Raw genomic sequence first — 144,179 nt, forward strand, 5'->3', positions numbered from 1 at the left:
AACGGGCAACATATTTTTTAATCACTTTACTCCACTGGGAATAGGATGATCAATGACAAGCTTTTTACTGTTTCAGCAAATGTTTGTATCTGCATACAGAGCAAGAAAAGAGCTAACATTCTGTGATTTTACTTTAGACCAAAAATAATGATGTGGCCATATAACCGGCAGTAAAAATCCACCCTGAAGTTCTTACAAGAACTGAAGCTGTGTATCATAATTGAAGGGTTTTTTACAGCCATACAGCCTAATCAGCATTTCTTATTTAAACAGTATTTTCAGCAATGATTTCAGAAGTACATACACAAAGAGGGTTATCAGTACTAATTGAGACACTAATATAGAACACATACAAAGATATTTGGCAAGTTTTTATCTTACAAATTGTATTTGCATATGAATGGTATTTATAGACTCTAAATTAAAATAAGATTTTGTTTTGTTTTGTTTTTTCATCTACAGTGTTTGTCAGGCAGGTCACACTCCTATATGACATTGTATTCTGGAGCTGACCTGCATTCCTTTCAAACCACTTAATCACACACAGCTGACCAACATTCCTGGATAAAACCACCTAATCAAGTGCATTACAAATGCCCCAAATGGTTACTAATCTCCATATATGTACAAGTGTGAAATGTGTAGTATCCAGATGTCCTTTTCCTAAAAGTGAATTACATAAAGCAGAAGACCTGTCCAAAGTGCTCCTTTCTCCACGTTCAAAATGCACAGGTGGTTAAGATACTATTGCACCACATAGTTGCATTTGCGCACAAACACTAGAATCCATCACTGTAATTCCTATTCAAGTTTGTTTTCTACACATCTTAAAAATGCAATTTAAAAATAAAGAAATATAACAGCTCTCCACTTCTAGGTGAGTTTGTTAAATAAGCTGAAAATGCACAATGCGGCAGCTCCTAGATAGCTCAAGTAATGTATCATGGAGGACTGTATTTCCTTTCACGTCCAAGTTGCTGGGTTCAGATGACAAGCTTCTCAAGGTTGTTAGTGTCTGATGACTTTGTCTCAGGACTAAGCAGAATTAAAAGGAGGAGGGGAGTTCAGGCACTTTCACTAGAAATCCCTACAGGAAGAACAGAGACCTACTTAGCTGGAGACTAGAGCATTTTCCCCATTTCCAGAGACACTCGTCCAGAGCAGTGCTACGTGCTGACTGATGTGGGCATGCTTGTGGCAGTGCTGAGTGTGCTCTGTGGGCAGTAGTTTTCCACAATGCCAAACTAGCTTAAATTCACTTAAATTTCCTATGTGCATCTCTCGGGTTTTTTCACTCCTCACTCATCTGAGCAAATGAAATTTAAGATGTTCTGTGTTTGAAAGGTAAAAGCACGCAAAAGCAGTGGAAGGTGGAAAGGTATATAAAGGGATACACTTTAAGACACAGGATGGAAAATATGCCTATGAAAAGTAAGGGGGAAGCAAAACAGGCGGAATCACAAAGAGGAAAACCCAGCCAGAGGGTTCACTTTTCTGCTCTCTTCGTGCTGCCATCAGATGCCTAGGTGGCAGGGCGTTACTCGGGCTTTCTTCGTGCACCCCTGCAGTGTCCGAGGGACAGCCGGCGGGTTTCTGCTCGGCTCATCAAGCACCTGCAGCAGAAAGGGGCAGAAGCACCTTTAGCAGCATTGTCTGAGAACCAGCACTGTCTTGTTTCTTGCCAAGGCAGGAGGGACCAGCTCGATGGGAAGGCGTACAAGGATGCCACCACCTCTGTCCTCGTGAACAAGAGTGAAGCAGCGAGTCTTTCCAGGTTTTACAGCAGATTAAAAAAAAAAAAAAAAAATCCACCCCAAACCCACGGAGTTTTATTTTAAACAGATGCGAGCGGATTGAACTCGGCATGTTCAGGCTCGAGCTCTGCTTTTCCATTATTTTTAGCGCAGCGGCGTGCCACACGCTTCGCATTGGTCACGCCGGAGCAGCGTTTTCAGACACCGCGGGCAATCGCTCCCGACGCGCGGGACCCGCGGGGCGGCGGTGGAGGCTCCGGGGGCAGCTCCGGGCCCCGGGCTGCGGCCGTGCGCCCGACCCGCCGGACCCGCCGCTCCCGCCGCCCCAGCGCGGGGTCCCGCGCGGCCTCCGCGCCCCCGCCCCGCACCGCCGGTCACGTGGCAGCGCCCCCCGCATTGTGACGCAGCAGGGCCGGGCGGAGCCGCCCCCTCCGTCCCCTCCGTCCCTCGCTCCCTCCTTCGCTTTCCCTCTCCTCCTCCTCCTCCTCCTCCCGCTCCTGCCGGCCGCTGCCCGGTGGCAGGGCAGGGGCGGAGGGCGGGGCGGCGGGAGCCGGGCCGCTGCCGGAGCGCTGCCTGCACCGGCGGGGAGTGGCGGGGGGCGGCAGCCGAGAGGCGGCACCTGGGTCCTTCCCCCGTCTCCATCACCCCGGCCGCCGTGGAACGGCCGCGGCCGAGCGGAGCGCAGGGGTGAGGTGAGCAGAGCGGAGCGGAGCGGACGGGGGCTTTGTTGCCGCCGACAGCGCTGCCCCCGGGGCGGCGGGAGAGGGGGCGCGGAGCCGAGCCCGGGATGCCCCGCGGGTGGCGCTGGAGGCGCTTCCCCCGCCGAGGCGTCCCCGGGGGCGCCGGAGCGGGGCTGCCGGGCGGCGGGAGACGCGGGCGGCGGGCGGGAGCGAGCGGCGGCGGCGGGGGGCGAGCCCCGGCCCCGGCCCCCGCCAGCCCGCCCCGGGGAAGTGCTTTCCGCATGAAATCAGGGCTGAGCGCGGGGGGTTTCGCTGGGGCTGAACACATACGTGATGTCAGCCGCGCCAAGCCCTGGTAGCGCAGTGTAAGGCGCTGACACTCGCCCCCGCCGCAGATCTGCCGCTGCTCTGCTCGGAGCCGGGCGTCCCGGCGGGCACTCAGCCGTCAGCACCCTCCTGTCCCGCCGGGCAAGCCGAAATCTGGAAGAAAATCAAGTAGGAGTTGCATGTTTGTAACCGTTGGGAAACAAATGCCAAGTTGTCTGGTAGAAACATGCTCCTAGCCTTGTACTTGGGTCAATCCAAAATCGTGTTTTTGCAGCAGCGGGGATCAAACCTTTTTCATACCCGCATCAATGAGTGCTTTATGTGAGCAGATGTAATTTATATAAAGAAGAGCTCGAGGATCAGGTTCCGATGGTACTGGATACATAAGGAAGATGGTTGGCTTAAAGCCACATCTCACAGAGATATTAATCGGTCACAACTGCTCCTCAAAAAGTCCCCTCACCCCAAAACTCACCAAAGAACTGCTAGTGCCTGTGTTTTCCATGGAAAATCTTAGCATCTTCGTCTCGTTTTATACCTCAGCATTCCAACAGCAAAAGGTAGCTGAAAAAAATGTTTAAAAAAAATACTTCTGAAGCAAATAATTTGACTGTTGGACCCTTTTCTGTTACTTAAATGACTGAAGAAAGCTATACAATCATACCATTTGGAAATCAAAATAATTTCATATTTTGTGCAAATAGCACTGATCCTGCAGCCAGAAATTATATTGAATGATGTGCATGCCTTTAGCCTTCTGAAGCATGCTGTAGCAGACTTTTAATGGTGTCCTGCTCTTACAGAATTTAGGAGTTATGTGCACTCCATAAAAAGCATGACCTGTTGCCTTACTACCACCCATAAACATGCGATTCTTCACCCTAAAATCCTCTGCAATTTGCTCATGTGTGAGCTCATGGTCGGTGAACTTGGTAAGCCCCTTCAGTCTTCATACTGTTAAGCCTGCAAATATGTCTTGTGGAATACTGGAGCCATATTTTGAAGAGTTAGCAGGTAAGCTGAAAAACTGGTTGCAGGCGCAGGCTTGGGGGATTGCACAAGAGGTAGTTCAAACACAGTGAGAAGCACTTTTCATCTGAATGAAACAATTAGAATTTGACCTTTTTAGTTGTCAGAGAGACACTTGCCTCATCACTACAGCCCATTTGTGAAAAGGCCTGTAATGAAAAGGCTCCCAGGGGGTATGTGGTATAAGACTGTCATGTGCAGATTGGCCATTCTGCTTTATACAGTCACTTACACTGTATTAAACTGGCAGTTCACTTATTTTTCAGGTGTTTGTGATTTCTGGTCTGTGTCATTGATTCAGTGTGCTGCAGAAAGCACATGTGTGATTTGCAGCTTGTGAAAGAGTGAGTAAAAGAAAACTACATCAGAGTACTGGCCCAGGGTAGAGTTACCTCCAAATTCAAGGAGACTGGTTAAAAAAAAAAAACTCCTTCTTTTTTGAGCAAGCAGTCCAGTGCAGGCTACTCAAAATGTTTTAAGTGTCATTTTGGAACAAGGAGCTGGGCAGGTAAGGAAGTTCTGTAGAAGATAGTAGCTTACATTAGCAAGAAGCTGCTTGTCTTACTATCTTTTTCTCTAATGACAGCAACATGAAAAGTAAGTATGTCATGAGTTCTTTGGGGCCAGCTTCTGAGTTTACAAAGAGCTGTATGTAAAATTAGACAAGGTGACTTGTCTAATTTTTGCTTGGAAAAGGTGACTGAAGGTACCCTTGAAGATTCAGTCCCTTCACGGAGTACTGTGAATCAGTGACATATCGTTTTTTTCATAATTGCAAAACTACAATCCCAAATATTAGGTGTTTTGTAACTGTTTCTTGACTGGGCATCAACAGAGCTTGAAAAACTAAGAAGTGTTCCTCTGCTTTCCAATTGTCCATTTTTCCTGGCAGCTGAAATCTGTTCCCATGTGGACTCCATAGCTGCAAGAAGGGTTCTTCCCACGCACACCTGAAGTGGAATACCACCTGCATTGGCACAGCTCTCTTTCTCACAGTCCTCTTCCAGGATCTCTCAGACCTGTACCTAATTCCACAGCAGCTCTGTCCTTGGACACTTGTCTGATTAGAAGCAGGAAGAGGAAAGCATGACAGCCCCACTGCAGCTGCTGTAGCTTCTGTCCTCTGAAATGGAGACACACAAGTAGCACTGCCTCCACGTGCTGGATATGCCAGCAAGAAAGTGGGAGCAGAGAGCCAGAGGCAGCCCCATGGGGTGGCTCATCTGTCACAGACAGCAGCACAAAAGTCCTGCTGGCAGTGATGCAGAGATGATGGCCCCTGTGACATAGTTTGGTGTCTTGAAGTGGTGATGCTGCACCTCCTGAGGACAAAGACAGTAGTTCAGCAGCCTTTGTGAGATGCAGCAAGTTATCTCCCTCATCTGGTGTTTAAATGTTTCAGCTGACTAGATGAGGTGTGTAGCAGAGCTTTATCTGCACCCTTATCTGTCTCTGATTGTGTGCGTGAAGCTCCAGAGGCAGCCCATGAATCATGACTAAGGAGGCAGGGAACAATTATTTTTTATTTCAATTTTAGAATAAACCTGCATCTCCTTTCAGGTAGATGTCAAAAGGAGAATATTCTCATCCTTCCTTATGCAGCCATGATAATTAAAATTAATGCCAAGTAAAATAAAGAAAAGTTTATATTTTTCATGTGCAAGTCTGTAAGTAATCTATTTGCCAGTGCTTTACTGTGTGTTGCTTAGCAAATAAAGTGGTTTTTTACAGTTGAAATCTACATGGTCAATGTCAAAATGAAAAATATGTTAGAAAAAGTTGAGAAACATTGGATTTTGGAAGGGCAGATAGTAATTCTTTTCAGCTCTTGTCTGAGCAGGACTATAACTAAACTAAACTGAAGGAAATGGTGCTTAGATAATTGGCAAGAGGACTTGGAGTAGCGTTGTGTCTGAGCTCCTTCTTTTCTGGCAGATCTGTTGTTTCTCAAAGGAGGTAGAAAAGATAGGCTTACATGAAGCAGGTGCATAGTAAACACAAGGGAATTTCTCTTTAAATGCAAATGTGGTTCTACAATAGATTTATATGCACAGTGGAACCATTGGAAACAAGAAGATAGAACATATGCATCAGATACTTTATTGATTTAAGTCTCTAAGAGAGTTCTAAACTGAGGGGGGAAAATAATTAATTAATTTTTGTGGTAGAAATATTGTTTCTGTTTACCTGTGTAAGGTGGAACTGTGATTTCATCTTCTACAATAAAGCACCAAGTGATCCAGAGGTCTGAAGGTCTTAGAGTTACCAAAGAAAAGTACAATTCAGCCACCACAGTTTGGCAGTGGGGCAGTCCTTCATTAGGTATGTTTTCTTGTGTGTTAAGGAGTGTTTACAAAAGCTTATTTTGAATATGAATATGGCTGATTTGCACTTCATAAAGAATTATGAAGCAGCGCTTAAAAGTGTATTTTTTCTGGTTAAAACATAGCATTAGGTTTGTGAGGTTTGCTGTAATCATTTCCTTTTTGGTTCAATTTCCTCCTCAGTTGTTGTTTGCAGTCAAACTGCTGGCATTATTTTTGTTTATACCAGATAAAAAAGCATTGTCTTTCTTATCTTTTAAACTCAATACAGTGTACTACATGACCTCTTCTTATACATAAATCCTCCCCTTTCTCCCCCCTTCTGTTTTATTGTTACTGAATCAATCTGGAGCTTTCCATTTAAAATGAAATTCTAATCAGGAACTTAGCACTTCCCTTCAACCCCCCCATTTTAACCAACTTGTTTACATCTGTGACTAAAAATCAGGCTGTGCTGCATAGCTTTCTTGGAACAGGCTGCCCAGAGAGGTTGTGAAGTCTCCTTCCTGGACCAGCCTGGACATGATCCTTTGCAGCCTGCTCTGGGCTGCTTTATCAGGGGGGCTGGATTCAGTGATCTCCAGAGGTCCCTTCCAACCCCTGCCATTCTGTGAATCTATGATGTGCATGACAGGGGCATGCATGTGATTGTGATTTGGAGCTGTGGTTCTCTGTGGGTTATTCATCCATGTTGTTCTTCTGCAAGATCTTGCCATACTGGCCTCTTTTTCTTATAGAGTTAGGAAATACCTTTATCTGCTTATATGTGCATGTACATTCCTCATGTTCTCTTTAACTAAAATTCGGATGTAAATATTCTGCCTTTTGTATGCTATGCTGTCAGTTCCAGTTGAGTCACAGTTGTAAATTTATGAAGATCCCATGGGCTCAAGATTTTAAATATTGAAGTTTTTAGCCTGTTGAGACACTTATTTGAATATTTGTAAAAGCTGTCTCCAAGCTGCTTTTAAAAGCAAACCAAAAAAAAAAAGGGCCAAACAAAATGAAGCAAAATATATTTCGGAAATATACCACACACAGAAGCAGAAGAGTGCTAGTAAGGTAAATAAGCTGTGTCATATTCCCTGACCCACATTCTACTGTGCTAAGTATAAGTGGACTCATTTCTCCTCTTGTTACATGGAAAGAGTCTTTGGTTATGTGTCCAAATTATGTTAATGTCTAGGATATTACCATTTTGCCAGCTCATATACTGAGCTCTGGATAAAGCACAATATTTGTGGTTGTTGCTAGGACATGGCCGAAAATTTACCTTGAGTTACAGAATGGAATCACCAGGAAAGTGAGTTACACTTACATCATTAATTATTTGCTTCTCCTTAACATTGAAACTCTGACAGGCTTGGTGCTGTGACCACTTCCCTGGGTGAAGAACCTTCACCCTCTGTGTAAAGAACTTTTTCCTAATATCCAGTCTAAACTTCCCATAACACAACTTCAGGCCATTCCCTTGGGCCCTGTCGCTGTCACCACAGAGCAGAGATCAGTGCCTGCCCCTCCTTTTCCTCTCAGGAGGAGGTTGTACCTGCAGTGGGGTCTGCCCTCAGTCTCCTCTTCTCCAGGCTGAACAGACCAAGTGACCTCAGCCACTCCTCACACAGCTTCACCCCAAGGTCCTTCACCTTCCTCGTGGCCTCCTTTGGACACTCTCTCACAGCTCAGTGTCTTTTTTGTGTTGTGGCACCCAGAGCTGCCCCCAGCACTCGAGGTGAGGCTGCCCCAGAGCAGAGCAGAGCAGGACAATCCCCTCCTTTGCTGGTCTGGTGATGCTGTCCCTGATGCTCCCCAGGATGTGGGATGTTGCCCTTTTGTTGACGAGAACAGAGAGCAGTGCTCATGTAGTTACCAAATTCACACTTAAAAGGCAGAGGAATTCTCCTATGTGCTTGATGCAACCAGGATATAGTTGGGCCTTTTGACTGCCAGGGCATACTGTTGACTCAAAGTCAGCTTGCTCTTGATCAGAACCACCAGATCCTCTTCCATGGGACCTTTCATTCCTTCTCCAGCCTCTCAGTCTGTCCTTACAGCCAGGAGTACCCTGTCCCAGATGCAGAACATGGCTCTTGCCCTTGTTCTGCTTCATGGATGGTGATTGCTCAGCCTTATAATTTGTCAAGGTGTCCTCAGGGCATCTCTTCGATGGAGTCAGCAGCTTCTCCCACTTTAGTGGAATCTGCTGGAATGGTGCTGCCTGGTGACTGAAGGTTTGGCTGTTTGAGTGCTGAGATGCTCAGGTCCAGACAACTAATTGGAGCACAACTGTGCATGTGCTCAGGGTTTCCACAAAGAGACAGGCAGCAGCACAGAATGTTTATCCCTGCGCCCAAAACTTTATGTATTTTACTAGCTTGCTTCTTCCCATGGTAAATTGGCCTGTAGGTAATCCCTGCTGCTGTGATCCGATTCCTCCCAGGTCTTTAATTGTCTGAGTCAACATTTGCTCTTGTGTGTCTTTATACTCTCCTGGTAAGGCAGCAAAATATGCTGAATAACTGCATTCCTTCTTGTGATTTAGCAAAATGCACGCAAAAATCTCCTCGGAGTGAATCATTCCCTGTGCAGTCAGTTTAGGAACAGGCATGGATCCCTTTGGTCACTTGCTGTACAAAAGATAGTAAGCCATCCTTGAGATGATGTCGTGGTTTGGTGTCTCTTCTGTAGATGGTAAAGCTGGGTGAATTGCTGTCCTTGAAGGTTCAAGTTAATCAGGCCTGACTCTGTGAATTCCCACAGGAGAAGCCAACCAACACACGATACAGGAGTATAAGGGAGGTCCTCCACAATTCCAGCTAATGGAATTTAGCAAAATGGACACTCTCTCCAGCATATGTTCCTCATCAGGTCCCATATGCTTTACAGTATGCTTCCTGGCTTTTCTTTTTGCAAATGGAGTTTTTAGATGAACATATCTACAGTAGCACTATTTCTGGATGCATCTACACTGCAGTCGAGTAGTGTGATTGCAGGACATGCAGACAGCTCTGTAATTGCTTTGATCTGTATGTGATGTGAAGACATGCCAGCTTAGACTTAAGAAAGGGCTTTCCAAGCCTTCTGGACAGATTATTAAACCATGCTGAAGTCTGATTTCATCTGTCTCCACTGCTATTTTTAACTGTCCTCTCTAGATTTGCACTGTCGTGGATACGCCTACAAATGCTGACATAAACTCAGGACTGCTTGCCCACTTCATACCTCCTGCAGCATTGCTGGTGGATGCTCTGCATCTGGGTGCATATCCCTTTTTCTTTGTATTGAGGTAGTCTGCTTTTCTATGGAGTTTAACTGTCTCAGTATTTAATTACCCTCTGTAAGGAATTACAGAAAGGGCATTAGACTGTCAGAGAGACTTCTGGCAAATTTCCATTCCAAAAATTAAATTTATAGTCCCTTTTCCAAATTTGTTTGTTAAATGCAGCCTTACAGAACCATCATATCCAGGCCATACATTATTGCAAGTGTTAAAATCCAAATGAGAGACTGGGTTAAAGTAGCAATGTTAGAAAGTGAGCATTTCAAAATGTTCTATACCAAAACATTGAATCTAGAGCACAATTATGGAGGGGGAAAAAAGTGAAATTATATAAATGATAAGAAATATCAGCAATAGCAGTAAGGTCACTATAATATATGAAACACAACCCAACTCTGTTAAGAGGATTTGGAATTATTTTTAAGGGAAGGAATGTGTATGTTTTTAGGAACATCCTTGCACTCCCAAGAGTTTATTGTTTTGGTTTGTGGAGGTTTTATTGTTGGTTGGGGATTTGGGGTTTTTTTGTTGGTTTTTTTTTTTTTTAGTTTATGTAGTAAGGGTTATTTTTGGTTTGTCAGATTAATTGTTAAGTTACTCCATCTGCTTGAGAATGAAGTCAGTGAACCTTCTTATTAAGGTACTATATTGTATGAGTGAAGTTTGACAACAGGTATAGTTGCACATCACATTTTAGTAAATTTTTTATGCAGAAATTGATTTTCTTTCTGCATTTAAAAACAATCAACCAACCAACAAAAAAACCAAAACTGATCTGTATCTAAGGAGATAGTCTGAAAACATCTGTCAATTGTCTAATTCTTTCACTGTGCACTTTTCATGCTATTTACAAAGCCAAGGGAGAAAACATGGCTTAAAAATTAGAACATAAAAGGATTAGCTAGTGCAATGTTTTTTTTTTAATGCCAAAAAAATATTTCACATAAAATCAGTACTGTCAGACGAAGAGGAGTACAAAGTAGACTCTCGTTTGTTACTGTGACATGAGATATGCTGTAGAGGAGTAAGGTGAAACTGAGCTTTTCAGCCTGGCGGAATGCTACAGCTTACTTGTCTGCCAAGAAAATACTTTGTTTCTAGATAAATGGTTAAACTGAAATAAATAAAATACTCTTTTATCTTTCATCAAACAGTTCTTTAAAAGAAATGTTTCTTACTCCTGTCCTTGACACCTTTCTGAGGAAAAATGAACAGCCTTAGTTCACTGGGTGCTGCACAAAAATGCAAGCTAAGCCTGGTTTCTGCCAGGCTGGTGGTGGTCTTGAATAAATTATCTAATTCTTTTCACTTAGGAGAAGAAAATATAGTGGAGAACTGCAAATTGACAGTAGCAACATCTTTTTGTAATGTGGCAATCAAACAGTGCCTAATGTTTTTGTTATGAAAAGGATTAATACTTTATGTTGAACAGCTCCAGCAGCTTCAAACTGTGAGGTTCAGAGTGCGGGACAGAGAGTGGGGCATCCACCACTTCCCTGGGTAACCTGTTCCAGTGCCTCACCAGTCCCGCAAATTAGGATTTGTTCCTAATACCCAAATTAAACTGGCCGGTTTTTAGTTTGAAACTATTGCTTCTGGTTTTATTTCCACAAGTCTTGGTATAAAATGCCTCTCCAACTTTGCTGTAGGCCTTCTTCAGGTACCAAAGACCACAATGAGGTTTCCTCAGAGCCTTCTCCAAGATGAACAAGCCCAGTTCTCTCAGGGGACATGTTCTATCTCTTTTATCATCTTTGTGGCCCCCTTCTGGGCTTGATACAGAAGGTCCATGTCCTCCCTGTGGTGGGACCCCAGAGATGGATGCTGCAGTGGGGTCTCACCAGAGCAGAGCAGAGGGGCAGAATCCCCTCCCTCCCCTGCTGCCCACACTGCTTTGGATGCAGCCCAGGACTCATTTGGCTTTCTGAGCTCTGAGTGCCCATGGCTGGGTCATGTCCAGCCTCTCACCCACCAGCACCCCCAAGTCCTTCTCACAGGGCTGCTCTCAATCCCTTCATTCTCAAGCCTGGATTGATACTGATAATTGCCCCAATCCAGGTGCAGCACCTAGCACTTGACCTTGTCGAACCTCATCTTGAGCCCCTGTGCCCTCATCTTGAGCCTGTCCAGGTCCCTTTGGATGGCATCCCACCCTTCAGGAGTGTCAGCTGCACTGTCAGCTTGATGGCATCAGCAGCCTTGCTGAGGAAACAGTTTATCACGGTGGCCAAGAGCTGGCACAGGTTTCTCAGAGGTGGTGGAGTCTCTCTCCATCCTTGGAGATACTCGAACTCCACATGGATGCAGACCTGGGCAAGAGGCTCTAGCTGAGACATGGGCGTTGGGTTGGACTGCTGGATCTCTAGAACTCCTTTCCATCCTCACCTGTTTTGTCTTCCTGTGAAGCACTGTGAAAAGAAGAAACATTCTTCTGGTTAATACACACAGGGCTACAGGGCCTGTGTCTCTGGCTCTGTGATGGCAGCCTTGCACACACAACCCAAAACACGGCATGGCTGTGGCCAGGAAGGATGTGTGCTTTCTTGAGCCTTTTGGTGTTGGGTATGTGGGGTAAGTTAGCTGCAGTGAGAGCCACCTCCCACTTCTGGCAGTGATCAGTACAGGCTGGAGATGTGGACGGATACACGGGAACACCTGTGTGCTCCCATGCTTCTCCTTCTGGCCCTTCTGCTGTGGTTTTCTGTGGCTTCCTGTAAGCCCCTTTGTTTCCAGCCTCTGGATGGGGATAATAATGCTTTCTTATCCTGTAATACTGTAAGACTGTGAATGAATTGAGGAATGTTTGTGAAACACTTGGACATTTCTGATGAGTATCCGTAAAAAAAGCTGCAAGGATATCTTCCACTTGCTATAGGGTCTTGGCAGTCTACAATTTTAAATAAATTTTGACAAGTTAAATGCTGGATGGGGGAACACAGGAAATGAAAATGCACACCTGATATTTCTGAGTAGTTTGGGTGTGCTCTGTGTAAGACAGATCACCTTTTGCAAAACACTGAAGTGGGATCCTTCAGTTAGTCCCTCCATCAAAATCAGTACGAGCAAAGAAATGTGCTCGTGTGTAAATTTTGTAACATTGTGGCCTTTGATGTAGTGAGGTAGAGAGGTTAATTTCTTTACATAGTTTCATTTTTTATTAATGAAGGATTTTAGGAATCTCTGAAGACATTACAAAATTTCAGCTTAAAATAAAAGTACTACTCCTAGTTGGCATTTCTGCCACCTCATTCCAGTGTTTATTACAGCACTGATAGCTGCACAGCTGAACACTAGTGCTGGTTGTATCTGCTGCCCACAACATTGTAAACAAATAATACTGGATAGCAGTGTTCTGCGTAGAATAGCGTTGTATAGCTGCAGAGCTGCAGTTGCAGTCTATTTCTCAAATGAGAAAATAATGACAGTTTCAGAAGACAGCATCCTGGTTTCAGGGGCATAGATGTCTCTCAGGAATAATTTGGTTGTTTTTCACTGAATATTCCAGTTTCCACCAAACTATAATGGAAATAAAAGGTTCTTTTTTGACAGTGCTTAAATGTACAGTAGTTTGCACTGCTTAATTTTTAAGAAGTTTTGCAAGTAACATCGTAGTCTATGTCTATGGAATAAACTATGAAAAACTCTGCAGTTTCTCTACTGTCCTAATTCCAATTTTATCAAAATGAAAATATTTGCATAGATGTCAGTGGTCAAGTGTCATTTCTAAGTCAGAGGAAAGTTGATGTTTGCAGTAGAAATTATATTATTTTTTAAAATTATTTTTGATGGTTTTTACTTTAAAAGTAAATATAGTAAAAGTAAAACTTGTAATAAATGCATATAGTATTTGTCAAATTTATTTTATTCAAGTAGTGTCAAATGAAAGTGGGTTGGTTTGAGTGACAAGAAGTGTCTGTTCTGAGTTTTTTGAGTTCAAGGTTTGGTTTTTTGAGTTTGAGGTTTGTTTTTTTTGTCCATGGGCACCGTGTGCAGAGATATATGCTCTGTGTGATGTGCCCTGCATGAGGCTGGCTCACATCCCAAACTGAAGTCTAATGCTGGTTACCCACTGCTGCCCCTCACCTGACTGCTAGTGGAATTCACCTTGTGTCAATGGAAAATTCAGCTTTGGAATTTGGAGTATCAGAACTTGCTAGAGTGTAGCTCTTAGATGTTCTAGTCGGTTTCAGGGCACCAAGGATGGGGCAGTGGAATTGACAGCCCAAAAATATAAAAGGAGAGAGTAGAAACGGGTGTAGTTGGAAGACTGGAACCACAGGAAAGTGGTTGCAGAGAAAACAGGCCTCCCACAAGAGAGCAGGACAGCACATAGGCTTCAGACCTATGGTGAATACACTTGGCATATTCTGACTCTTGAAGCAGAGAATCTACTTACATAGGAGTTTTCCCTTGAATTTATAATTATGGCTCACATGAAGCAAAAAATCATCATGGGACTGAATGCAGGATTTTGGCAGGGAAATGTAAATAAGGCAAGTTCTAAATTTCTAACTTCAAGTACAGCATTTGAATGTTGCAAACTTAAGAGCAGTGTTTGGCATTAAGTCTTTTCTAGGATATTTCTAGAAATAATTTAGCAGGCCACTATGGGGCTAAAAGGTGTTGAAATTTTGACTGGACTGTTATTGAATTTAGGCTGAGTAATTTAAATGGGAAAAAGAAAGATGCAAGGAAGTGTGTGAAAAATTCCTTTTACTCATCTGTGTAAAAAATAATAATAATTAAAATAACCTCAAACCCTAACATGACCTAACAGATGCTTTCAACAGTAAAAGTATGTTAAATAAAGATATTTTCAATTGCTTGGTTTCATTGAAACAACACTTATAAATTAAATGTGTTCTTTAAAAAGCAAATGCAGCATAGAAAGATTTATGGGGATGATATACTGGTTAAATTGGTTCCATATTTTTCTATGATCAGTACCTGAAGAAGATAAGGTGAATAAGGATGCAAAGTACTAAGGAGAGAAACTGAAGTCAGGATTATAATAATAATAATAATTTACTTTAAGTAATATAATTTACTTTAAATTATTGTACTGAGCAAAAACTTAAGAAGGATTGCTGTCTCAGTACTACTGCCCCCAGTGCTGCTGCCACTAGTTCAGAGAAAGAAGAGAAACCTCAGTTAATGGTTTGAAACAAGAGTGCAGAGAGTCACATCTGCTTTATTAAAGATGTTGACACAGAATCCTCCACCTCCCCCTAAACCAAGGCATGATTTGGAAAGGCTGAGCTCTGCTATGCTTGATTTCATCCTAACATAAGTGCTGGAGCCTACATTAGCAGTGGTAGTTGCCATAAGCCCTCTATTGCTTTGCCTTACTTTGGGGCCAGGTATCTGGTTCCTTGCGGATGTGGTTACAAGGGTGTATTATTTTTGGATTTTTACATAAGAACTAGGCTACCAAAAGAAGGCATATTTTTTATTTCTGTAGTTCATGAACTCACAGCAGCCCTGCAGATGTTCGATATTCATTGCCTTTGCCAAAAGAACAGAAGTTGTGAGTGCTTTGACAGCACAGTACTTTCCAAATTGTACCTGGAGTAGAAAGTTAAATCAAAATTTCATGCATATTTTTATGTATCAGTTTCTTCTCAAGTTGATTTGGAACCATATCCAACCATTAATTTCTTGAATGCTCTGCTTAATTCTCCTCAAGTGTACATCTCCAAGGTCTTGCTCAAATAAGTATGAGGGCAATGTACACACACATTTTCTTCTATGCTGTTTATTTACTTTAGTAAATATTGTGCTGCTTTGCAGTGGTTCTAGGTGACACATCTGCTTTACGCTTTCAGCCTCCATTTAGGATAGACTGGTTGAATTTCTGTTTTTTCTGTGTATTTCCATACAGGATGTGTAGTGGTTGATGTCTTGAGAAGTGGCATATGGTATGTTAGATGGTCTGTAGAGATGCAGAGCAAGACATTTTCAGTATTCACGTAGTTAATTCCTTCTTATTTGATGATGTTACTGAAAGTTAGTTACACGTCTGTGTTTTCTGTGTGTACGTTAGCAGAGTACTGGTTGTGCAAAACACCTCAGGACTTGGGTCAGCTGATCTCCCAGATCTTGTTCAGCAGTTAACTCCTGAGTTTAAGGGCATAAGCACTGGCTGTATTGTGGAATGCACTGTATTTGTCACTAATATTCTTTGTAATAATGAAGAGAGCTGCAAATAATCTTGACATGAAATAACACAGCATTTTATGTCTCTCAGTGTTCCAAGTGACCATGACTTGATCCATGTAAGTCCTTGGTTCGGCCTCAAATCTGGGTTTAATGAAGGATTTACAGAAATGCTTAACAGCACTTGTATTTTCACATGATTGATGCAGTGTTCTATTTATATTTTACAGTTCTGCATTATAAATTATTTGATGTTTAAGTATAAAAAACAGATGAAAACCTATGACTTTATTATTATGTATGCAGGGAAGATGGATATATACACATACATACTCTCTGTACTTGTGATTTTTGAACCTCTGCATATTAAAATGTATTATTCATTTCTGCCAACAGTCATGAGTCAGTGGAAAATAATGGGCGCAACCATTTGAAAAATGCGCATTCACTGTTTGCTTGTATTCATCTCAAAGTTCAGACTGCAGATGTGTAACCATTCATTTTACTGTTCTCAGTGATGCGTGTAAGCCTCCTGAGGATTCACATTTATGAACTTCCTGCATTGGCATTGGCAGAACAGAGAGGTAACATGAAATAAAAATTTATTTCTGCCATAGAGTTTAGTGATATAAGAGGCAGTTATTAAAAAGAATCAACACTCAACCTGATTTTGTTAGTTCAGCTGCTGAATTTCCACCAGTAAAGTAATAAATTCAATTTGCAGTGGACTTTTCCTAGTAATTGCAAACATTGTATGTACATTTTCTCCAGGGAGTCACACTTCAGAATAGCAGTGGGGGTTTTTCCCTGAAATTTTGCAGGAAGTAGAGAAAAAAGATGAATGTCTTTTAAGATTAGTTTGTAAAGAAAGCTTTTCTGGTCAGATTTCACTTCTAAAATGACTGAAGAACAGATTTGTTAAATTCCTGATGTTCTGCTCAATCATAATTTTCCATGGAAAATGATGTCATACGTAATCTCCAGATCTGTATGCGAATGTATTATTTTAACCTGGGTTTGGTGTTAGCGTTGAATTACCAGTACTCAAAACAAATGCATTTGAAGACTCTTTGGCTAGTTCTGCTTAAGAAAATATTTTTAAAGCTCAGAGGAAGTACAATGAAGTAGTTACTAGCTGCACAATTTATACTTGAGCCTTTGTACATTCGGTGCTACAAAATATATCAGTGGCAGGTTTCCCAGTGTTGTGTATGTTCTGTTTTATTGCTGGTGGTTCCAGATTCTGCTTTTGGTCTAATTTAACGCCATTCATGGCTTGATAGGATATGCAATTTTTTCCCTTTGTTTCAGTGGCTTTTGTTTTGGTTTAGTCCACTCATTTATATGATATCCTTTTTATGGTTTTCACCATTCAAAAGCAAAGGAAAAAGCCCTTTCATAGACCCTGACAGAACTGCTTTTTACATGTTGCTGAGATCTTGCAGTTTCAGAGGTTGTGTTGATTATGGGGTAGTACAGTGTGATAAATCATAAATTCAATATTACTGGAACCTTCATAAGAAAATATTGCACTATCAATTCATTGCTGTAATATTGGCTCTTGAAACACTTTGGAATTCATATTAAAAAAAAGAAGGCTTTTTTTCTTATTAATATTTTAAAACATCTTAAGGCTCATGGTTGTGATGGGGAAGAAAGCAAAACCAGTGTTTTAATTACAGGTGTCAGGTAATAAAATGTTCCCTAAATGTATTTTAGATCTCCAACTGCAACATGGAAAATACAAATTTCACCAGGACCAACAGAAATAAATATTCTTTTCCCATAAATTGAGAGGTTTAAACCAATCAAGATGCTTGAAAAATTACAGCACTTGCAAAATATTTTTAAAATATTTACAGTTACAATTTTTCTAGACATGGGCTTGCAGAATGGCAATGTAATACATAAACTGCTTTGTGAGGGATGGCTTCCATAAAATTGAGAAAGTGAAAAAATCTCCAATGCTGGCATTTACATCACTGTAATTCTTCAGAGCAAAGGAAGTAAATATCTTTCTTGCTTTGTAAACTAAATCTAATGTACATTAAGAAAAAGAGTTAGTAATAATTGCTTTGCATCCCTCACTCAAACCCTGTGGTGTACTTTAAGGTTCCCTGTCCTGGCTGATGGAAGTGGTGATGGCTTGGAGTCAGCACAGCTGCTTATGCAACTTCTCCATCATTTACTGGTGAAAGTGGAAGGGTAATCAGTGCTTGCTCTTTCCTAGACTCAAAGGGAGCTTTTCAAATATCTGAATTTAAAAATACGTGTATGTAACAAGTTCACTTAAGTTCATTAAGAGACTGGCTGATGCAGCAACTCTGGATTTCAGGTGGGTGGATGAATCTTTTACATTAAGAGCAATTCCTGCCTTCTTCAGTGTAAATCTGAATGTTAGGTTCTGTGGTAGATTAGGTAGAGTGGGATATTCTGAAGAATTGCTTATTATATTCAGTCCTGGATTCTGTATGTACAGAAGTGTTTTCTGTCCTAGTGAGACTGCCAGCTGATTCTGAAAGATCTTACTTCGACCTGGCTTTCCTTAAGGAAAGAGCCACTCTCCTCAGCATTAAAGGATTAAGCACTTCTTGCTTAAAATGTCCTGCTAGGGCTTTAAAGAATTTGTACAAGCATTAACCAGCTTGCAGGCAAAAGGAAAATGCTGTGATCTTGCAGGGAAGAATGTAGCTTCCTAAGGATTTTGGTGATAGGCTCTTTGGATCTATCAGTTAAGGGAGAGATTAGTGTCTTTATCGCTTGCAGTTCTACAGATGTGCCTGATCTCTTGTGGAAACTCTTTCATAAGCCGCTTAGTAGTTTCTTTGTGTGACTCTCCAGCACTTTATGGCTCTGCATGCATTTCTGCAAATCCTCAAAGAACGGTACTGCTACAGAACTCAGTTTTGCTGGTCTGCACTTCAATCTGTGAGCGTTTGAACAGCCAAAGAGGGTGAAATTCTTCATTAATGGTCAGAACTTTGAGAACTTGGCTCTGAGGGCTGGAAACAGTTGGATCCAGTATTTCAGACAGATTGGACTCTGACAGCTGCAGACAATATACTCTCTTTTCTTTGCCCAGCATGGTTCTGCTGGAATTGTAAGGCATCATCTCTTATCTCCTAAGAGCATTTGTGAGAGTAACAACTGACTTTCGAATAGCAAGACTATACTTTTTCAAAGACAGATTTTCTAGATAACAAGCAGCATAAGATCATATTCATCAGTAGCAGCTAACTGCTTCACTGACATAGCCATCCAAAGTTCCTTTTCAGACTGTATGGCTATGATAAATATCAGTGAATCATCTGTGTAATTGAAACACCATATGAACATCCTGGACCACATAAGGTTCATAACTTTGTCAGTATTCCAAAATTCAGTTTCTGGGATTGGCAACTCTTTCTTCTGTGTAGTAGGATATACAAAGCAGGAAATCCTTGTTCCTCTTTCTCACCAGATGTAATGCCCCTTTACCTTGCAACAAGTGAATGGAAAGGAATAATTTCTTAAACAGTTGCAACTGGCGCTGATTTTCTCTAAGTAGTGTTAAAGCTGTTTTCCCTTCCTGAAACTGGGAGAGATCCTAACTGGTTGCTTGTTTCAGTGTATATGTGTGAGAAAAAGAGGCAGTAAAAGTACTCCTCTGTTGGGAAAAAATGGAATAACAGTCTTACAACACTGCCTAGCCAACTGCATTTATTCCCAATGAAGCGACTACACTTGTACCTTGGTCACATGCCAAGACTAATGATTTGTTTTATAGATACTGAAAGTTACGTTAATAAAACTACAAATTATAGTGTAGTGTAGTAATCCATGAGCACAAGCTTTCCTATGACAATATTGTTTACTGGAAAACTAAACATTCTAACATTGATTCTTAGTTGTTTGCGTAGATTTTTGAACCAAGTCTAGCCAATCAGTGTTTCTGCTTACTTCTCAGTTGCAGACAACTAAACACTTACTTGTCATGCTATGCTGCTGTTTGCCAAATATTGTCAATTTGGGATGGGAGGGTTTCTTCTATTCTCAGTTTTTATTTTTCTTCTTTTACATCCTCCTAGAACTAGGAGTAGACATGTTGGTTGGCATAATTTTTGAGTGAAAAAACAAGAGAATGTGGTATTTGACCGTACATTCTTTCAAATCCCTGTCAACAGATTGTGCTAAATGTAACAGCTATTCTTGGTGGGCCCAAGAGTCATGACCAGAAAAGAGTTTTTGAGGCCATCACAGTGGAGGTGGAGGACTTGAGGGGGTCTGGAAATGAAGATGATAGTTCAGTGGTGAAAGGTCAGCTCTTCGCTATGTATGATAAGCAATTTGGGTGTACAGCTTATGTATTTTAAATTGCAGTCCTTCTCAGAGGTCATCCTAAGCTAAATGTTTGTTTCACTTGTGAAAGCCAGCAGCTAGAAACCGGAATGGGGTATTAGTTAATATAACCAGAGATCAGAATTGCCTGGTTTGGGCATGCTTTTGGCATGCTTTTCTTGTTGCTGTGAATAGAAATGCAGTGGTGTGGATCAAAAAGGAGGCTACCACCATAATTTCATATCAGTCAGTAAGTAAGTAAGCGTGTCTCTGTTACTCCCAGCTGGTCTACTGCAAGGCCCTATCGGATCATCTTTAGCTATTTAACATCCTAATTCTCTCTTTATAGCTGAATACATGTTTTGGTAGGTTTGCAAATGACAAAGGTTTAGTGAAGTTTGAGTAGGACATATAAAAGAAAACAAAATGCCTTTTAATTCACACAGACTGTGTAAAAAGTAAATAAAATTTCTTTTAACAGTTGTGATAGTCTCATCCTTATAATGTCTTGAGGGGTTTGGATACATTTGTAACTTTGAGGCCATTGCCCCAATTTTCCATTAACTTGCAGCTAAATTTTGTTCATTCAGCTTCATATGCTTTAAAATGAGGCTCTAATTAAACAGTTTCAGTAAGCTGCAAACATTTCCTGTTATCCAGCTCTGATTTTTCCTACCGTTGTCACCCATGTCCATGTATTCTGAGGTTTTTTTTCTAGACAACAAGGCTGCTTTTTGGCTCCTTCATTTCCTTTCCATGTGCCGTTGATTAACAGTGACACCCGCAGAAGTAGCTAGAGTCCTCTAGACAGAGCACTTAAAACTCTGGGCTTTAAAGAGTAAAAGTAACACAGAGAAGAGAAGTCTGAATAGTATCTGGAGAGTAGAGTCCTGGATGGAAAGTAACAGAAGTGCAAATGAAAAGTTTTCCTGTTTATTTTAGTAATTTATGGTGTGGAGTCAAAACCAAGAGATAGATTTAAACTTTAGTGGTAGAACATTTGTGGTCTGGTTTCCAACTGTAGTAGCAAGTCATTGTGGCCACCTAACATCCAAAAAGTTAAAAATACTAGTGCAATATTTTTGCATGTGGTAAAGGAAAGCACAGTCGTTTAAAAATTAATCTTACCATCTGTGATATTTCAGCGTGGAGGGGACATTGGTTATAAGTTTCTGTATGTTTATTAAAGGTCTGACTTTTTTCTTTCCCTCCTGCATTTTCTGCAGCTATTTCTACAAATGCAGCCTAAGTGTGAGCATAATGCTGGTAAATCAGAATAGAGGGGTTGTAAATCCACATTTTACAGATTTAGTAAATTACAAGATCAGAAGTGTACCACCCCCTTTCTTATCCGTGCTGCCTTTTGAACACATAATTTCAAGTTGCACAAGTTGTAAAGGTCAGTTTTGTTCCAGTGAGTAGAAGACAATGAGGCATGACTGTTCATCTGTCTGGTAAACAATTCCCGAAAAAACAACAGTTGGAAAAGAAGATGAGGCATGAGACAATATACACAGTAGTCCTGGCAGACTTCTCATTGCTACTGATTCTGGTTTTGATAAAAATAGATAATTACAGTAGGTGATACTGGATCACAGAGCTTTTCAGAAAGACTAATTGCTAGGTTTCTGATTTGGAATATCAAAGAAACTGTATTTAAAATAAAAATCCCCAAACACTTCCGAATTTTTCTCTGGTTGCACTGAGAATTTTTCCATGTCTATAATGTGGTCTCATTTTCTCTAACTGAATTGTCTTGTTTGATGCAAGAGGGCAAAAACTCAGTTAAGAAGTAGTGAAGAAAAAATAGTTGAAAAAACAATTCTGTTTGTTTTAGATTGTGAAGAGTGATCTACATTTTTCAAATGGTGAAGTTTATTAAAATTTTCATCAATGTTAGTGTTCCTCATCCAGAAATTTGTGACTTTTATATGTCCCTAATGGCTTATAGATATTTAGCTGAATGACAATTAGTAAGGGAGCTGTATTGGTCTGTTTGTGTTCTTTTTGACATGTCAGTCAATAGTAATAAAAAAAAAGAAAAAGAAAAAAGTGAGTTCAATTTCAAAACTTCTTAGCAACCATATAAAAAATAACTACTGTATTGATTTTCAAAACCTCTTAGCAACCACATAAAAAACAGCCACTGTATTGATTTCTCTGATAATTGCCCTGGAAGAATGGTTGGAGCTTAGTGGTACAAACTTAATGAAATGCATTTACCAATAGTCTGTGTGTTGGATAGGCTGCATAAGAAGCCAACAGTAAGAAGCTGTCAATAGGAGGTCTAGTTGTAAACTTTCACAGCCTCTTTTACAGATTCATGGTAGTGCAGAAACCATGAAAATAGGAGAGAAAATAAATATTACAGAATACCTGTTGCAAGAGGTAGACATTTGGAAGGAAAAGCAAGAGTAATGCCCTCTTCATTAATCTTGCAAGTTCCTTAAAAGGATGTGAAGCACAGTCTGCTCTACATATGTTGTAGATTTTATGTAAGAGACTTTGTGAGAAATATTTTCAGAGCCTGCTGGGATATAGTCAGGATTATGGCAATTTCCCATAAGAACATGTGTTTACCAGCTACAGCTTCCTTCTGAAAGACTATTAAAGAATGGTTTTCATGAAGGGTTGGGTTGTTTTCTGTTTGAACAGGCAGAACAAACAGGATATCTTGGTCATAATGAGCAGCATAATGAAATTATAAGTACAGTCTAATTGCAGCTTGTTTATGTCATGATTATGCAAACAATTCTTTTGATAGGTATTTCTGTTTCTACATCTGCTAAAAAGCCTTTAAACAGCATTATCTCTTTTTTGTTCCTATCTCTGCTAAATACTTCAATATACAGAAAGGACATGAGAATGAAAAAGCATTGAAACCCTGCCAACCTGAAAAAATGCAAAATTAGTCCTCATTTCTGCCTTGGATTTAGTTCTCAGTGTTGGATATCTTACCTTACTCGTGTTATAATATCCTGTGTTTGAAATATAAATTTCCTGTTACTGATATTCACACACATTTACAAACGAGCAAACTAATAGAAAATAAATGCTTAGAGGGAGCATTTAGTCATTGTTAGTATAAAAGCCTCCAATACTGTTCCATACATAACTTCAGAGACCTGCTTGAAAGAATCCCTTGGGTACAGCCCTGGAAAGAAGAGTTGGAAAGCATTTGTTGATCATAGAATGGTAGAAAGGTCTGGGTTGGGCGGGACCTTAAGGAACATGGGCCGTGGTGGGATACACCCCAGAATAATGAGGGAACTGGCAAAAGAACTTGCCAAATCACTCTCAATCATTTAACAGCAGTCCTGTTTTGGTGGAGAAGTTCCAGCTGACTGCAAATTAGCAAATATAGTGCCCATTTACAAGATAATCCAGAGAACTATAGCCCTGTCAGCCTGTCACTGGTGGGAGTGGGAGCTGCAGATGAAGTTTATTAGAGAAGCTGTCCCACTGAGTCATGAGGGGCAGAAAGGACCTCCTTGGTTTCTAAACTCTCGTAAGAGGGGCCTGAGTGCAGCTCAATCCAATCTTAGCCCCAGTCATTTGTCAATAGTTTAAAGAACTTTGTCTCACAGAATTAAAGGTGGCACATCCAATGTATATGTATAAAATGTATTTTTTATGATAAAAAATGATCAGACAAAATATCTTAATCAGAATCACGTACTTCATAGTATAAAATCTAAAACTACTAGTAGCAAATAGTATAAGATAGGATACTGCACTATATTAAAGGAATTATATTAAAGCTAGCAAAAAGAAACAATTATTAAGTAGAGATTGATGTAACGCACCATACCAATGCTTGTGGGCAGATCTCTTTCAGCCTCAAGGAGCATCCTTGAAAGGGCATTCCCACTTTAGAGGAGGAAACTTCAAAAATACTGCAAGAAGGAATATGTTAGAAGCACCTAACCACGTGAGAGTGGACTGGACTTTTATAGTATAAAGTGATTGATTTCCAGTCACATGTCTCCAGTTGCCTCAGTAATCAGGATGTTAATTTGGGTTTAGTGAACCAGACTGGTTTTAGCAGAATTCAACACCAAAAGCAGCACATGATTCCCCTGCTCAATCCGCTACTGAGAGCCTTGCAAATAGGATATTATCCATTGGCTGTACCACATTCCAGGGCAGAGCATCCTGCTGCACATCCTAACCTTGGTCCTGGGCAAGGTCATGGAAGAGATCATCCTGAGTGCTATTGCATGGTGCGTGCAGGACGAGCAGGGAATCAAGCCCAGCCAGCATGGAGTTATGAAAAGAAGCTCCTGTTGGCCAACCTGATTCGCCTTCTGTGACAAAGTGACCTGCTTAGTAGTTGAAGGGAATGCTGTGGACCTCTTCTATCTAGACTTCAGTAAAGCATTCTCCATCTCCCACAGTATCCTCTTAGAAAAGCCGGCTTGGATGGTGGTTCTTCAACAAAAAAAAACGGGCTGGATGGCTGGGCCCAGAGAGCTGTGGGGAATGGAGCAAATCCAGTTGTCACTTTGTCCCTAGCAGTGTTCCCCAGGGCTCAGTTTTCGGGCCAGTCCTGTTTAACATCTTTATTGATGATCTGGACGTGGGGATTGGGGGTAGTCTCTGTAAAATTGCAGATGGCACCAAGTTGTGTGGGCTTGTTGATCTGGTATAGGCTAGGAAGGCTCTGCAGAGAGACCTGAACAGGGTTGGTCAGTGGCCTGAGGACACTGCAGGATGTTCAGCTGCACCCCCAAAGCCAGATTCTGCATTGGGATTGTGGTAATCCCCTGCAGAACCACAGACTTGGGCAGAAGAGCCTTGAGAGTGCTCAGCAGAAAGGGACCTTGGGTGCTGGTTGATGAGCCAGTGTGTGCTCATCCCCTGTGCTCAGCAGTGATGAGGCACGCCTGGAGCTCAGTTCTGGGCCCCTCACGTTAAAAAGAACATGGAGGTGCTGAAGCACACCTAGTAACAGGCAGTGAGGATCTTGGGAGGTCTAGAAAACATGTCTTATGAGAAACTCCTGGGGGAGATGGGTTTGTTTAGTCTCGAGGAGGGAGGGAAACCTCATGGGTCTCCACAACTCTCCGGAGTCCCTTCCTGGTCCCTTCCTCTGCCACCAGTGAGAGGACCAGAGGAAATGACCTTAAACTGAGACAAAAGTTCGAGATTTAGCTCATATAGGAGATTTAGCTTAGGTATTAGAAATTTGTTTCCCTGTTGTCAGGGTCAGGCATTGGGATAAGTTGCCCAGGGCGGTAGTGCAGTCATCATCCCTGGAGCTGTTTAAAAGAGGGATCTGGATTAGGAGCTGGATCATGTGGTTTAGTGTTTTAGGGATTACAGTGGTGGTGCTGGGTTGATGGTGATACTTAATGGTCGTAAAGGTCTCTTCCCACCTTGATGTTTCTCTGCCCCCAGTGATGGGGAGGGACAACTTTCACTACCTGAGATTCTTCCTGTCCAATTAGGCCTTGAGCATTCCAGGGATGGGGCATCCACCACTTCTTTTCACAACCTGTTCTAGTGCTTCACCACCCTCATATTGAAGAATTTCTTCCTAATATCTAATCTAAGCCTACCCTCTTTCAGTTTGAAATCATGGCTCTTCTCCTGTCACTAACTTACTAATAGTCCCTCTCCATCATTCCTGTAGGCTCCCTTCAGGAGCTAGAAGGCCACAATAAGGCAATCCCTAAGCCCTCTCTTTTCCAGACTGAGATGGAGCGAGGAAGAGTGAGGTTCTTTTCCATGAAGAATTCTTCAGTGCACGCTGACAGAGCAAGAGGCCATTGGCACAAAGTGAAACACATGAAATTCCATCTAAACACAAGGAAATGCTTTTTCACTCAGGCTGGTCACACACTGGACCAGGTTGCCGAGGGAAATTTTGGAGTGTCCATTCTTAGAGATATTCAGAAGCCAGGTGGGTGCAGTCCTGGATTTAAACCTGACCTTGTGTGAGCAGAGGGGTTGAACTAAATGAACTCAGGCAAACCCTTTCAGCCTTTTTCATGCTGCTGTTTTGGGTGATAATGTTGATTACTTTTGAGGATATATAAAGCTATTAAAAATGTCTTTGCTCGTTTTTAAATTTTTTTCTTTGAGAATGAATTTTCTCTTCTATAAAATTGATTTTTGTTGATGGAAAATAATTTTTAATTCAGTTTTTGTTGTTACAGTTTTTTGCTTGTAAATGCAGCATTGGTCTCAAGTGTCCTTTTTGAAATTACAGGAGCATTTCACTTGAGAAATAAATTATATTTCATGGAGATGATACTGGTCTTTTTTGTGGGAAGTAGCCATTTCCTATATGAATGATAAGAATTTCACACTTTAAGTAGATTGCTTTATTTGCAGCTATTTCTTATGCCTCTGGGTGACAGGTTTTTAAATTTACATGTAGGTAATTTGAAGTGGACATTATTATTTTTCTTGTAAAAGAGATGTGAGAATTGTTATTTTCTGTGGTAAGCAGAAACACTTTGTTATTTTGGAGTCATGCTGTCACAAAAATGTTTAATGGGAAGACTGAACAAATCCAATTTGAGAACAAATAATAACTGAAGATAACATGACAATAAATACATATTAACAGAGTAGTATAAAGGAAGAAGCAGAAGTTCATTACCATATAAAGACCATTTTTAAACAAGTGAAGGGAGCAGTCCCAAGCCCAAGCAGGGTTAGTGGCTGGCAGGAAGTAGTACTCCACATCTTAGGTAAGTGACATGAAAGCAGCCATAGAAATAAGTACAACTACAGGCTATCATGCTTGACTAGTTTAATGGCCATTAGCAAAAAAAAAAAAAGGCTAAGAATGAATAGTGCATTGTTTCATTTAATCTCCCCTCACAGGTAGAGCCTCTTTTTTTAATATGGAAAATTACTAAAAAAGAAATGACATGAATGGTTAAAGTTACTCTGTGGTCCCTGTGTGCAAATATAACAGCATGTCACAGTGAAGAGGAGAGGATGCTGCTGCTGCACGCTCAGCAGAAGCTGTACCTCTCTGTGTGGTACTTGGATAAAGCAATGCTTTTCCTACTGGCATCAGCTGACAACTGGAAAGTGGCAAAGCCAGACCCAATTCCACTTCTAGTGCAAAAGTTAAGACGTTAGAAGTTGAAGTAAATCCCACCACCTGCTTTTCTTGCAGAGTGTCTGGGACTACATCCGAGGCAGCAGCTGTGTGTTTCACTCCAAACACAGGGTGTCCAGTGTGGCCACTGTCCCTCTGGAGATCACTACCAACAGTGGTATTGTAGAAACAAGCTGTGATAATGGAGTAGCGTTTATTCTTGCTCTGTCTTCTGGTGGGGTTTTTGCCCTGTCTTTCCCTGCTTTTACACATGTATGTACATACATTATTTACAAAGGGAGGTGGTTTGATCTGGATTTCATCTGCATGTCAGTCAATCCTAAAGCATATTGAAGGAGTTAGTCTGAAATAGCTGAAACAGTTGCCATATAAGCAAGATTGCAATGAGATAAGCATATTAATTTTGCATGACTGTGGCATATTTCATATTAAGAACAAATAACCATGTAGTACTTCAAAGGGAATAAAACCATAAATTAATCAGCTACAGCTAATTAAATATTCTTGAACAGATCAGTTGACCTCTTACTTGTTTTGATCCTGTCATCAAAGTTAAGCAGACAGTGTATTAGCTTTTTTACAGAGCTTAAATCATATGCTGTGGCGGTTTGGAAATAAAAGCTATTAATTTTCAACTCCTAAGGTTTCTCTTTCGAGGCTAAGTGAAACAAACAACTTAATTTTTCTCAGCCTCACTCCAAAATGCTCATGTGCATATTTCTGGCTGAATGCTTGGAGTCTCCGTTTCTTATAATTGAATATTGAAGGAATATAAAACTATTGAATGGGAAGAATGGTTTTTTAATAAGAAACCTGAGGTGGTTTGCAGTGAGCAAATGCCTTTCCAGTTGGGTTACAGTAAAAACAACTCTTAAGTTTGTCAGATCACTCAGTAGCCTGAATATTAGTTTCTTCTTGCTAGGTTGCTGTAATTTTTTGGAAATGAAGGAGTAGAGTCACTCTCTTTTAATACGAATGTAATGGCTGTTGATGAGACAACTAAATGGACCAGAATTTAAAAAGCCAGGAGATGCTTCCAGCACTCCTTGTGCTGAGGTGGGTAGTGTCTTAGACACACAGCTATCAATGGCAAAGCTTGCTTGTGTTCTGCTGCGGCTCAGATGTCATTCTTAGGGTAATACTTGCAGGAAGTTATTTGAAGTAATATTCAGCTTGCTAAAAAAAACCCCAAAAACATGAGGAACTGTATCTTAATAGGCATGATTTGTCTTCACTCTGTGTATGCTGACACACATCCTACAGATGTCAGTCTTTGTAGAAGTTAAATATATTTGATGTTAAAATGCCTGAGGTTGTGATGAATTTTCCATTCATTTCATGGAAGTAGAAGAGTAGGTGAACCTTATATTATTACCTACTTCCACAAGACTTCTTCAGAATCATAGAATCAGGGATTTTGAAAGGTCATCTAGTCTAAATCCCCTGCAATAAGCAGGGACCTCTTCAGCCAGATCAGGTTGCTGAGACCTCAGTCCAACCTGACCTTGAATGTTGGCAGATGACAAGTTGTCAACTTGTTCCAGTGTTTCACCACCCACATTGCAAAAAAATTATTCCCTACATCTATTTTAAACTAACCAACTATTAAGTTTTGTTCTATCTCTACAGTCCCTACTAAAAATCTGTCCCCATCTTTCTTGTAAGTCTCCTCTGAAGTATTGAAAAGCTGCAGTAAGGTCTCCTTGGACCTTCTCTTCTTCAGATTGAACACCCCTGACTCTCAGCCTTTCCTTGTAAGAAAGTTTTTCCCTCCCTCTAGTTATTTTTGTGGCTCTCCTGTAGACCCACTCCAACAGGTCTTTTCCTGTGCTGAGGATCCTAGAACTGGTCACACTATTTGAGCTGAAATCTCATGAGAGCAGAGTAGAGGGGCAGAATCTCCTCCCTGACCTGGTGGTCACTCTGCTTTTGGTTTGGACACATTTGGCTTTCTGGGCTGCAGAAAATGTGCAGGTTGTGCATCTCACTTAAGGCTCCATGGGACTGAATAATAGAGTCAGAGAAGTGTAGAAAATCCCGAGTCAGTAGATAAGCATAATCAAAATTCAGCTCCAGGCCCTGCACAGGGCAGCCCCAAGAATTGCAGCCTGTATCTGAGAGCATTGTCCAAACACTTCTTGAGCTCTGTCAGGCTTGGTGCTATGACCGCTTCCCTGGGGAGCCTGTTCAGTGCCCAGCCACCCTCTGGTTGAAAAACCTTTTCCTGATATTGAACCTAAACCTCCCCTGGCAGAGTTTCATACCATTGTCTCGAGTCCTGTCACTGGTCACCACAGAGAAGAGATCAGTGCCTGCCTCTCTGCTTCCCCTCACAGGGAAACTGCAGAACTGGAATGAGATCTTCCCTCAGTCTCCTCCAGGCTGAACAGACCGAGTGACCTCAGCTGCACCTCCTATGGCTTCCTCTCAAGGCCCCTCGCCATCTTCATACCTCTCCTTTGAATGCTTCCTGATAGCTTTAGATCCTTCTTATATTGTGGTGCCCAAGACTGAGCACAGGTGAGGTCACTGCAGTGCAGAGCAGGGTGGGACAGTCCTGCCCTTTATATGCAGCCAGTATGGAAAAACACATCTTGTCGGGGTCTGGGTATATAACCAGGAGAAGTTCAACTACATTTGGCCAGGAATAAATACATTTGTTCTTATCTCAAACCAGTCCTCTATGTACGCTGGCTTCATTAGGAACAGAACTGGGCTCAGTGTTGGGACTGTTCAGGGCTGTGGGTGGATTGGTTCCGTATGTCTGGAATGCAGAATTTTTCTGAAGTAAAATTTTGCAAACAACATTTTTTGGTCTTGGAAAATTGTGCTTTGCTGAGTTCTGTCTTCTTGTTCTATCTGTGTAGCTTGTGCACTGATAGTATTTGAGTGGTGATTAAAAACAGTGCTTTTATTTTTACTTGCCTTAGAGGTATCATACTATTATGAATTGCTGTTGTGAACTTTTAAACCCAGGAGTTTTGCTGAATAAATGTGATAAGGGATTAGGTAATCTTAGTTGCAGAATGCATTCCTTCGCTGAAATAAATCACATAATTTTTCAGCTTCACTGTTATTTCTTTTTTTTTTTTCCAATAAATTGTTATTTAAAATTCATCTTAACTCTTTAATATCTCCTACCACTCCTATTGAGCCTTCCCTTTATATTTTTATGTTTAAGATCTGACTTGATAGGTAATTTCAATGACAAGTTGTAGAAAAAATATTACATCGCATGATCAGAAAAAATACTTTGGGAAATCTAGAGGGTAACAAAAATTGGTTGCACAGTGCAGTTCAGAGTACATTATATTATCACAAACCCTTATATGACTTTTAAATATGGACATAGTCTAACCATGTATCATTTTGCCATTTTATTTGAATGCATGAAGTTAAAGTAGTATGCTTGCAAAGGAAATCAACCTCCATTTGAGCTTCATTGTCGCTCTTTATCTTTCTAAAATCAGTGCTTAAAAACTTATTTATTATATCCAAGTAATTTACCCTTTAGAGATGATGGAGATAATAGAAATATGAGTTGGAAGCTGGGGTCTTCTAAGAGTGCATATATGTATAGTGTTAAATTTAAACAGTTACTCATACCTGGGTGATCATGGTAGGTCTATTCCAACTCAACTATTCTATTCTAATGAAACTGTATGCTTCCTATGTGTTTGATGCTTTCTATCTCTTATGCTTTCTCCTTGATTTCGGCATTTATCACCTGCAAAGGCACCATCTGTATTTAGTGAATAAAATATTGCATGTTGTCTGCAAAGCTTCAGATGTGTCCTCTTCCAGTGTATTTGCATTATGTTTGTATTTAACTGGATTACTCTTGCACCACAAGGCTCTGTTAATGGACAAGGACACCAGCTATAGGAAAAGTCAGCCAAATGTGGAATGACCACGCAATCCCTGTCTCAAAGAACATGCAGTCTTTTATAGGAGACAACACACAGCCAGGTACCAGGTAACATAAGAAGTGATGGGATAGCTAGAGAGGTGGTAATGTAGCCCAGAGTAGCTAAGCTTTCTTGCCTTCATTCAGCAGCCCCATTCTCACATCCCCCAGCTGTGGCAGTGCTTTGGACTTACTCTACTGCTTTCTGCATATTGTGTATTACATAGAGGTGGAAGGCCAAATTAATTTTCGGTAGAACTTGCGTGTTACAGTAGAATATGAGGATGGAGGAACTGAATTCAGTTTTAGGCATTTCCTAGTGCTGACGTTCCTTCCTCAACAGTAGATTTTAATTGTGTGCTGGGCTTTTCATTGCATGCTGAATAGATTTAACATAATGTAATGTTACACTATTGTGTTTGTTTGAAAGTGAAGAAATTTGGGGTTATGATCTTGGTATTTCTTAATGGTAGGGAACAAAAGTCAGATGCTTACCAGATTTCAAGCATTAGTTGAAATGCATACTGTGTGCTTAAATTAAAGATGTAGTGTCTTTCATTTCAGCCCACAGACTTTGTTCATCTTGAGCTACTATAGCTCCTGATGCTTAGGAAATGACCATACGTTTATTTTGTTATCTTAGACCTATAATTGAAAAATGTAACCTTATCCCCTAATTAAAAAGCAACTGTCATGTCATTCTGGCATTTAAAGCCTAAATCTTTAATATTAACTGTGCTAAAGGAAACTTAGAAGTATTTTACATCTGATACACTTTATATTTGATTGAAAGTTAAAGTAAATCCCCCAATATTTTGTTAAAGTAGTTACAACTTGTGGAAAATAAAATCCCATATGGCATTTAGCAGGATTTATTTGAGTTACAACTGAAACAAAGATTTAATTGACAGCAGATCTTTTATTGTTATTTGTTCTTGGTTTTTATGTATCCATAAATAATTAAAATTATGTATTTTCAATTACATGTTTTATTTTGGCTAAGTAAAGGACATTTTTCCTGTGCTCCCTCTTGGATTTAGCCTTTCACATGCTACACTGAGACTGCTTTTGTCTGAAAGGATCAGTCTGCTCTCAAAGCTACTGAATTCACTACAGCCTTGTGGCAGAGGCGCCACCACAAGTCAGTTACGCTGTTTTGTTCTGCAGTTTTGCATTGAGCAGTCGGGACAAGAGCCTGAACCTGATGCTTCCACATATCCTGCTTCCTATATCAGTCTCCTTGCTCACTCAGTTAATTGCCTGACTGCAGGTGCACACCTGTAGGGCCTTGTTCTTGCCTATGAGCACTAGCTTGGGTTATGTGATGGGGCTGACCTGACTCTTAAAGCATTCCTGCCATTCCTGCATTGAGTCTACTTCATCCTCAAAAGGCACACCGGGCTCCAGGGATTGCTGATGGTGTGACTGTTTGAGACTGTGTGAAGAGAAAAATCCAAGGATTGATCTACCTCGGAAACTAAATCTGTGAACAATTGTAAGCATTACATCTTGGCAATATGTACCATCAACCCAGAGTGGGTTTTAGTGTTTGCAGGAGTTGATGGATTGGTTCACTGCCTCTAATACTTCATTGCTACTATTATCAGTAATATTAGTATTATTCTAGAAATTGCTCTTTTTGTCCCTTTTTTCCCTAATTCATCTGATTGTACCAAATGCTAGCAGCAGGATTTGAGCTCAGGTGTCTAGTTTTAGCTGAGAAGGAATACAGCAGAGGAAATCTGTTTTGAAAAGGAGAAGGATAAGTTTGCTTCCAAATACTACTGCTGTCTGTTGCAATGCAACATATCCAGTATGTTATTGTACTGATAATCCTACCCCATTTCTTTGTAGTAGTTTTTAGCTTTATTTCTCCTGGTGAACGTGTTCACAAAATTGTAAAAAGATACTTTTTTCCCCGAGTACACAGGGGTGATGTTTATGTGGTTTTCTTCTTTTAGTTGTGATTTCTGAGAGCCAACCGTATTTCATTAACCTGTATAAAACATTCATGTGTGTGCATATGTCTCTCTGCAAGTCAAATTTCCAGACAGGAGATGCCCTTTTTGGGGTTAAAATTTTGTGGAATATTAAATTACTAGCTTCCAAAATACAGTTAGGAACATTTATAGGTTAAATGTCAGACATTTCTGCTGACAAGCTAGAGACAGTCATCTGCGTTGCTTTGATGTTGGTACTGGAAACACATTATTCATCTCATGTCAGCCACTGCTAGCAGCTGTAATTTTGGTTGCAATTATTTTTACCTTGAATTTGACCAGTTGTGCTTATGATCCTCCTGTGAATCCTGTTCAGATTGTTTCTGCTTCTGGTGTTGTGCTGGATCCAGCCACCACAAAGCTCTGAAAATAGTCACAGCTCTGAGTACCATCCATATGGTTTGGATTATGCATGGTGGAGTTCTACGGTGTTAAATTGTATCCAAAAAGTACACCTTTTCCATAAAACTCCAAGAATAGTCATGATAAATCTTATTTAGTCATAATAATTGAATTGAGGTGCTGTTCAATTTTTCTTTGTTAAGAAAAAATCTTGTAGCAAAGTGAATTCATTAATCTGTTCCCCTTTCTTTTCTTATAACTGAATGCTGTTTTCAGAAAGCTTTTCATAGAGAAAATGTCTTTGTTTTGGTTATTGACTTCCTTGTCAGCCTTTGTGTGTTTCATAGTCTTTAAGTTTTGAAGACAGAAGATAACTTTTCGCAAAAGTAGTGATGCAGGACTGTGGACTGACTTCATGGGGTTTGTACATCACTGGGTGGAAGGAAGTCCTTTTGTCAGCTGTGTATGGATACAGTGAATTTCTTTGGCGTCAATGGCTTCTTCCAATTTGGAGTGAAAAAATAAGTTTGAAAGGTTGAGATCTTTCTGCTCTAAATCTTGAGATACGTGTTATCCAGGAATAATAGTTATATTACTAAAGCTGTGGAGTTTTTTTAATTGGAGTTTCTAGTGTCTACTTCTGGAGTTTTTAAAATTAAAGTGACTACTTTAATTTTACTTTTAAGAAATTATTTCAGAATTTTATTTTAAAAAATTTTGATACTTAATTTTAAGTGAACTACTTCGGTTTTAGTTGAAAATAGAAACTCTGGATCACTTCTTGATTCTTCCTTATGTGATATGTTTAAAGTAGCTTTATTTTATCTCTTCTGCTGACTTTTAAATATAGTGGGTGGGCAGCTTTTAATCCATTTAATTCCAGTGAAAAATGGAAATTCATTGGAGCTTTGGTTTAATTTCAGACTATTTCTATATTATATGTTCTATATATGTTTTCAACCTTTAAATTTATATTTTAATGCTCTTTCGTTCTTCATGCATTTATCACCCTATGTAGTAACACAGTCCTTTCATTCGTCTAGGACAGTACATATAGAATCATGCAAATATTCTGAATTGGAAGGGGACCAAAAAAAGATCATAAAATCCAGCTTTCTACACAGAAAGCCCCAAGAGTCACACCATGTGTCTGGGCACATTGTCCAAATAAACTTTGAACTCTGTCAGGCTTGGTGCTGTGATCACTTCCCTGGGAAGCCTGTTCCCTTGCCCAGCCACCCCCTGGTAGTTGGCATATAGAGCCAAAATTTGTCAAATACATTTGGCATAGACAGTCAGCCTTTGTCTTGCTTCAAAAACTATAATGATAATTTGGTTTGAGCTGGTGTCAGTAGTCACAGTAACAGACTTGACAGCTGGTCTCTGCTTCTCTGGAGGGAGGTCACAGGTCCTGTCTCTGCAAGCAGCTTCTGTGTTGTCTCCATTCTCCACATGCTCACAGGTCCTGCAAAGATCCTGCTCCAGCATGGACTTTCTGTGGGATCACAGCCTCCTTTGGGCTTCCAACTGCCCTGACTTGGGGACTTCCACAGGCTCCTCCATGGGCTGCAGGCACACAGCTGCCCTGCCATGACCATCACCATGAGCTACAGGGCAGTTCCAGCTCTGGCACCTGGACCACCTTGTCCCACTCCTTCACTGACCTTGGTGTCTGCAAGGCTGTTGCTCTCATATTCTCTCTCCTCTCTCCTGGCTGCTGTTGCACAGTAACTTTTTCCCTCTCCTAAAACTGTTATCCCAGAGGTGCCACCACCGTCACTGACAGGCTGAGGTCTGATCACCAATGGATCTTCTTGGAGTGCTGTCTGGAACCAGCTCCATCAGACACAGCAGAAACTTCGAGCATCTTCTCTCAGAAGCCAACCCTGTAACTCTCCCACTACCAAAACCTTGCCTTGCCAATAACTGCAATACATTACCAGTGCACAATTTAGCTGTAATGTCTAAGAAATACATAAACCTTTAAAAAATATGCCAACACTTTGTGTTTCTGTAAAGGAAAATCTGCAGTGCAGAAGTTTGTAGACTTGAATGTGTCATGCCTTTTTACAGTAGCTGTTTCCTTTCATTGTCAGGCTTTTGTCTGATTTTAGTGGGTCCCTCTGAGAATAAACTTAGCATTTGGGAATGTGCAAAATAAAAAGCTTCTGATGAGTTTCACAACAGAGACACTTCTGGTTTTACCTTTTGTAGCCTTTTCCCACTGCTTCGCTCAAGTCTATCAGTCACAGTGAGAGAAAATTTTAGGTAGTTGAGGTTGTTCTTACATGCTGCTGTCCTCCACAGTGTCATCTGCTGTGGAATATCTCATTGAGTTAGTTGGGATCATCTGTCCTGGCTGTCCCAACTCCTTTTGCACCCCCAGCCTGCTTGCAGGTGGGAAGGGGTAAGGAGCAGAAAAGTCTTTAGCTCTGTGTAAGCCCTGCTCAGCAGTAATGAAAGCATCTCTGAATTATCAGCTCTGTTTCCAGCACAAGTTCCAGTCCCAGCCCCATACTATCTGGTGTGAACAAAAATGAGCTCCACCCCAGCCAAAACTGGAACATTCACTTAAAGAGAAAATGATGCTGATAGAGCTTTAGTAACTTGGTGAGAAACAAAAATTTGCTTGTCCATCTATTTCAGCATATTACTGGAGTTTTGCCTGCTGGTTCTCTTTTTAATAGCTTCTCAAGATCAGGTGTATTAAGGTCAGCTTTGTGCTTGGATACTGTGTTATTAGGGAGATAAATTACTGAGGTTTTGTTTTGTCTGACACTTTCAGAAAAGCTTTTTTTTTTTCAGACCTTGTATCCTAGGACATTTTTAAATGCATGTGAAAGTTTCACACAGTGATTTTATTTAGGCCTACACAGCTGATTTCATTATTCACAAACATATTTCTTGCAAGATGTCATATGAATAAATTGGGTTTGTGTCTCTTTTTTTCCTTAAGGTGTTTCCTTTGCTAGGTACAAGTACTGAAGGATTTAATTTTCTTCTATAATAATACTTATATTAATAATTGCTTATGTGGTGACTCGCATTATTTAAAAATGCATTGTGCTTTTGTTTTTCAGCTTCCTTTAAAATACCTTCCTTCTTAAAATACCTTCTTTTTCTTCTGTGGCACTTGTCTGTAGTGATTACACACACCTTCATTGTAGTCAGGATTGACAATGAGGGGTTTATTATCTTCGGTCTTCTGATTGTTGAAGCTTCAATTTATTCAGATCTAATATTGACTTTTCCAGAAAAATTTCTTGCTTTGCAAGAGAATTTGCTTTTCTTTTCCTCTTGCTGTAAGAAAATGGTTAATGTCCCTGATAATTAGTGCACATGATATAATTCTGGTGTTGAATTTGTTGCTCTCCTGGGGGATGTGCACTCAGAGCCTGAGGGGTGGTAAACCATTAATCTTTAAAGCACTGGCTGCATTGTGTGTTAGTCTGCTTGTAAGCAGAGATAAGGTGTGCTAGGACTTTGCTGTTTATGCACAACAGGAATCTCAGCTCTTTCCTGCCATCTTGGGCAGAGGAAAACTACAGTAACAGGAGTTGCTGTGAGGAAATCTCTTATCCTTATGAGAAGGCACATCATTGGCATGGCTGTGGTTGCAAGGTCATGAGGGTGTTCAACAGCTTAGGTCTTTATACCTGTATTGAACTTCTGGAGGGACTGAGTGATGCTGAACCAAATATTTTTTACTTCTATTTCAAGTAGCACTTAGCTGTTCTCCCAGAAAATTGGAATATTCAGAAAATTTACAATATGCAGGGTAGAGGTAGTAAATTGTATTTATCTTCTAAGATTAAGTTATGAAACACTTTACTGGTCAAGTTAAATGTTTCAGTATTGTAGCAACTATATGAAAACTCTTGTGTGTGATTTTGGCTCTCTAAAGACAACACATTTCTCTTTTCTTAATTAGGTCTTTACTAATGTGCTGACTCACCCAAAATGTCCATAAGAGAATAATGGAAGCTCCTGAATACCTTGATTTGGATGAAATAGATTTTAGTGATGATATATCGGTAAGTACAAGTCTTATTCGTTCAAGTTTAGACAACCTTAGTCCTGATGTAAAAAGTAATGCTCTTATTAGAAGCCACGCTTCTTTTTACTTCATTTAAGAGACTGTTTAGATAGATTAAATATAGAATAAAAATCAGATGTTTTGTAAAGGAAATCTCTCTAAAAATCTTGGAATGAAAACTTGATTCCTCTCCTTCAGGCAGTAAAAATTACTTGTAGACCAAATTAATAAATTATTTTCATTTCTGGGTTGCTTCTCTCCTGTTCTATCCTGAATGAGCTATGTGTGCTGTAGTGCTAGCCCTGGACACCAACATTTTAAGTTTACTTTTTTTAATCAAATGTGTTTCAGTTGTAGAAAACCTGTTTCCCTCACCTTTGCCTTTTTCATGAGTAACCATTTCCCAGTACAGCTCAATTTTATCAATAGGTGTGATGTGGTAGTGTACAGAAAGAGATAGAAAGACTTTGAGGGATTCATAGGCAGCAGTGATCCTTAGTGTCACAAATAAATCAGCCCTAATTGCAAACAAAAATACTTTCTACTTTTTCATTGTTTTTATAGGAGGCGCTGGTACTGTATATTTCTCTATTACTCATAATACTACTCCTACTACCAGTGTTTCTGCTTTTTGTGCAGTGGAGTTCTTCATATGTTCAATGTTTGATAAAAAATAGACTTGAATACATAAATTAAATCTCCTGTAAGAGAATTTATTAATTCAATTTTCAGATTAAAGTATGGCACCATCTCTTTCCACATGTTTCACAGTTTTATAGTTTTTTGGGTTTTTTTTTTTTTCACAAAGGTCCTGGTTTTCCTGTTAGCATTTGGGACTCCTGATTCATTTTAAAACATTCCAGATGCTTTATTCACTGACAAATTCCTTTTGAAGAGAATGGTTTTTTTCTACCTATTGTACTGTTGAATTTTTATTAAAGCAGAATATGGCAAATGCCCAAAATATTACAAGACAATCAGCCAATCTTGAGTGAATACCTTATTATGGGCAACTTTCTTTATATTACTGTTATATGCCAGATTATGTCCTGATATCTGTTTCTATACTCAGTTTAGTAAAACTGTAAAACATAATAGATGTAACCTTTCCATGTCCCTCCCATTGTGGCTGTTGCTGCATACTGGTGGGTTAGGTTACTCACTTTTCTGCTGAACAGCTCAGGCTGCCTGCTTTCATAGGCTGTTCTTTCAGTGGATGCTGAACATTAAATGAAAAATCATCACAAGTGATTGAGGTAGCAGTTTTACTCCCTGCTTTAACAAGTAAGAGGACAAAGGATTTGTTGTCAGAACCCCGATCAACAAGAGAATTCATGGTTACTCTAGTGCTTTACTCATATCTCATCATACACAGTTTAGAAATACCTGACCTTCACATTTTATCATTAGCCTGCTCTGGTAAGAGCAGCTGCATAGCATCTGTATTAGCAAATTATATTATTCATGTTAGCCCTCTGGTTCTAATCCAGTGCAGAAAAGTGACTAATAATAATGGCAGCAAGAAGGCTGTTAAAATGATACACTTACAAATGTACTTTATTTAGAAAGCTGCTGTTTGTAGTCCAGACCTTGTCATCCATTTCAGCAAAACTGACCAAAATGTAATAATTTAAAAAGATAGGCAGAAAGACAGGAATTTGATTTAAAAGGCAAATATATAAGTAAGTAAGGGAAAGGGAGTGGGGGGAGTGTTTTTGGGTTCTTAAATTATTTTCCTTTGTTTTGTTTGGTTTTGTTTGGTTTTGGTTGGTTGGTTTTTTGTTTGTGTTTTGGGTTTTTTGTTGGTTTGTTGGTTTGTTTTTATGTTACATTTGTACATGAGAAAAGGAAACGACATTTTTCCAGTATCAAGGAATCGTAGAATGTTTTTTGTCGGAAGGGACATTGGAAGGTCATTCAGTTCCAATCTCCCTGTCATAGGTAGAGATACTTTCCTCTAGATCAGGTTGTTCCAAGGCTTGTTGTGACGGGTTGACATTGACTGCTCATCAAGTGCCCACCAAGCCACTCTGTCATTCCTACTCCATCAAGAAACTTGTGCTTTAGGGAAGGGGACACCACTCACCTATTAGTGTAATAGTAAAAAAAGACTCCTCTTGGTGAGATTAATTTATTGCCAATCAAAGAGCACAGGATGATGAGAAACAAGAACAAATCTAAAAGCACCTTTTCCCCACCCCTCCTTCTTCCCAGTCTCAGCTTCACTCCTGAGTGCTTTGCCTTGCCGCCTCGATAAGCACAGGGGGATGGGGGAGGATGGGGTTTGCATTCAGGTTAGGTACTAGTTTGAAAGCAAACCAGTGGGAGATCCCAAGTCAGAAATATAATTTAATAGGAAAATTAAAGTATATGCAATAATACAGAAACACTGACATAGTCTGAATACGACCTGACACACTGTGGGTCAGGTCACACTGTTGGTAGCAGTCTGATTAAATGGTGTCTGCAGTCTTCTTGAAGTGATAGATGTGGTTCTGTTGAAGCAGTGATCCTGTCGAAGGGTTTGATCTTCCTCTGAAGATCCAGTGGTGCTTATGGAGCTCTTGTCCTCTGGGAATTCAGTGGATAAAGCTGTGTTCCAAACTTCCAATCATATCCAGCTAGGAATGCTTGGATCCTCCTCCTGGGTGGAGCATCTCAAAATGGATGATGTAATTTTGTCAGTCTTGCAGTGAGACTTGATGGCCCATTAGCAGAAGATATCCCCTGGAGTTAGGGATGAGTCATGAAGTAGATAAGGAGTGCTGCCCCACCTGGTTTTAACAGCTTATGAAGATGGTGATAGAAAACATACTTTTGGTACATCTTACATTGTAATCTAAGACAGGTTATCACAGTAGAGTGTCTCTGCTGTTCTGTCCTCATCCTCTTCATGCCTGCACCAGCGTGGGGTCCCACACCCATCAGCATGGAGTACCACCCACGGCAGGCAGTCCTCTGTGAACTGCTCCAGTGTGAGTTCTTCCCAAGGACCAGCATTCTTCATGGACTGCACCAGCATGCATCCTTTCCATGAGATAGAATCCTTCAGAAGAAGACTGCTCACACAGGGTCACAGTTCCTGCCTGAAAAACTGCTCCAATGTGGACTCCTCTCCACAAGAATTAGTTCCTGCCAGGACCCTGTTCCAGCACTATCTTTCCACAAGCTGCTGGTTTCTTCAGGGCATATCACACATTCCAGTGTGAGGTTCTCTGTGGGCTGAAGGCTGGATGTCTGCTCTACTACAGTATTCTCCCGTGACTGCAGGGGAATGTCTGCTACAGCATCTGGAACTCTGCCTTCCCCTACTTCTTCACTGACCTTGGTATCTCATGTTTTATTGTTCCTCTCTCCCAGCTGCTTTTATGGAATGGTTTTTACCCTTTCTTAAGTCTGTAGTCCCAGAGGTGCTACCAGCATCTCTGATAGGCTCAGCCTTCACCAGCAGCCAGTCCTACATAGAGGCAGCTTGCCACATAGACCAAATAAAATCATGTGGTGGGCATCCACAACTTCTCTGGGCAACCTGTTGCAGTGTTTCATCACCCTCATTGTAAAAAGTGTCCTTGTTGTATTCAATCTAAATTGGTGTTTTCTCATTGGCCCCTTGTCCTGTCACCATAGACCCTGGAAAAAGTTTTTCTGTATTTTTCTTATAAGCCTCCTGTATATGTTGGAAGGCCATAAGAAAACCTCCCTGCAGCCACCTGTTCTCCAGAATGAAGAATCCAAACTCTCTCTCAGCCTTACTTCACAGAAGAGGAGGCCCAGGCCCCTGGCTATTTTCATGATCTTTTTCTGGATGCACTGAACATGTCCATGTCTTTTTTGTCCCAGTGGAGACAGAACTCCAGGTAGATTCTCCCAAGAATGAAGTCCGTGGGAGAATCGCCTCCATTACTCTGCTGGCCAGACTTTTTGTGCAGCCCAGGATATGACTGACTTTCTGGTCTGCAAGTGAGCATTGCCAGTTTGTGTCAAATTGTTCATCCTCCAGTATGCCAAGTCCTTCCCTGCAGGGCTGCTCTCAATATCCAAGTCTGTATGGATACTGGGCATTGCTCTGACACGTGTACACAGGATCCTGACCTTGTTGAACTTTACGATGTTCACATGGGCCCACACCACAACCTGTCCCAGGGTCCCTCTGGATGGCATTCCATCCCTGCAGCAAATCAGCCACTCAGCTTGGTGTCATGTGAAATCTTGCACACAATCCCATCATCTATGTCCTTGACAAAGATATTAAATGCTATCGGTTGCAGTATGCATCCTTGAGGGACACCACTCATTGCTGAGTTTCACTTGGAGTCTGAGCTGCTGATTGTAACTCGTTGGACATGGCCAATTCCTTCTCCATCTATCTGTCAAACCCAAATCTCTCCAAATTAGAGGCAAGGAGGTTGTACTTGTATACAGTGTGCCAAAGGCATTACAGAAGCTGAGGCTCTCTCTGTAGCTCTCTCACTCCATTGTAGGAGGCCACTGTCTTAGTCAGGCACAATTTTCCCTTTGTGAAGCCGCGCTGGCTGTCTCTAACCACCTCTCTGTCATTCATACTTTCAGCATAACTTCCAGAAGGATCTGTTCCATGCTCTTACTGGGCATGGAGACCTGGCTGACCTACTAGTAGTTCCTGGGGCCTTCTTTTCATCCTTGGTAAAGGAGAATGTGATATCACTTTTATCCAGTCATTGGAGACTGACTGCTATGACTGTTAAGATATTACTGAGAGTGGCTTAGCAGCTACATCTACCAACTCCATCAGGGTTCTGGAATGTAAATATGATGCTCATTTTGTAAACTAAGATGGTTCCATTCCTGATCTAAATGGTATAGTATATTTGACTGTAGTTCAGACAGCAGAATAGGTTTCTGGGGCTCTTGTTTACAAACTTTTGTTTAACAAAAGTAATATTCTGTGTGCAGTAACATTAAGCAACCCAGCTGAATATTTTCATTTATTTCTTCATTATTAACTGCTTACAGAAAGGAAAGGGGAAATAAAAGCTCTTCAGGTTGCATTAAATGATAGTGCATTGTCAAATGTATGTTTTATACTTTCACCTTTTTGCTATTTCACCTGATTTTGACTATAAATTTATTCCTGCTCTGAAGTTTTATGCTCTTGGTATGGTTACCTCAAGGTTTCCTAACCTGTTGGTTGGAATGCAGGATTTATACTGCACTAGCAAATTGAGGAAATTGAAACAATTTTATTTTTTGGTTTACAGAAATAGTACAAGATAACCTCATCATAACCAGAGTTCCTCATGCTAAGATACTTGTAAACTGTTAGAGATTGAGTGTATAGATAATTGTCTGATCATTTTCTCAGCTCTGTATGAATGAAAGCAGGCTCAGTGGTGCCAGTGTGAGACTGCACCTGATTTAAAGGTTTGTGAAATGCAAGTGCAGTAATTGAGTTCAAATCCAAGTAAACAGCAGTTGAATCATCAAGAATTTTGGAACAGCTTTAAAAACTTCTTGTGAATCCTTGCCTGACAGGGAAGACGTAGACTATGTGTGGTCAGGAGTATGCCCAAGTTGCTAGCTTTCCATTTACTCAACAGAGAGCCCCTCCTGAGCCTGCTGCACCTTCCTTGCCCACAGGAAGAGCTGGGTCACCCCTCAGGCTTACACACAACCAGGCTTTGCCCAGCCAGCCACCAGTCCTGCTGGGCTCAGCGTGCAGGGTCCTACATTGCTGAGCAGGCACAATCATTAGCTGCAGCAGATTGATTCATTTACCATCCAGCTGAAAATATTCCCTCTTACATCTCTCTTTTCTTCCTGTATCCCATTTCAGAATGAAGCAAAATGCAGATGTCCACTGGGTTGTTCATAGGAAGTGTTAGTATCAGAAAAACATTTTGTACCCCTAACAGTGTCTATAACAGTGTCTAACCCTAGCAGTGTCTATATAGGTCCCCTTTCAAGCTAAAGGGAAGAATAACATATCAAGTTTCTATATAAAATGCACAACATGTAGCACAAATAACCTAACTAGTGCTACAAAGATGGTCATCACAGCTGTAAGAAAGACATTTAGTGTGAGGAGGTGATACTTCCCACATGCACCATACCAGTCTAATCTCTTTCCTTCTCTGTTTTTTTGTTTGGAAGCTGCTTAAATTGACACTACTATTGAGAAAAATCTTCCGGCAGCATCAGGCCAAGTATTGTTCCTTTACTTTTTCTCAATATATCTTGCTGTTTTCAAATAAATATCTCAGAAATATGATGGCATTTCACAGTTATCAAATTATTAATGCAGTTAAAAAATTACAAATGCATTGTAAAGTCACTAATTTAATAGGTTTTTAATATCAATGACACTTTTTTTCCCCACTATCACAAATAAACTGCAATGAGACTATTTACTTGGACACACTTGGAAAAAACTGCTGTAATGGAGGAAGGTGTCTGTTTTCAGTAACAAAATGAAAACAAAGAGCTCTGCCTTTAGGATCAGGACAGAGTCATTGGTGGCAGTAAATTATTTGAGTTCTGATGCTGCAAACAGTTGGAAGTGGTCCTTCATGCTTTGGGGGTGTCATGGTTATGGCAATGTGGTCTGAGAGTCGCACTATGCCTACGACTTTGCACTTTGACTCCATTTTGGGTACAGCAGAATGTTGAAAAGTAACTTTTGTTTCTAATTTACTTGGGGTTTTTACTATTTTCTGTAATATTTCTCTGCTACTACTCATGATCAGTTATTTCTGCTTTCTGATATTGCTAGAACATATGTGCATGTGCAAGTGGTGGGCAAGTGGCACAGAGCAAAACAGCCCTATTAAAGATATTTTTTCTCATGTGTTTTGTTTAAAGTTCATTGCATTAAAATTTGAAAACTATGTGAAATTTGAAAGGTTAACATTGGCATTAATTCAGATTCTGTAGTGCAGTGTTACATAATGAACAAATGTTATTGTATTATCAGGGAAGTCCCATTTTTCCCTGACTTAGCAGTGTCTGTTGGAAAAATATCTGGGAATCTGTTGCACTTGCATGGAATGCTTGCTACTGCTTCTTGTCTCATTTGCTGTTGCTACTGCTCTTCCATCTGACAACATTCTTTAGGGGCTTATTAGAATTCACTATTTCAGCAGGCCTTAAATGCAGAAAAGGATCCCAGACCTCAAACAGTAATCAAAAATTCCATTACATGTGTTATCTTAGGAACAAGCTCTTAGTTTGTTACTGAATGTCACCATCCCCCACAACAGACTTTAATTAAATACCAAAGATCCCAGAAAGGATCTTTGGACTGAGGAGGTAACAGGATGTGCTCATCTCTTACACTGTCAGTTATGCCCTTGGGCATGGCCCTCAGCTCTGGCTGAAGTGGTTACTCCCATGCTGGAACATGAGAAGTGGTGTTTAATTTTGCATGCAAAAAAAAATAAATTGAAATTATTGAATGAAGAATTGGAAGTAATTAATTTTAAATGCAGTTCAATAAGCATTAAGTCTTAAATTCTGTTCCAAGGAAGGGTTGCAGTCTCAACTTCTTTTGATGTCCTGTGTAACCTTGAAATTTACAGTTGAAGTAAAGCTAGAAAACATTACTGATTATTAGAACTGGAGCTAGATGTGTGAGAAATCAGTTCTAGTTGGGAGAGCTGGGAATGGATTGTTTTTATGGTTGGGAAAGGTCCACTTGAAAAAGTAATTTTATTTTTATGTGGACCAAAAGCTGGTTCTTTACATTTTAACCACAAAATGCAGAAGGCAGAAATGGAAATTTGCAGAAGTATTTTTGAGAACAGAGATGAGTGGGAGGAATACTGCTAATAAAATCAAACCAATATTATTAAAATGAATAGCAAATTTATAAACATCCAGTAGATTTTTGGTGGTGGGATGACTAACTGAGTACATTTTAGAGCAATGTTGAAACAGAAAAAAAATCTGGTTTTCCAAGAAAGAACAGGAAAAAGACGAAAAGAAGGTCGGTTTTCTGTTTTTGAAGTTGTCTGACAAAATACATAGCAATAGAATACAAAAGGCCTCTTTCTAATTGAATTACAAACTGTGTAATAGTTTAAACTGCAACAGCTGGTCTTATGAAGCTACCATATTCCTTGGAGACATGCTCCTTGGATTCTTTTAAGAATCTTACTAGACCAGTTCAACATTGCATTCTAAGTCTTTGTGCTGAAATAGCAAGATGTATAGCTTAACAGCTCAGGCTTTATTAAACAATAACTAAAGTGAAGCAGAGCACATGGTGTTTTTCCATGTAATAATTTGTCTTGAGTAGCATCCTTCTCTCTGTCTCAGCTCTGTTCCTTTTTGCTTTAGGCTGTCATATCCTGAAGCAGTCACAGCCTTATAGACAGCCCCTTGTGTAATGGGGATTGGAATCACTGGGTAGGTCTGGAGTGCTGATACACATTTTAATTAATAAGTTCACTGTTGATCCTGGGAATACTTACAAGGGTTTCTTCTTGTGGTTGAGGTTTCTCAATACATCCCTGAATTAGGTTGGCAAGGGAAAAAGAAGGGCCTGGGAGGTTTTCTAGGCTTAATGAAGAAACTACAGTCATTTGAGTAACAGTCTTAAACTTGCACCAGGAAAGGACATTACTCTGAAATGGTCACATGAGCTTGATTTTAGATTATTTTGAAGGAGATTGCCAGCTGTGCTTTAAAAACATGTCAAACACCGAATGACAAACTGTCAGCAAAACCCAAGACAAAGTATCTTTTTTTTTTGTGTGGAAAGTTAATGTGGTTTTATATGTAGTTGTTTTGCTTCATTGGTCAACAGCACACCAACTAAAAATATCTGTTTCTTTGAAAACATATGGTCTTTATGTATTCTTAGAAAAATTTCAGTTGTGCTAATCCTAAATATTTTTTTTCTATTTAAGTTTCCAAAATACTGTTTTTACAGGGTCTTTTTTTGTATAAGCAGAGTAATTGATATTTCTTTCACAAACATAATGATTTTCATTTCTTTAAATGGAGATTCCTGTCACATTTAAGATTTGATCAAGAAAGACTTGCTATAAAGCAACTGCATATCAGAATGTATGGTTTTTAACGCTGGCTCCTATGTCTTTCTAGAGGTATTACAAAAGTATATAAACTAAACTATTCTGTTTAGTAAACTACCTATGGCACCTCTGTTTTGGGGTTTTTTTTTTCCATTTTTGAATTGTTAATGTGGAGAATAACATATGAATTAGAATATCTAATTCATATTAGGTGTGTTTTATTTAGTAAATATTTTATTTACATCAAAATAATAGTGCAAGTTTGCTTTAATAAAGCCCAAGTTAGAGAAGTGAGCCTGTTGTCTGATATGTGTGGGTACACACCCCCCTCTCTGAAATAAAATCTCTGCAGCACAGATATTCTATATCCCTTTTACATATTGGTTTGTGACAGCTTGAATTGTAATTTTTAAGCACGGTAATTGTTGCAGTGCAACACCACAGAGGTGTGCAGGTGGGCAAAGGGAGACCCTTGAAGCTCAGTGTGGTCTGACCTCCCATGTTGTGTTTGAGCATTGAGTAGTGGTGACCTGCAGGAAGGAGGAGTCTGAGGTGAGGAGGTGCTTTGCTCTGGCTTTGACAGTCTGTTTCAAATGCCTCCAGGTGGGAAACAAAAGCAGGTGCCATCTGATTGTCTCATGCAACCTAAGACCATCCGACTGCCAGAAGCAGCCTTGATATGTAGATTTAGTTAGTGTCCATGACACTTGAACCTCTTGAAAATCTTACTTTTTGTCTTTTTTAATTATTATCTCTATACATTTTTTCTCCTTTTTTACAGTATTCTGTAACTTCTCTCAAGACCATCCCAGAATTATGTAGAAGGTGTGATTCACAGAATGAAGACAGATCAGGTATGATGCCCATTTTTGTCCACCCATAATATTCTAGGCTTTGTTTTAATCATGTACAATTTGGCAACAATAACTTCTTGGCAGTGTCCTGTTGTTTTGTTTTTCCTCATTTATGTACAGTGTTCTGGAAACATGAGTTTCTTTTTTTTCAACAGATGTTAGTTCATTAGAAGGAAAGAAAGTTCCAAAAAAGGATTTGGCTGTATACAGATAAATGTAGGGCTTCATCTCAGCAGCTCCAAACCACAGTATGTGCAACAATTTACTTGAAAACCCGAGAAACCATTGGTGACAAGACGTAATAATGTAGGCGCCAATGAAAAAATGTTGGATACATTTACTACCCATATGGCCACGACCAGTCTGAGGGATGATGTTTTGCCAGAGTCTGAAACTGTATCAAGGATGCTACATGATAGAATCTACTCTAAGGCATACTGTAACAGTTAAGATTAAAGCAGAGTTTTTTAGTTTAATAGTGTAAACTAAATGAAGAATCATGGCATATAGATGAGAACCAGCTGGAGACCTTCCCTCTGCCCCCTGACAAAAAGTGCATTCAGTGTTGTTTTTCACTCTGTAAATCAGATTAATCTGCTTTTATTTTTCTCTTCCTGATGGAGGAGAAATTAATTGGTAAGAGAAGCATTTTTGTTGAGCTATGAAAATTTTATTGTGCTTTTCTGATCTTTTAATTGAACTTTTGTTAATGCTGTTTCATCAAGTACTTTTATAACAGAAACAGGAGATCTGAAATTGATGGGATGATACAAGGACTTGAGAACCATGCTATACTTCAGCAAATTTTATGTCTATATTTCCTTTCAGACTTTTTAAATTTTTACTGTGTTTAACTTCAGTGGAAACCTTCTGATTGCTACTTCTTCTTACAGAGTTATTAGAGGCCAGGTCACCACATGCCACTGTCCTTGGCAATAAAGAGAAGCAAAGCTCTCCTTACAACGCTTACTTGCATATTACTTTCACAATACTTGCTTGCCTAAACAGAGATTGCACACACAGTATTACTTGTGGCAAGCAAGAGCAGGGCAGAAGTGTAATGGGTGAAGACTCCTGATGCAGCCTCCTCAAATTGCCCTATCTCCTTCTACCCCAGTCTCCACCCATCCTCCCCCATCCTCCCCTGCATATTCCCCTCTTACTTCCCATCCTTCTCCTTTCCAAAACCCTTCTATCCTTCCCCTGTCTCATCCCTATCCCTTTTCTTCTGTCTTCTCCCTTCCTTCTTGCTGGTTCTTCCCCAATTCCTCATCCCTTGCGTCCTGCCATCTTCCCCCTTTCTTCCATTTCCTTCCCGCTTTCTTCCTGTCTTCCTTTCTTACCCATTCTTACTCCCACTCTCCGTTTTCCTATTGTCACACTATTGCTCCACACTATTCTTCTCCCACTCCTCTCTCATTCCTCTTGCCTCCTTTTCTCCTCCTTCCTCATTTTCACCCACTTCTTCCCCCTTCTGCTCATCCTTCTTCCCTGCCATACTCCATAGCATTTAATCCCTCATTGCTCCCCACATGCTCCCACCATTCTCTCCCATTCTTCTTTCTCCATTTAACATTAAGGTAGTAGTCATGAAGTGAAATGTAGTCCAATAGTAAGGATGAAATACTGGTTATGAGCTCTCCTTTAGACTGTGGGATGCTGACAGCGTACTGTGTATCTCTCTTGTGCCGTGGTGGCCGCTGCAGATGGACATTTTTTGATTATGATTTTTATTGCATCAGTACTCATCTATTCCCTTAGAAAGGGGTTGACAGAAGCAAATACAGGGATTGCTGGAAGACAGTAGTAGCTCTGGGGAGTCCACCACTAGAAGTTAATTGCAGATTGGTTAGGAGAATTGAGTGAAAAAGAGGTCTTTTGTGCTGATAGTAGTATTGGCAAAGTGTAAACAGTACTAAAAGCTGGGTTTTCTTGCTACTTACCACTTTTGGTGAATAGGAGATAGTACTGAAATATTTTTATTTTCACTCTGTTAATTTACTGAGTAATAATACTGCGATGAACAGGAGTGTATCAATTTACATGTCTGTACAGACTTCAGTATCTCAAGTATCTTGAAATATCAACAGGGCTGGATTAGTCAACATTATATAAGGCTCCATTTGATAACTTTTCACAGTTGCTTTTGACACAGTCCTTTGCCTTCCCTATACTGTAGATCATTAAAATACTGTTGCCACAGCATTGATGATGTGTGCTATTTTTTAATGAAAATTGATTATACAATAAATCTTTCATACTATAGCATAAAGCGTTCATACTAATTTATATCTGCATTCCACTGTTAATTCAAGTAGTTACAAATAAAAAACCTCAGAGGTTTTACAAAGTGCTGATCCAGCTTTTTACCTCATACTGATTCCTGCTTAGTTAGAGGTTGGATTTCTCCTTTAAAACTATGAGAGGACTATGAAAGTAGCTATCCAATAATTCTTTTTTTCAAAAGAACTAAAAGTTAAGCAAATGTTGACCACAGATAAGACACGTCATAATCTAAAAAACAATTGTCTGTCATCTTTTTCGCAGGAAAATATTTAGTTCACTAATACAGTTAAGACAGAATTGCAGAGAAAGTAAGATTAGAATTTATACTTGAAAAAATAATTATAGATATGTGTATATATATATATATATATACACATATATACATATATATAAAAATATAGGCAACTATTTTCACCAGCAGGTCAGTTAGGACAGATATAAACCAGACCAGTTTCTTGTTATGGAATTATGTTTCTTAACTATATGGCTAATAATATGGAAGTGTTACTATTCAGTGTTTGCAGATAAATTTGGTAAATAGCCCTGTCATCCTGATTTTCTTTCCCCATTTCATGTAAACGTTGAAAAATAACATACAAAAGTATTTGGTTACATTGTTTTCAGATTACTCCAAGCACTTTTAATCCTAGGCAAGTACTGATGTTTAGAAGTCAGTGTGTCTTCTCTAGTGTTTCACATAATTCCTTCAGCAGACTTTTTGGGTTTTTTTAACTATTTCTGATGGCCTGTAGCTTTTGCTCAGATTACTTGTTCTTTTGGAAAGGGAGGTATTAGAAAGTTTTCCCAATGTGTAGATTTTCCTCCTTGAAATGCCACTACTGCCTCCCTTTACTGGAGAGCACTGGCAGGTGGAGTGTGTTGTTGGGAAGGTCCTTTTCCTGCCTCGCTCTTTTGCAAGATGTGCAAGACAGCCATGAAGCAGCACAGTCTCCGTCCTGACTCAGAATCAAAGAATCACAGAACATGCTGAGTTGGAAGGTACCCACAGGATCATCAAAGTCCGACTCCTGGTCCTGCACAGGACACCCCAAGGGACACCCCATGGGTCTGAGAGCATTGCCCAAACAGTTCTTGAGCTCTCTCTGGTTGGTGCTGTGGCCACTTCTCTGGGGAGCCTGTTCAGTGCCCAGCCACCCTCTGGGTGAAGAACTTTTCCTGGTATCAAACCTAAACCTCCCCTGGCAGAGTTTCATACCATTCTCCTGGATCCTGTCACTGGTCTCCGCAGAGAAGAGATCAGTGCCTGCCTCTCTGATTTCCCTCATGAGGAAACTGCAGAATTAGAATGAGATCTTCCCTCAGTCTCCTCCAGGCTGAACAGACCAAGTCACCTCAGCCACTCCTCACACAGCTTCACCCCAAGGTCCTTCACCTTCCTCGTGGCCTCCTTTGGACACTCTCTCACAGCTCAGTGTCTTTTTTGTGTTGTGGCACCCAGAGCTGCCCCCAGCACTGGAGGTGAGGCTGCCCCAGTGCAGAGCAGAGCAGGACAATCCCCTCCCTCTCCCTTATCCCAGGTGATGCTGTGCCTGATGCTCCCCAGAACACAGGGACCCTCCTGGCTGCCAGAGCACTGCAGGCTCAGGTTCACCTTGTCATTGACCAGGAGCCCCAGGTCCCTTTCCATGGCACTGCTCTCCAGCCACTCATTCCCCTGTCTGTCTGTTCATCCATCTGAGGAGCAGAATGCATCACTTTCCCTTCTTTAGCTTCATACGGCTGGTGATTGCCTTGGCCTCTGATCTGTCAAGGTCTCTCTACAGGGCCTCTCTGTCTTCATAGGGACTAACCAGCTACTCCTAATTTGTATCATCTGCAAACTTCCTTAGAATTCCTTCAAGTCCTGCATCCAAGTCCCTTGTGACTTCTTTGAGTCCTTCTTGGATTTAGGGAATTCTGACTCAGGAAAGTTCCAAGGGATCCTAGGAGCCAGTATATGTGTCAGTACCCCCAGATTACAAGGAAAGAGATACAGTATTGGCAAAAAATTGCAGGGAGAATCATTATTTATCCACAATAAAGTGTGGTTAAGGGTAATAGTTTTTCCTACAATTGTGCATCCAGATAATGATCTTTTAGGTAGCATAATAATCACTAAGGTGGACATTATCTCAGCTGTTTAGAGCAAGGTGCTAATTAACTCCAAGACTGTGGATTTAAGCCTTGTACAGGCCATTCACTTAAGAACTGGACTCAATGATCCATGTGTATCCCTTCCAACTCAGAATATTCTGTGATTCTGTAATTTTTTTCTCTTCAAAGATAAAAAAATTAAAGAGTGTGGTTTAGAAATGGACCAAGCTAGCACATTTTTCCTGAAATGAAGTGTTAGCCAGGGTGCCCATTGATTTCCAGCATTGTTTAATATAGACTGATGAACTGAAACAGAAATCAGTCCTTTATGCTTTTGTTATTAAGCATGAAATTGGTTGCATTCTTTCTGGGCAAATCTTCTAAGGACACTTGAACAAATGGTTCAAGACAACAGTGTTCAACAAGCTTCACTGAACCATGTCATTGTTGAAGTATATTCTGTCATCTGTGACAACTTTCAGTTGTCATTAAATGGCTTTTTCAAATGAAGGCAATATACTACTCTAGAACTTTATTCACTGATTGGTAAAAACAAATTCACTTTTAATGTCCAGCAGTTATCCTTCTGCACTGCTTGGTTCATTCCCAAAGAAACTGCCATTTGAAAAATTATTCAAAATATTAGTTTCCTAATTGAGAAAAATAAATCAATGAGCACAAAATTTCAATTTTTGTCTCAAGCTCTTGGTAGTTTTTAGTTGTATGAGAAAATAAAGTAGAATTTGATTGGGAAGCAGTTTTAAAAAACATCAATTTCACAGACTTGTATTCTATATTCTGTAGTCTATATTTGAGACTATACTCTCCAAACATCTCCCAGTTAAATATGTCTGAAACAATAAAATACTGATTGGGTCATTTCTTGGTAGAATACTGAAGAGTTTTCTTAGTAAAAAAACAATTGTGCTGGCAACATGTAAGTTCTTTCCCTACCAAATTTTTGCATCCTCCCTCTTCTTTTTTCACACATTTTGTGCCAGAATGACCTCTTCTGATTTTTCATTAGAACTTTGTTTGCTATCTTCCTTTTACATCCAAGGATCACTCTATACAAGAGTAAACTAAATTTATTAATTGACAGATTTTCTTTGCCTTTCCTTTATTATCTATTTGAGAATGACAGCTTTTGTATTATTCTTGCTCAAGCCAAGATAAGAAAAAAATATTCATTCACAACATGTTTGAATTACCTGGAAAAGATGCACAGTTATTTAAAACCATTAATTATTATTTACCCTGTATACTCTTCCTTTCTTCTTTAGAGTGACTTGAAATTCCACTTAAATGGGAGCAAACCCTCTCCATTTTTATCTGTGCAGGGTTGTTCTTTAATTGAGGTTCTCATGCTATAAAAGTTTATGTTAAAGAACTGCAGTATATATTCCTGGGACAGGTTATTGATATATTAAAACTGTAAAACAGTGCCACCTTCAGTCAAAATGAATTCAGTTAAATATGAATTTTGTGATATTAATAAAGGAGTAAATAGATACTCAGATCTGGCTCTGATTATCCACTGATTTGTAAGAGACACCCCTTCCTCTATCTCGTGGAGCCCACATACTTCTGTAAGTGTTGGTGAAAAATTGGTGATAACAAAAATGAGTTTTTGGAAAGTTTACCTAGTGTAGTCAACGCCTCAGCACCTGTATACAAAGTCAGAATCACAGTGCTTTATGTGGACCTGGAATTAATGTGGGTCTTATTTGATTCAAGTCTCTGCTGAAGGCATATCACAAGGAAGAAGCTCAGGCATTTCTTTCAGATGGCAGTAGAACTTCAAATATGAAACTGTGTAGATTTTCTGCAGGTCCCCTCCTAATATTGCATGAGCAATATGTTAAAATAGTGCATTTAAAAAAGTATAGGCGGTTGTCAATGCTATTCACAAACTTTCTTAAAGTAAAACATGATACTCATATTTTCATTGTACTCAGGACAATTTAGAGGCATTGTGTGTTTGGCATTAGACTCTTAAGTATCACAGAAACTGCCTGTCACAAGTGTAAAATTTCATCTGTGCGTGAGGTTATCTTGATGATTGGAGAAAACTCAGTTACCCAGTAGTTCTACTGATGTATGCCAGATAAAACTCCACCTCTCACCGTGCTCTAGACATAGAGATGATTGAAAAATACTCTGAACTCAACTGATGCTTCCAACTGGAAACATGTTATAAGGATCAATATTTATTCCTAAAAATAGAATCATGTGGGCATTAAATTGAAAGATAAGTTGCTTCCTAGTTGCCCCCTTTTCTGCTTATTTGCCCCCAGTTGTTCTAGGACATCTCTGAGTAAATAAGTATGTAAGAAAACCTATAAATGAGCCTGCAGGCCTCTGGACTCATTTGCATTTTGTCTTCCTCAAAAAAAGAAAAAAAAAAATAGAGCACAATATATGGTGAGGAACTACTTCTGCAAATTTGGCCCTTGCTGGTCTTTGTCAGATAAAGTTTTTTTTTTTGTGCCAAAGAAATATTTTGACACCTCAGGTCTATCAGGCAACTAATTCTTCCTTACCAATGCAAAAGAAGTCTGTGATGTTTGTGTTCCTCACTCTTTTTGCCTCAGTAATACAACAGTAGAATTATCCAAGTCTCTTATTTAATGAGTAAAAGTTTGGGAAATAGTTTTGACACATAGTTGGGGAAAAAAAATTTCATCACCTTTTAGGAGTATACCAGAATTATTTGTCAGATTCTGGAATCAAACTAGCTGCTCCACATTCTAGCCCCCTGCCTTAAACCCAGGCCATCTTTTGCTGTTGTTTATAAAATAATCAAACAGTATTTATTTGACCCAGACTTTTAATGGCCCCTGTCTGAGTTCATAAGTATGGAGAGATGAGCAAGAGGCTTTTCCTCTGGAGCAGCTGTTTAAGACTACTCAGCATAACTCCTGCTGTGCTGGTGCTTTGGGAGCTATAAGCCACACTTGCTTTTGCTTCTTCGGAAAACAGGCATCTGAAAGCAGAAAGAAAGAGATTCAAGCTGTGTCCTGGTCCACACCGGGCTGTGGCTGCAGTGTCAAGTAGAGGAAAATCATGCTCTGACTGCCTAAGGACTGATGCAGCTCCCAAGGAGTAAATGGCACAAAGAAAATACTGTGTCTCCTAGTCTGACTTGCTTTTGTCTCTTCAACTATATGGTTAAATGCTATGTTCTGATACTTTATTAAAAACAGTGGAAATTCATCATCTCAGTTAAGTGAAGAGAATGTTTTTAAGTCAGTAAAAATATTGCTGACTGACATTAGCAGTATTTGGTGTTCCAGTTTTCCCTGGAAAGGCAGTGTTTGTAAGGAGATGTTGGTAAAAAAACCAATGAAAAATGAAAGTACCTTACTCTGCTCTAACTTAAATGAAAGAAAGGAGAAATACATGGCTTCACAATTATCTGAGGCAGATTTGTAACAAACATCATTGCTTCTTCTCAATACTTGATTTTACAGTTTGGTCACCGGTGGTTTATGTAAATGCATGTTATTAAAGTTAAAAAGTGGAGAAAGTGAAGCAACAAAATAAATGTAAACTGAAATAAAGTGACGACAAACAAAATGTTGATGCCTTTTCCTCTGTCTAGACCCCTGTGTTGAAAGCAGTGTTTTCATAAAACTCAGACAGAATTCATTTCCATACTGAGTGCTTAATAGTTCCTGTCAGAACAAAACAGCTGGGAAACATATGGTATCCATTTCCCTGTATCACTTGGAAAAAATTTCACATGTAAATAAAACCAACATAAAAGTGTAGGCCTTTGAACCTAGAATCTTATACAATACATAAATAAGTCAGTACAGTGCGTTCTTTGTATTGGCCCACTAAGTTACATGCCTTTTGATTATTATTATTTTTATTTCTTCTTCGGAAATGTTTTCTTAAGCACTTCCAAGAGTATTAATGTAATTTTCAGACATCCATAACTACTAAGCCATACTAATCTTTTGCTTCAGATATTAATGTTGCACTGAAAGTGTATAGATCTGTTTCCTTAGGAAGGTGTTCATGGCAAATTGTGTGTTTTGACCACAAATTAGATCCCACTGATACGCAGTTAGCACATGTTATAAATCTGCTTTGTTTAAACAGTATTCTTGACTTTTAGACTGCATTAACTCTTAGTGTACATTGAAAGGGGCGTAGTAACTGCCTAAATGCTTTTGTGGTTTTAGTGCTGTCCCTCAACTGAAAATAGCAAGAGAAAGAAAACTATTTGCCAGAATTCCACTTATTATGAAGATCATCAATATTACCAGATGGGACTGTTTCTGAGAGAGTACAAATTCAGTAGGATTGAGTTCAAGTTCAGTAGGATTAAGAGTTCAGTTGACTTGAGCTCCTTGCCTTCTCTCAAGTCAGATTCACTGGTCAAACTATCCTGCAGTACACTGAAATAATTGTCTGGAAGGTCCAGAGCTATAGGTGTGGATGTGGGTGTGAGTGTACACAGGTTATACATATAAGGGGTGGAAAGTTTGGCAGAGAAGCCCAACACAGAGAGGAGAAGTTCAGAAGGAACATCACATTTCAATAAGTAGGCCTAATTTTTAGATCAGAGAATCACAGAATTGTTTAGGTTGGCTAGAGCAGGTTTAGCCAGGTCTGTGTCCAGTTGAGTTCTACCTCTAATGATGGAGATTTCAAAAAGTCTCTGGGCAACTATGCCAGTGTTTGACCAGTCGCACAATTTAAAAAATGTTTTCTTGTGCTCAGATAGAATTTCTTATAGTTCACTTGGTACTGGTTTCCTCTTGTCCTGTCATGGAGAAGAGCCTTGTTACTGCTTCTTAATGCTGAGATTCTTCCTGATCCTTTCCTTCCCCAAGCTGAACAGTCCCAGCTCTCAGCTGATGTTCATTAATTTCTGGTTCTTGTAAAAAAAATACATCTTCCAGGGGAAACACACCTTAAAAATTGAGTTGTTGTTATTGGTGCTAAAACAAATCTACTAAAAAGCTTTGGCTAGCTCTTTTGTTGCCCTCTCAGAAAATCGTCCTACTCTTATCATGCATCTCAATGCAGAGCAGAGTACAAACTAACATAGTTGGACAGGACTCCTGTAAGTGCCACTAGGCTATAACTCACGGAATGGGTCAGGTTGGAAGGGACCACAGCAGGTTATGTGGTCCAATCTCCCTGTTCAAGCAGGGCCATCCCAGAGCACCTGGCATAGGATTGTGTCCAGACTGTTCTTGGATATCTATAGTGAAGAAGATTCCAGAACCTCTCTGGGTAACCTGTTCCAGTACTCAGTCACCTGCCCAGTAAAGGAGCTCTTCCTCTTGTTTGGGTGGCACTTCCTGTGCATCAGTGTCTGCCCATTGCCTCTCCTGCTATTGCTGGGCACTACTGAGCAGAGCCTGGTCCCTCCTCATGAAGCCCTCTCTTCAGATACTCATAGACATTGATGAGGTCCTGCCCCAGTTGTCTCTTCTCAAGGCTGAGCAGGCACAGCTCCCTCAGCCTTTCCTGATAAGAGAGATGGTCCTGTCCCTTACTAGTAACAGCCTGGACCCACTCCAGGAGCTCCATGTCTCTCTTGTACTGAGGAGCCCAGGACTGGACCCAGCACTCCAGATGTGGCCTCATCTGGGCCAAGTAAGGGTGAGGAACACCTCTAGATCGTTGCTGGCAATGCTTTTCCAGAATGCCATTAGCCTTCTTGGGCACAAGCACACATTGTTGGCTCACAGACAACTTGTGTTCTTGGTTAGAACTAGAATATTTACAAATAATTAGCACTAATTATTTTTAAATATTACGAGTCCTTGAAGGAAGTTTCTTTTAGGAGTGTAAAATTCTTCACTTTTGATAGAGATGCCATTAAATCTGTTTAGATATGAATCCAGCATGTTATCATATAATTCTTGTTTCTGGTGTTTGGCCAGGTGTATCTTTAAAGCATGCAATCATGTCACATGTCAGGTAGCACTCACTGCTAAATCAAATTCCTTTATTTCTCTAGTTTCCAGCAGCAGCTGGAACTGTGGGGTCTCAACTCTTCTTGGAAATGCACAGAAACCAACAGGAATTGCAGATGTGTGCAATAAATTCAGACCAGTGAAGAGGGTTTCTCCATTAAAGCACCAGCCGGAAAGCTCTGAGAACAATGAAAGTGATGACCAGAAGAACCAGAAGGGGGAATACCAGAAAGGCAGTGATTCTCAATCTGCACCTCCAAATGATGACCAGAGTCCAGGAGAAGGAGAGAGCCTTAAAAGCAAAAGTACCGACCCTGCTGTTCTGCTTGGGGAGCTGGAGCACTATGACCTGGATATGGATGAAATTTTGGACGTGCCTTATATTAAATCAAGTCAGCAGCCTGTTCCTTTTACAAAGGTAGCTCCTGAGAAAAAACTTTTAAATGTGTGTTCAACTGTGAACGGTCTAAGTGTCAAGACCTGTCCTGCAGGGAGCACAGAGAGCTCGCCTGCTGGCGGGACGCAGTTCTGTGTGCTGTCTCCTGTGAAAGGCGCTCAGCTGAGAAAAACGCAGCCCATTGTCCTTGATCAGCACAAGCATTCAGCAGAAGAATCAGAGCTTTCCCAGCCTTTAGTTAAGTGTAGCTCAGCCCATGAGTCTGAAGCCCAAGGCAAGGGCTTCTTCAGCAGGACGCTTGCTGATCCTCTTGCTCTCAAAGCTGAGAAGACTATGCCGAACTGCCACCGGAGGACTTTCCACCTGCAGACGGCAGTGGCAGAAAGCAAGCAGCTAGAGGAGCTGAGTATGAACTGGAGCAGTGCAGGGGGCCCAGAAGAGAGGAGCGAAGAGGTGAAAAAAATTAAGAGCATCTTAAACATTGTAAAGGAAGGCCAGATATCTTTACTGGTAAGTATCATCTTTTTCATAAGAAACATGAAATAAAAGTGATCTGTGATGTGGTTTATTAGGCTAGCTAAGCTGATGTTTGTATTTTGAACCACTGCCCTTTTTATCTTGTAGATTCCTTAGAAATTAAGCTTATGGGCTTCCAAATTGAAAGTATTGATATTTAAATAAAGTATGTAGCAAAACCAAGATACTAGGTTTATGCATGCATGGCCAAGATTGCTGTTTTATGCAGTACACTGAAATTATAAAGAAGACAGACATTTTAACTAATAGGATCACTTAAATATCACATTTAAATCCTAACTGAGTTTTGCCTTTCACATTTGTGGGTCACTTTGCTCAATTATTGCTGGTTTACCATTGTTGTTACGTAGTGGTTGATGATGGGAACAGAGAGGCTTCTGTTGTATTCTGATTATTATTCAGGAGTGTTTATGCTGTCTTGTTGCAGCAGCATTCTCAGGGAGGAGCTTTCTGTAAAGCTTTGTTGGCCTCTGACCTGTATGAAGGTTTTTTTAGTAAATTCTAGCACTGTGATCAGGCACTGTCAATGATGGTTTCCAAAGTAACTGGCTGCAAGTTAGCACAATGATGCAGAGCATGTGATCTCCACATGCAACAGCTGGTGAAGGCACAGTGTATGTATAAAAACTGTTTTTGTTAGATTTTTGTTTAGCTTCTCTGTTTAGCAGTCTAGCTCAAGCACAAAGGCCTGCCATTAATGTAGAAACAAGGACAAAGGAAGATATTCAAAACTAGACAGAGGCAGAAGAGAATATTAGATTACTCATTAAGAAATAAAAGCAAGTTAAATTAGTTAAATTCATCCTGAAATAGAAATTGGGGGGAAAAAAGAGGACATCATAGGTAAGAAAATATGTATTTTTTCCAAATTGGTTGGAACCTCTTCATGAAGTACACTTAATGGAACAATACTCCAGCAAGACTACGTAACTCCAGGAGCTTTGTTATTGCTACTTCTTGACTCTGTCTTCAATCTTCTGTTGTTCTTTTGGAGTTTCTCAATCCAATTGTTTTGTCTTTAAATTAGAATTGGGCAGAAATAATGCATTAATTACATCATAGTGTTGATGAACTTTGACTAAATATCTCAGCAATTTTTTTCATGGAAACAAGCTATAACACAAAATTCTTCTGTCATGTGCTTTAACTATGTTTTAAACAGTGCATAGCATAAGCTACCACCACTTTTGTGATGAGCAAAATTAATCAGGAATGTCTTTCAGAAGTCTTGAATATTTTCTCTTCAATTACTTATCAATATAATGCAAAAAAAAAAAAAAGAGAAAACTCAAAATAGACAGAAATTATTAATATATGGGTATTTTTGCACTTAACTTGTTGATTAGACTAGAGCAAAGACTTAATGGTACTTAATATCTTGCACTGTTGCAAGATCTGACAATTGCATGAGAAGGAGAGAAACTTCACAATTAATCAAGCCACTGAACATCCCACTTCTGTCCTTATGCTAATAGTACCCAGGTTCTATACAGTGAAGTGAAAAGCTCTGGATTTTGACTTGTAAAAGAACATGCCTGTTGGGAAACCTCCTTGTGTTTGGCTTGTGTCTGGGGCTGTGAGGATAAATGTATCTTTTTATCCTGAGCTGTAACTAAAATACGGCTTTTTTTTAACAGCCACATTTAGCAGCAGATAATCTGGATAAGATCCACGATGAGTGTGACAACAATCTGCTGCATGTAGCAGCATCAAAGGGACATGCAGAATGCCTGCAGCATCTCACGTCTTTGATGGGTGAAGACTGTTTGAATGAACGGAACATTGAGCAGCTAACTCCAGCTGGGCTAGCAATAAAGGTAACGGGCCCTTTCTCTACTGTAAGGTGACATAAAGGTCATTTAGTTTCCTCCTGTGATGGCAGTAAGAAATGCATCCAGCAGGATGTTATTTTTCAAACTTTATAAGTGAGGGGAAAAAAAACCCTGTTGGCTGGTACTATATAAGCACAGTAAGTTGTATTGCTACACAAGATGTAATATCCACTGTAAAATAATGATAATTTTTACATTGTTATAAATGCATATGCATTAATTTTTAAATCAGTCTACTGAATCTGAAGACCATTTTTTATATTTCAAGCAGCTTTCCCTTAACTTGTATTCAGTTGTTTCTTTAGGGAGAATAACAGTTTCTTGTTTTTTTACAAGTACTGGTATAATCTTGTAAGACAAGTGTGAGAACAAGTTTACAAAGCATAAAAGCACCTTGAGGTGAAAATTCCCGGTTGTCTAAAGCAGTTGATGATTTAACCATAGTAGTTCTGGTTCTTTAGGGAGAGTGAATTGGTAAATGTCATTCCTTTTATCCTCTAAATACCTTAAGGACAAAGAAGGGAGGAGTTGAAACATAATACTAGTTTCTGTTTCTTTGAGGGGGTTTATTGTTACTTGCTTCCTGGGAAACTGAGAAGACTGGTGGATTCCAACCTGCAGTTTTGCATATTTCAGGCATCATTTCAATGACCTAGGGCCCTACTGCTGGTGGCAGGGTTGGGGTTTTTTATTTTTCTGGGCCAAGTTATATGATTAGAAAATTAAACTGATCCTAGTTGTACTAATGAAATGCTCTGAAATCTTGGCCTGTAGCAAACTATATATTTACAGCCTGCCAGTTTAAAGTCTCAGAAAGTTTTTTGCAATTTTTCCATCTTGTTTATTCAAGGTAGGTATATAATGTGTTTGTAAGCCAGTAAATTCTGATACTTATTGCTTTTGTGGAAAAGAGGTGCACACCCCACATAGGACAACATTACGGGAGTTACAGTGGTATAAAGGAAGAGCAAGAAAAATAAATAGCATTGTATCAGTGTTGAAAACCACTCTGGAAGAATCAAGAATCACAAGATTTAGTTAAGCCAGATTACTTAAAAGCTCTTAAAGAACTTTGCAATGACCCAGAACAAGTCCAGTTATGTAGGTCATTATTAGAAATACTTGTGCTGGGGCACCCTCACTTGCAGGAAGAACTTCTGCACATTCACACTCTTTTCCTTGAATGACAAAGAATGCTCAAGTATTATTGGAAGTAAAGGAACCAGTTGTTAAATAAGCCAGCCTTTCTGCAGAAAAGACAAAAGGTGTTATTGGCTTATTCTTTAAATTCTTAACAAACTGGAAATTTCTAATAATTCTGATAAACTTTTTGCTCTCTAGTAGATGTGTTTAGAATGGAAACAGCTTGACTTTAGAATGAAATCTGGACTTTTTTTTTTTTTTGCTTGTTCAGAATGGTCAGCTGGAGTGTGTTCGGTGGATGGTGAGCGAAACAGAAGCTATTGCAGAACTCAGTTGCTCAAAAGACCACCCAAGCCTTATTCATTATGCAGGTTGCTATGGCCAGGTATGACTTTCTTTTACTTCTTCAAATAGATTACTTAGATGCTTGTACAAGAATTTGAATTAAAGTGTGTGTGTCATTTTGTGGCTTTTAATTAAGGTGTTCTGAATTAGTTGAAGTATAGCAAAATCTTTCCTAACTTAACCTGTGTAATTTTTTCAGCATTTTCCCCTCCAAAGTTGTTTGTTTGTTTGATTGTTTTTGTTGTTTAGGTTTTGTTTTATAAGGTCTGAATAATGGCAAGGAGAAGGTTAGCTGGCATATTAGGTCAACCAGTAAATCCTAAGAATGTCTACAGAGATTAGCTGTCATCTAGAGGACTTATAGAATACATCAGAAGAGCAACAAAATTTTGCAATTTAAGAATTCATTGTATTGGCAGTGAAGTATGGTGGAACTTGAACATCATCTGTCTAGCTTTAGGCACTTTAGTTGAAAACTGCATACAAAAGTAAGTTGTAGATTCACAGAATATTCTGATTTGGAAGGGACCCACAAGGATTATCAAGTCCAACTCTTAAATAAATGGCCCATATAGGGCTTGATCCCATAAGCTTGCTGTTATTAGTACCATGCTCTAGCCAGCTGAGCTAATTGTAAATCAATCCTGTTTCACACCTAACTTGTCTATGAATATAACAATGAGACACACTGAAGTACAGCATTCTAGTGCTTTGCTAATATCTGGAGGAACATATATGCCATTTACTTACACTACATTCTCTTCCCACTCTTCTCCTAAGTAGATCTTGCATAACCCATCTTCAAGGGACCTTCTCCAGGATCTACTGTGAAAGAAATAGTGATCAGTTATTCTTCTCTAATCTCTTTGGCAGATGGACCATTTTATCCCACAGTTTCTTTGACAGACATTTAAGATAAATCACAGAATCACAGAATCATAGTCTGGTTTGGGTTGGGACCTTTAAGATCATCCAGTTCCAACTCCCCAGACATTGGCATGGACACCAAACCTCACTGATTTTGTGCTAGTGCTATTAACACTTCTTAAGATAGACAGCAAACAAAATAGAACCACTAAGAAAATATTCTTTGCTGTGTGTGGTTGTCTCATTCAATGCCAATTATGGCATATTTCTGTTGCTAACTGCTTCTGTCCAAGCATGAATTTACTATTGGGGTAGGAAAGGAAAGGAGGCAGGTTTGGACGGCTATGGATCTGGGAATCTACCTTTTCTCCTGCTGTTTCCATAGGCACAAGGACGCCCTTGTTTGCATGCCATGCAAAGATCTCCTTTTTTCTGCACTTTCCTACCATTCGGGTGTTACTGGTGCGAGATAGGACCCTGCTGGATATATGTATGGATTGCTGGTGCTAGCAAGTCTGCTGTAAACCCAGCCCTGAGGATAGAGAATATGTGAGCCAGATCAGAACTGGATTAGAGAAAAGAGTTGCTACTGGGAAGAAAAAGTTGGGAAGAGAAAGTTGCATGTGAACTTAAATTGATATCTTCACTTGATTAACCTGATTTTGTCCTCATCTCTAAAGATATTTATATAAACTAAAGACAATAAAGTTTTGGGGGTTTTTTAGTGAGCTATGCTATCTACTGCCAGGAACAGATCTGGCACACTTTATCTAGATTCTTTTCAAAGGAGAACGGAAGCTCTACCACTTAAGAAACACCAGCTACAGTCAGCCACCCATGAAATTTGAAAAGGTGATAGATAAATTGCTGCCAAATTTTCTTAGTTAGCTGAATGCCAAACAAAGTTCATATGTAATGCCAATTATCTTTTTTTTTTATAATCCATAAACAACCTTCAAACATGAGGGAATATTAAGGCTGAAGGGTTGCCAGACTATCTTACCCAACTGTGTTAAGGAAAAAAAAAAAACTTTGAGAAATTTAAATGCTTACTTGGCACTGTCCTGGAAGCTTGTATTTATTTTACCATTACTTACATGAGAGATAATCCATATAAACACTGGTCTTGGCAGAATTACAAGAGTAATATTTTTACAAGGAAGACCTGTTATTGAATCCTTTTCTAGGAGAGTCAGTCCATCCATTGTTTCTCCAGGCATTAGACATGTACGCCATATTTTTCTTCAAGAAATATAGTTTAGAATGGGCAGCAGAAGGGAGTTCATAGCAAAGTTCCTGTGTTAAAGGTCATCAAACTACAGTCATGGCCTGCCTCCAAGGACAAGTCAGCAACATTTTATTTTTCCAGTGGGAGAGGGGACTGCATAAGTTAATCTGATTGGAGAGCAAAAGCTCAAAGTCAACCTGTAGCCTGGTCAGCATAGCTCCTAGCAAGGGTTTCTTTAAGCATGAGATTATGCAAGAGAAACCATGATGGCTGGCAGGCCTTTTCACACTGGGCATAAGTCATGAGTACAGGGCATGCCAGCTGTGTCTGACCCAGTTCACCAGCCACGGGAAGGTTGGGGTGCTGTCCTGGGTGCACATTGTCCTGGGCCTGACTTAGAGCTTCATGGGCTGGAATGCCTTTCATCAGGGATGTTGTGGTAGTATGGACTGCACAGATAAGAGGCAGAGGGTGGGGAATGCCAAGGATTTGTGGCTTCAGAACTCCAGAGAATCTAGGCAGAGTTTGGCCAACCAGCCTAAAGCATGGCTGAGGATCTAGAAGGGATCCTGTGCACGCCTTGACAGTGGTGCAGTTCTGGAGAGCACAGTGGGAGGGAGTGTACGACATTCAGATATGCAGATACCTAACAAAACACCTTTGTTTTACAACTCAGGATATCTGCCTTCCTGTCTAATGTCATTACTACAAGGGCAATGGGTTGTTTTCACTCACTCCTGCTCCTCTACTGTGAAGAGATACTGGGAAGGCCAGCTCATTTAATTGATATCAAGTGTTGGGGCTAGGATTAGCTGTAGAGTCAGTACTCTTCAGCATGCTAACCCTTCCTTCTGTAGGCCATGTAATGATTTAAGTGCTCCATGTTGTTGTGCTTTCTTCTCCAAAAGTCATCTGATGGAACCAAAGTCAGCAGCCTCTCCCAAATTTTCCTGAAATCTCTTTGGAGGGAGATTTGAATTATGGTAGGTCTAGAATATGCCAGAGAGGTGTTAATAACTGCTAGAGCATAAGCATTTTTAGGTCTTTAAAGTAACAGATATACAGAATAATTTATCAGTATTTATCAGTTCCTATTACTTCACAAAAAAAGTGATTGTTTTTCATTGTCTTCATCCAATGAATTTTCTTACTATATTTCCTTTTGTTTGAATAAATTAAAGACTATAAATCTATTCCCAAAAAGATTTTTCCTGCAAATACAATTATGAGTCTTAATAAAGTGAAATGTGGCATATTTTGATATATGATGGTTTTGTTTTCCCTAGTTTTAAGTGAAAAAAATATTTATTTTCTTGGGGTCTTTTTGGTCAAGGATAAATTTGTTGAAACACAAACTGTTTGAGTAGATCTATGATGTTTTGCCTGTGATCACTTCGTGCACAGGGAGTCCTACATACAGATAATTGAATAGGGCCACCCAGCCACTTGATTTCCTTGTTGATAAGATAAATTACTAGAAAGCATCATTTGCTCCATGCTGATTGTGATAATAAAATTACTGAACATGCTTAACATTCTGGTCCCTAATACGTTTCAAAGAAATATATGATTTCAAGGCTATAGTTGTCTTCCAATTCTTCAGATAAGTTTTGCTAAAATATTTTTCTTTTCATTATTAAAACATAGGGGCAATTCATTAGGGGTAGTATAATTCATCTTCCTTTCTGGCCAACACTACTGGCATATTGAGAAATGCTCAAAAGTATTTTTAAAGGGATTTGTGATCTGTAGTCATCTCTCCATGCTGGCTGTCAGCTGTGTTGGGCATTCAGCCAAAGAGAAGTCAAAATACCTATGCCTTCACCCTGTAGTGAGAACAAAATTGCTGCTAAAGTGAAGATTTGAAGAAGATAAGCATCAGACAGAGTAGCTCTCTGAAGCAGTAAGCAGAGACCCAGATGCATGAATGGGCAGAATCATACTGGAGTAGCTCTAGAAGGGTCCTCTCCTTTTCGTTGTGATTAAAATTTCTGTAGTACTTTTACACAAAAAAATGCAGGTTTGTATCCAACCTTTTTAGAATTTTCTTCCTTCATTTTTATCCTTTCTCTTTTCTACTTAATTACTGCTCAGAGTCCTATATGTTCTTTCAGTACTGTTTTATTTAGGTCTACTTTAGCTTTCCCCATTTCTGATTTTGGGTGATTATGTACTTATGTGTCACTGAAGCTACTGATGTGCTGCAGGTTTAAGTCTGTGGATCAGCATTTGCCTCAGCAACACTAGAATCCCAAAGCCCCCTTGAACTGGAGCTCTGAGTCAGTATAGCATGATAGATATCAAAGCAAGATATTAAAAAATATATGTTTAAATAAAAAAGTTTTATGCTAGAAAGTAATTTAGTCTTTTCACCTTTTCAGGTAGAAAAACTGGGAAAGCAACTGTAGTCAGTTTTCATGGACCCCACTTTTCTATGTAATCGGTAGATTTATTCTAGATTTTCAATATGTATTGTATTCATCATGGCAAAATGAAATTTAATCTGGAATGGCATGGGAAGTTCCTAGACAGAAGAAATTTTTTGCCAAATAAACTCCCTGGGAAAAATAAGAAATCAAAAAAGTTTAGTGCACATATGTAACTCTCCACTGTTAGAAAAGAATACTCAAATAAATATGTATTGCACCTACATACACACAAAAAAAGGGTATTAAAAAAAAAAAAGTTTCTACTTCAGTTTTGGCTTCCAGACCTTTAGTGACAAGTTTTTGCAGTCCAAGTTTCCCCATCCTTCCCAACATGCAGGGCATACAGGTCCATGAATCAATACATTGAGCTTTTAGGGTAGCTGTATTTTCTGGTTTTAGTTGTATTGCTTCTTCTTTAGCCCAACCACAAAGAGATGGGGAATGATTATAGATTTGAAGAATCTAGCTGCTCAGCTCTGTCATCTGAGCATAATCCTATTTTAATTTTCCAGAGAAGCTTTTGTGAAGTCTGACCAAATTTCTCAACCTGATTTTCACCTTGATATATGGGGATCATTCTTCCTTAGGTTTCATCACCAGCCCAGAGGCTCACACAATCTTCATGTACAATTTCTCAGAATGTGTTACAGGACTCGTATTTTTCCTATTATTTCTTTTTATAAAATAAAGTATTTCAGCTTTTTTCCTTGGGGCAAAAAAAGAAACCCAAAACCCCCAAAAAGACAAACCAGAGTTCCATGATGCACTAAGCCTACAAAGTTAAGAGAGACTGAAAACTAGGAATTATTGGGTGGTATTAGTAATAGATGGCAGCACCAGTATTCCTTTTCATTATTTCTTTTCTTTTGTGACATTTCTTTGCCCTTAGGAGAAAATCCTTCTGTGGCTTCTTCAGTTTATGCAAGAACAAGGGATTTCGCTGGATGAAGTTGACCAGGATGGAAATACTGCTGTTCACATAGCTGCTCAACATGGCTATCTAGGATGCATACAGGTAGAGTGATAGCTACAGCAGAAACCTCTAAACCTCAAGCCTGAATGACAAAAAAAAAAAAAAAAATTAGAACTCTAAATGGGAATAATTATTGATACATTAAAATATATCAGAAGGAAGAACTTTAAACCAGTAGGAGTCAGACTGAAATACTGAAGAGCTCTGGGTTTTGATTCTCGAGCATGCTGTTGTAAGCTAACTTGTATTACAAGATGAAAGCATGATTATATTGTTTATGTATAAGCAGCTAGTGTGTATGTTTTTGTGTTACAAAAGGGCAGCCAGTGCAGATATACATACTTTTCTCATTACTCTGATATTTTCCTTCGGTTTCTTTTTCCATTGAAGAAGGATTGTTGTAGCTATCGTGCTCAGGGGAAATATAAAAGATATGTTTGTTGAACGATTTACACCTTGAATAAACCATCCTTCTCAGACTTATCATCCTGGAATGAATCTGTGCTATACAATGAAGAGTGATGCTGATTTCTAACTAATTTCCAGTAAATCATCTTGGCCACTGAAAAAAACATAGTTCTAATTAGAGAGGTGCTAAAAATGGTAATTTGTCCAGCTGAGAAGGCTTACACATCTACAGTACTTAAAAGAGCCAGAATAAACCAGTTTGGATACCTGTGTTCAGTGCAGATATACCAAAAAAGTCATGGAGTGGAACTGGATGGCTGGTCACAGAGTCATAGAACCATTGGACTGTTAAGGTTGGAAAAGACCTCAATCATCAAGTCTGACCAAACTAGCACCACCACCATTTTCACCATTAAAGTGTGTCTTCAAATGCCACGTCCACACTGGTTTTTTTGTCCACTTCCAGGAACAATGACTCCACCACTTCAACTGGTCAGTCTGTTCCAGTGCCTAACAACCCTTTCTGTGAAAATTTTTTCCTAATAGCTGTTCTAAACTTCTCCTGGCACAACTAGAGGCTACTTCCTCTCATCCCAATAACTTGGTACCTGCAAGAAGAGGCCAATTCCTACATGCCTACAACCTCTTGCCAGGCAATTGTAGAGAGCAATGTTCCTCTTCAGTGTCCTTTTCTCCAGGCTAAACAACCTCAACCTCACAGGGCTTTTGCTCCAGACCTTTTCCCAGCTCTGCTGCCCTTGCCTGGATTTGCTCCAGCGCCTCAATTTCTTTCTTCTTGTGGGGGGCCCAGAACTGGTCACAGGGCCTGAGGTCTCACCAGTGCCCAGTACAGGAGTATGGTCACTGCCCCGGTCCTGCTGGCCACACTGTTGTGGACACAGGCCACTGTCCTTGGCCTTCAAGTGCAGTTGAATTTCATCTAGTTGGCCTCAGTCCTTTGATCTAGTCTGTGTAGATCCCTCTGTAGAGCTTTCCTGCCCTCCAGCAGATCAACACTCCTGCCCAACTTGATACATCTGTGAATTTACTGATGATGCACTTGATCCGCTTGTCCATGTTGTTAATTGCATTAAACAGGACTGGCCCCAGCCCTGAGCCCTGGGTAACACCACCACTGACCAGCCACAGTCTGGAGGTAAATACTCTCACCACTGCTCTCAGAGCTCTGCCATCCAGCCAGTTTTTCACTCAGTGAACACCATAGGCAGCCAGATGCTCCAGGAGAATACTGTGGGGAACCATATTAAAGGCTTTACTAAAATCTAGGTAAACACATCCACAACCTTTTCCTCATCCATTAGGCAGGTCACTTTGTCATAGAATGAGATCAGGTTGGTCAAGCAGAACCTGCCTTTTATAAACCTGTGCTATGGGTGAGATCCCCTGGTTGTCCTGTACTTGTTACATGAGGATGGCCAAGATGATCTGCTCTATGACCTTGCCTGGCACTGAGATCAGGCTGACAGGCCTGTTCTTCCCTGGATCCTTCCTTCTTCAAACCCTTGTTATACATGAGTGCCAAGTTTGGCAGCTTCCAGTCACTGGAACCTCCCTGGTTGATCAGCGCTTCTGGTAAATTATTGAAGGTGAAGCAACTAACATTGTGTTAATTGCAGATGTACCCTCTGTCCATCAAATTTTCTAGAACCATTAGTCACAGGAGTACATTTCAGTGTTTGTGTTGTCGGCACTTTGAGCAAAAGCTTTTTGGAGAAGAAATAATAATGAAATTATTCCAGGAAATTGCAGAGAGGTATTTGATAAATAAACAAATCATTGCAGAAGAACAGATAAAAAAACCAAATAATCTCTTGGCAGAAAGGCAAGAAATGAAAATTAAAGTTATTAAGTCAAGTTAGGGAGGAAAGCATGTCTAAGAAGAAGCAGTAGTTCTCCAAGGACTCAGATATGTATCAGTAAACATGTTATTCCTGTAACCACGCGTGAACCAATCCACATCACTCTTCAGGCCACTGCAAATACAGAACATTTGTATTAGTACAGCCCAAAAAGAAATAGGAGAGTTAATTTTCATTAGCTAACCTCTCCAGAGATCTAAATATATTTGTGCACACTGTTATGTTGGCTCTACAGCTGTAGAGCTATTATTCTTTTTATTTTAATTATTCCTATTACTATTACTATTATTATTTTTTCAATCCAGTTATATATTTGGTCACTCAGAAGACATAACACTGTAAAAGCCAGTTTGAGAGTATCACATAATAAAAAAAGGAAAACAGGTTGAGCTGAGTGAATAGACTTGAAAAGAAGACAGTCAAATAGATTTGGAGGACATTACCACCTCAGCATTTTCTTGTTGAGGGAAAATGTCTTTTTTCTTAAAGACTTGGGGAATGGATCCTGTAAAAACTCGTAAATAAAATAAACAAACCATCACATCTATGCTGAATCTGGTGGGTTTACTGTTGTATTTAGCCAATTGCTATGATCAGTTGGAAAAAATGGATAGAAGAAATGTTTATGATTTGTTGGTGGGGGGCACTGTTGTGGTAGAGGGTGTGCTTAGGGTTCCTATGGAGTGTGTGTTTAGGGTTGCTATCTCAACAGTGCCTCATCAAGATGTGCAGTGCATTTGAAGGAGAAATGGGCATAGATTACTTTGAGCAGAGTGGTGACATCTGCAGGCTGTTTTCATGGATAAACTAAACAAAGAGATTAGCCCTGCTTTCCCTGTGAAGAACAAACCTTAATAAATGGTTAGAATTTATATAATAATGGCTTAGGATTCTAAAGATTATTTTATTTTAGGTAAATATGCAATTCAACAAGTGCTGTTTATTGAAGTGAGGCCATGAGAAATAAGTTATGAAAATATCTAGTGGTGATAAAAATACGCAATGTCAGTAATATCACTTCACTAACACCTCACAATCTTAAATGTAGTTGATGTTTTGGGCTGTGAAACAAAATAAGCTCTGTGCCCAGTAAGCTTGCAGCTTACAGTCTAATTTAAAATAATGTACTGTGAATAATCTGGTAAGAAGAAAGAAGTGATAAAGGAAACAGAGGAACTATAGGCAGCAGCATAAAAAAAAGAAGAATCACAGGCTGTCAGTGATTCCCTGGCCTGCTTACTCACTGTGTTTATGACCATATGATGATGCTATCATGTTTCAAACATATGATTACTTTCTGCAAGGTCATAACTCTCCTTTGTTTTCTTCTTGACAAATTAAGCCCAACCTATTGATGTGAGATGCAGTGCAAGAGTTTGTAACTTTCCTTTTCATATGGTTTTAGCAGATCAGACAGATCACCCATTCCACTTCTCTCTCAGCAGATGTCGAGGTCTCTGTGTCTGCTGTTTGTGGTCAGCCAAGTCATCCAACCCTCAGTGGTTTACCAGCTCTGCTTGGATAAGTCACCCAAGAGCTCAGCCATGCAATTCCTCTTCTGCATGTGTATGCATAAAGTTAATGATGCTGTAGTTTCTGGCTGTACAGGATCACAGGTTTTCCTAGGGGTTGGTATCAATGCATATCAATGCATTGCTGAAAATATTTAGGTCCTGTTTTACCTATCCATCAATGCAAATAGCTACTAACTCTGATTATCACAAACAGATCATAAAGAGGGAAGACTTGGTCTCAAATCTTGCTTCAGTTATTGGATGTCTTGAGGCCAGCCAGACAGAACTTTTTTTGCACATAAAACACTCTTTATTCTAGTCTCAGAATAGCTCAAATGTCATGCTCCAGCAGCAAGCTAAGGTTCTCTGCTGGTGCTGTGAGTAACACAGGCATATACATCAGAGTATAGGATCTTATTTTTCTTGAAGTCTAAAAGCTGACACATATTTCAGTATGTCTTCAAAAGAAAGTAGTGACTAACCAAGCAAGTGCAAAGCAGTGAGATTCTCTCAGCATTAAAAAGCCACAGTGACCTCACCCCCCACAAAATATCAACTAGATTGATATAGTCATTGTACAGTTCTTTATGTGCAGTAAGAAATTCGTGCCTATCTGACCCAAAGTATCTGCCCTGCCTTTCATATCTAAGCATTACTTAGTTAAGGAGACAGGACACTGAGACTTCTCTATGGAGTGTTTTAAACATGGGGATTCTGCTGTAGTAGAAAATGGAGAGTTAAACAAAAAAAGGAGTCAGCAAATACTGTAGCAAAGACATTACTAAAATGAGATTCTGAGGGTGTGTTGCAATACTTTGCAGTGTAAAGATCCCAAGAAAAGACCTGGTAAGCTATTACAGCTTATCACTACCCACTGTAAATTGGCTAGCAATGTGTTCATGCTGCTGCTGCTCTGGACTCAGATGCCATCTAGAGCAGATGTCCTGTGTCTTCTTTTCTAGGTCTGCCATGTGTAAAGTTATCACAATGATCTGTAATACAGAGATAGGTGCATCTGCAAAAGTTTGTTACTGTGGTGCAGGAGAGAATCAATATGTGGCCAAACAAAAGTCCTCTGTTTTCATTTGGTAGTCTCACTCACTGTATAAATGCTACAAGTGATGCTATGCTATACAAATGAATGAACAGAAAACAAATTCATTTAGTAGGACTTCAGGGGGAGAGGAGGGAATATACAATGTAGTCTCTTTATAGCTCTTCTGAACTGCAGCTCACTCTTCTATGTTACTGTTGCACCTGAGTGGTAGATTTTGTTGGTATGTGGTTTTAATTCTAGCGGCAAACAGATTTGTCAGTGACTGAATTTTAAAAATTACAGGCTTAGGCTATTGTTTTTCAAGGATTTTATTAATGAGTGCTTTTTGTCCAGCCATTCTTGTGCTGATCAGAAGTCACAGCAGAGACTTACACTTACAGATGCCACTGTTCCTTTTTATGTTTTTACAGACATTGGTTGAATATGGAGCAAATGTCACCATGCAAAACCATGTGGGAGAGAAACCCTCTCAAAGTGCTGAGCGACATGGGCACACCATGTGTTCCCGCTACTTAGTAGTTGTGGAGACGTGTATGTCACTGGCCTCTCAGGTTGTCAAGCTGACTAAGCAGCTGAAGGAGTAAGTGTTTCATTGTTAGTAAGAGGGGTTGATCTTAAAACAGCACCCTAATTCATCTTCAGTTTATTAGCAGTCTCTATTTTCTTCTTCTTATATATGACATTTTAAAGTTGGATTTCCACCTTATTTCTCCACTCTTTCCTGCTCTCAAGTATTTTTCCCTTCACCTTTAGCAGCTCAGTTTTTCAGATGTTCTTTTTGTGGCAGTCTGCTGTGGACATACATGAAGGGAATGGCAGCTGAAAGGGGTACGTATGAAGAAATCCAGTCTCTTTTCCCTTTGCATATCTGGCAATCACATCATTACAGAACAGCGTTTCTGCTCATTTTGCATGCTTTTATCTACAGGTAACAGTGCTGAGTGTTGATGTTGGGAGGAATAGTAGAGACAGTAAATGCAAGGAATTTTTTTTGGTCTTGGAAAGTCACCAAAACGTACAAAGGCTACGCAGAAAATATCTTCTGTTCTATATTTCTTCATATGAACTGGTTTTAATATTTTGTTATGGTTTTTATCAAATATTCTGTAAAGAGCCTAGTATTTCAAAACACAAATGATTCTAGTTGCTTGCTTTAATTGTAGATACAGTTACTGTGGCTTAACATGTCAGTATCCTCATAAGACTCTTAGAAACCATCAGCACTGACCTGACATTGTTCCAGCACAGATATGTGATGAAGATGTCAGCTATCACAGTCCATGACTTCTAATTACCCCAATAACTTCTAATTACCCTGTGTTTCAAGGACACCATATCATTTTATGGTGATAAACGTGTAGCTAACTGTATTGGGTATGAATTACAATACACTACTAGCAGGGGAGCTGCAAAGTGGCCTCAGTGAGAATGAGTGAGGCGTTTCCTTTTGCTAGGCAGAACTCTCTAAAACAGACCCACTGCAGGACGCAGCTAAGCCCCACTGGTCCTAAACATACCTAAAAAAGAGCAGAAAACGCCAGAGAGACAAAGGAAACAGAAGAGTGACAATCAGAGGGAGCAGCAAGGCCAGAGGGGCTGGAGGTGCACCAAGGTGGAGAAGGCATACCCCCAAAAGGTCCCCAGAGTACCCATGGTAGAGCAGGTACATCCCTTGAGAGGGCTGCAGCCCATGGAGAAGCCCAGAGCCAGTGATGCCCTGATTGGAATGCAGCCTGTCAAAGACCCACCCTGGAGAACAGGAAAGGGTGGGAAGAAAGGAGCAACAGAGAGAAAGTGCTGCACATGAACCCTGACCTGTGCTGCGTGTTGGCTTGCTGAAAAGATTGGGGGTAACCTGCAGCAATGACAAGAGGGCAAGAGAGGTTTCTGGAGTGAAGCCTGGGAATGGTGAAGAGGAGCTAGGCATGCAGGTGAATCTGGGAGAGAAGTTGAGCTTGGAAGAGGGGAGGATAGATAATTTAAATGTATTCCTTCTTTGTTTCCCAATACCTGAACCAGTAATGAAATATTTATGCTAATAAACCATGAATTAACTTAAATTCCCCATGTCGAATCTCTTTTGTCCATGACAGTAACAGGGAAGTGAACTCTGTCTTTATGTTTACTTTTTGCCCTTGCAATATTTTCATGCTTTCACATTTATAATGTCAAAAATACAAACACTGAACTGAGCATCATTATAACATTTACCATTTTCATAATTTTATACCCAGTCAATGTTCCCTGGATATGTCAATGTACTTTGTTGTATTTGTCCATTTGTTGAAAAATGCTATCATCTGACATAAAGGAAAAAAATAAACATAGGGCATTTCCCTAGAAGACAGAATTAGCTGCTAACTCCTATCATGAGTAATATAATGGAATATATTTTCTCCATAATTCAGTAGACAAAAAAACAAATAAAGAAACGCACACACACACCAGGAAGTAGAGGTGGCAACCACAGAATACCCATGTTTCAGTTCTTTTCTGTTCTCACCCAGTACTTGATAAAATTTTACCTCTCGGAAAGAAAGGAGTTGTTATGTGAATCAGCAGGCTGCTTACTCCCACAGAAATAGTCTAGTTGTGACTTTCACGACAAAAGCATTAACACTTAACCAAGTATCCCTGTTGTCTCACAGACTGCATCCATAGGAAGTAATTGAAATTATTCTTATCTGGCTCCTGGTGAGTTTCTTTGCTTGTCTCAGCTCGAGTTAAATCTCCTTCCCTTCAGCAGCCTATTTTTAATGCTTCAGATCAGTTTCAGGAAGTGCAGCAGCAGCCTTTTCTCCCTCTTCTACAGAGATGTGTCTCTTGTGGAACCCGTTGCAGTTTACTGAGGCAGTGAAATAATCTATTTTCTGCTTGAAGGAGCAGCTTCTGCATGGCTATTTGGGCTGCAGGCCTCAGGCCACAAGAGGTTTTGATAAATGCAATGGACCATGTTCAGAGGCTCATACTCAGGAGCCAGAAGGGATGATGGAAGATGTTTTGCAGTTGTCATCCTTCTGAAAAATCCAAGGATGGTACGAAGTGCATCAATGGAGCAGCTTGTCAAGGGGCCTTATTCACAGCAGGAGAATTCACTGTCTGCAACACCTCTGAAAATCCTGAAAGAAGTTAAGAATATCCTGAAGACATTAGATGTCAACAGATGGGAGTCAAGTTTGCTATCTCATTCTTTGAAATGTTCTTAACATAGCTGTTACGTAGGAATAACTGCAACCTGGGCAGTTGAGCTGGCTTTCCTGGATTTTCACCGGTACTTCTCCCAGGGTTAATGAACACTGCTCTAGAGACAGAGGAGGTGTGATTGTATCACAATCATACCTCAGTGTTTTGACCTGAATGGTCAGAACACTGAGGGCTCTTGCGTGTTTCCCAGCCTTCCCTCAGCTTCCATAAGCACCAGCTGCAATCTTCTTTTTTCTGAGTGCCTTATTGATGAAATATAGGAGCCTCATCTGGTAATACTATTTCCCCAACCTAAAAAAGACTGGAATGGTTGATATTCTGCAGGAAGAAAAACAGTGTGGAAACTCTCTTAGACAAGTACTTATCAAGACCTAAATCTTCAAATGTTGTAACCTAAAGAAGGATGTATCGTCTTCCATTCTCTTTTTATGAATTCTTTGAGTCATCAAGCAACAAAGAGGAGTTCTAGGGAGAAGTTGTTCCAAGCCATCATACTGTTTGGAGCCATTTATTAACAGAAGACATAAAATCTAAACAATAACATAATTTTTTTTTTTTCAGTTTTCGCATCTTTCAGCTCTTTGAACCAAAGCAGCTCAGATGACAAATTCAGAGGAGTATTGAAAAATATTCTGAGCTGAGTCTAAGTCTCCATTCAGGGTCAAAAGCCTTTATATTTGGAAAAAGGAAATAAGGGGAAATTACAAATGTTCCATCAAATCTTCACAAGAGGATTAGCTGAGGCTTTCCACTGAAAAGGAAAAAAAACAAGCAATTCTTTCCATAGGTAGAAAGGAAAGTGGCCCACAAAGGCCTGGTGTTACTGGCTTCAAAATGCAAGCTTTGCTTTAAATCTCTTGCTAATTACAGATTTTTTTTCAATCCAGTATGACTTTCTGAGCTAAACAGAATACTTAGAACAGTCACAAAAGTTTCTTATAGAGGCTGTACAAAGTAATTTGCTTTCATTTTACTTCCTATGGTCTTCACAGGCCTTACAATCTTAGTTATTCTCTCACTGATTTCACCTGCCCAAAAAATCCATAGTTGCCAGTGTAGAAAATTCCTGCTTGCAGTATAACATGTATTATTTGGCCTTTCCTGGTCTGAAGAAACCATGTCAGAATTAATGACACAAAGTGAGTACTTCCATAGACTTCTTTTGCAATGCTGCCTGAAAATGGACCTGCATTTCCAGATGGTACTTCCCTACATTTATGGACCTGGATGGGCAAATCAGTTAATGAGTGAGACACCTACTGATTCTTCTGATATGCTGTCAAGCCAAAATCTCTGCCAAGGTGGAGACCAACACAAACCATGGAGTCAAAAGATGAGGCTGAGAAAATGATTTAATATTCTCTGTTGTAGGCACTTTTCTGTGTTGTATGAAAGAAAGCCATTATTTTCTGGAACATCTTAGGAGCAGCTGTAAAAATAACTGAATAAAAAATTTCCGTAGTGGTATGGTAAAATGTGTGCAGGTTGGTGTGACTTTTCATTGTGTGGGGTTTTTCCTGGGGTAGGTCGTGTTGTATAGACATATAGTAAGAAACCCCATATAAACTTTGTAATGTTCATCTCTTTTTCACTTAGTTAAGCCATTTTATGTTCTGCTTTGTAACACAGTCATTCTTGTGTTATTTGAAAAAACCCTGAAACTGGAGAAATAAAAAAGCATGCTATGAGAGATACTCCTGCAGAGCCCAGTGCCTCAGCCTATTCCCTCTGCAGTTACTGAGCTCCCTGATTCCATAAGGAAGTATTTGGGGTCTAACTAGACACCAAAGAGGCCATACATATTACTCACTGGGAACACTGGCTAAGCTAAGATCCCCAGAATTTGACCATCAATTGTAATAAAACGAGTACAGCCTCTTACCTCTTACACTACAGTGATCTTGTCTCCTAAATCAGTCTGGCTTTAATAGTGTGCACTATTGCTATTCCAAGAAGTTGTGATTCCCTGTTTCCATTGTTATCTTGGGATGTATATGTACATGTTATTTATCTTTAGGGATAGTGCTGGCAAGAAGTGTGGGTGTCTGTGACTAATGTACTAACTAGTTAAACTGTGAAAATGGAGTAAACTTCAACTCTTTTAGCACAGTAAATTGTTAAAGTGGAATGAGCATTACCTCAAGAGGTAGACATGTCATAGACCTGCACTGAAGCTAAAAACATAGAAAACTGTTAACTACCTTATTTAGAAAAAGAAATTGAAGGAGTGATATAAGGAAAAGAAAACAGATGAATTGCATCCCAACCTAAACAGAATTTCACTGGCTCTTATAGGAGAGTATCTGGGGAACTGCAATATAAGCTAATGTTGACAGATGGTAGAAGTAATTTTAAAATAGTCTAAGGAAGTGTGTGGGCCAAAGGAAGAAAGATGGAAAATTAAAGGAAGAAAGGATCTACATAAAGCATGGCTGTGTTGTAAAATGCAAGGCAGTATGTCAAGATCACACCTTTATTTCTATTTCATTTTTCAAACTCACTTTGATATATGAAAAGTAAAACATATTTTTTCTGCGATCCCTGTAAGTACAACCTCTAAAAAGTGATCTGGATTCTTTCTGGCCTTGACATTGCCAGTTATAAGGACTGCATTTGGAATACAGCTAAATCTTGTGCTGATGGCATGTAAGCAAGGAAAGTATCCAGCTCATTGGTCGAGAAGTGCCTTAGTTCTGCAAATCCAACAAGAATAAAAGTACTAAAAACATAGCAACAAAAGCACAGCCTGGGGAAACCTGATAAAAAGTAATTTTCCCATGATCATTTGGTTAGGACCAGGGAATAAAACCCTCTAAATCTCTAATTTTCTAGAAGTTTTCAAATAATTCTGTCTGTGTAGTGTTTAGATGCATTGGAAATTACAGATCACTAAACAGGTGTTACCTGTGGTTGTCAACAAAAAAGGGATGTTTTGATGTAAGAATGGAAAGTCTGAATTGCATGGAAGCAGGAAAAGATGATCTTTTTGTGACAAATTAATCTGCCATTCTTGTACCTTAGAGTTTGCAGGTTACAATGCCCAACTGAGACCATCCAAGGGAAGTAGGTATGTTGCAGGACAAACAGATGTGATTACAGGTGACAAATGGAAAATAGAGTTTGTGCTGTGGATATCACTCTCATTGACAATTTTTAGGTATTACTGCAATATTTTAAGTGCTGGTCTCTGAAGTTATTTGAAAAGCATTGTAGATCACAACACCACACTGAAAGTGATACACTTGGGTGGGTATGGTACAGGGATAAGGTGGATGCAGAGCCCAGGCAGAACTTTTGAAAAGGTTGCACAACAAGCAGATGTGGTACAGACATCAAACACCCAACTCCATCCTGCAGCTGTAGTTTGGACCAGTCCTTTCCAGTGGGCAGAAACTTTTCTCTGAGTTCATTTGCAAGTAGAAATCAGTTCTCTGAGCTGTTGCTCAGATGATGAAGGCCATCCACCAAATGTAGGAAGTGACTGCTTAATCTGTGTGCTTTCTATTCCATAAACAAGTAAGAAACAAATGCCCCAAGTTTACCGTATTTTTGTGTCAGTTTCAATTCACTGGTGCTTATGATCATACCCTTGTCCTTTTATGAAGTATAATAATTAATCTGACAAATAAGTTTTTCTCAGTTGTTCTTGTACAGTGATCACGAAATGTCAGCAGAGATTTAGACAAAAGCACAAACTGCACAAACTGTCTATGTTCTTATTTATAAGTTATCTATCGAGTTTATAAAGTACAGGTGAGGGGGGACTTCTTTCTCTAATTCAAAGTTGAAAGGGTAGTATCAGGTTTCCTGTTAACTTATGCAGTCAGTTTTACAATTTGAGGTAAACAGTCTTACATCTTCTTGCAGGCAGACTGTGGAACGTGTGACATTACAGAACCAGCTCCAGCAGCTTTTAGAGGCCCAGCGGTCAGAGGGCAAGTCGCTGCCCACATCCCCAAGGTAAGGAGACTGGAACTGTACTGCAGCCTGCTTTTGCACATTTTCATAATATATCAGTTATCAGGAAAAGCTGTGGTCTGGCTAAATAGCAGATGTGTTCTGTAAAGAAAGTGTGGGGCTACCTTGTGGACTTGAAGCTGAGCTTCTAGAGTTTGACAGTAAGTAATGCTGATAAATATTGGAAATTTCTGAGTATAAACTAGATAGTCCCTGCTTTCCAAGAGAGTGAAAGCCAATTTACAGTGGAATGTAGTGTGTTTTGAATTAGGTGAACAGCAGAAGATCCTAGAAACCCTAGGAAAGATGTAAAGTTTTATGTTTTGTTGGTCTCTCATACATTACTTTTAGCAGTAAGTTACAAAAAAGTTGCCAAATACCTCTGTTTTCTATTAATAAGGTTCCTTATACTCATTAAATCTTTTACCTGCTGCAGCTTGTATAAAAAGTCAAAACTCTGGAAACTATTGTTTACATATCCTGTCAGAAGTCACAGAAAGAAACACAAGTTTCAGACAGTAAAGAGGGATACAGAGGACTGGGTCTCTCTGAGAGAGATCTGCATGGAAGCAGATGAAGCAAGCAAGACTTCACTCTCACAGCAATCTGAAGATGATTTTTAAAGAAATAAAGTAGCTCACGTGCAAATAGATCTCAGTTTATTCTTATTTTTTAATCTATTTTCCTCTCTGGAAGCCAAATACAGTACTTTTCCCCTTTTCAGAGTTGTTAGGGGGCTACATGTATGTGAAAATGTAAAACCAGCATAAAAGCTTCTGCAGCCATTGACAATCAGAGCTGTGGTCATCAAGTATCAACTTGCAGGGTCGGTGACTGCTTTTTTTCAATTCTCACAGAATCCTGAGCATTTTCTTGTAGAAGTGCTCCACGGCCCTGAATTTCATGTGTCACTATTTCAGACAAGTGAAAACAGTTGCTGTTGTAGATAACAAAGACATTAGGATTGGAGAAGCATTTGTGTAAAGGAGCTTCAGCTAGGAAGGGGCTGTAAACTCCAAACTCCTGCTGAAGTAGAAAACCATACTGGAAAAGGTGGGGTTTGCCTTTTTTTTAGGAATCTTTGTCTTCCCTGTGTGCCAGCTCAACAGATGGGACCAAAAGCTGTTTTCCATCTCATTTGGTTTCTGTGATTTTTTCTGCCTGATCTTTCCAAGTGGTCTCTCATTTGAGTTCTGGTGTGCACCAGAACTGTTTTACTTTCAGTATCAGGTAAGACCAGGTGAAAGCAAATCCCTCATCATTCATTATTCCTGTAAAAGGGTAGGCTTCAGCATCATTTTGGTTAAGTCAGCAAATCGGAAAATTGCGCTCTATTTATTTTATTTCATACTTGGCTACTACTTTTCCTTCTAGTTGGACCTCACTTGTAGATATTTTCATCATCCAGGGAGGCACTAGCAGATCTAAGAGAACATATCCCTTTTATTAGGAATATGCACTGTGGATAAATGCATGTTCTTTGGAGTGTGTAGGTTTGCCTCAAGAAAAAAAAAAGCATAAAATTTATTGAAAATTAGGTGTTTAGTATAGGCATGTGTATTTTTTATGCTGTGAGAACTATAGACTCATCAGAGCAGAAGGTGCTTGCCAACCTCACAAGTACCTAAATTTTGTCATCTTGTCCTTGCTTAGAGGAAAAGTGGTTTGAAGTAAGAATGTGAAGTGTTATGAGCTCTAGAATATGTCACAGGAAAAGAAAAGGTCTCTGCAATTTACATTCTTCACAAATCAGGCATTGTTGAAATTGCCGTTTCCTTCTGTAAAACCATTGGAGTTCTAAATTTAATTTATTATTCTATTAGTATTGAAATACATTCATGTCACCTTTCTCTTGCTTTTCAGTATTTCATATTTGAAAAGGTTTTCAGTGCAAATTGCCCTGATATTTTATGAGGTCTTGTATGGTTGTTATTATTAATACCAGATGCAGTCCAGATTTATGAAATCAATGCTATACAGAGAGGTGGTACTTTCACAGGACTTAGGATAAGCTACTTTTGTATTATGATGTGACTTGAATAGTAGGCATTTGGCCTTGTGGAGGTTTTTTGCATGTCAACTCTTACCAATAGGAGTCTTTTCTCTAGAGTATGCCTCCTAAAGTCATATTTGGTGTTTGAATAACCATTCTAAGTTTTGATTTTAAGGATGTTTGTTTTTGGTTGTTGTAAGAGAAAGTGAAGATACTCAAATACTCAAACAGTATTACATCTTTCTTTATGGAATCTTTGCTGTGGCATCACAGTTATGAATTGAGTAGCGATAAAAAGGATAAGTAACAATAACTGAGACAGATACGTATATTGGAAATGCCACTTCCACATTTTAGATATGCCTTAATTTTGCTGTGACATTTCCTCTTTTTTTCTTTAAGCTTGCCGTCATCTCCTGCTTCTGGCAAACCTCAGTGGAAACCATCTGAAGCAGATGAACTGTCTCCACCAAAAAGTAAATTGAACACCCAAGATGGGATTCAGATTCTTGGCAGCTTGGGAACGAGCACGTCTACTCGTGCTCGGGCTAAGATAAAAGATGAGGACTCTGATAAAATCTTGCGCCAGTTGCTGGGGAAGGAAATCTCTGAAAATGTCTGCATGCAGGAAAAGCTGACTCTGGAATTTCAGGATGCTCAAGCATCCTCCAAGAACGTGAAGAAGATTTTGCCAGAGAAAAGGGAGTTGAAGTTAGCCCGACTGAGGCAACTGATGCAGCGGTCTCTCAGTGAGTCAGATACAGATTCAGCTAATTCTGAGGACCACAAGAACACCCCTGTGAAAAGAACTGACAAACCAAGACCCCAGCCTATAGTGGAGAGTGTTGAGAGCACAGAGAGTTTGAACATGATGCTCAAGAAGCACACTTCCACAGCAGGACGGCGCTTCCCTTTTGGTATCAGGGTCTCTAAGTCTGTGGACGGCCACAGTCCTTCCCCGACTTCGGAGAGCAGCGATGCAGATAATGAAGCCCCGTACCAGCCCGGTGCAGTACCTCAGAACCAGTTCTGTGCAGACAGCTCTCCATCCAGCACTGACAGCGCTACTGCCCAGAAGGTTGCCACCAGCCCAAAGAGTGCTCTCAAGTCTCCATCCTCAAAGCGCAGAACCTCTCAAAATTTGAAACTTCGAGTAACTTTTGAGGAGCCTGTGGTGCAGGTGGAACTAGCAGAGTCAGAACTAAATGAGGAAAAGGATAAAGACCGGAGCAAAGGAGTCGTGCGGGCTCCAGCCAGCTCTGGGGAGCATGCAGGGGACCAGCTGAAAAGGCCTTTTGGAGCCTTTCGGTCCATAATGGAGACACTGAGTGGCAACCAAAATAACAACAACAACTGTCAAACAGCCAACCTCATCAAAACCTCCTCAACGCTGCCTTTTACCTCACTAGGAAGGAAGACAACAGAAAGCAAGGGAAATCCAGCAGTTGTCTCAAAAGGAAGAAACAAGCCAGTGAGTACACTGAAAGAAGGAGGGGCCTGTTTTTTTCTTTTCTCATTAAGTAAGGCATAAGTTTGACAGCTGCTTCCTTCTGCCTTTCTATTGCAAGATGATGCACACAAATACTTTATTGCATTTGACCTACAGAAAGCCCATCCACTTTTCAGTTTTGGAAAAATTTTCCATGGAGTGGCAGGTATTACCTATGTATAGAGTCTGTGCTCCTAGGGCACATGCTTCCCATATTCTGTGATGAAAGCTTCCCACAGAGATGTGATTCACATGGAAATGATGTTTGGTGCTGCAGTGAGTGACAAAACATACAATGAGAATGCCAGTCTTGAAACCGTGTGTTTTCTTAGGGGTAAATAACTGAAGGACTAGCCCTGTCCTGTCCTGTAAAGACTGATGAGGCCAACTGAATAGGAAAAACAACAAGGAAATATTGCAGAAATGGTCCTTTCTCTTTCTGTGTGAGCTACAGCCAACCCTAGGTGTTGAGGCTGTCGGCAGCAAGTCCTCTTTGACCACCTTCTTCTCATAGCACAGAGTCTTCTGGTGTCAGAGCATGTGGTTGGCCTGTCAGAAAACATACTGGGTTCAGATCGCTCTCCTCAGTGAACAGAGTGCCAGAGGGCACCTAAGGGAAAGAGGGATGTGTGCAATTGAAAGGCTGGCCCTCTTGTTTAAAAGATAGGAGAAATTACTTGGAGCAAATGCATCTTTCAAGGTTTTAGGTAGTAGTTGGACTAGATGATCTCAAAAGTCTTTTCCAACCTAGTTAATTCTGCAATTTTGTACTGAATAGAAGAGACAGATGTGGGAAATACTGTGGGTACAGTATGTTTGTGGAGTGGAGAGAAGTGTGAGCATCTGGAGATACAATAGGGATGAGTGAGATGAGTGAGATGATTTAATCCTCTGTGGAAGACAGGCAGGGAGGGAAGCAGTAGATGGAAAGACATGAGGCGAAACAGTAATTTCAAGACTAAAAAACCCTTAAAGTAGGCCAATAGGAGGAGGGGCAGCAGTAGTGAATTATATACTGTAAAAAGTATGACAAGTTAATGGGAGAAAAATACAGGAAAATCTTAGGCAAAGAGAGGAGGCAAAAGAAAGAGTGGAAAGAGAGAACTGGGAAATAGTGAATAGTCCATATTAGTGGGTGCTGTTAGACCAGTAGTGCTATTGCAAACTGAAATGAAATTAAATTAAACTGAATGAGTGGGACTGCATTTCTTAAAATCTACTCAGAATCACAATATGAACTACTAATTTGAGTCTTTAAAGACACGCACCATCTAGTTGAACAGCCTGTTTAACAGAGAAGTATTTTTATAACACAATGGCTTTTTTTTTTTTTTAAGGGGTTATTCAGATTTCATAGTGACAGGGGAAAAGACAGTCTGTTTTCAAAGATGTTCTGATAGGTTGCAGGGCCATGAGCATTTTTTTGTAGTTCCCTAAGAAATTTGAAGGATTGTATGAGGTAATTCTAACAGTATTGGTGCTTGCAATATAAAGTGCTTGTTCGGTGAAAAGACCATGTTTGCATGTCACTGCTGCCAGCATCAGAACTGTGGAAAGAATGAATTTTCATACCAACCCAAAGGACTACAGCACTTATCTCAAAGAGGTAACAGATTGAGGTGCAAAAAGAAATCTGTTTAAATGTTGCTGTGGCTATCTGACTGCATGTTTTAGTTGATTTCCAGGTTATGCATGTGGGAAGCTCTGTGCATGCTCTTAATTGTTATGATGTTGTACTTCTTTAGGATCCTTACTTCAGCTACAGCAGTCTTTCTTCTAGCACGTTGAATGAAGAGCTGTGTAACTATGCTTGGTATGTGCTGATGCGTGGTAATGTTTAGCATCTCTGTTGCCTTCTTTTCTCAAATTTTTTGTGTTTGTTAACATTGCAACTGAAGCACTCGATTGATTCACAAGAGGGGAAGTAGATGAACATCTAAATTCCTAGAAAAGCAAAAATTTATGATGGATTTCTGCTGATGTCACCATTGAACTGGCTACAGGATTTCAGTTCCAAGCAAGTACAGAAAGTATTCATGCTCATAAATCCACCAGGGTATATAGCAGACTTTGGCTGAGTATCCTGCCTCTGTTGAATAAAAGTCAAGTACCAGATGAGAATGGAAATTAAATTTCCCCTCTTGAGAAGAGCAAAAAGACCACAGTTCATCTCTAAAGAGAATACAGAGAACATGAAGCCAAATGCTTTACTCTAAGTGCTCTTCTACTTTCACACATTTTTCTTACTTTCCCTTAGACTTTGGAGTTAAATCTGTTTTTTGACTCTTTTTAATACAGAATAACTCTGGCGTACTCAAACTCTTTAATTTAGTCCTGATCCATCTGGATTATTCAGGCAGATAAAAACCAGTCCCTCAATTCCATAAAGATATGTTGGAAAAAACAACACTTGATAAAATGTTTATTTTATAAGCAAATGCTCTCTAAAAATGACCTGTCATTTTCAGTTAACTCTTAACACTCACAAATTCCTTTTTTCTTTTTCTGTTAAACTGAGATATAAAGTCAGTTTGGTATTAGTTATTCTGCAGTTCAAGACCCTAAGTCACTTTCAAGTTAGTGTTTTCTAAATATCTAACGTATGGAGGAAGGGAGATCCATTCACTGGTTTTCTATTGCCAGGACCTTCCCATATTTAAAAACTCAATTTCCATAATGGAAACATGAGTCTTGTTCAGGAGCCATTGGCACAGCGTATGTGAAACCCGAAACTGTAAGATTTCCAAGAGGTTTCATTCTCTCCTGAAAACAAAGAGGGAAACTTTGTGCAGAAAACTGGATAGCAGCAGTTTGAGGGAGCATCAGTGGGCAGCTTCCACTCAAAACATCCAGCTGCCTGTCCAGATCGTAGAGTAATACAAAATTATTAATCTCCTCCTTATGTTAGAGCCATCTCCTAGGTGTAGGCAGTTGTAATTTGTCACTTGCCTTGTGTAACTGCTCTTGTGTGAGAATGGCAATGTGGCATTTTCCCAGAAATGAGAGACAGGGAATGTCTGACTGCCACTGCAGGGCTGTGGAGTCACTTCCTGGGAGGGACATGGTTGGGCACGAAATCCTGGCTATCCCTCCAGGCACTGCTGGTCCAGGCACCATGTCCTAAAGCTGTACTTGGAGAACCAGAGAGTAGGAAGCAAGGAGCAGAGTGCATGAAAGGTGCAGCTTGAGGAGGTGTTACAGTACCCACAAATTAGGAAGTGGGCAAACTATGTGCCAGAGTCTGTGGCATGAGATTTCCAAATATCACATAAGAATGGAAGTTGTATTTTGCTTTTCAGAAATCAGGACACAGACCGAAGGTTCTCAGAGCTTCTAAGTTAGCCTTTGTAATGACCTTTAGCATACGTTGTGATCTTTGAATAGCAAAATGTGTGCCTGTCATTTGTCAACTACATGGTGCCCAGTGGTTGTGACATCTTGAAAGATGAATCTTAAAAGAATCTTTGAATCTTAAAAGAACATCACCATTGTATGCACTACAATCTCCTGGACACTGAATTTTCACTGGATAGTCTGGGGACACTACATAATTAGCATTTCAGAACTATTTTGAAAAAAATAAAAACCTTTTTTGGAAAACAGGACAGTCTTTGGTGGTTAAAAACTTTACAGATTTTTACATTGGGAAGTTATATTTCTAGACACAAGCCCAATCCCATTGTGACACTACACCCTTATAACAGGGAATTTCATTATCATTTTCTGAAATCTGAAGTCATTATACAAAATCTACTTTCAGTGAGATTCCATTCCTGCCAACTAGTTTCCAGCACTTTTTCTTCAGCTTCTGTTCTTTACATTTGGGTTTTTTTTTTGTTGTTGTTGTTTTTTGTTTGGTTGGTTTTGGTTTTGGTTTTTTTGTTTGTTTTCATTCAAAACACCCCAAAGTACATTAAGGCTTTGTGGTTTACTTTTTCGTGTTGGTCACAGCTTAATAGTAGAAGACTGTGCTAAATTTTTTGGTAGCCTATTTAAATTTGGTACACCCTAATTTTCCTAAAGCCTTGGAGGAAATTTTGGATGTGCAAGATGGTTTGGGATATTTTTTCCTCTTTTGGAAGGATTGGCTAGTTTTTGCATATTAGTATTTTTTCTATCTTACCTGTATGCCAATGAACAGTTCTTTCCCACACTTTGAATCATCTGAGATGTGCATTACATTAAAATAAGCAGTAATTCACCATATCAATATAAAACCCTGTACATAAGTACAGCTATGAACAGCAAAAATTCCTTCCTAAATGGGGGCACTCAGCAGAATCCATCATCAGATGTCTGTCAGATAGTAAAATGGGCATGCTGCTAAACCAGCAACTGGATCTAACCTAATACCTATCCCACTGCTAGGCCTAATACTGGATAAATTTCAATTACAATTATATTTGATTCTCCAGAAAAAGAATGCTTCTCTAGATGTCCAAAAAAATAGTAACCATTAACTAATTACTAACCAGTAGCTAGTAACTATACTAATAGAGTGTAACATGAATGTGAAATTAGCTTTGTTGCAGAAGATTTACATTTGTTCTCTTGTGAACTGTTGTGATCATGCATCACTGCTTGTTGCATGAGAGGATGTATTAGTGGTGATACAGGCACTAAAATACATTAGACATCTAATTAAAAATTTGGTTACTAATTGGCAATATTAGTAATACATTTTCTCCAGGTTGGGAGGCACAGTTGTAAGAAGCATATCTGTTCAGTATTGTCAGCTAGAGACATCTGCATTAGCCAAAAATTGTCTTCTTTGAGGTCACACTGCAGCTGTAGAGCTGCCAAAGGGGCTCTTTGGTGTGCCTAGTGAGCCTCTAATGGGGAACTCACCCACAGGCTCTTTTAACCCTGCAAGCCTAAGCCAATGCAGCAGGTTAGTCTTAGCCTTATAAAGCATCCTTTAGTAAAGATACACAGTTAATGCTATGATAGCAGCAATGCACCTGAAATGCCAACATGCAGCATCCTACCTCCTCAGACTCAGTACTGCAAAATCTGTCTTGTCTGGCTCAATTCTGTGCCTTTTGATCTTGCTTTGGGTATGTGACAACTGTAATTTGGATGAATAAAGAGGGCTTTAACATAGAATGATCACTCATGCACTTATGAGGTCAGCTTCTGTTAAACCCTGAAGTAACCACCGGGTTAATTAACCATCCTGTGTATAAGCTTAGGAACATTTGATTCTTTGTGATACTTGTAGACTGAAATAAAGCTATTCTGGCTTACAAGAGTCAGGCTTATGAGTTAAAGGCAAACTTCTTCGTACACACTCTTGCTCTCACTCTAGGGTCTGTCCTTTGCAGCAGCAAACCAGCTAGTCATGGTTGTATTGCAGGAGTTTTGCTCTTCAGTAGTAATAACTAAAAGTGAGGCTCTTAACAGGTTTGAAAATTGCCATGGGTTGGATGCTTAGTGAACAGTCAGTTGGAAGGTGAATGGAAGAGAAGGGGAACATACTGGGAATCCAGAACAAGAGCATATGAAAGGAGATGAAGAAAATGAATGCTACAAATATGTTGTGCTTAATTTTTCTACTCTAATTGGCAAGCTGTCACTCAAATCTCCTACACAATAGATAGAGAGGTGCATTTCTCTCTGGTGATTATTAACGGTGATAATTCTGTTACAGGCAGAGTCAGAAACCAATAGGGTATGTCTAGGGTTGATTGTAGTGAATCCTTCTGCCACTGTGATACTTTTTTCTAAAGTACAAGAAATTTTTTTAATATTCTTTTCATTATTACCAGAACATGACAACAGCACACTAATTAGTGCTGTGACTTAAAAAGCTCCTCGTCATCCCATTGGTTTTCAGGTTTGATTTCAGAATGAATTTATAACTTAGAAAAAATCCACAATATTAAAAAATATTTTGTTTAGCATGTATCTAGAAAAATAAGCCCAGAGAGAAAGATTAATTCAGATTTGAATACATACAAGTGGAACAAAACAGTGTAAATAAACATATTGCCAACCCCTTTATATCTTTAATGTTACCACTGAGTAATTTTCTCCATTTTTTTCTCCAGGCATGATGACATCAACTGGAAAATCCAGAAATCTGACAGTCAAAAGAGTATTGAAGAGCCAGAGCTGCAGGAAGTCTTCCTCTAAAACATGTCATGATGTCTCACTTTGTTTGAAATAGCTGAAATATAGCCTTTTGAAACACTAATATGAGACATACCCCTCACCAGCAGCTGTTAGGATGCCTTAATTTGTATCAGTTAGACCATATACAAATCTTTTTTATGATATATGTGTATATGTAACTTGTTTGTAAGCTGTGCTGTGTAAAGGCATGGGTGAGCAGAAGTAACAATCTGAAAATTGTTATGACACTTGCAACCTCCAAAATGTTTGTTAGGCCACGGAACACGTTTTGTACTTTGTGTCTTGCATGGGTATATTGTCATATATCTTTATTTCCCTTTGTCAACAGCATATACTGTCAAAGTTTCATCCAGGACTCTGCCTGCGCAGCTCCTCCGTGAGATCAAGGCAAAAGCATTGATTTTTTTTTTTTTTAGTATGTTTTTTCTGTTGGTATTTCTATTTTTTGTAAAAAGGAAATAAAGATGGTGTTAATAGGATACACTGCTTGCAGATACTTCCTGTAATTCTTTTCCTCTTTTGAGCTGTAAGGTTATTTGTTCTTTTTGATGTTCATTTGATAATTAGACAACATCCAGTTTCTGGATTTCAGTAAAATAGTTGTGTCAAAAGTTGCTTTAATATTTAGTAGTCTTTTATCAGCTTTAAAATGTGTAGAAATAAAAAAAAAAAGTGCAAATGCAGTTTTAAGTTACCAATTACTGCTACTTGCCAAGCACTGGCAGTGTGCTCAGCTTTGTTGAAGTTACTGCATAATCTGCTGAAACTCTAATCCACATTCTCTCAAAGCTGTCATGATCCCTTTATTGAATCTTCTTCTAACTTTTCAGAGAAAATTAATTAATTCACTTCGTTTCTGGCAAACCATGAGTACATTCTTCAAATGAATCCTACAGCACAACATCCAAAAGCAGACTACTAGGCAATCTTTACTTGTTGCATTTATTTATAGCAAATATGTGCGCCTACATTTGCTTTATTTTGTTTTGATTACGTTGATTTATTTCCATTTGAAGACTGCTACAGTTGGCTGAGAAAGATTCAAAAAGTCATGAGGATTTGTTGTGCTGACTGTTCTAATGTAACGCAGGGAAGTCAAAAGAACATTTGCCAAGGAAATTTTTTCTTTGTCACAAAGACAGTCACAGAATCATGAAGTGGTTTGGGCTGGACAGGACTTTTATAGATCATTGAGTTCCAGCCTCCCAGCAGTGGGAAGGGACATAAAAGTTATGATCTTGTGATTATTAAATTCCTGCAAATGCAGAACTATTGACTAAAAAAATATGGGCAGGTGAAGATTTTGATTAAGTACAATGGAGCTGATTTCTGTGCAGTTTTTCTTGCCTTTTTTTTTTTGGTGTTTATCTTGACTGTTGGGCTTCATTTATGGTCAGTGAGGAGAGAGAAACTTCATGATGATGATTCATTCTGCCTATTAGATAGGTCTAATTTGCCCAGAGAATCAGCTAATCCCTTCCTACTCACTACAGGGGAACTGAGATAGTTAAGTTAAGGAATAGTTGCTTACTACTTGGATGCCTTTAATTAGGTGTGATAAATGTCTTTTTTTGTGTCAGTCTTCAGGGTGATGTCACATTTGGCCCCACAGCTTGCATGGGCCAAGATGGCTAAATGCCCCAGGCATCTTGGGTAAGCACAGAGTACTGCTGGATAAATACAGGGCCAAGTGAGACATCAGAAAAACAAACAAACAAAACCCAAGCAAACAAACAAAAAACCCCAAACAAAACCAAAACAAACAAACAAAAAACCCAATACACACATACACACTAAACGCCCACCCCAAAGCCCACACAATATAAAAAAATAAAAGCCTGTACTTGCAGAAATGAAATTCAGAAATTCTTTCCACAGTTCTTATCTGCCACTTGGCAGCACTCTGATTTTTTAGCTAAAGTGATAAACCTCGCACGCTAGCTGACCTGTTTAAAGAAACAACCAAACCTCCAAAAATATCTGTGAGTCAGGAACAGCCATACCTCTAACTGGGCCTCCTGTCATCTGTGTGCGTATGAAAAATCTGAGAGCAAAATGAGAAGAGACACATGTGCTGCAATTGCCAGAGTGGTGAAAGAGAGCTAAAAAGGAGAGATTCTGTGTCTGGTAGAGGGGCTTAAAACAAACTGGCAATCTGCATTTTTGAGAATGTGAAGAGAGTTGACCGTGTTCATGTGACTGGCAGGAGCAGCAATCCTGCTGAATGATCTTGACTGACTGGAGATGTGCAAAGTCTGCCACAGTCTGCTGTACCTAGCTAAAGCCGGGGATAAAACTGAATTTCAGTGAAAGGATTTGAAGCAGACCAAGGTGTACATATTATCAAATCCTGAAAGTAAGAAACTGCCTGCTCTAGAGACTGAGGATTTAAAAGTTATCTGCTCTCTGCAATGTAGGTAGCAATTTCCAAAGTATATTCTTATACAGCATGTGGAGAATCTGCTGTACAATGCAAGTATGCTAGGGCAATGCAGATTACTACAGGAGATAATATGATGCCAGGAGATGCTTGGGATCTGTGGTTAAAGATATCCATGGCTCCTGAGAACATTGCAACAGAAAGATATTTTGGCACAAGCTAGCGCAGAAGAGAGGCCAGCTTGATGTAAGCATGAAAAGTAGTGTCTGCAAGGCTTAAGGTGAACTCATATTGTATAAACTGCTGATTTTATTGTTCCTTATTTGTAGTCTCCTTCCTACCCAGGGCCCCAAAGCCTGCACATGGTACAGTCTGATGTCATGCCTTATAGAGAAATGCTGATTCTGTGATCTTCAGCTGGCTGATGCCTGTGTGCTTTGTGTGTTTGTATCCTTAGTAGCTATAAAATCCAGGTGCTGTTACTTCTCTTGTTTAGTTTATAATCCTTGCATGTACCTTCTGGCATGAGTCTAAGTCAGGCTTCTGTCAGCAAAGCATAAGCATTTCCCAGAGGCAGAAGAGATAATCAGGGAATTTCCATCAAACATCTTCAGAAAGTTTCACTTACCCAAAGCTTTTAACAGGAACATAAGCCCCTTATGACTACAGCTCTTACATAAAAGATCCTCCTCCACCCACTCAGAAGTTTCTGATCCAAGAAGTCAGTGATTTGCTAATGAGCTAATGTGTGTCCTAGTAAAACCGTACCTGTGAGCACCACAGATACAAGGAAATACTTTTCATGATCTGTCACCCAGAAGATGTCAGAATAAGCCTCCCAGTGTTTATCCTGCAGTTCTGTACCAAAGGTGATAAACAGGGGGCCAGAGAGCTGTAGTGAATTCCCAATTTCAGGTAATCTTTGACTCCCTTTTTGAAAAACGAAAATAATTTGCTAAGAGCCTTGTGATTTTTTCATGGCTGACTGATTTATATCTGGTATTTGAGACAAGCAACATATGGACACATATGCAGCATCAAAACTACAAGAATGGTGCTTTAATTTCATCAGCAGAATGGTAGGCTGTGCTTTGTCCTGCATTAGTAAAGCAGCATTTTCATAATACTCCATTTGTCTGCCTTTCAGTGTCCAAGTGAGAGGTCAAATACATTGTTTTAGTAAGGTATTAATAAATAAACTATAGTCAGCATAGATGTATGAAGTGGATGGAAGACACTATTTAGACAGTCCAGATTTAATATTCACTTCACTGTAACTGTCACTCAGAAACCTTTTTGTACCATCAAGCTGGCATAAGATCAATGGCATAACAAAATATGACTGACAGCATAGCTGTCAAAAAAATACTCCAACATCCACTTATTTATAACAAGATGGTAACTGTCTCAGAAATATTCTCTCTCAGAGCTGATTTCTTGCATGTTTCATCACCTGCCATCACAAGAAACATCAGAATATGATCATGCAACACAATCAAAACTAAATTAAAAATGTCAGCACATCATATGCCAGGTATTAATGGAATTAATGGATTAGTGAAGGGATCTCAAAGGTGACACAACTGTGCATGTAGACTTAAGATTTACCTCCTCATACGCTTGAAATATTTCTTAGCCTTTTAAAAACCTAGTTAATGAAAATCAACAGAAATATTTGTTTTAAATGTAGTCCCTGCATTTGCAGCATCAAAGTGCAAGGCTTAATTGTCTGTCATGAAATGGTTTTTCAATGCCTTAGGAGGAGTAATTTCTCAAAATATATTTTATGTCCTATCATAGGTTCTTCTGAAATGTCTTTCCCACTGCACAGCTGTGCCCAAGTATAGGCTTTGACTTAGTTAGTCCTCTTTGCACACGTTTAGTAATGCATCACCTCTTTTCCAGATACTCCAGATTTTGTAGCCTGGACGGCTTTTGTCTAACATATATGGTCAGCTGTAAATAATAGCTCTAGCCATCTGTTTCCTGGAGAACAGTTTTTGACAGCTGCAGAGTCACTTCCTTTCCCACTCCAACAGTTAGGTGTTTTGCCAGTGTGCTTACTGGCAAGCAGTGTACAGGAAGAAGGAAAATAATTTTCCAGGGTATATTTGGGAAACTGATAAGAAATCCTGGTGCTGTTAGAACACAGAGCTAGCTTTTTATCTCTGTTTTCAGAAGGCAATACTGCTCCAAAAAGAGAAAATTATGTGGGTCTGGAAGTGAGGGAAAAGGCCCAAAAGGAGTTTGCCCTCTTTCCTGTTCTAACGTGAACATAGCCTTATGTTTAGATAGGGTGTGGAAAAACTGCAGCCTGGGGACAAATACAGGGGCTTTGCAGTTCAAAAAGCCTGGCTGTACACCTATGTGTTTGCATATGCATGAAAATGTTAAGACCACTGTTTTCCAGTACACAGCTCAAAAGGATGATGGGAATAATGCCCCTTCTTGTTGGTCTGCACATTGTCTACTAGGGGCAGAGCAAGAAGCAGTAAATATAGAACTGTAGCAAACGATATGGAGGTCATGTGTTAGCAAAATTTTCCACAAGTAATGATAGTGCTGGAAACAATAGCCAGGGGGAAGATGGGAGAGAGTCATAATCAGAGGATTTTAAGAACAGGTGGGAGAAGCAACTGTCTGAAATGACATGCCAGCAACAACCATTAGAAATGCCATGAGGCAGGCAGCTGGACTTGGATGACCTCCTGAGATCCCTTTCAGGCAGCTCTCCTTTAATGGGTCTGTGTTTCTACTGCAATATGCCCTTTTAAGAATCAACTTAAAAGAGAAAACTGTGAGGTATTCACAGTTCACAGGTCACCTTGTGACTTTTATAGCACTGTCAAGACAACCAACAATTCTGCTAGTGGTCCATGACACGGCATTTATTTTCTGAGAGCAGTGGCCAGGTAAGATTCACCTACAGGTTTGCTAAGGAATCAAATTAGTGACTTAGCTTTCAGCTTTCTTGAAAATGTCTACCCAAATGTGACAGCTTCTAAAATATTCTTCTGGTCTTTTAAGATGAAATCCTTTTGTTCAGTGCAATGCCCACTTTCCACTGGGCACCAGGATCTATAAGCAAAGGGTTTTTTACAGGAGCCTCATGTTTCACTGTACATGAACTGTCTGCTTTCCTAGCAATGGGAGCAAGGCCTGTGCAGAAAAGAGCTGCACTGTGAAAGTGCATGTGTAAAACAGGCTGTTCACAGTTTTTTTCCTGTTTTTCAGAGGGAATTGTTTGTAATATATCACTGGTGGGACTTGCCACAGGTACTACTGGCGCGCTTGGGTACCTCATGCTGCAGTGCACTCACATGGTGTGGTGCTCACTGTTTCCTGCTGGTGTCAGAGGATAATATAATAATTCACTGATGTTCCTCAAGAAGAACTCACTTGGCAATACACGATAAGATACTGATTAGATCTGTGTTATTCCAGGTCCTTTATTTACCAAGTAAAAAAGTAAATAAATCAGCCAATTCTTTTATTTCCTGGCAGTTGACCTAGAGGAGACAATAAACTTCCTCTTACCATGAAGATTTAAACCCCAAAAACATGGCTGAGGCAGCTGCATTTGTGTGAACTACTTTCTGAGACACTTGATAGTGAGAAAATCCTTTGTGTACCCCTTACAGATGATGTTACAGATTACAATTGTCCTTGGATTTCCTAAAATCTTAACATAAGAAAGAAATATGCTCAAAATCTATAGCCTATAATTTCTGGATCCACTGGGAATGCATTTGCAATAAATAAATTTACATGCATTACTTTTAAAATAGTACAAACAGCAGTGTGGCAAAAGTGCTGATTGGTCTCACCTAAAAGTCACTTGGATACATCAGTGTCTTGAATGTGTTTTCCTGATATGCTCCTGGGCATACTCTCCTAAGTGGCTTTTCTGAAGCTGTTTTGCCCCTACAGTAGGGAGCAGAAAACAAACATTCATGAGCAACTCTAATTCTGTGGTAGAAAACTGCCATCCAGTGACATCCAGTGTCAGCACTGAGGATAATTTTTGCCAGTTTTTAGAAGAATAGCAATATGTCTTCACAAATCGTTTGATACTGAATGCAAGTGCTTTAAAGCGTACTTCAAAGCATTACAAGAAATTAGGAACAAAGATTACTACAAAAAAATCCCATTGCAGATATTCACCTTAAAAGCCTTTGCTGTCTTCATATGAATAGGGTAAGCATATACTGAAACGGGAGAAAATACTTTTTATGCTGTAGCAATTAAGAACCCCAGACCTTCTCCTAGTTTGCTTTTTGTTATCATTTTAAAACTAACATTAAATAGGCACATATTTCATTAGGCAGTGCTAAAAAGACAAAATATTCATCTGGACATCAAATGCATATGTATGTTTTGATTTAATTTGAGGTTGTGTTTGTGAAGGTCCTCTACTGAAAAAGTAGTGAGCTCGCTCTTTTGGAATTTCTGATTTTGTTAGGCATAGAAATTTGCAGCATGACAAACAGTAGGCTTCCATAGGGAGCCATTTCAATGCCTATTTCAGCCTCTCTCCTGAAAGACAAGAGAGACTTGCACTTCCACATGAACATTTTAGATCAGATTCTGTGTGTTTAACATGTCAGTTATCTGTTCTGAACAGCCTTTAGAACAAAGACTGGACCATATCCAGCAGAGACTAAGGAAAAGAGAGTTTGGTGTTGAATAAAACCCAAGGAGCTATGCCATGTGGAGATTTCCATTGCTGTCTCTCAGATAAGTGCTTGGCAGTCAAGAGGTCCCTCACACTTCTCCTGTAACTTCACCTTTTGAAGCAGATGGAAGACACCATCTTTAGGACTATAAGTCAGGTAGGGGAAGAGAATGAATTTGTTCTGACAGTAAGGAGAGTACAGAATTCCAGAAACAGGAGAAATCCATTTCTACAGAAATTGACTTTTCATTTCTACCCTTGTGCTCTAAGTATGTGGATAGAGAAACGCTCTTTTATATGTACATTTATATGTAAGGGTATAGATACACATCAGAAGAATTTAAGATGTCCCACACATATAACACAAAATATAACAAAATTTTTAGGGGACAAGTTCAAACCATTTGCATTGGAATTCTATTTGAAACTCAGTAACTGCAAAATCATATGTCAGTAGTATGATTATCCAATTAGTAACTATTCTCATAGTATTGTTTTCTGTATTCCAGATTTTTTTTTTTATGCAACACAGCATGCTCCAGGTTTTAAAGCACAAGTCTATCATTTTCCCTAGCTTCAGGCACTAAAGTATTACAGGAATATTCTTCAGCAAACTGTTAGCAAAATGCAGGCGCTAAGCTGTTAAAATAGAAGATATGTGGGTAAGAATGCAGGCACTGTTTGCATGCAATAGTTTGGATTTTGAATGGCAAATGAAGAGTGTCCTGTGTGCAGACCACAGAAACACATCATGGGGATGCCGACTGCCCTGTGGCCTCGCTGATCACCAGAGGGAGACAGAGCGTGTAACATTTCCAGATAGCGCTGGAAGCAGCAAGCAGTGCTCAAGGTAAAGGTAGCAGGAGACTAAGCAAGTTTCCAGAAAGGACAAATAGGAATAATAATGCAACTTCACTGAACTGTTTTCTTTTGGGCAGACATGCATGTGACAGGAGACAGATGAGTAACTTCCTACCAGCGCAGGACAAAGTATTTCTGAATATAGCCAGACTTACTTGTAATCATTTTGTTTTATTCTAAATTAATGAAATACATATGCAAACACAAATGTTTTAACCAAATCAGCACAGAAGCATGTGCATATGTGCATTTTGGGGTGCTGCTTTGTTGAGAGAGAACAAAAGGGGTGTTTGAGGCCCCATTTTCACATCAAAGGGAACCTGTTGTGGTTAAAAAGGACATGTATACAATGATATTTAATTATTTCAAAACTTCTTAAAAAGTTGTAAATTTTGGTGGAGAGAATTTTGAGAAGCACATTCTCTTTTATAGCCTTACATTTCTTGTAATTAACCTGTGTTACAAGAAGGCTGAAAAGACAGCAGAGATGATCTCTGCCTGACACCTGCAGAGCAGTGAGATCATCCTGTGGATGATGAACTCAAGCCTTTACTGTTTCATCAGCCAAAATAATGATTTAGAAGTCTACAGTGGCTGTAGAAATGACTGTTGGAAAAAATCTAGCAGCCAAAAATCATAGTACTGCTCCAGGCAATAGACCAGCAGGTCTCAGAGGCCTCATAATTACCTGGATGAGATGGCTTCTCACAGGTCCCATAGCTAATCAACATCCTCTGCTCTCAAGAACTTGCATTTGCTAACTGCCTATGTGGCTAAATGACTTCGTTCTGCTTTCTATCTTACTTTATTGATAGGAAAGAAAAAACTGGCAACTTAATGATTTGCAAGCAGTTGGGCTGTCAGAGAGTTTTTCCCTGAAAGCCCATTCAGTGTCATTTCCCTGACATGTGTTGGAGCAAAACCATTCTGTAACGGTCAGGATAATGTGGACTCTCAAGTATTCTGTCTTTCAAAACACACAGAGAAAATCTATCATTTCTTCTGTGCACCACCCATGATTGCAGCAGGAATGGATTGCTTACACAGCACTTTTTTTAAGTTACCAGGTACAAACAGCTTTTATCTGTTCAAACACAGTTGTATGAAAAGTTACTTGAAGAATAGGGGAAAAAAAAGAAAGACAATGAAGCTTCCAAAACACAGCAAAGAAAAAAAAAAAAAAAAAAAAAAAAAAAAAAAAAATTAATCAGATAGCTCTTTTTTTTTTCAGTTCAAAATAGTGCCTTCATGTATGGCTGTGGCCTTGGCTATTTTTGGCTATTGCAACTGTTTTAAATTTAGTGTGGAAAAAGTGTCCCACTTGTCAGCTCTATGAACCATTTCTTTTGTAGCACTGAAATAATGTAATTTCTTGATCAGTCAGGCCAACAGGATTACCTGGATGCTAATTGCTGGCATTTGGCTTTACTGAAAGTAAATTTCACATTCAAAAATTAGCTGAAATAGAGAAGCAGACACATACTGTTCTCTTGCTCTACTCCCTCTCAAATATGGCAAGTCTGTGCTGATTCTCACTAGCAGAATGAATTCTACAGTGGCCAGAGGAAAGAAGGCATAAATACTTCTACAGGTAGGACATGCACTCACATGAATGTTACCTGAACTGGAATTTACTCTGTTAGTGCATGGTTTGTTTTAGAAAATCTCTCTGTTCATGCAAATGGAAACTTAAAGTGGGGGAGAGACTTTTTCACAAAAGCAGAAGCCTAGAATTACATCTTTTTTGAGCACCCATTTTAAGATCGCTTTAGAAAATACATACTTCTATTGTTTTTATGTCATCATGTCTTTTCCTCCTTTATTTAGTCATTTACACAGTATCCATCATGATAAAATTTAACCATCTGTACTATGTCACACGAGCCAAATATTCCTTCTAATGAAGTTCCTTGGGAATATTGTCATTAATTTCCAGCTATACTGGGAATATTTCCCAGTGTTTAAAATTAAGTAATGTCTTTCATCTCCAGAGATCTTCAGAGTTTCTCACATGCTGTGGACCTGCCCCCAGTCATACTTAATTCTTCAAAGAATTTGTCTCCAGTGACGTGATTTAGGTTTTAGTTCAGCACACGCAGTGTTGGGTGTGTATATACAGTGTTTTTACGTCAAAAGCAAACATGTTTTGTGTGAGTGCTTGAGTCTGCACACGCACAAAGGCATGTTGTGTGTTTTAAAGAGCCATTGTTTCACTTGCTGGCAGAGCGTAACGCGGGAGAGGCTGACGGGAGGCAGCGGAAATATTAACTATTTTGGCACGAGAGTCAGGAAGATAGCTGAGATCCAAAGAAGCAATTTGATGCTTTTTCACCATCTGCAAAAGGATTTTTCTCAGCTGGTTGGTACAAGCAGCTACAGACCGTGAGTGAGCTCATGCCTGTGTCTGTCTCACAGAGCTTCCTGCTGCAGTTGCTGGAAAGCCCATTTTCTCTCTCTGCAGTTCCGGGCAACTTTGCTAAGGAAGGACCATGACAGCATGAAAGTGGAACCTATAAGAGCTTCCTGTGAGAGACCAACTTCCAAAATCTAGCTGTTTTTCTTTAATTCGGTCCTTTGACTCAGAAAGTAAGTTGCAATTAAATTGCAATAGGAAACTACTAATAGCCTTTCTTCAGTATCCACAATTCTTGTTGGAATCTAAACCTCACCAGACACTAATAGCTGTTCAAACTGTACTTTACTTTTGTCTGTGTTCTTTCTCCGTTCTTCTTCTGGGGAGAAGGAAGGGTTAAGACCACAACCTCACAGAGGAGTAATAGTTCTGCCCAAAAGACAAGTCACAACCAAACTATTTAATTGTAAACGTCTCACTGAAGAATTGGTACACGAATGAGACATGACTTCATCCTTTAACCTACATGCTTCACTGGTCTAGGGAACCCTGGTGGGTTTGGCCCATTTTAGTCATAGTTGTCATGGGAGATCCATAATGACTTGGTAAAGTAGCTTAAAAAAATCTCCACGCAGAATCCAGCATATGGTATATTTATTGGCAAATGTTAATCCCCCCAGGAAAAAGTTCTGCAGTAACAAATGATGAATTATGTGGCTTCATAAGCACTCATGTCATCAAATGCACCACTGACCTTTTTACATTTTCTGGGGGATTTTCTGCTGTGTGCAGTTTCTCTGGTTTGGAAGTGAAGCAGTTTAACACCGTGTCCTGAAGGAAACAGGTAATCAATAATTTCAGTTTTGGTTACTGTAAAAGGTAAATGAAGCCTGTGTATTTGTTGGGCAAGTAAGCAATAGAGGGTTTAACAAAGCTTCAACAGGGCCAAAGAGAGAGAACTTGAATACTCACAGTACAAGGACACAAAGTAGACTTCCTTTACAGGAGAAAAGAAGTTAAGAGAAGCCCAAAAAGGCCAGTGTTAAAACACACTGTGTTTATCACAAAGAGTACCAGAGTTTTAAAAAAAAATAAAAAAAGATAATTTCAAGCATGTTTCCTGAGGGCAAGAAGCTGAACTGGGAAAATACTTCAGTCCACTGAACAAGTCTGATATGAATTTTCACAGGAGATGCCCACAAGGTAGCCTGCAGTTGGCAACCAGCAATCAAGAGGATGAACTCCCATTGCAGTTAATCTGAGAGATTATCTGAATCTGTTGCCTGGATCCTGTGGTTATAATTTTAATTTTGGGCTTGTTTGGAGGGGGAAACTCTAGGAGCTGTACTGAGAACAGAGAAGGCCAGCCTGAAATTACCAGATTGAGAAAGGGAGTTGAAGATCAGGATGCTGTCACGTCTGGCCAATCCCATAATTTGAGACTAATCTACCCACAAGAACGGTGTCTGAACCACCATTTCAACACAGTAACATTGCTACTGAAACCAGAACACCTTTTCCAGCAGAATGGTTTTCCAAAACTAACATTTTAGGATCTGATAGAAAGAAGCAGCTATTACGACGAGTACGGAACACACACAGATCTGTGTATACAGCATAGAGTCAGAGCTGCACACAGGTACCCTCTGGCTGCAGCACAGACAGAGATTTGACAACCAATGCTTTCTTTTTCTCATTGACCATAGACCATGTTAAATTCACAACTAAACTCTTTGTTGAGCCAACTGATGAATTTGAGCTCTTCTGTTCTTGACTTAATCACTACTGCGCTCTTCTTCCCCCAGCAAGACCTGGTAGCAGGTGGGGCAGTCCCCATGGGAGAAATTGAACCTATACTTGGCATGGTGCATCAGCTGCCAAGTGGATCAAAGGAATCCATAGCTGCAGTGGTAATGCAGCTGGTTTTGGTCCTGGCTTCTCCCTGCTGCTCTGCCTGACAGCTGAGATGAACTATCAGAGCACTGTGTTGCATGCACTCAGCTGTGGACAGACAGATAGCTGTTGGAAACACCATTCATCCCTGTGGCTGAATCTGTAGAAGGCATGTAAGCAAACGTATAGTTAAGTTATCTTGACTGTAAGTCACTTGAGTTGTAGATACCAGCACAGTTCTGAGGAATGAATGCAACACACAGTAAACTAATATTAGTTTACTGTGTGTTGCACTACATGCCACTAAAATCCGTGCTAGGAATTGTGTAAGAGTGAGTTACTGGCTGGGCCACTGTTACTTTCCTCTGTTGTAAATCCTATGGGACTTTTCTCCATGGCTTGTCTGGGCTGCACCATGCTTCACTGTAGAAGCTGAATGGATTGCCAGTGGAGATGAGCTAGAAGTGCCACCTTCTCCATTTTTGTGAAGACTGACCACAACCACAGAAAGCAGTCCAGAAAGCCGTGCACTTCTGCAGCTCCACTGCTATCTCGTGCCTCAGGATGCCCTTACAGATCCACAGGGAATGTTCACCAGAGATCTGCCAACCACCTCTCTTATCCCCAGTCTGCACCTCAGAAACAATCCTTGAGGTATCGCTAACCCGAGAAGTACAAGGCAAACAAAGTCGACCAGCACAGGCACACTGGAAAACACAGTAATTTAAGCAGACTGAACCGCCTGGGGCTGGGGTTGCCAAGAGAATTTTTGGGCCATGAGAACATTTATACACGCTGGGCCTGGGCTTCCTTCTCCATCCCATCATGACTTCCAGCCCTAATTGATTGGAACTGCCAAGCCTGGCTGCCAAGCAGAATATTTTTACAATCCTGGTTCTATTTATGCACTGACAAATACAAAACTTGGTGTCAGAAAAGAAACTGTGAAGCACAGCTGCAGAAAAAGAAAGGAGTTGGCAGGAAGGACTATGAAATGATGAACAAGGCACGGAGGGGTAGTGCCACATGTTAGTACTGTGCCTGGTGCAAGCGAGTGCTGAGAGCAGTTCAAGAAACATGCCTATACAGGTCTCTGAAACACCCTTTGGCAAGATGCTTTATTTTGAAATGTGCACTGGCCTCTGCTGGACATGAACTTGCTTTTCTGCTTTCAGTCTGGTTCAGAGAAAAATGACACCCAAATTTATCACTTTTATCAGAGCATTTTAAAGCGTGGAACCACACCTATTGCAAAATGAAAACCACGAAGGACCTCACTAGAAGCAGAATGTTTTTTCTAGTCTATGACTGAAAAGGAAACCTTTTTTGGGAAAACCCCTCCTCTTTCTCAGGCAGCAAGACAGCCTTTTTAGCCATGGACGAAAAGGCAGGGTTCTGGTTTGATTTCTTCTCCTGGCCAGAAAAATTTGTGCATGTTCACTAGTTAAAGGGGAAACAGTTTGAAGGACAACAATGTTCTTAAGGCTGTTTTTTACATCAGTACCTGACAACCCATGTATTTATTACATCTGACCCAATCTTAAACATCTTTTCTCTTTCACTTCTACCTAAAAAAGACATAAGGATAGTTACAACTTCTCTCACAACATCTTCTCAGCTCTGTTTCTGCTTATGCAATGACCACAAGACTTCACAATCTTGTTTGTCATACTTTTAGTCAGATGGGGCTCTCTCTTCAGTTACGCTTACTGCACTTTTACGAATGCATCATGCTTCAATAGCACACTTGGTAAAACCCAGAGAATATCTGGAGTGGGCCCTAGGAGATAGAGAGGTGAGGGTATTCTGTATTGTGATGGTTTTTCTTTATCTGAGTTCGGATCCTCTCTGCTTTTGTTCTTTTGTTGTGTGATACGATAAACTTCTAATTCCTGTCCGCCTCTGAGCTTCCTGCAGCAATGACTGTCTGCAGCTGCCAATCAGAGTAAAAGTGAGAAGCGGGTGCATTTCCAATACTTGGTAAAACCTTATCTAAACCCTTTCTATGGGTTTTCTAACTATAGTCCTAAGCAATAAGATGGCCATGCAGAGGTTGAAAGCAGATAAACTTATCAAGGGACAAAGTGAGGAGGTTCAATAAGAAGCTGTGTTACTCCTTGAGTAAATACGGCTGCCATCACAACACTGAAGGTAGACTGGCCCAGAACTGGTTTAGTGTGGTAAGATAAGTGTCCCTTCTCATACACTAAGTAGGTGACTTGGTCTTTCATGTGATCTACCAGGAGTATTTTTTGAGCAGAACTGCCACATAGTCATTTGTCGCTCCAGGACTGGGAAGATGCCTGCTGAGTTCTGCCCTTCTGTCTGCCTCCAGTCATGAAAATTGATTGTGTATTGACTGTATGGTATATTGACTTACTGCCAACATCTTGAATAAGGACTGCAAAACCGCCTACTTCTTCATAGCTAAGGAAAGGGATTGCCTACACGTGAAGAATGCCGTGTGTGCTTTCACATTCAGGCTTTTGTGGCAGCAGCTACGAAGGGGGAGAAAAACTGCCCAGCCATCTCATATGACAGAGCATCAGACTGAGGCACGGCCAGGTAGGTAACTGAGTGCACAGGAGGTGAAAATATCCTGTGAGGTGACCTAATCGCCTCTTTCTTCCCACTCAGCCTCGAGGGAAAGAAGAGATGCCAAACCTTCCTTCGAGCATCCCCCCGGCAGGTGAGACGAGAGTCTCCAGCCTCTGTGCTGAAGCAGCGCCGCCGGCCGTGTGCGGGAGCGCGTATTTCCCTGGAAGCTCGTTTTTTCCAGCAGGAAAGCAGCAGAGGGGGCCCTCGGTCCGCGGAGAGGAGAGGCACGGGCTGACCCTGTCCCACGGAGCAGCAGGACCCTTCTCGCCCGCAGCCCTCTTTTGCCGCCTGCCAGCAGGCACCGACCGGCGGAGGAAGGATCCAGGATTTTCGAGTGTGTCCCTGAGTTAAAGGGTGCGCTGGAACGTTTCTGCCGTCAGAGGTAGCGTGCTTGTCCTCTGCAAAAACTAAAATTAGGCTTAGCAACCCAGGAGAGGCGTTACTGTGAGCAGCTGTCTTTTTCTGGGTCTCCGCTCGATCCTCCTTCCTGCAGCGGGCAATCTGAGAAAACGCCTTTCCCCATCGCGGCCAGTGGCTTGTGCCAGAACATCTGCTGGTTTCACCACGTTTACTAAGGCATAGTTGGGTCTTGCATGTTTGTGGAATCGGCCGGCCTCAAAGAGAAAACAAGAGAAACGCAGAGAGATTTAATTGCTTCCTGTATATCTAGGAAAACCATCCTCAAACGGTGCAATTTTTCTAAGTTTTAGTATGATTTTCCAGGAAAATTGTTTGTTTGCAACATCAGAAATGGAGAGTTTGAAATGAGGACTCTCCAGAATATTTGTCCTTAATGCTTATCATATTCATACTATAGTATGAAAATGATAAAAAGGGTACAGAAAGAGCTTTCTCTAAAAAGGCAGCATTTTTTTTAATCATACATAGCATCAAAGGAAAGGCAGTGAGGAATTGATTTATCACTCATCACTAGAATTCATTTTATCTCTGATTCCACAGCACAGCATTAATGCCAACAGGAGAGTGCACAGAAGCAGTCTAGAGGAAGCCCCTGTAATAACCTAATCTTAAAATACGATCATGATTACAGCCATCACTGCAGAACTGTTTGTTTCAGTAATTATGATTTCCTGAGATTTCGTGTTCTCTACAGAGTTGTTATGTATAGTTCAAACTTGTTCCGTTTCTATTTAATGAGCAAGTGCTATGTACCTGATCACAAAACAAAACCAATTCCTGATGCAACAGCCCCGCTATTCAGAGGCAAGACAGACACAGAAAGGGAAGGAATAATGAATGGCAAACTCCCCATTTTTATTTACTTTACTTTACTTTATTTACAATGTTTAACATTTCCCTGGGTTTCTACCTTGTGCAACCATCTCACTTTTGGGGGTTCTCTTCAGGCGCAATACATTATATTTGATTCCTTAAATGAGCCCAAAAAATTTCATGATGACCTGGAAAAAAAATTGTACATAAACTGTAAAATGCTTTCTTTTTACCTTTTTAAAATCCATCAGGGTAATAAATAGATTACAATAAAAAAAGAGATAGAAGCACCAGGACACATATATGTATCCTATTCCAATAAACTTTTTTGTGCTTAAAGGAGCTAACATTGGTTTTGAGAGATTTGAAGTAGTCATTGGATTATTTGAAATCTATGTAGAGTGTGCATTTCTGGAGAATTTTTTCTCTATAGGAAAATGTACAAGAAATGTCAACATTAGTGTACAGCTGATCTTTAAGTATGTCTTTTTAAGTATAAGGGAAATATCTGTATATTAAAAAAAAAGTGTGAATAATTTTATCCTTTTTCTCTTTTGAGGATTAGAAATGTTTGGTTTCTTCACCAAATACAGGGAGGACAGAAAGAATGATGCTGACTTTATGCTAGTGATTCAAATGGAGTCCTCAAACTGTCAGAATTGTTTTGTCAGCACAACCTGCTTTGTATAGACAGGGAGAAACCAGCCGGAAGACGACTGCTAGGTAGGTAAAAATGAGAAACAATACAACACAAGAATTTGAGATCAAAGTTGCCTGTCTTCTTCATGGCTGTGCAGCAAATTCTTCTCTGGGAAAGCACAAGAAGATATCTCCAAGTTGAACTTGCTTATGACCAGCAGGGCCACCAGCCTGCTGCATGCCACAGCCCAGCATGGATATACCAGTGTGCCCCTACAACATAAACTCCACAGAGACTGGGATCTAAAACTGGGTTTGTGGCTCCTTGCAGCTCAGGAACCCTTGCAGACCCCTTGGTTTTTTTAGTGGTCTGCTATCTACTGTCAGCTCCTTCTATAAGCACGTTTGTCCCCCTTCCTCTCCTTAGGCAGAGGGTGTCCCAGCAGTGGTGGCAGAAGTGGAGTCAGGAGGAGACAGAGCAGCCAGGGAGGAGGGAATGGACTGCTTTTGGAAGAGCCATGCAAGTAGACTGTGAACATGGAGAGTGAAAGGCTCTCTCTCTGGCTGGAAAGACAACAGGTGAAAGTGAAGAAAAGCCAGAAACCTAGACTATTTACCTGTACCCACATGTCTCTCCAATCTTCAGGTGACATCATGTCACCCATCTGTCAGCCTGGAGCCATGGAACCATTTGATGTGCCCATGTGTCAGTGGATAGCCAAAAAGCACAAGGAGTCTGGGACTAGGCTGACAATTATCACCCAATGATGCTGAACACTGAACAAGTTTCTAATGACCTCATGCTCAAACTTTCACTGAAACTAGTCAATGTTTCTAGTGCTTGTCTAAACTGGGTAAAGAAGCAAAGTACTGCTGCTTTAAGTTTTCTGATTAAAGGACAGTGGCAGAGAAGTATTTGAATCTGACAGCCATGAAACATCACATCAGCAATGTTTCTCCTCCCAGCTCTGTATTCAGTGCTGTACCAGGGTATCACTTCTGTCAATTTCCCGTGGGCTGAACACTAGAGATGCTGTGGCTCTCTAACACTGCACATCTACCTGGAAAGAGCTAAACCCTCTTTGATATTTTATGTGTCATCCATATAATCATGCTCTAGAGTTTTTACTTTTCAATGGGTCCTCGTTTTACAATAAGCTCTATGTGGGAATAAAGGGGTTGGAATAATAAATAAACATTAATAGGGTGCTTGAATAATGATCTGAGATCTGGTCTTTCGCTGCATTCAAGGAAGCCATCCTTTTCTGCCTTGCATTATGCTGCTGAGGTGCTGCTGCTAACCTGATACTATTTCGTGTCCATCTTGACTAAAAAGGTAGCATTTGATTTGGAAATAGTACATTTTTTATTTTAAATGGAATAGAAAAAAATTGATTTTAAGCCCTAATTGCATACATGTCAAATAACATGTCACATTTAAAGGCTGTTGTGGGAGCCAACTGGTGTAATTGTATATGGACAGTGTTATCTAATTTACCCTGCTTTGTATGATTTACTGGTATGTTTTGCTGTGGGTTGCATTATTTAGTTGTTTGATAATCTCTTTTCTTTCTGTTGTGATTTATGACATGGCATTTCAGCTTGTTTTATACCAGTGTGTTATTTTGTCAATCAAATTCTCTTTGTGCAATGGCAATATACAAAAAAGATAGAGAACAGCCCATATAGTGTATCTAATGTTTACTTTAAACAGATTATTTATGGCAAAATATATCAGAGGAACCAATTTGCAAAGCAATGGTTAGTTATATGTAAAGAACAAATGCTGCAATCAGCACTCTATGGGTTTGCTTGTGTATGTGTTGTGGACCTGTACAGTTGTCTAAATGATTAATGGGCATAAAATGAAAACTCTTTTTTTTCCCTTTTGAGACTTTGTACTTTCCCCTTCTTTTTCCTGATGGTGGAGTCATATCCTCTGTCTTTGCTGCATCACATCTCATCTTTCTAGCCTTCTCTGGGACAGAAGGAGTACATCCGAGTCCTGGCTCTTGTGTTTCCCTGCTGCAGGCTGGGGAGGCCCAGAGGGTTTTGTCTGGTTTGGTGGCTCTGTGCCCCTGAGGCACAGAAGATGAGCAAAAAAGAGGATGGAATGCTTCCCAAAGGCTCGAGGTTGTGGGCTCAAGAAGGTATGTAAGGAAGCCAAAGGCAAGATGTAGAATACATTAACTAGTCCTCAACATCTCCTAGTGATATAAGAATGCTAGTGCTCCATTTGATTGCTTTCTACACAATTATCAAGCTTTGCAGTTCATAATATTTTAAATTTAACAAGCTCTTTACCAATCATTTACTGAGTTCTTTATTTATGAGAAAGAAATGCAAGAATTTACTGAAATGAAATGCACATTAGACTTGTGAAACATATGATCTTCTGTGAACTCTCCTCGAAATATGGCAGTGGAGTGACAGTGTAGGATACCAATACCATTGTACAAAATTGAAAGAGCAATCTGTAAGTTAAGGCTTAAAAGAAAGTCTCAATTATAGTGTTTTCAAATTTATTAGAACCAATTCCACTAAGACAGGCACTCATTCAGAAAATCAACTTGAGTACTAAGCGGTTGGATGATGATGCCCAGTACATGCAAGCAGCCTTCTTAGGTAGCTGCAGAAGGCATAAAGTGTAAAATTAGTGCTGCTCAGGTTTGTACCAGTATGAATTCATGACACTGTTCCCAGCAAAAGCAGAAATCAAATTGGCATCTGTAGGCTCAAATTCACCCACAATATTAATTTACAGGTTTAAGCATTTGATATTTGACAGGGACCTCAGTTATTTACGTATGATTTAGAAGTCAGCATGGCATAATAAGGACTTTGGATGGTTACAGAGAAAACAAAAATAAATTGTATTTAGTGAGAGGGAGCAAACATGCCTGAAGTAGCTTAGGAAGGTGGAGCCTTTTTATTGATTTCAGAGAATGTAAAAGAGTGCAAGGCTGAATGAAGTGTACTTATATCTTTAATGCCTCTCGCATATTTGTCATGGGGAAAAAGTGAATCTGTTTTTAGAAAGAAACCTTGTCCAAAAAAAAAAAAAGGGAGCATGAGAAAGTGCAGTCCCCACCCCAGCTGTGAATTGGTATTTCCGGGTTAAGTGACCAGAAGGCTTTATGGCCCTTCTCAGAATTACAGGTTTACATGCCTTCTTTCTCTGCCTTTATCTCTGCATTCACAGGCTCAGTGGATGCCAGGTATTTAACCAAAAGATGACAATTTATTCACTTGAAACAAGAAAACTTGACAGGTCCAGATGACTGTAAAATTTACAACATAAACAAAAGCAAGACAGAAAATAAATACTTCATGTCAAAGCTGCTGCTGAAAGTATACTTATTTTAATAAAATATCTAGAAAGTGCATTTTTTAGGGAAATGAGAAGATAGGTGGAGTGCTGGTTTAGATGGAGGAAATAAACAGGTACTGCCTTTTGTTATCTTTCCAACAAAATGCAAAAATTCAAAAAATTAACTGTGGAGGCCATGTTCAGACTGTATATAAATCAAAGGCTTTCCTTTAATCCTTTACTAATCCCTTACTTATCTTGCCTACTGTACATGCATTGTTAAAAAAGATACAAGCAGAGCAAGACCCACACAGATATGCTAAAGGAGTTAAATTCCAGTATTTCAAATACAAAATGCAGAATGCCCACCACTGAAAAAGCCTTTGATTCAATCCAGGCCTACTTAGTTTTCAAGATTAATAAAACGTTCTCACAGTCATTAGCAGCTCACATATTTCAGAATTATTGAATCACTTCTTCTTTTTTTAATGATGATAAATACAAAATATTTGTAAAGATAAGGTATTGATCACCTTTTGGTTATACCAATGCACTAAATTCTCATTATAATTTAGGAATAAGTAACAGAAATGTAATTCAAATTTCTTTATTTTTATGTGTATTTTATGAGAGAGATTTGGCTAATATTTTTATCTTTTTCTATAAAAATTCTTCTACTATAAGAACAGAAGCTGATCCCTATTCCAGTCCTTTTTTGAAACTTAGTTCAAGATGAAGGTTGTTGAAAATAATATAAATTACTAGCAGTGACACTGCTTATGTCTGAAGAACAGACTACTCTTGGTGATAATGGATTTGATATTTGAGTGTTTCAGAGACCAGCAGTATTTTCTTAAAGCATACAATGCAATTGGAATTTTCAATCTACTGTGTTTCAGACAATTGAAAAGAGATAAGACTACAAAACTAAAGCACAATTTTGCTTAGCTTAACCTTGGGTTTTGTTCTATTTTATGAATTACCCCAGTCTTCCTGATTTTAAAATTGAAGAGGAAAACCTTTCCAGATATGAATTTTATAATCAAGTGCTGTTGATTCCACGTCCTTTGGTGCACATTTTAATGGCTAAATGTGAAGGATTATCAAGTCATCAAGTACAGAGTGCACAGTATCTGTGACTGTATTATTTCATCCTAGATATTTTTCTGAAGACTCTACACCACTGCTCATTGTGTGCATGATGGTGCTGCTGGAGGAGATATGAAGCAAAGTTAGGAAATAAACTAAAAAACAAAACCGACCCAAACAACAACAACAACAACAAAAAAACCCAACCAAAAGAACCACAACTCTTTAGAGACTGGATAAATAGTAAGAAGCATGTTTAATACAACTAATTTATAGATGAATGTGGTGCCAAGCTAGAATACATTAACAAGGTAAGGCTGCAGGGCCTCTAGGTAAGATAATATATTGCTTTCATTAAAAAGCAATCTGCATGGACCATATCCACTAACACTGGAAACTCTGCAGCTGTCACCTTTATCAGGGGAACAAGAGCAAGCCACTACATTTTAATCACTGGAGTTTGTCAGGAACGAAAAACAGCCAGCTTCCCACAAATCAACAGACATGTATCCTGATAAGGAGAGTGAATTGGAAAAGGACAGCTACACCCCACACTACACCACCTATTCTGGAGTGATCAAAGCACTGTAATTGTAGCAGATAAATCTACTGAATTAGGCTCTGGGATGAAACGCTCGACTTTTCACAAAACAAATGCAGGTTTACTTGAGTCATCTGTGACATATTTCATTATTTAGTTTGAGTATTCCCAGTACCTGCCACAAAGACAACAAGAAAGAAAAATAGGATGCCTGTATCCAAAATCTAGTGGCATTTTTTCCAGAATCTCTTTTCTGGTCATTAAACAGTAATTAATTTCAGAAGTGCTGCTCCTGGGGTATTCTTTTTGCATAACTCTGACAATAAAATTAAACATGGTTATTTGTTAATACTTGCAGACTTTGGATTTGTCATATCTGGTATGCATGAGAGCAGATACTGTTTTTCTATTGTAGATAATTATTCTTCAAAGAGAGAGCATTAAGGAATTGAAAGGGACAATGCTTGGGACAAGAAGAACTTGAAAATTCTTTAGAAGACATATTATGAGAGTCAAATTTTAACCTCAAATGCAATCATATTATATGACAGTTTTATTTTAGGCACTGATAGCAGATGTGACCCCTGTAATGGATAATACAACAAGGATTTCCTGTAATGAAAGAAGTATTAAATAAAGACTTTATTGGAAAATGTTTTCGTCCAAAGGAAATGAAAAAATCTGCTTGTTTGTGGGGGGAAGACTGTGACTTTTTAAGGCTGGGAGAGACTGATAGACAAGAATTTTTTTTTTTTTTTTAATGAACAAACACTGTAAAAGGAAATTACTTTTTTTAGGGAGAGTTATTTTGATTTCTAAGGGCTTGGGAATACTGATTAAAATCAGTTTAATGTGACAGAGGGGTCTTTTAAAAAGGAGTTATTCTACTACTGTGCGTGCCAGGCTTGGAGAGGAGATATATTCATTTCGTAGGATTTGCAGTTCTGAAATCCCCACCATGTACTAAATTTGGTAGAATTGCCCTTTTCTTACCATTTGTAGATGAAATTTTAGATCTTAATCAGCAGTGAGAGGGAAATAAAATAAATACTGTCTCAGTAGTAAGGTACCAGTATGAGTACTTGAAAGTACAATGCACCAAAAAGCATTACTGCAAACTGTTGTTTGCTGCTCATGTTACGAGTGTTTTTATTCATAGTATTTCAAAACTTTCCAGCATTCAGAAAATATTCCAAATAAATAAATTAAATTGGTGTTACTGGAGCCCTCCGAGGCAGTTTCATGAATGAGATCCATGCTCTTGTTGCATATTTACCTCCAGTTAGCAATCACCAAATGTCAAAGCCACAGATCTCGGAAATGAAACTGAGTTCATAACTGGAAAAGTTACTGTGAGGCTGTCCTAAGAGCTAAATTTCAGAGGGGTCATCCTGTGGTGTATTCTCCAGAGAATGTGAGGACACACATCCCATCTGTGGGAATTTAGGAGGGATGTGGAGGCAGGCACCAGCAGAGAACTCACCACGTGGACGGCGGGAAGCGCCGGAGCAGGTCAGGGACATGCATCCAACCCTCCATTGGAAGGCTTGAACGTGGGCAGTCAGCCTTCCAGAGGCTCTGTGACAAGTCAGGAGGTCTGTGGCTGTGGGTCCCCAGCAGGACGTGGCCACGCCGGTGCAATAAACCAGATTGCCCAGGCCTGTCGGCCGTATCTCGGCGCTGCTTGTCGGCCTGGCTGGCTATCCATGAGAACAGCGAGGGCTGATTGCAGCGCTCACTGCCCAGCAGGGAGCTCAGAAAACCAGCCCCTGCCACTTTCTCCCCGTTTTTGTTCACGCTGGTACCCAGGCATCACTGACAGGCGCACAGGGAGCTCCACCTCTGCACAAGCACCTCTCCTGCGCGCTCAGCTGCCCCGTGGACCCCACTCACAAACGCGTGATTCTCCACGTTCTCCCTGAGAGACTCAAATAATTAAGTCATTTCAACATCACAGAGGTTATGTACGTCCTGCTGTGACAGAGATGGGGATATAAGAATCTGCTGCAATGGGTGTAGGAAGCTCACTAGACAGCAAAGTTGCACTTCCCTCTTTTTTCAGGCAGCTTAATTCTATAACTGATCTCAAAGTACAAGGGAAGGGTGTTGGTGAACACTTCTGAAAAATAATAGGGAATTGTGCTCACATTTTCTAAATTGCCCACGTTTATGAATGAGAGAGAAACAAAAAAATCCAAGCTGAATTTTTTTATACACTTGAAATCTGTTGGTTAGCTAAAAACCAGAAAACCAAACATTAACTCAGTTTATTCTGATGTTTCACCCCTCAAAATCAATTATTTTTATCTCATCTGCATTTCAACAGCCCTTCTAGATGTAAAATAATATCCAGAATGGCAAGAGAATCAAGGGCTTCTTTTTTTGCTATCGTTTGCTTCTGGAATAAAAATTTGGGTCATCCATCATCTGGAGAGCTACTGAAATAAAATCACCAATATTCTGTCAACTTTATGAAGGAAGTCCCATTGTCTTTCTGTTTTCTTGTACTTTACAAGAGAAGATCTGAGTATTTCATGTTGATTGCTTGATTGGCTGCACTGGGACTCTTTAAAAATACTAAAAAATCAACAGTCTGGTACAAATCAAACACAGGCTTCTATCAATCATGAGCCTGGGGTATTATCTGAGGTTTTTACCCAGAAACATGTCATTAAAAGTTGCAGAAATTAATTGGTGCCATTGGCTGTAATGGCTTTCCTGACACAGTTTCTCAAATGTAAAGAAAAATTATGGATAAGGCAAATTCCTCATGGGATTTTTATAGATGTCTGCTTTGTTCTGTTATTGTTTATTGCAAATGTTATTACTGTGATCTATTGCCCCATCATGCTTTGTCTATACTGCTTATACCATTTTGCAGCCCACAACACAACTGAGGGCTTCTGTCACTGACCAAGATAGCACTTATTTTTAAATTCTATGTTTTATATATTCCTATAGTGATCTCAAGGCGTTAATTTTGTGTGTTTAAAATTTCATACTTACACAGATCTTGCTCTGATTGAATAAATGTTGCCAATGATCTGCCTAGAAGAATTGTGAATCTTGTCTCAGTGTGAGCCTCTGCTGCTCTTAGCTGGTAGCTGTACAAAGCTGCAGGAATTACACATTTATTTCAATTGTTCTGATTTGCATATCCACAAAGCAGGCATGTTAGATGACAGCTTTCACTCCCTTTTTTTTTAAATTTATTGCTTATTTATTACTTATTACCATCTTCTTGATTACAAGTTATTTTACCCTGCAACCTAACCTTGCAGAAAGGTAAATATTTTAGGGGCAGAAAACTAAGAAATTGCCTATGCTTACCGCAGTGCAAAAATAGTATAAATTAATTCCCCCAAGTTAGATTTGAGATTCAAGAAAGGTTTCGTACTTAATACCAACAGGTCATCTTACCACCATCACTGAAGCAGGGTTTCACAATTACATGCATTTCCAATTACGCAACTATATTGTGTTTTCCTTTCTGGGGCTTGAATGATCTGTTTATAAGCATTTGGGACCGTAAGTCTCCCTTAAAAAAAGAAAAACAAACAAACAAATGATCAAACTGCTGTGAATTAAACTTTAAACTATATTTTTCCTCATTATACCCTCTCAGAATATTCTGTGCAAAACCTATTGGCCCTTGAGGTTAACGTGTACAGTGTTTTCTGTAAAATGCCAATAGATTGTTCATGGTACACTCTGTCAACCCAGCCAAAACCCAGCAAACATGGGCAAAAAGGGAAACTCGCTGCTATATTACAATCTCAGCAATGTAAGGGTGTTTCTCTGCTCCCCCAAGGCTCCAGGCCCATTACACACGTGTATGGAAGTGGTGTAAAAGGAGCAGTGTCATTAACCATCTGCACGGCCTCCAGTCTGTAAAACAGTGATGTTTAGCCTGTCATCTTGCAGTCTTAATCTCTTTCTGCTGTGCACATTAGTAGCCTGTCTCCTGCCCATACATTTTGCTCCTGCCTGGTGAGGCAATGCCACTGCACTTGATAGCTCTGGTAATGTCAGCGTGCAGCTTCCAAGCGCACGCTTTATCTCTTTGTCACTGTCGGTTTGGTTTTGATTGGATAGTTTCAGAGCCGCGCTTTCAGAGTATTTGAATTGGTTATCCCATGCTAAAGTTGTAAATCCTTGCAAAGCCCCAGCAAGAGTTCAGTGAAAACAGAAACAGGGGGCTCTGTGGTCTCTCGGGATCAGTAAGAGAAACAGAGATTTTCTTTCATAAGGGTTTTTTTGCTGTGTGCCTTCTCTTGCCACCAATAGCCTTATTCTACAAGATCAAGGTTTATGCAGTGATTGGTACCAAAGGGTAGGTTTTTAGTGACCTATTTTACACGTCATTATAACAGCATTGTCATAGTCAATCATCCCTACAACAAAAACATGACCATTTTTATTTGGACTTTTGCTATAAATTTTAGGAAAATAAGGTCTGAATTTTGATAGCTCTACAGGTTATGACTTTTCTTGCAAAGGTTGTTTCTGCAGGGCAGCATTGCTAGGCCAGAGGTGTTGACAAGTACCATTCTGTGATTTTTGGCTCAAGGGGAAAGGCTTTCTCTGCCCTTCTTCCAAGACTACTGCTCTACCTTCTTTTTTCCTTCATGTTTATTGTTCCATCCTCATCTCTCCATTATGGGTCATACATCCCATGTCATTTAATGACACTCACTGGGGAACTGCAAAGAACAGTGTGTTCAGTGCTTGGTGTCACACCATGAATTCAGAAGATCACATCAAAGAGGTCTAAGCTGGAGTTCCCATTGACTCTGTTTCCTTCTGAAATTATTTCTTCTAGGACCACAAACACCACCGTCCCTTTATCTAGGTACTTGTGGCACAGCATCTTTAAAGACTAAAGCAGCCAGGGCACATGTATTTTTGCAGTGCCTGGAAGTTAAAGCAGTGCTTAAGCCAAGAGCTCTTGCCTGCTCTTGTCTGATCACCTTCCAAGTCCTTGTGATGTTTTAGGTGCTCATTATGAGTATAATGCTGGAGCCATTTGGTGAAGGTGTCACACAGCATGACAAGTGATACAGTGTTTGCAGCAAAACCTGTAAGCAGGCAACATGTACCTTCATTTTAAATCAACTGAATCCACCACAAAATTTTGACTGCTCATTATTTTGCAAAACTGTAATAGATTCTTAAAAATCTCACAAAAAGCCTGTTTGATTGTTTTAACAGTCAGTTAAATTCTCTGTAATTCACTCCTAGAAATCTAAAGTCTCATAATCACTGCATGTCTCTGTACCAAAAGCAGCTGCATGTCAGGTGCCTTATTCATATTTGTTTAATTATGAGAAGAATGCTCAGACAGTATTCTGTTTCTTCTTTCTCATTCAGATAAACTTGTAGAAAGCTACTCAGAAGCAATGCATCAGAAAGTTTCGGAGCGTCTGTGAGAACTACCTGTACCTAGCACATTCCCCTGGCTGCCAGCTCCCAAGGTGAGTCCCTGAGGAGATGTAAGGAGTAATCCAGAGAAGGCGGACAGTTGTCTGCTTCAGTGATTCCCACCATTCCACATTACCTTGCTTGTGCCTTACAGGGTAAGGAGGCAGCATGCCCTTACTCAGCTGCCACTTTCCCCAGCAGCTGATCAAGGGATGTATAACATGGATACAAGGACACCAGCTTGCTGAAGCTCAGCCATTTCCTCTGCTTCCCACCAGCTTCCAGTCATAATAACCAACAGGTCTCAGGCCAGTCTTTCCTAATTATACCCCATGCACTGCTCTTCTGACAGTCATCCTTACGAAGAACAGCTATAAAAATCAGTTTGTCAATGTGCTCTGGGAGGGGAGTTAGGTTTTCTTAGAGAATATGGTTCTGATTTACCGAGCCTGCTGATCACTTGACAAAGCCAACAGAGAGAAACCTTTGTTTTTATCTGGTCACTCACGTAGCCAGGCTACGAGCCTCTGAGTGAAGGCCCTGCAGCACACAGAATAGGGCTGTGGAGGCTCCACACACAGAAGTTTTGAGGGGATTGGAGAGGACCTGCTCCCACTTTCTCACCGGTGTAGTTTTGCTGCTCTCAGAGTGCAGTCAGGTTCTCTTGAAGCCATAGAAGAACACGATCCAGACGTGACCATTTTTCAGAAATGAGTATGGGTTTGATCCTTAGTTTAACCCAATGTAAACTGGTACAGCTGTGACTTGATTTTGTAGGGAATGTAGTGACACTTTAAAACACTGGAGAGGCTGGCTTACCAAGGAAAGCAATGAAAAAGGAGACATGGGCCATTAAAAATATGTTGATAATAGAGTTTTTTATATATAATCTGCTGGCTCCTCTTTAATCTTTGAAATTTTCGTAATTTGCTGTCTCTGAGACAGAACATTAAGTGTTTTTGATATATTTTCAAAGGTCAGGCACAAAGTCATGCTCCTTTAGAGGCCTTGTGTCTGTTTGTGCTTTTTTGATGTTTGTACCATCGTGCAGACCTGATAAGTAGATGAATGACCATGATAAATGTGCATAATGAGAAAGTGATAAGAATTGCAGCATCTGACATGAGTTATGTCTCTGTTATCCAGAAATGGAGATGCTCTACTTTTATCTTTGCTCTCTAATTTCTTAATTAGGAAGAAAGCATATTTTCCACCCATTGCATATATATTTGGCAAGGATGCTGTGTAATAACAAAATATGTCAGCCAATGACCTTATTATAGATACTGCTGTACTCTTTTTGCTAAAAATGTCTCTCCTTCTTGTAGATCAGGAAACATGGATCAAGGTTTATAAGGTTTATACATACATACATACATACATATATATATATATATATATATATATATATATACACACACCAAAAAATTCTAGACATTAAAAAAAAAAAAAGTTAGGCCCAATCCAACAAGTACTTGAAAATATGCCCTCATTTTCTCACATATAAGGTCTGATTCAAGTTGCTGAGATTAGTTTTATGAGTAATGACACACAGATGAATTTTGAAAAACCTAGCTATTGAGATCAGGTTCTAATCTGAGTTGCCCAGAAAGTCTGGATCCTTATAAGGGCAAAATTCTCTTCATTGAGATTTCTCCAATTGATAGGACTCTTTAGAAAAACAACCAAAATGTAGCAATTGAAATAGTCCTCTAAAATCGAGCCACTGCATGTTGTTGGAGAATTAGACCTGTGGATTTTTTAAGAAAGTGCAAGGATGTTAACTTTGCAGAAATGAAGAGAGTGGTCTGAATTAATTTATTCCTGGGACACTTTCAAGCCAGCCATTGTTCGTTGTCTTTCGTCTCTACTCTGCAGAGATTCACACACTTGCATGTGTTTTCATGCCAAGTACTTCCACATTTGTGGAAGCAGAGCTTAATGGATTGAAGCTACTTCTCTCAAAGTGAGTGGCAAAACTGTTCTCTTGAGTGAGAGGAAGATAAGATTAACAGCAATAAAGCTATACCAAGCTAAGAAATTCTGCATGCTGTGAGCTGCAAAACTGTATTGATTTCAAAACCATAGAAAAGGAAATTAAAATTAATATCTTCTGATTATATACTGCACAGTTGTTGTAATATAGTATTTCATTCTGCCATTTAGTTATTTGCATTACTTTTCTGTAATAATATGAAATTACTTGTGCTTAAAAGCTATCATGAATATTTGAAAGCAGCTATCTGTTGTAACTGCAAAAGCACAGTGTATATACTTTTGTTTTGCTCACATCAAAAGCCAAAGTTTATAAAATATCAGCAATACTATATGTAACAAAGATGAGAGAAACATTTTGTGGAGGGTGTTTATTTAGATTTCTTGGTTTCCTTTCAAGCCAAGATTTGTTTACTAGAGGCATTACAATTTAGTGAGACAAATTAGGCTAAACTTTTTATCTCTGGTGGTTTGCACATGCACTGATTAAACTAGTATTTCTTCTAAAGATTGCCTAGGAAGATAAATGAACAAGAGGAGCAATTAGAGTAAGGAAAAACTAAAGATTGGCTGACATGATTTAAGTTTACCTCTAAGGCAGTTTGTCATTTTGTCTCTATAATCTCTATCAGAATTGACTAAAACCGTAAACATAAATCATTATACTAATTTATTTCACCACACTGTGGTCTGGGAGAAGAAGATTTCATTTTTTTCACAGACTTTTGGGGATTCAAACATTTTCAGAACTTTTTAAACGTAGCATAAAAACAAGCCAGCCTAAAGCATCATTGATTAGAATTTCAGCTTCTTAAAATCTGATTTTTTTGGTGTTAAGCCAAGAAATGTTCCTGTTACTATTGGTAAAATATCTGTTAGGAATTCAGAATACATGGCATGGATTAGATTTTTTAAGTGACTGGATAAAGCTTAATGCATGACAAAACGTAGTGCAAGGCCATCAGTTAGTACTCCACACTAGACGAGTTAATAAGCAGCCTTCTCTCCTGAGATGCATCAGAACGAAGTCTGAAGGACCATGGAATACCTTTGCAGAAGGGAAACCAGCAGATGCCTGAGGACATCCTGCAGTATAAATCTCCGTGAGCTGTCACAAGACCTGTTATGGGCTCTCCAAAAATAGAGTCCTGTATATCTTCATTAGGAACTGTGCTAACAACAGTGTCCGCCTGCAATTTTATTCAGATGCCACAGTAAAGCAGGGATGGTATTATGTTGTTCTTGTCAAGTGAAGTATTCCTTATCAGTGACTTTAAGGAACAGATATTCCAATGCCATTTAAATATCTGTGTCCTGCTGCCTGTTTGTGAATGGTCTCGTTTGGCTCTTGATGGCAGCAGGGTCACTGCCTAAATTGTTCCTCCAGAGGAAATCTCATCTGACATTTTGCCTCCTTCATGCCTGCACTCCCACAGACCCCTGATGGCACAGGCTGTGGGCTGCCCAATTTCACCACTGGCCAACCCTACCTAAACAAAAGCAAATGAAAGTTTATTTCTGGCAGAAAATTAGGAGAGGGAACATATCCCCAGCTCTGGGAGGGCAGTCTGCAGTATGGTTAAGTATATTCTAAATATTCTGAAAGTGTTTTTAAACCTGAGCTAGGGGTGGCACTTTCCTACCAAACCCTGATTTTAAAATAACTAGTTTGAGGGTGACCAGAATGTTGGGAGTATGATTTCCTACGGATTTGTGTTTCCTGGTTATTTAGTATTCAAAGAAGGAAAGCATCTGGCGCAGTCACCACCCCTATCAGATTTATGGTCTCTGTGCCATGTCTTGGCACCTGTTTTCATGAAACCAGAAGGAATTTAACTCAGCTTCATACCACTCTTGCTGCATCCCCCACAATTCCAAGCAATCAAGGGTTCAAATGCTGTTAAAAGGGGATACACAGATGAGCACTAACATACTTACATGATTCAAAAAGACATAGAAAAAGCTAAGTGAAATGCCATTCTTTCCTGGATCTCCATTTCTAAACCAGAGCTTTTACTGTCTAAGTTTTGTGAACAACTCAGAGCACAAACAAAAACCTGTGGCTCTGTACAGTCAAATTTACACAGAATGCAATAGCACATCAAAGTTTTTTGGTTTTTTTTTAATATTTAATTTCATATCTTATTTCTTGAAAGTGTGATTTGAAAGGATATGTGAGTTTCTTGTCTTCACACACACACACACACACACACACACAAACCCTGCTGTGATGACTGCACTTGTCTATTAAGGCTGGAGCAGTAATTTCCATAACTAATGGCAATGTGTGGGAACAAGAAACCACTCATGTCCAAAAATGTCAAAGGCTTCTAAATGTCTTTAAAATAGTTCTATGGCTGAGACAAGCATTAATGATGTAATGAACAACGATTAGCTCCACTGATGGCTTGACCCCAAAGAAAAAGATGTAATTCCAAGGAGCAAATATTTCAGTGCTGTGTCTGCAGGTAAACCAGGCTCAGTGAAAGCCAGAAAAATTTCTGCTTAGTTGTAAACTCACTCAGCCGAGGCAAAAGAGACGAATAGTGCAGTTTTCTGTCTGAACAGGAAAGACACGTTGAGAAAACGCTGATCCCAGCTTTGAACTCCAGAGGGCAATACTCCCCAGCACGACGGGTATGTAGGTATGTGTTCACTAAAAAAAACACCAACAAAAAAAGACAAAAAAGAATCAAAACAAACAAACAAAAAAACCCAACAAAACAAAAAGAAAAAAATTAAAATATGATTTCCAGTAGTTTCCTTGATACTACCAGCAGGACAGGAGTTGTGTCAATAGATGCCCAGCATTGGGGGGTTCAGAAGGTCAGCCAGGGCTGCCAGAAACACAGGGTCGGGATTTTTTGGGAAAAAAAGGACACTTTCCCTCAGAAAATGTCAAATGTGAGTTCAGTGCATGCTTGAGGGAAAGCAGGATTGGATGTATGTGAGGAGAAGATAGGTCAGGGTTGTGTAATTTGGATGAGCCATGATGGGTGTTTACTAACAGCATTAAGATGAGTGTGGCAAGTGTATAAAATTTCATGATTATATATTCTGATTTTACTTTTTAATATTGCATTTTTCACACATTAAGAGAAGATAAATTCTTTCAAGCATCATCCAGGCTGCAAAAACTCTTGCACAGCTTTGACTCTGAATTACGAGCAAAAAGACTTTAGCACCACTAAATACTTTAATAATGTCATTAGTTTTTTGAAAGGCGCACTCGATAGGTATTCTTTTAGTATGTCACTCTAACTGTGGCTGTCTCTGGCAATACCAGAAAGAACTCTCAAGTTCTCTCAGAAGGTCACTTCTATTGTGGCTTTTGCCACTTCCTGGAGCCCAGGAGTCATTTTAATTCCTCACCAAGATGTGTACTGCCCTGCCACTGGAGGCACCGTGCCTCTTCTCCCACCATGCAGAAGAGGTTTACTTGTTCTACTCCAGCTCTAGGCAGAAATGATCTCACATGGCCCCATTATGGGTTTAATCATACAATCAGCAAAGCAAAGCTTGAATAGATGGAACATAGAAGGGGGCAAAAACAAGAAGGAAACTGAAGCTGTCCATTTGCTTGTCATTCTTCTGTGCTTACATAAATGACATTTTTTAAATAAAGACTACACAGTGTTTATTGTTACATGCTAACACCACATCTCCCCCTGACATTGAGGAAGAGCTATACCTGCCTACCAAGCCTTTCCTGGTGAGGAAAAATGGATCGGGAAGCAGTAGGAAATTAGTCAGATACATATCTCATATTCAGAGAGGTGAGGGATGAAAAAGTACTTCACCACACATAAATAGTTCTGAATGTCTTTTTTCTTTGATTATTCCCAAACTGATATTGAACAAATGCTCCAGCTCTTGTAGCTACTAGCTTACATTCTAGAAATAGCTCATTATTTGACTTTATTATTTTAAGGTTTTCTGTGGTTTGTCTTCCCACGCTGGTTTCAGAGTGGATGCACACAGATGCATTTTGTTGTAGTTTAAAGAGACTTAAAGTCTAAAATGGTGTCATGCATATCAATGATGTAATGAACCTCAATGTTAACTTTAGGTTCTTATATTGTATGAAAGGACAGGTTCAGGCTAGGAGTAGGCATGTTGCAGATACCTTTGAATCAAAAAAGAGGGTAACAAATTGAGAAAGTACCACAAAAAAAGGCATTACACCTCATCTGATGATGTGACAACATAGTATGTGTCATTTTTAGTTCAGTTTTAGTGCATCAGCCAGGCATCTTTTCCAAAGATTTCAAATCCTATGTTGGGTAGGGTAGGATTGAATAAAGAAGAAAAAGGATTGAAGTAGCAGCTCACATGTTTTTGCCTGACTGAACAACTTGGCTTCTCTATATTAAAAAACCCTAAAACACATAATAGTATCACTTCAGTTTTACCTAAATATTCAATTAAAGCTGTCCTGTGTTACCAGAATTACCATTACTACTGATGTATATTAATGCTGACACATGTGAAAGCAAAAGTTTTGTTCCTAGCACAAGCTTTGTCTACAGTAAAAGCTTATTTTACTTTTTAGTGCCAGACAGTCACTATTTTTCTGGCATTAAAGTTTTGTTCCCTGTATATATTTATATCCTAAATTTTTATCCTGCCTTTCTGACCTTTTGAAACACTGCTTAATACCTTTAGAGTGCTGGTTTTAAGCCACCCTGCACCTTATTCCTTGAAAAGTGTATCCTGTGAAAGAGCCTCTCCTGTGATGGCCACAGAATTCCTGCACCTCAACACAGATTCCATTGTTTCTGCACAGGGTCAATGAAAAAGCTTAGCAGAAAAAGTAACGTGGGGCTGTATGTTAAGGGGTGATCAAACCCTCCCATGCCAAAATGAGCAATGGCCTGCATTGAAGTCCTTTTATTCATTTTTCTGTGAATGATTTATTTGGATACCATACTGCACAAGTCCACACCACTCAGGCATATTTTATTCAAATACGTCTCTCAAATTGGGAGAAAAGGCATGACAGACAAAACACGTGACTGCTAACATGAGCTCATCCAACTTTCAAAATGCAACGTGGCAGGCATCCCTTCACACTCTGGGCAAATGGCACATGGTACCAGGAGACATTAGGTTTTTAAAAGTGAAGTTAAACTGATAAATTAGACCTCATTTATTGAACAGCAGTTACAGCCAATTGCCCAGGGAGTCATTTGACACCTTTGAAGACCCTGCTAACTTAATTGGTGATAGTTTGGGGGCTGAAGGAAACATTTAAGCCCGTAGCAGCAGGACACCGTGCAGCATGAAAATGGAGAAGACAAGCATTCTCACTGACAAGGGGAGTCATATATAGATTTTTGTGTCCATTGTTTTTGCTTATTTGTGTGTGTGCTTTACTCAGTCAATCAAATATAATTGACACCACTGGGTTCTGTTGTTTTGTGGATGACAGGAGCTAATGCAAGGGAAAAAAAGCTGGGAGTAAACTTTCCCCTGAAAGGCTGTGCAAAGGTTTTTCCACTGGGCTTGTGACATTTTTTGCTCAATTGTATTAATTGATGTAGTGACAAGGCAGTTGGAAAGATGATGGATACTGATCACTACACTTTTCTTTTTTTTTTTTTTTTTCTTTTTAAGTGTCTGGGCATTAACATAAACTCTGCTTTTGTGCAAGCAGTAGGAATGCAGCCAGTAAGATTTTAACACCTGCAGAACAAGTTTATAAGACTCAACAGTCACAGCTGAGTACCACTACAGAATGAAAAAGGCATGTTGCTTTGGGACAGACTTTTACTCAGGGCAACCATATTTCCACCTTGATTTTTTTCCCCTTGTGTTAGAAATTTTGATATTTACTGTCTTGTTCCATGAGTTCAAGGGGTATATTTAATTAAGACTAATCTGGTCCTTCCCTAGATTTAAAGTCTTCCCTAGATTTAAAATATCTCCAAACTCATCTTGGAAACCCAGCTGCCTGGCTGAAGTGGCTGGGGAGGTCAGGTTTCCACAGATAGTCACCACAGCTGGGTCACCAGCTCCCAGCTCTGCACTGACCAGGACAGGTGGTCCTTGGATTGAAAGCACTCCGTGCAGAAACTATTCTGAGTATTTCTGTGAGAGTGCTGACATAATCACACATGTGTGCATTTATTATTCTGCCTCCCAGCTTTCCACAGAGGACACTATAGCTCCAGCACCAAGGAGATGCCCTAGCATGCATGTGACCAAGTGCAGAGTGCAGAAAAATTGTGGCAGCACAAGCACAGCTTTGCCTTTGAATGTTTGATCTGAGTTAACATAGACATCAATCAGTCAGTTTCCTGAAGGACATCATCTCTGGAATTGTCTCAGTAGGTAAATTACATAATCAAAAGTATAGTTTTTCTGAAAAGACTTCTAAGCCAGTTCCTTGCTTCAGGACTACACTCAGAGGAGCTGGATTAAATGAAAATTTGTAAGAGTCCAGACTTCTAAAGAAGAAAGTCTGAGGCCTTGGCACAAACTGTAAATACACCTGTGAATCAACATTAGGGGGAGCATAGGCATCATCTATGAACACAGATGTTGAATGAATATTGTACCAGTCATACTCTTTCATTTATTCATTGTCTATGGTTATGGTTACTAGACTGGGATGACAAACACATTTTATGTGTTAATATCCTAATTAGAAACTTGGTTTTGAATGTCCCACCACATACTTCTTATTTAAGACCTACACATAAGAGGGATCACTGCATAGAGAAAACTGTTCCCTAAGATCTGATACAGATCCAGAAATTCATGAAGAAAATTCAGGCAAGTCCCAGAAATTCAAAGAATTTTTTTCACAAATTCATTTTTCCGTGAGTGTCCCATAAATATTTCCTTTAGCAAATTGATGTAAAAGACCTGTGCTGAGAGATTAAGTGATCTGAATTCACTTCCTCCTCTATCAGAGGTATTGTTTATGGGGATGGCCATTTAGGGTGTGAGGCACAAAACAAGCAAAAGGAAGTATGTGGAGCAGAGAGACTCAGCTCTGCTCTGAGGACCACCTCTTTTAGTCAGACCTTTAACCACATTCAACCTCTTTCCTCTAGATTTCTGAGCTGGTTCTTCTCACACCATGTGTGACAGTGGTACAGTGGATGACAACAAATGGTGCCTGGTGATGGGGTCATGGCTTACCTGCCCTTCTCTGTCTGATATGGAGCAACATTTGGTGTCTGGACTTGGGGAAGCGTCGCGACACCAGATCTCTGTAGGACACCAGATGGATGTGATTCCGTTGACTTTCTGAAGCTGTTTTAGGACAGGTAGATCCAGCCAGCATGGAGCCTGACTTTTTCTAGTAATGCCTGTGAGCCCCTTTCTGAGCTATGAACAGTCTGGTGTCAGGGCTTGTCTGTTTGGGCAGCAGCACAACAGCTTTACCAGCAGACATCTAAGAATCTAGACTTTTTGCATTTAAAAACTGCAAAATTTTTATCCCTATTTCAACAAATCCCCAGGAAAAGTACAACAAAGAAAATCCATTGTTTGCCTCTGATTTCAAGCTTCAAAGCTTTCCCCTTTGTATGGCTCAGTGTGCCTGATCATAATGCATAGTGTGCAATATCTGAAACAGTTGGGTCTCCTGCAAGGGCAGATACCTCCAGAAAAAGATGTGTAAACTTTTGCAATTTAAGTGTTGGATAACCAAACACAGATACTAAAACAAAGTAAGCTATGTCAGTGTAGAATTATCTTCATAGTTCAGTCAAAGAACAATAAATTCTTTCTTCTGATTGCTTTGGTACATATTGATACAGCTTGCTTATTTGGAAAATGGAGATTCATCAACACAAACTTGTGATCATTTCAAAAGTTTAGGCTGTTATCATTTCTGGCCTCAGTCATAAAGCAGTAATAAGCTGCATATAATTAGACTGCATAGATGTTTGCATTGTGTATTATATTGCACAAGCTGACAGGAATGGAAAAGCTGCTTAGAGATTAGCTGATTAGCTGAGTAGTTTGAAGAAAGCCAAGTAGCTACAAAGGTAGAGCCATTAGTTTCACACCTTATTGAAGAATAGAGTTGTCTACCTACCTGGGTAGACTCCTGATATAAAAATTGGTATGTCTGTGTACGTGTGGAAGGAAAATTATTTTTTATTAGGATGACTAAAGCCAAATAACATCATTAGAAGGCACTTTCTTGATGCAACATTAGCATAAAGAGATGAATGATTGTTGTCGATTTTTCAGCTTTGTCTATTGTATGTGTAATATTTCTAACTGGTTTTTATTTTACTAAGCTTAGCCTGCTTTGATTAGTGGGTTAAATGAACTAGAAGACAGCATGATACTCTTCTCTTTCCATTCCCATGGAAAAAGAATCTATACAGCTCTCATAGGAAGAGAGAGGGAGTTCTTTTCAAACATTCCTAAAACTTAAATAACTCCACAGTCCTAGGGTTGAGTGAATGAAACAAATGTATAGAGTCTTCTCCCCACAGATGTGTTTGGGTTCTTTTCTCATTAATTCTCCCAGTGTAATTACTGCAGCTTGCAAAACATTGCCAACAAGAGTGAGCAAGGAGTCAGCATATTTTTTGTGTTACATTGTGAAGTTGTAATACTTCTCTGTGGTAGGAGGATAAAATTCAGTACAGCCTGGGAGCTGTGGTTCTAGAATCTGCTATGTCTTCACAGTGGAATGAGTTCTACTTTCAGTCAAAAACCCTAGGGAAAAAAAGGTAATTATTGGTATTTCTTCTTGAGGTGGTGAACGTCCTAACTTCATTACTACTTTTTCTTTTCCTCAGTTATTCTGTGTTTGTTTGTATGGTCATTATTTAATTCCATAAGAAAAAAGGCAAGTGGAAATCATTATGCTAAAAACGATTATTATACTAAAAATTGTAAGGAAGAGTGATTTCATTCAAAGCAAGATGTTTCCTGAAATATCCCATAACCTGTCATTTGTGGAAACCATGATGCTGCTAGGAGCTCTCACTAATGCAAGGAATAGCTCATCATTCAATCCACCACACACTGAAAAAAAAATCCATGCACTGTTATTTATTATTCATCGTGATGTATACTGATTGCTTTGCAGAAGACATGGGAAAATTATCATGGGCCTTTCAATGTATTTCAATGTATGTTTCAACTGTATCACTGTAATAGTGACAAAAGTAGAGGCTGCAGGGGATACATCCCAGTGTAAAGAAATGCATGTGGGATTTTTCACGGTAGTATTGAGGAATGCAATCTCATGCTGCTGTTGGTCCCTTCATGCTTAGTCATATATGCTGAAGTTTCTGGACAAAAACACTTTTCACCTCCAAACAGCCAGTTGCATGCTCCTTGATAGTATCTTTTGGATGCACATAATTTGTATGCCACACCAATGTGAAGACAGATGTTGGTTCATGCCAGATAACCATAAATGTCTCAACAATTTTATTTCAGTTTTGCTTTATCTATTAGTGCAAGTGTGTGTTTGGTTTTTGTGCCAAGCCAGCTAGCCAGATTTTCAGGAGTGGAAAGGCTGCAGTTGTGTTTTAGGCAGATCTGATGAGGCTATATTGTGTGTGGCATATTCAGAGACCAGATCTGCCATGGGGAGAGATGAACCTGATTGATGAGCACATGCCAAAGTCACTCACAGTATTTTGTGCTACTTCTTTAAGGTCTTCAACAGGTACACTCCATCTTAAGATACAACGTGATCCTGAGTAATGTCCACTGAAATTGTGGATGTAAAACAGGGGTTTATGTCAAGATAGAGAAGGATGGAGCAGCTGAGCCATGTGTGCCCATTGGATCTTTAACACCTTATGGCAAACCAAGGTTGTGGCAAGGTTGTTCCCATCCACAGGTCCTAGGCTCCATTCTGTTGTAGTAAGTAGTATGGGAGCTGGCTTTTTAAATATACCCACTACTGAGATGTCTCTGTATTGAGACTTTTCTAATAGAGTTGATCAGCAAGCACTTCCCCTTCCTACTTCATGATTAGCATCTACACTACATCAGTCAGCTCAAATTTTTAGTAAGGCTTCAAAGCATCTAGGTCTGGGGAGTGCATCGAGGAAGCATATAAATATTTTAAAGGGTGACATGTATAAAACATTACGTGCACTTGGAGAATTTTATGAAAGTGTATTACTTCTGATAATGTTTTGTGTTAAACTGTCGACAGTTTATTACATTCTAAGATAAGCATACCTGCGGTATGAAATTGTTTGGTTTGTGGAATTTAAATACTGAAACCCAACAGCACATTTTAAATTTCTGGTTTCTAACTCCTAGCCAAGTCAGGTGCTTGGACATACATCCAAATATGTTAATATGGCTTATATGAATGCAGCAGGTTGTCTTATCTTTCTCTTTTTACTGAAGTTACACCAATGTCATGTAAGTTGAAACTTTGTTTAATCACCATGTTCACATATAAACTTGCATTGGCCAAGAAGAATGACTTTTCCATCTGATTTAAGCCAGCATATTGGATCAATGCTGCTGATGTTTTACATCAGTGGAGAATAATGTTTGTGCTATGCAGCTGGCATGCTATAAGAAAAAAAGCCAGGGTTTTCTTCAACTCACTATCTTCCTTGCCACAGTGGGAAGCAGAAATGTAGGGTACATCTGCCTGAACATAGTCATAGCTGAACGTGGTGTGCAAGAAATACCTGAAACAGGTTTGTTTGGGGTCATCTAATACAGAATATTTGTAAGGGTTTATTGACACCTGCTCTTCACCTGTCAAGTATTAGCATGCTTCTATGATGGAATTAAGCTCACAGTATTCTTGCAGCTCCCCAGGGGCTTGTGTTTTTACCTTACACAGTAATACATGAAAAACAAGCAAAGCAAACTGTTGGTATGTTTTCCCAAAGTTCATTTTCTCTTTCTCTTTATTGTCCTGCACTAATTTCTTCATCTCTTTCTATTGATCTAGAGAGGGGAAGCTTAGTACTGTGCCACAGTCACCTGTTCCTGGGGGAAAGAATAAACAATCCCAGAAAAAGAAGGGAAAAAAAAAAAAAAAAACCCTGAAGATTGACTGGGGGCCCTGGTGTATTCCTTCTTACACCAGAGCATCATTTAAGTCTATGTTCTTCCATCTACCTTGTTTGCAGTAAATAGCTGCCCATTATGTCAGGTCAGGCAGGCGCTGTGGCGTCACAGCCCAGCGGCTGCGCTCAGCTTGCCAAGCCGCCGCACGGCCCCCGGGGAGCAGCCGCGTGTGTCAGCCTCTGGAGCTGTCAAGGCTCAAAGCGACAGTTTATCTCCAGGCTTTGAAACATCCTTGCAAAGTTTCCCCTTCTTCCCTTCCCCCCCCCCCCCCCACCTCCCCTTGTTGACAATCTGCTTGAAAGAAGACAGATGCTGGAGTAGTTTTCTTTAGACTTGGGTAATTCCACAAGGCCCAGTGCACCAAATACAATTCCACCCGTCTTTTAAGAGGCCAAGTTGAAGAGGCAGGCATGTTGTTGTAGGGAGGACAAGGGGTCCCTTATGCTAACAAAAAATATTTCCAGATGAATTTGATGCTGTCAGTGCGCCTTCCTTATGTTCTTTGCCCACAATAAACAAACTACTTTACAAGTTCCTGGCAAGACCAAGGAAAAGTGCCTGGGGTCGCATTTTTCAAGACACCTACCTTTCAACTGCATTTAGCTGAAAATTTTATAGTCTTTTAAAAGAGCACAGACTTACCAATATGACACATAATTTCCCCTTGCATCACTTTAACCTCAGAACACAACAGTGTTCTCTGTAGATTTGTTTGCATGAAAATAAGATTTATCTTGTAAACAGAACTAAATGACTTATGAGAACTTATCTTAAAATGCCAGTTCTATGTCACTGCCACCTTTTCAGGCTGATTCTATTCATGGTGCAAATCCAGAGCCATTTGTCATAGATATTATGTCCAATAGAGTACATTTTAAAAATATAACCTCTAAATAACCCATAAATTGTGATGTCCTTTCTGTGTACTTTGTCATCCTGTAATCACAAGGAAGCACATTTTCACTCAGGGCCAGCCTTTTCTGATCCTAACTGCCTTTTGTCACAAATGACAGATAATTTCTGTATTCACTTCCTAAATTACACCTGCACCAGGAGAAAGGAAGCATACTCTTTCATGATATCTTCTCTCTTCCTGGTGTTCTTACTTTCTGTCTTTTACAAACATAGCACAGGCGCTCAGTATTAGAAAATCTTCCTTTGAAATGATCCTGCCCTTGGCCCTCTCCATAGGAAAAAAAAAAAGGTGATAAAATTAGTGAAGAAACACAGAAATCTTCCTTGCTGACCACCACTTTTGCCATGCCTGATCTCCCCGAATAGTTGCTTTTCCTCATCAGAAGTTACAGAATTTAGAATGGTAAGAGGCACATTTCAATCACTGAGTTGGCAGAAAAGGGAGTTTATTCTTATGCTTCATTTTTCAGTCAGGGAGGGCCCTTGAGCTGTCTGCATACACAAGTAATCAAATGCTTTGGGGGTCACAGGTGCATCCTCAAGCTGGCCTGCATGACATTTTCCCTTCTCTGTGTGGTTCCCACCATGTCCCCAGCATGGAACTCATCCTTGCTTTTAGAGGTAACCAGTCAGGTTTGGAGTCAGCATCACAGCCCTCTGTCTGCTCTGCTTGATTTGCAGCTTCCAAAAGCATGTCTGGAAAGCCTCTTCTCACAAAAGCCATCTGGCTAACCAGAGAGGTTTGTTACAGCAGTCATCCATCCTTGGGTATCTGTTTCTTCAGATGGGAAATTCTCACAACAAGAACATTTCCAAAAGACATCAGCTAATGACTGAACCAATTCTTAGACGTTCATTGCTAAGTAATTTTAGGTGGTCATGGTATTTTCAACTGATTCCTGTTACTGAATTCTAACTTCCACACAAATTCAGATAAATTAAATCTATCTGAACCTTCATAGCACCAGCAATGGCATCAAGTCTTTTTCTCTGGTCTAGACAGCTTCCTGTGCCTCTCCCAAATTTCTTGAACATCTTACATTAGCTATTGCATCCAAACCTGAATTGACAAGTCAGTTACTGCCAGTAGGACACACTGAATCTTATCCAGGTACATCACAGAATTATTTACAGTAGCACTAAAATTCACACACGTGGCCTGCACCCCACTGAACTCAGCATGCACAGCTAGAAATGAAGAAAAGGAAGCTCTGTCACTTTGACACAAGAGATTTTTCTTTTCCCATATTAGCACCAGTGTGTTAAGGTTATTTTTGACCTTTATTTACTTATTTATTGTTCTGCAAATCAAATCCTTCTGAGTCACCCCCTCTATTTTGCCTGGCTGCATAGCATCCAAACAAAATAGTGGATGAGCACCATGGGATCTTTCAGATGTGTAAACTAAGCCTGTATATCACGGTACAGATACACCACAATATACAGTCACCGAGTTAATTTCCACCATTAAAAAAAAAAAAAGTGGGCTTCTCAGCCAGTAAAATTTTACTAGCAGTACAAGTATGCACTGTAACTTTTAGGCTCCTCGAGCCTATGCTTAAGCACAGCACAGGCTCAGTGGTGTACCAAGTCGTGAAGTGAAGATTCAAAATTACATGTGGGTGTGGGAAATGCAGATCGCGCTCTGTGCTGCTTGGGCAACCTAATTCGTCTGTGGGACTATTCCACAAGAACAGCACTAGCTGGCTTTCCAGAAGTAAGCCTACACTATTTTCAGCCCCAGCCACAGCCTCTCTTATCTGTGCTGCTGCATACCCAAGTGTCAATGACTGGTGTTTTTCCTGTTGGTTGGATCCGTCTTTAATCTTCTCTTGCACTGCGTGAGGAAGGCTGAAGTAAATGTAATAAATGCTCTAACTATGTTAGAGTACTCTAACATAGCAAATATTACTAAATACTAATAAATACTACTCTAACTTATGTTAGAGTTTCTTTACATCCTTTGCATAACCTGGTAAATTGTATAGTAATGTTCAAGAGGCAATTAATGTTTTTTAATGCAATAGAGGGTGTAAAAAATGTATCCTAAGCATAGGGTTGTGCTCTGAACAATAAAGAGAAAGAAATATAATTGAACATGCTTCGTTTCTCTGTACTGAACAATAAAATGAACCTATGAAAAATATGTGATCATAATGCATATGAACAGTTGCATAACCTTGTGGTTGGTGTAACTAGACTTTTGAAGTCATGGTACACCAAAGCAAACACGCAATTTCAACAAGTTTGAAAGTCTGTGAAGACTTCAATAAAGGAACTGACCAGATGGTTAGTAGAGATGATATTTTTTCCTCAAATGGCTTTCACATATGCCTCCATGGACAGCAATATTTGTTCACACCATATAGAAAAGCATAGATTAGATTATAGAAGAGTACTGCAGTGATTTATGAATGTATATTTTAAAATTATTTTTCCTATTACTTTGAAATCAGTAGCTGCAATGTGTCAGGACTAACATGATTCCAAATCACTTTTTTTCTGTCTCTTCTATGTCCTTCATTAAATTGAAAAAGTCATGAGCTGAACTACTTTATGCAGCATTTGGATTTGGTTTTGACAGTGGGCTATAAACACTAACTTTGTTCACAGCAACCCATACCATGCCTTTTGAAAGAACTCTTCTGTGCTGTTTTGTGACCATTTTGAAAAATATAACACCATCAACAAAAAGCCTTCCTGAACTTTGAAGAATATATTAAAAATATGTGCTTGAACTTAAGTAGCAGAACTTATGAAATTTACTTTCTCCACTAAAATTCAAGATTTCAGAGATGGTAAGAGAATCCAGGATACCACTGTTAGGATTCTGTTAGCGTTCTACTGGTTATGCAGAGCAGTGGAATCTTGCTAAGCTATCCTTCAGGAAGCCAAGTCTCTATCCACTTAGGAATGCTCAGAATTATAAATAGGGAATGCTTCAGTTCATAAAAATCTGGCTGGATTGCTCAGAATGAAGTCTTTCAGTGCTTTTTTTCCTGCTAAAATGCATCAAACTGAATAACTGAGCTGTATTATTGCTATTCAAGGAAAATCTACCTAGTGATTAGAAAATGTCATTAAAAGCAAAATGATTGTCTGTAAAAGTCTTTCCCTGACAAAATGTGTTGACCTAAATGATATTCCTCAAAGGTAAGTCAGAGTGTTATGTGATGTTCTCTTATTGATTGTTGCTTCTATGTGTACCTCTGGGAACATAAACCACAAAGAAATGTTTTGAAAGGAAAAAGAGTGACCTTTTATATGTAGGCATTTTAATACTATGCAATGCTGAAATAAGCATAACAAAGGGAGGGAAAAGTCTTTGTGAAAAAGTGGGTATTTTTGTTTATTTTCAGGATGAAATCAGAGTTATAATACAGCACCTGCCATCTACACTGAAAGCTATAACTTCAAGCCAGCCCTTTATATTCATGCAGTTAATACTGGAGAGGTAAAGTGGCAATCTTTTGCACAGAAGGCATGAGTCCCATCTGGGATGATAAATAAAGTGTTGCATCATTGCCATTGTCAGGAAACATAATTCTTACAGTGATTTTTTTTTTTTTTTGCAATTCTTCTATACATATTTTTTACAAAATGGGAAAAAAATCTGGGTTTCTTTTGTTTGTGTGATGTTTGATAAAACAGTGGTACTGTTTATTAGCCAAATCAGCTCTCATATTGTTAAAAGAGAAGGCTTTGTAGATGCTGTAACAGTAGAAGGAAACTGAATTAATTTTATGCAACTGAAATAACTTGAAGATCATGATTACTTTAAGTGCAATATTTGAGTAATGTTACTGGAAAGCTTATTTCTAGCCATCTGTCAGACTGACTTATATAATGCTCAGTTATATACAAGCCTTACAGGGAGCACCATGTGACTTATTCTTCATCAGTTTCTTTATGGTCTAAAGAGAACTAAACAATCCATCCTAAGCCTAATGTATTCCAAATCCCAAGAGGAGGAAGGAGGGTAAGTGTGGATCTATAGAGGGTTATGACCTTTAAGAGAACTCCAATTACAGGTATGGTAGGTAATTTCTCTTGGATCTCTACAGTCCTCAAGACTAAGTGGTTACTATTCTTGTGTTCAAGATATGGCTATATAAACTTACATATATCATGAAAGTGTACCTAAATATTTTAGATGGAATATATTTTGGACATGGTATTAATGAATCATAGAAACAGTTTAACACCGAAAAATCAAACACAGCAGAGTGGAAATAACAGGGCATTTATATTAGAAGGACTTTTTGTAACATAGTACAAATATCAATATATTTTGTTTAGACAGGATATTCCATCTGTGTTTTGTATCTTGTTATGGCTAAGTTATAGTAGTCATAAAACTGAATAAACTGAGATGAGTAACTAGTGCTACAAAGAACTAAATCTAATGGCTGGATACAAAGTCTTGACAAGAGTATGGAGAGACTTAAATCTTCAATTTTCCTTCCAACAAAATATAACTTCACTTTTTCCTTAGAAATAAAAAAAAAACTTGGTTATTTCCAAGTAGATAAGTTTTTCTGCATTTTAAAATCCTAGCTGCAATTAGAATTAAAGTACAGAAAAAATACAGTGCACAATATTGCCAGTCTCTTCTTGGACAGGAAAGAAAGGGAAGAGCAAGTAAGGACAGGCTTCCTAATATTTAACCAGAGCTTTGAGGCTCCCTTACCATGGCATCAAAGACAGGAATCAGTACACAGATTTTCCCCCCTCCATATCTGGATGACAGAATTTCCTCACTTCTAGAGTCACCACTTGTGTGAATTTACCCAGTATTTACCTCTGCTGCTTAATAGCATTTGAAGGCAGAGAGAAAGCACTCTGCCATGACCTGGAACAATGCCTTTTTTTTGTTTGGGGCAGAATATTTCCAAACTCAGAAGCTGCATGCCGATAGTTCATGGGGTTCTATTTAATGACAAATATAGCTGATCTCCCTGTGACTGAAGGTTTGAATGTGCAGAGGTTGGAACAAAACAAATACTGCGCAACGTGTTGCAGTCCAACAGCAGGAGAGGAGGGAAGGCCAAGAAGTGCCTAGGGCAGAAGCTGGGGTGGGCTTCTGTCTATCCAGCAGATCTGTTTGGCCCACAAGCTGAGAGTGAGCCAGCGCAAACTAGAACTCAGCAAAAGCAAGTGCTTGAACAGAGGAAGGGGGGAGGGCAAGAGCTGTTCTCCTGGTCTGTTGGAGAAAATGGCTGGAAGGAAGAAGAAAGAAAGAAGTGGCAGACACAGGAGAGCACTACAGAGAAAAGAGGTATTTTGATGCTAGCCAAAAAGAGAAAGGTGGTGTTTTGATACTAGGCAAAAATTCTCCCAGCATCTCCAGGGTGTTGCTGTATTGAAGAGATGGATCGTGCTAGCAATATGATACCTAGCCAACTCTCCTTCTTCTGTCTCACCAGCAGTATGCCTGCTCTGGCAAAAGTGTCCCCTCCAGAAGGCTATCCTGATTAGCTGATTTTTCATTTAAGCACTCAGCTCCAGCACTTTCTGGTTCTCTGCATAGCAGGAACATCTGTAAGTCTCCCACCCTTTGTCACCCTATCCCAGTAGCCAGAGCTGCTTGAGACACAGGGAATGTGAGTCTGCTGTGGAGGCTGTGGCAGCCACCTTCCAGCACTTGCACCTTGCCCTCAGACCTCTCTGCTCTAACTGGAGCAGTAGTTTTCCACAGAAGCAATTTCAGGGGCTGTTGTCACATGCAGTGGTGGTCACTCTTTCAAGTGTTGACTCAAGTCGTTATGGTTATCACCCTTTGGGTTATTTCTTAAGTTTTATCTTCCTATTACAGTGCCATGAATGTTGTCACCTGTGTTTTCCCAACAGCAGAGTATTTGCATTAGAGGAATTACCCCTGCCTAGATACAGCTGCTTATTTTTTGCTTTATTTGCATTTTATTACTTTTTTTTCAACATTTTTATGCACCTTTGCTGGTGTTGTTTCCCTTTAATGTTTGTGCTTTTTTCACTTATACCACCTTATTTTTATTTATACTTTTGACTTTTTATTTGACTTTTATTTATACTATTGACTTTTCCAGTTTGTTCGTGCAATCTGTTTGCATTTGATTTCTATTCTTGACTCTCTTTGCATTCGATAACAATGTTTGCACAATTAATTCCAGGTAGATGTTTCTGCATGACTGCACTGTTAGCCCAACCAGCCTGCCTTCCAGGAGAGAGGAAAAAGGACTAGGATAGCACTGAGTTCTCTACAGAGCCTTTTGCTTTCCACACACAGTGATGTTGGAAGAGAGAAGCTGGAGGGGGGAAAAATAACCAAAGAATAAGACAAGAACAAATGGGAGATGGTGCTGTGGGAAACAATGACAGCAAGAAAGAACTGCAAACTTAGAAAACAGAAGATGCCAAACATTTCAGGTTCTGCAGAAAACAGTGATTCAGACTGTTGTTGTTGTTCTCATAAGTAGCAAAAAAAGAAAATTGATCCTGTCACTCCGCTTTGAGTAGATAATCCCACACCCATTTCTAGAAAATAGCAAAAAAAAAAAAAAAAGTGAATTGACTGAGTCAGCAATTGAATGCAATCCAAAAATGTTTCTGTCTTTTTTTTTACTTGTTTTGTACATGAAAATAATTATGTAGAAGACGGTGAAGGGCTTAGAGGGAGAAGCCATTCAAGGAGTGGCTGAGGTGACTTGGTCTGTTCGGCCTGGAGAAGAGGAGGCTGAGGGCAGACCTCACTGCAGGTACAACTTCTTGTGAGGGGGAGAGGAGGGGCAGGCACTGATCTCTTCTCTCTGGTGACCGTGACAGGACCAGAGGGAATGGGCTGAAGCTGGGTCAGGAGAGGTTTATGTTGGGTATCAGGCAAAGGTTCTTCACCCAGAGGATGGCTGGGCACTGGATCAGGCTCCCCAGGGATATGGGCACAGCATCAGCCTGACAGGGCTCAAGTGCTTCTGGACAATGCTCTCAGGCACACGGTGTGATTTTCAGGACTGTCCTATGTAGGGCTAGGAGTTGGACTTCAATGAATCTTGTGGGACCCGTCTAACCCAAATAGTCTGTGATTCTATGATTTTATTTTGTTTTGTAATTTTTGTAACTATCCCTTTCCTCTTCTATCATTGCGCCGTGTTTATCTCAACCCAAGAGCTCTGCCTTTTTCCAGTTCTCTTCCCCCATCCCTCTGGGGGGCAGTGAGTGAGCAGCTCTGCAGTGCCAAGCTGCCTGCTGCGTTAAACCACAACCCCTGTGAGTGACTTTTGAAGCAGGGAGCACAGAGAGGTGTTGCCACACACAGCAGTCACCACCCTGCTAATGTCCAGGGCTCCTGTGGCTGTTACAAAGAGGTTCCACAGAGACAGAGCTGCAGGACACAGCTGTCATGCAGCTGCCCACACTGCCTGCCCCTGAGCATGGTCACCTACCAGCCAACATCTGCCATGGTCTGAAAGCACACACACAGCCCCTTTCATGGCTGAGGCCCAGTACAGCCCCCAGGAGGGCAGACAGAAAGCAGCCTCCTGTCCATAGCTCTGGTGCACTCTTTAGAGAGCAGGCATGCAGGATCCCTCCCTTTGGTACTTGCCTCACATCAGGCCTGTGAATTGCCAACAAGCTGTGTGTTCTCACAGGTTACTATAGAGCCTTGCTACTCCAAACAGGTCGGAAGGAAAGCTGGAGCTGTCAGAAGCAGTTGACAAAAGGCTAAGACAGCTTGTTTTTCCTGGCAGGTAAGGGAAGGGTGTGTTCACTCACTGATTCAATAGACAATGGCTGAGCTCAGAAGAAAGCCCAGGGAATACTGTCTCTCTGCCTGTAAACATGAACACGTTTTCATGATCCTCCTCCCCACTTTGCTGCCTGCTGAAGGTGGTGATGCTTGCAATCCACTGGCAGCAGCCTTGTGACCAGAATACAAAGACTGAGAAAAAACATGATCAAATAATTCCCTAGAGAGCAAATAGCCTCCAAGCATGCCAGAGTAGAAGGCTGTGAGCAAGGCACTACATCAACCAGCCAGACCACTTTCCACAGCTGCTTCCTTAGGGATTGTTCAACAATGGCTCAAAAACTGCAATGTGCATCTTTTAATTTCACAGAACCACAGGATGGACTCAATGGAAGGTAGCTCTAGAGATCATCTTGTCCAACTCCCCTGCTGAAGCAGGTTCACCTAGTGCAGCTTGCACAGGATTGTGTCCAGATGGCTTCTGAAAATCTCCAGAGAGGGAGACTCCACTACCTCTCCTCACAACCTGCCAGTGTTCTCCCACTCTCACAGTAAAAAAGTTTAATCTCATATTCAGATGAAACTTCCTTTATTCCAGTTTGTGCCTGTTGACCCTTGTGATGTCACTGGGCACTGGAGAGAACAGTCTGGCCCCACCTTCTTGAAATCCACTTTTAAACCATCTGTAACAAATATTTAGGTAATGTTAATTATGTGTTTAAAGTAGGCATCACAAAATAGTTATTCAGAGGGAGTAAATACCTTCCAATGGACTAAGAAGTAATAGTGAAGACTTGTCAGCTTTGTGTGAGTGCTCTACAGCATGTGCATCCACCAAAGACACTGTCACTGGAGCAGCTTGATGACTTTTTGCAAACCAGTACATTGGGTTTGTGCTCAGACTTAGCTTGACAGCCACAGTGAACAAATTTGTCATGTTTGGAATTTGTACATAAATAATTCAAAGATCTGTTGGTAAATGTGGTTCCCTCCAACATTTTGTCCAAGTTCACCTTTTGCTTTTTCAAAGTTCCTTGTATTTGCATAATCTCAATTTTTAAAAATGAAATAAAAATGTTAGCATGGGTTAAAAGCTAATTTACCCATTCTTGATGTCTAAGTTAACACCAGGGGTAATAATATTCCAAAGGAAATTGACTAAAATATGACACTTACCAGATATATTAAGTCAGATTATAGTTTCTAGATAAAGATATTATTTTTTTAAATGTTTTACAAATACACTGATCATCCTTTTTCTTTCACACTGTGTAGCCTGGACATTTTTATCATTCTTAATTCACTTATCTACCAGGATTTTATACATTTTTAAGTTTGGTATTTTCCAGTGGGACTATTGAACATTTCTAATGATGGATGCTCCATTAGGCTCCCCTTTTGACCTTTGTTCTAATCTAAGAAGCAAGTTTCAGAGTTACCTTACACTAAATTAAACTGAGTCTCTGTACTGAAGTGAGTGGAATTACAGAGATGTTTAATACAAAGGAATCTGTCTGCAGGTGGCTGTAAATATTTTTTAGTTAATATAATAATTAGATTGTCTTCACAGAAAAAGACCTGAAGAAGGGGGAGAGCAGGCTGGTGGCACCTGCTTATGTACTATATTTTCCAGTCAGAGCAGAGAACACAATCTCATGTTGGGTAATATTGTTTAAGCCTATAAGCCAGGCAATGGTCTAGAGTCCATGCCTTGAAGAAGATAAACACAGTTTAGTGTTGTCATGCAGATCTCTCATTCTCTCATTCTGTCTGCTCCCTCCCTCTCTTTATTTTCTTTTCTTTTCTTCTTTTTTTTTTTTTTTTTTGACTTGTAACTAATGTTTGGGTACATTCTGATAACATCTCTTCTATGTAAGTTCCAGATTGCACAAGATCAGGATATTTTTCAGAGTCACACTTTTGCCTTACAGCAAAATGTTGATACAATCAAGACTGGCTAGATTACAAGCAATCACAATTTTTTAAAGTCATGTTTTGTATTAACACAATAAATCTATCACCTGAGCAGATAAAATTATACAATGGATAAAATCTTATAGTTTATTTGTTTACAAAACTGCCAGGGTGATTTTTAGGATCTTATTTCACGCTGTCCATGTAGACACAGCTGATATAAGCACTGGATAAGATTAGGGTTTTGTTATGCCTCCAAGAAAACATGTAGCATTCTTCCTTTGTTGGAGGAAGTTGCTGTGCCTTAGTTTTTCTGTTGAGGTCTCCAGACTGATGACTGGACACTCTTTTAGGGCACTGGGAGCAGCTATAAACCTGTGTTGTGCTCCTTCTTTTCAAGGTGTAGGTATGCAGCCCGCAGGCGCTGAGGCGGGTGGAAGGTGGGTGGGTGTCACTTTTACCCGTGGGCAGCCAAAACTGCCACGTGAGCTAGAGAGGGAGAACATCCTCTCAGCCCAGGCTGTGTCTGTTTCACAGTGGCTGACAGTGGGTGGGTGAGTGAGGGCCTCTTGTTGCATTGTCTCTCAGGGAGAGAAATCCAGGTCCTACACTTCAGTTCGAGCCACCCCAGGCAGCTCCACAGGCTGGGGCAGAGTGTCTGTAAAGCTGCCCAGAAGGAAAGCACCTGGGGGGTTTACAGCAGCTGAACATGAGCCAGCTGTGCCCAGGTGGCCAAGAAGGCCAATGACTTCCTGGCCTCTATCAGCAACAGTATGGCCAGCAGGACCAGGCAGGGATCCTTCCCTTGTACTTGTAAATAGATAATTATTTACCATTTGCTTTCATTCCAGATCTACATGAAATATGTCTTTGGGATTTTTAATTGAAAGTGCTACCAGGTGATCTGTTTTGTAGTTGTTCATTACAATACTTAAAAGAAAAGAAAAGACTTTGTGATTGGATTTGTACTCTTCTGTCCTTAGTGTGTTTACATTCCTATTGATTCAGTTAATGCATCCATCAGGGAAATAAAAATGTTAGGCCTCATTTAATTAAACCAAATTACTTCTGTGGCTTTTACATAGTTTTGCTTGTTTTTTTTTTCTCTTATGGGAGCCCCATTAACATGTGTTGAGCTTTGCATTTTGTTTATAACCAAAAAATAAATGCACAACATAATTTCGGTGAATTAGAGTACTATGTAACTTATCAGACAATACAAATCAAAGAGCACTGAGTGAACATCCTTTAAAGTAACATTTAACTTTAGAAAATAATCAGAAATCTGGAGGAGCTAAAATTACTAGGTTTGAATATCTGCTGCACTCTTTAATTTTGTACATTTAGAACTGTATCTGACTGCAAAGTAAATTCCAGATATGAAAAGGTCTTAACTGTAGACAAGGACCAGGTAAATATCTGTAGGTAAATATCTACAAGATAGCTATCAGCAGTAAAATAATCTCACATTATATGCAATCTGTGGGATAGAAGAAGGTTTTCTGGAACATGAATTCCAGAAGTCCCAGGCTTGCCCCATAAAATTATGGAAGTACCTTGAATCCTTGATCTAGAGTTTTTGAAAATCCATTAAAGATTTTTTGAAAAGCATTTGCTTTAATTAATATGCATTTCTATATGCACCCATGTGTTTATAAAATAGATGAAAGTAAGTGGGAAACCTTCCTATTTCTTGGTTATTCCCATTCTGCCATGGTCTCAGCATTTCTGTGCATTAGACTTGCCTAAAACTGTCACAAGCAACTTTAGAAGTTATTCTAAATGAACAGTAATATTAAAGAAAACAAGTTCTCCACTATATTGAACAGTTGTTATAATGTTGATAATTAAATTCTCAGCTAAAATAAACTTTCACAATTCCTGTCTAAATTAGAGTTTTCTTTCTTCTATAAATCTTACAAACTATGCAAAAAGAATAACCTGTTTCTCTTGTGAATCTACATTGAAACACAGTTTTCCAAAGGGAAAAAAATTTAAAAGGATTCTCAAATATACAAGAAGTGAATAACTTCTAATAGTGGACAGCTCTCTCTCTAATTTCTCTTGTTTTTATTTTCACAGCAACTTATAATGGATATATCAGTAACTCAGGAAGACAGAAATCACCCCAAAGCACTAATTTGTTTTCACTAAGAATGTATCTGTAAGTAGTTAGATGAGTACAGAGTGAAAGTTTTACCAGCAGTCATTATGCAGCCACTATCTGAGTATCCTGGGAACACTGTACTCTCCTTCTGATTACAGAGGGCTTGCATTTTCTTGTAAACTTACTATCACACAGAATTTCTGAATTAAGAAAAATAGTTTTCTACACTGTTAGCTGCATGATATAACACTGGAAAACAAGCTGGGTCTCTGGATGTAAAACACAGGATCATTCACCCTATTGAGTCTTTTTTTCCCATATGCAATATGTGTGCAGTTAAAACACATTGTTGACAGACATTACTGTGTTTCACTGACTAAGCTAAGTGAACAAAATATAGTAATAGAGGCTTTTACAACTGAACTATATTCTGAGAAACTGTCCCTATTAACACTGCAAGAACAGGAATTCTGTCCCCACAGACAGTACAAAACCAGTAGCTCTAGCTCTGACCATTGGAGAGAAACCTGTGTGTTCCCTGAAATGATTAATGCTCCTCATGAGTGAGAAAGCTTTTTCTTTCTGCCCAGATACTTGTTAAGACTTTCTCAACCCTTAGCACTTTTAGGGTATCAAGAGCTGTAAGCCAGCAGGATGGGCTGAGACACCTGTGCAAGTCACAGGAGTGCATGACAGAAAAAGAAAAGTGGTTCAGCCACCTCTGTAAGGAGTGTGCCAGCACCACAGCTAACCCAAAGAGATTGTAGCCCCGATTAGGCTCAGTGCAGTAATGGAAAACCATCAGATTCATTCAGTATTCAAGGTAAGCAGCTGTATAACAATTTGTTTCACAACAAAAAGTTGACAGAACAAATCCAAAACAACTCTGTGTGCATGTTTACATGGGAAGCTATTGGCATCAGCAGTGCATTTGAAGGTGTGCTTCAAGTCCCTTATGCTTTTTGTAACATTTTCAAATTCATTGCTGTCTTCAAGATGACAGGAAATCCAGGTCTGCCTTCCTCCTGGGAGATCTTTATTCACAGACAAGTCAAAAACCCTTGACAAAAGGCAACCAAGGGAACTTGCTGACCTTTTAGCTGCCTGTCTAACATCAGTGCAAGTATTGCTTCCTGATAAAATGAGAAATTCAATTTAAGGGGAAACATAGCAGGTATTTGAGTAGGCTCTCATTTTATTTTACTTCTTGGGCTGTCTCTCAAGCAGAAAACAAATGTAAATAAACAGGAATTCATTCTTCATTCCTGTGCAGTTACCAGAGCTAACAATGCTGCTCACCAGGGTAAAATCATCCTTTCACCATGGCCTACCCCTCTGTCTGCTCTCTTGTTCAGTAATTGATGTTTATCTCCCCAAAATAAGACTGTCATTTAGAAATCCTAGCTTTTTAGTATCCCATTATTTTAGTCTCTAATTTTAGGAAGAAAGGACCCCTTCACTGAAAACCGATCATTAATACCACAGCTCTTCGGAAATTAGCTGATTGATCCATTATGGTGAACCACAGCAAATTCCATTGTTTGTGCCAGCATGCACAAAGCTTGCAGAGTTATTGAGGTAGTCTAGTTTGGTTCCCAACACAGCAAGCACCTTTCCAGTATGAACCTCCTTTCATCTCCCATATTTGTCCCAACAGAACCATTGGCTTCTTCTATGATCAGCCGGAAAGACTTGAGTATCATGTTGAAAGCCTTGATTGCAGAATGCACCAAAGAGTGGAGCATCTCTCCTCAGAGGAAGGACTGAGACACATGGGACTGTTCAGCCTGGAGAAAGGAAGGCAGCTCAGGGGGATTTTATTAATGTATACAAACATTTGAAGGCAGGGTGCAAAGATGATGGAGCCAGGCTCTTTCCGGGGGTGCCCAGTGACAGAGCCAGTGGCTATGGGCACAAACTGAAACAGAGGAGTTTTCCTCTGACAGTAAGAAAACTTACTGCCAGGGATGACCAAGTACTGGCACAGGTTTCCTAAGGAGGTGGCTGAGTCTCCATTCTTGGAGATATTCCAAAACCTAGGTAACTGGCTCTGAGCAACTCTTGAGCAAGCAAGCTGGACCAGGTGGCCTCTGGAGCTCTCTTCCAACCTCAGTTCTTCTGTGATTATGTGATGCATGAAGGTCATTTGAAGCCAACAGGTAACATGGGCTCCTTCAAGGAGAAGAGATGTCAATTTATATATAGGAAGAAAATTATTAGAGATCTAATGGATCTCCATTTTTGAGAAAGACTGAGAATAACATTAAAGATGCTTGGATTCAGGCACAGTGATTTAGAAAAATCTCCCTGTTGTATTCTGCCAGTATTTTTGTTGGTTGGTTGGCTGGTTGGGGTTTTTTGGTTTTTGAATGGTTTCTTTGTTTTTAGTGTACTAAAAATTAAAACCATTTAGAGGAGTTACCTTCTCTGCTTTGGTGTGTACATAAGAATGTACAGTTTGATGTGCATGTGGGACACAAACTATACAGAAGTTTCAAAACTAAATTTTCTGATGATTGTAGGGAATAACTTATGGATATAATTAAATTGTGGTCTGTTCTGAAAACTAGCACCAAAATGGGGAAATGTTCAAGTAAAAAAGAAAGTCTTAGAAATCAACAGATCAGGCTTGATTTGTACATATTTATGGCATATCTAAGAATCTAGTACTATTTTCTTCAAGCAATTATCAATAC

General features: G+C 39.7%; 1 protein-coding gene across 2 annotated transcripts; it reads left to right on the plus strand.

Moving 5' to 3' along the window:
• The first annotated feature begins 2,308 nt into the window (after positions 1 to 2,308).
• On the plus strand, positions 2,309 to 89,284 carry SNCAIP (synuclein alpha interacting protein). Of its 2 annotated transcripts, XM_059836387.1 has the most exons (12): positions 2,309 to 2,446; positions 37,126 to 37,228; positions 47,023 to 47,095; positions 57,462 to 58,324; positions 59,989 to 60,168; positions 61,598 to 61,711; positions 67,085 to 67,210; positions 72,438 to 72,607; positions 79,099 to 79,191; positions 81,584 to 82,652; positions 84,416 to 84,483; positions 88,721 to 89,284. In XM_059836387.1, exons 2-12 carry the CDS (start codon positions 37,172 to 37,174, stop codon positions 88,803 to 88,805), a joined length of 2,898 nt encoding a protein of 965 aa, XP_059692370.1. In that variant the 5' UTR covers positions 2,309 to 2,446; positions 37,126 to 37,171; the 3' UTR covers positions 88,806 to 89,284. The 2 variants fall into 2 exon arrangements, with proteins under 2 accessions (XP_059692370.1, XP_059692369.1); XM_059836386.1 differs by lacking the exon at positions 84,416 to 84,483.
• The last annotated feature ends 54,895 nt before the right edge of the window (positions 89,285 to 144,179 follow it).

This window comes from Haemorhous mexicanus, chromosome Z (genome assembly GCF_027477595.1).
Source record: "Haemorhous mexicanus isolate bHaeMex1 chromosome Z, bHaeMex1.pri, whole genome shotgun sequence".
NCBI lineage: Eukaryota > Metazoa > Chordata > Aves > Passeriformes > Fringillidae > Haemorhous > Haemorhous mexicanus.

Bases quoted from the DNA above. Each gene is read 5' to 3' on its own strand.
- SNCAIP (XM_059836387.1), top strand. From the start codon at position 37,172: ATGGAAGCTCCTGAATACCTTGATTTGGATGAAATAGATTTTAGTGAT. The intron at 61,712-67,084 runs GTATGACTTTCT...CTTTGCCCTTAG, and splicing joins ATGCAGGTTGCTATGGCCAG to GAGAAAATCCTTCTGTGGCT. The intron at 84,484-88,720 runs GTATGTGCTGAT...TTTTTTCTCCAG, and splicing joins GAGCTGTGTAACTATGCTTG to GCATGATGACATCAACTGGA.